A 144,179-nucleotide genomic window follows, 5' to 3' on the forward strand; every position below is an offset into this window, starting at 1 on the left:
AAGCTTCTCTGAAGAGGTTAGGTAAATACTTCTCGTGTCAACATTTTTAATGTCAACAAGCAATGGAAGAACACGCAAAGTTACGAGAATACCTCGTTCCGAACTGTACGCCACTCTAAAAAAAGTCATAATTATCTTCACCACCAAGTCCTGGTCACCTGAGCCAAAACCTGTTATCACTTAAAAGCCGGTGATCTAAATCTCAACTTCCTCATGTAAAAAAGTAGACCCTGGGTCATTTTCCTACTTGCGGTGATACGGGCTGGAGATGGTAAGGAATTTGGTGGAGTTGAAACTTGCATTTGCACAAGAATTGTGCCACGCTGCCCAGCAGATCCGTTTTCAGAATCACAATCAAAATGAATAGTCGTGTAGACTTGAGGTTCCGTGACATTGGTTGTGTTGAGGTTCCAACCTCTTAGTGCCTGGGAATCCTTGGACCGTATCCATTTCCTTCTTGCGGAGTTAGATAAGGGGTCTCTAACTCTGGTCCTGATTATTGGTTGGGATTTCAGAGAAGGTCTGTGCAATTATCCAACAACTGTACACAAAACTGTGTTCACTTTTGGGAGCTGGAGGTTGGACAGACGCTTAATGAGATTCTAGTCAAAGGGGCCCAGACCCAAAAAGGTTAAGAATCACCGACAGAGATTTTTCTGCTTTCACACGTATCCCGGATACATTCCAAACTCCCACAATGCTCTGTGGACAGCGTCACAAAAGATGGCTAAGCAGTTTTAAGTAGAAGTTGAACGTGTCATGAATAGCACAAGAGTCAAGAGAAAACGAGTCAAAACTGGTGAAATTACGTAAAGGAAATCCATGGCATTTAACTAGGTTGCATTTATTTAGATAAATGAAAATTTGCTCCCAAACAGAACTAGTAACCTAATATTGTCTCAGATTCAAGGAAATTGCTAAACTTGAAGCTTACACCGAAAGCCAGAATTTCCAGCCCTTGCCTATCTGTAGCTCCGAACATGGAGGGAAAATATCGGAACAAAGCATCTGTGGACAGAGAGGCAACTCACGTGTACCGTCAGCAAAACGACCCGGAGGCGAACATGTTATATTCCTCAATTACAAGAAGTGGCGAGAGTTTACAAGTCTTGCATTGTGTTCTATTGTACATGGCTCCATAGAAATGCTGAAAACAGCAAAATTGAGGCACTTGCTCCAACTTCGGCAGTATACATTGGATTATTACATACTTCATAAATTAACAGCAGCTTTAGAACTATAACACAGAATTGTCTTTCAGCTACTGTTAATAGCATTGCTCTTGCTAATAAAACAGTGTTGCTTAACGGACATAGGAATAGAGTTTGCACAGCAGGACTCCAGGGCAGATCCGGATATTGGTACCGAAAAGCACAGTCGTGAAGCAACTACCACCAGAAAACCAGCCGTGATGGCCAGAATGACCTGGCCACACATGGTATGAGAAGGCCAAATATGGATGGGGTGAAGTGGCAGGATGGAATTGAAACCAAAAAAAACCCAAAACACAAAACTACCCAAATCTTCAATCTGTTCAAAATAGCACAGTTTCTTCCTACCATAGAGAGGAAGTCAGTCAACATTTGAAACTACCATAAACTCCTTAACAAATTGCTGTCATCTCCAACACCTTTTAGTCAATCTTCAAAAACTGACACCAGCACGTGGATCTTTTTTTAAGTTCAAAGTTGGCTAAAGAAAGATATTTAGATCAAAGAGGTTTTTTAATTTGGAGTTTAAAAAATTTTAATCATTAAGCACAGGTGGCTAGTTTATATATATGAATAACTCCTAAAATGATATTACATGTTTTCCAACCACAAGGCCATACACTGTGATCAAGAGATGTTTGTTTTGTTTTGAGGAAGATTAGCCCTGAGCTCACATCTGCTACCAATCCTCCTTTTTGCTGAGGAAGACTGGCCCGGAGCTAACATCTGTGCCCATCTTCCTCCACTTTTTATGTGGGACGCCTGCCACAGCACGGCTTGCCAAGCAGTGCCATGTCCGCACCTAGGATCTGAACTGGCAAACACCGGCCCACCGAAGCGGAACGTGCGCACTTAACCACTGTGCCACCAGGCCAGCCTCACGAGATGTCTTTCTAATATGGCCAATTTTTTTTTATTGTAGTTGCGTTTGTTGGTGTAAGAGAAATTATTTTCCAGTTTTAACAGCAAATCTTCTTTCTGTTAAAAGACTATTCTAGTCTTTCTAGAATGTTATGCTTTAAAATCGTTAATGGGCCATCAAAATTTGAGTAAAATTAAAGCAGCATATATGCCAGGCTAGTTCCACATGCAAAAAAGTGGAACTTCAGGTGACTGCTCTTTGTGTGGCAATTGTCTGACAGAATCCTTTCTATATTAGCATGAATCATAAATCATTTGGACATTTAAAAAATTTGCCAAGATCATCTGTAAGGCAAGGCATTTTTACTATGAAGCCTTCTTAAAATTTCTTTCTAGAGACATTTGTCATTAACAAATATTAACACAGAAAATTGACCTTTTCAGAAAAGATGCCACCAGATGGTAGCATTGCATCAGTGCTGTCACTCTGAGAAGCTCTGGTTAATTTCAGCAGCTGCCTCTGCCATGACTTCCTCTGAACATCAGCTCAATGTGGTGTGAAGTGGTGACATCATCTAGCGACTACATTGGAAAGTTCTAGCTTATCTGCTTTTAGATTGCAGTAAACATACATCCCCAGGCTTCCTCATATCTAATAAAACCAGCAAATCTAAATGAAGCAAATATTTTATTTAAATCAGTTGTCAAATCACAATTTATCCAAATGAACAGACTGCAACATTGTTCTTAGAAGAGTGGGCACAAATATGGCACAGACAATCCAGCATCTAGCAAAATACCATCTGTGAAGAGCCTGACTTCTTTTATGCTGTGCGTGAACGGGGTCCAGCATGTGAGAGTAGAATCAAAAACTTAAAACAGTCAATTCTTTTGATAACATGAGAAACATTTCACCGCTCGGCCTCAGGACTAAGCACACTCACCTGTCCCAACAACCATGACAGTAGGAGAAAAGACTTAAAGTTAATCCATTACTGGAAAAAGCTTCCTTCCAACCTCCACTGGGCTAGAAAGGAAAATTTCACAGTAACAATGGAACATTCTGTGTGTTTCAAAAAAAAAAAAAAGCTTTTTATTTTTAGCACACTGTGCATAATAGAAAGTGACCAATTTCAGAGTAATACTAAACATGGACCTAGTCCTTAGTGAATTTTTAAAATAAGAATTGTAGCTTCTGGTCAGGAATGTTGTTTCTAGGAAGCTCTGTTTTCACAGGGTATAACTGAGGCTTAAGGCTTCCCCATGGCGGCACGCCCCATCATATAGTGTGTGATACAAAGGAAATGTATACTACACTGCACACTGCCTGAAACATTCAGAAAAAATATACAATAGATACAGAAGGAGGAGTACTTAAAACATACATATAAATACATAAAGAATGATGCTCCAGTTTGCGAAGTAGGACCAGGTGTTGCCACGTCCAGTTCCAGGTTAAGAATTTAGGATGTTAAATCAGAAACATTATATTGTATCAAGGGACATTAACAGGGTGGTCTTGAAAAGAGGAAATGCTAAATGGCTCTCGCTCCTGATGCAGCCTCAGGATTGTCGGGGGTTCGAGACACGAGATCAGCTGACGTGCCTGCTCTTCGGGTCTCCGAGTTCTGAAATCTCACGGTCTTCAGTCTTCTCAGCAGCATTCCTTTTTCTTCTACTACTTGTCTTCACATTCTGGTCTTGCAAATACACCATGTACCTATAAAAAGAAGCAAGAATCAAAAGTAAATAAAATCTCCCTTCCCTCCCTCATTTAGTTAACAGAATAGTTGAGAAAGTGAGCTGCAGTAACTGGAAACCGTTAAGAGCATAATTTAATTCCGTAAGAAAGCAAGCTGGTGGGGGTCCGGAAAACATCATGCTGCGTGGCCACAGAGCTGAGGGCTGTGGTTGCCCCACACCCACAGTTAGGCTGGTCCCAGGCACTGGAAAATTTTTTAAATGCTTGTTACTACTGCTGGAAAAAATCCATTTTTTCTAGAGAGCTATAAACTAAATTTCAAGCAGTATGACTGAAACTTCCTTTGGACTTTTAGTTATAAAAAATTCAATAAACTTGGTATGGTGCTCCGCGAGCACGACATACTGCTTATGTCTTTGAGCCAAACACACACACAAACGCACACTTGTGCACACACATTTCCCTTTATTTTCTTTGAAAGCAGTCACATTGGCGGTAAAATGAAGTTGTTATTTTCATGACACCAAGAAGACTGAATGGCATTTCAATGAGGAAAAAAAGGGAAACTAACCTAGACTCCTAGTCTAGTTGATGGCTATTTCCCCCAGTTGAAGGTTTTGCATAAATTCATAATTATTGGAACTCCTGCTTCCCTTGTAACAAATTGGCCATCAAATGGCATAAAAGAGGGAAAAATACTTTTAGAAGACCTGGAAGCTTACTTACATGATGTTTTAGGATTCTGTAAGTTCTGATTTTGCTGGTTCTCTCTCTTGTTTCTGTGTTTCCTCCTGTGTTTGTGTTTTGCTCTCTTTTTCTGAATCGCTGTGCACTTTTCCTTCCTGAAGTTCTCCTTCCCGGCCAGCTTCCTTCTCTTTTAGTTTTGGTCCATTTGCATCCGAGGACTCTCTGGTTAAGCCTCCTGAGGCCTCAGCATCTTCCAGGGCCGCGTTCTGGTCCTCAGGGTAATCAACAGCGCCACCCTTTCCATCTTCCTGGGATTCAAGCAGTGACTTCTCTGTTCTTTCTCCTAACCCGACACCATCATCTTCTTCCGGCACAGACTTTGTTCCAGTTGCTTCTCTGTCTCCCTCTGATGGGTCAGTTACCTCTTCAAGCTGCTGGTCATTTACCCTGGAGCTTTCTACTTCAAAGGTCGTGGTCTCTTCCGAAGCGTCCTTCCCATCTGTGGAAACATCTGAATGTGTGTGCTCCACAGTGGTGAGCACAGACTCCTCTTCGGCTGCCATGGTAGGTGTTTCCTCCTGCACAGAGGCCTGAAGTTCCCTCTCTCCTTCCTCAATTTTCTGCCCAGCTTCCTGGCTGTCAGCTATTACGGGTTGAGCCTGTGTCTGGAAGTCAGAGGCGGCTGCTTCTGCACTGGCTAACTGGTCAACGACCGTCTGAATTACATTTTGCACCAGTTTACCGCTCTCAGTCTCAAGTTTCGAAATCTCATTTTCAGCCTTTAAATCTGCCTCTCTTGTTTCCACCTTTCTGACTTCCAGACAGACAACCTGCTCACCATCTTCATCGAGCTTCTGTTTCTGCGACGTGGTTTTATCTTCTTCCAGGTCAGCATGGATGCCTCTCTCGGGGGTGGCAGATATTACTTCCGGTGTAGATTCTGCCTGAGTCTCAGTTCCTGTGGGTGCTGCCTCGTCCCCCGGCTGAGCACTCAAGTCTTCATCTTTCTCAGAGGATTTTTCTTCTGGTACTAAATGTGCGTCTGCAGATTCCAAAGTTTCAGCCTGTGCTAAAATCTTGACGGTTTCTCCTAAGACCTTCTCCTCCACTGCTGCCACTGTTAGAGCTAACGGTGCCTCAGAGCTCTGAACTTGAATTTCTGTGCATGCCACCTCCTCTTGAACTAGCAAAGACGAACTTTCTTCAAAACTGACAACTTCCTTTTCCCCATCTATGACGGTCACCTGAACTGTCTGAACTAGTTGCTCACTGAGCATTTCAGACATGGGAACAGCTGGTTTTTGCTCAAGTTTCTCTTCACTCATTTGGGTTGGCTTTGCTTCCATTTTCTCCTTTTCTTCTTGAACGACCATCTCACTCTCTACTGGGGTTGGAAGAGACTCAGCTTGACTCTGGATTTCAATATCATCCTTCTTTTGCAACTCAGCTTCTTCAGGAACTTCGTCTTTAAGGGTAACGTCAGTTATCTTTTTCTGACTGGTTGTTATTTCCGTGTCTGTAGACACCTCAAGTCCTTCGACAAATGGGACGTCTTTGGTTTCCTCATCAGCACCTCGGGCAGCCTCTTGAATCACCTCAGTCTTTGAAAGAACGGGTACAGTTTCTGCTGATAGCTCTTCATCCGTGTGTTCTAGAACGTCTTCCATTTTTGAATGTTCTTTATTTTCTTCCTGGGGCTGAAAAGTAGAAGGTACTGGAGATATCTCTTTCGGTTCAGGAACTGCCTCATCTTCTCCGACCTGTGATTGTGTACCAGATGCCACCTCCTTATCTTCATGGATTTCCATGACCTTGTCTTGCTGTGTTACACTTAGAGCTTCAAAATCTGCCACTGGGGTGCTTCCATTGGTCTCACTGTCTGTAAGGGTTTCAGCTGAGTCTGGAGCAACAGCCTGTTCTGGTATAATCTCTGATTTTACCCCAACCAAGGTTTCAGCTTGACACGTGGTTACGAGCTCACTGGACTCGACACTCCCCGTGACTTGAGGAACTTTTTCCAAGCTTTCTTGGATGGGCTGTGCAATCTCCTTATCTTGCATCAAAGTCTCAGTTTTAGTTTCTTGTAGGTGTTCTTTCAACACTACGTCCATCTCTTTCTTCACTTCTACTGCCTGAGAATCTTGTGCTTCTTCCACCTTCTCTGGTGTTTTTGACTCTTCCCTCTGCGTCGTCTCCATGGTGTCTTCTGGCCTTCGGGCGTCAGGCAGCTGAGATTCTTCTCTCACTTTTTCTGCGACGGCTTGCAGGACCTCCTGAGTTCGCCTCTCTTGGTCTTCTGCGTCTGGCATGCCGCCTTCCACCTCCTGAACTGGTGTCGCTTCCTCTGTGGTGTCTGGAGACTCAGTTAACTGGGAAACAGCCGAGACCATGTCCGTGGTCTCTTCGGCACCAGAAGCTTCTGTTGTTTCTTCAGCACAAAATGCCTCGGTAGCTGTCACAGCTTCAGAAGTGAACTCCACCTCACTGGCATCTTGGCCCTCAGGCAGAGTTTTGGGAACAATGGGTGCTTCCTCGGCAATGACTTCTCTTTCAAATACCTCCCCAGTTTGCGCTTCAGCATCATCTTCGGCTTGTTCAAGAGGTTCTGTCACAGAGGCAGATATCCAAGAAGGCGACCTTTCCTCAATACTGGTGACGGCCCTTGTCCCGTCGACGACAGCCACGGTCACCGCTTGAACCAGACTCTTACTGAGCTCCTCAGACACATGAACAGCCGCCTTTGGCTCAGGTGCCTCCTCTTTTTGGGCTTGCTGAGCTTCGATTTTTTCCCTTTCGACTGCATCGTACTCAGACAGAGGTACCACAGCCGGGACATCAGAATCATCTTCGTTGACCTCGGCTGGCCCCATATCTTCAGTCGTGGCTTGTTCTTGCTTCCCATCTGCCCTTTTCTTCCTTCGTCCAGGAATAAACTTCTTAATGGAAACCCAAGACTCTTCTTTTCCGGGTTCAACATCCGAGGCGGAATGTTCTAGACCAGACCCAGTTCCAGAGTCTTCACTTCTCTCTTCCAGTTTCGCCTTCGGTTTTTTCCTGGCGGTGACTAATCTCTTAAATGACTCCCAGGTGGAAACGCCCTCCCCTTCGGAGGGGCTCCCAGGCTGCTCAGGCGAGGAGCTTCCTGGCCCTTGATCGTGCTCCTGGGAACCAGCAGGCACAGTGTCTGCTCCTGTTTCTTCTGGCTTTTGGCTGTCTCCTCCCACTGTTTTTGGTCCTCCTTCCTCGTCGGAAGAGGATGCTTTTCTTGCTCTTTTCTTGGAAGATCCCACACAAATTAGAGCTTCCCAGGACACCGACGTGTCCACCTTGCGCTTTGGTTCTTCAGGCTTCTGCTCCTCTCCGTTGCCTTTGCCTTCCTCCTGCATCTCCGAGGCGGCGCTCTCAGTGGACGACAAGGTGGCACTCTTCATCTTCTCCAGTTCCTCCTCTTTATCACTTTCAGAAAGCCTCCGCACACGTTTCTTGGGCGTCACCATCTTTTTGAAGGATGCCCAGGGAGTAACACCCTCTCTCTTTTTTTCTCCGTCCGAAGTCGTTCCTTCTTCGACGTCGGCATCCTGGTGGACATCGGCGACGCCCTTCTCCAGACACGTGATCTCCTCGGGCTCTTCAGGGGACGAGGCAGAGCTCTCGCCCTTCTGCTCGTCTGTACTATCTGGAGAGTCTGCTGAACCTGGGTGTTCCCCTGACTCTTCATCTTCTCTTTTCCCTTTCTGTTTCTTTCCAGAAAGCTTTTTTAAGCCAGTGCTGGTAAACAGTTTCTTTAGAGGACTTCCTTGCACCTTTATTCTCTCTTGTGACGACAGCATTTCCGCCTCGCTTACAACGCCTTCGGGCTGTGTAGACACTGGTTTTTCATGAAGACTTAGTTCGCTGGGCTTGGTCTGTTCCCCTCCGGGGGCACACGTGTCCTCGGCCTTCAGATCCTCAGCAGGTTCAGCTGCCTCAAGTTCCACATCTGCTTCCACCAATTTCTCAGGCAGCAAAGACTCTCCTCTTTCCTCGGCCTCAGCTGTCTGCTCCTCTGTTTTCTTCTCTGTAGTGCTCACATGGACTTCTGCAACAATCTCTACTTTCTCATCAAAGATTTCTGTGGCTAAAGGGGCAGTTTTCTCTTCAGGAGGTCCCTGCACTTGATCGCCAGATGGCACCGCCGCTTTTTCATAGTCAGTTAACAATCCGGCGTCTTTAGGGCCCTCTGTGGGCTCCTGCAGGTGGGGTTGTTCAGAAGTAGCCAGTTTCTCCGAAGCATCTTCTGTCTTCCCATTCTCTTCTGTGTCTACTTTTTCTGCCTCTTGTTCCTTCTTCTTCTCTGACGCTTCCAGCTCCTCCTCCTTAGGCTTCCTGAAACTCGTCTTTTTTCGCCAGCCAGCCCACCCTTGAGTGAAGAATTTCTTGAAGGGGGATGCTGTTTCACTGGCCACCGGGCTGGTCGGGGACTCTGGAGATTTGGTGGGTTCTGTTTCTCGTTTCTCTTCTCCTTCCTCTTTGCCCTCCCCAGCTGCTGGACCAGACTCAGCCGGAAGAGGAATTTCCGGGCTGCTCTGCTCGTGTTTGAGAGTCTCTTCAGGCTTCTCCGTGGACTGTCTCAGTTCGCTTTCCTTCGGTGTTGCTTCTCCGGTCTCCCGGCTGGGCTCCGGGTGGTCACCAGCCCCATCCGATCCTCCGGCAGCTTCGCCTTCATCTTTTTTGACGGTGAGTAGCTGGACACTGTCAGACTTCTCGGCCTTATCCTTTTTCACAGTGAACTTGAAGCCGACAAACTTGAACACCTTCTTAAATCCAACATCATTAGCCTGGGACTCAGCAGCTTGTGTCAGCTCCCCCAGAGTACTCTCTGAAGAAGGAATCTGTTCCATCATTTCAGGCATTTCCTCCTGCCCATCCTTTGTGATGTCCTGGACAACCGCCGCGTTAGCAGCCATCTCTTTATCTGAGTCCCTTTCACTCACATCTTCAGATTCTCTCTGTCCAACTATTGACAGAAAAAAAGAGAGGGGAGGGGGACAAGGGAGAAAATGATTACAATTCAAGAAAAGTAAACATTTTTAAAACATGACCAAGGAATACTTTTTTTTTTTTTTTTTGAGGAAGATTAGCCCTGAGCTAACATCTGCTGCCAATCCTCCTCTTTTTGCTGAGGAAGACGGGCCCTGAGCTAACATCCATGCCTGTCTTCCTCTACTTTATAAGTGGGATGCCTGCCACAGCATGGCTTGCCAAGCAGTGCATAGGTCCACACCCAGGATCCAAACTGGTGATCTGGGCTGCTGAAGCAGAACGTGTGAACTTAACCACTGCACCACCGGGCCAGCCCCTGAATACTCTCTTTAATGTCAGGCAATTCCAGGATAGGGTAAGGGTCTTATCAGTATTTGTAAATCTCAATAGATTAGGCAGCATCTCCTTCTTTCAAATGACATTTAAAAATTCAGGTTCATTGGGCCGGCCCCATGGATGAGTGGTTAAGTTCGCACACTCCACTTTGGCAGCCCAGGGTTCATGGCTTGGGTCCTGGGCACAGACCTACACACCAGTCATCAAGCCATGATGAGGTGGGGTCGCACAGAGCAGAACTAGAAGGACTTACACTAGAATATGCAAACTACATACTGGGGCTTTGGGGAAGAAAAACTAAAAGAGGAAGATTGGCAACAGATGTTAGCTCAGGGCCACACAGAGGCAAACTGGCACGGATGTCAAATTCAGGGCTAATCTTCCTCAACAAAAAAAGAGGAAGATTGGCAGTGGATGTTAGCTCACGGCTAATCTTCCTCGCCAAAAAAAAAGAGACAGAGAGAGACAAATCAATGTGATTTAATAAAAGGAGGAGCACCATGCTAAATTAAGAAATTTAAGTAATATTAACCACCAGAGATGGCAGGCATGGTTCTGGATTGGATATTCGTTTGGGCAAACCAGCTAAAGGACACTTTTGGGTCCTCTTGGGAAAATGTAAATATAATTTGGGATTAGATGAGATAAATTTTTACTGAAATGAACGAGTAGAAATTTTGACTGAAGAAAAAGCAGGTTACCAAACAGTATATATAGTATGACCTCATTTTGCTTTAAAGAATCTGTCTCTTTCACATGCACACATCGCCATCACATACGATCTCCAGGGGGTGGGAATGTGACATATTTTAGTTTTGATTGTCTGAATTTTCTAATTTCCTACATAGGATATGTATTACTTTCTGCGGTAAACTAAAAGGTCAATTAAAATTGACACAAAGAAAGGTCTTAATAAACATATTCTAACAACATACTTAATGTTGCAGCACAAAATGAAGCTTAACAACTATAACTAGTCTCTATACCAATAGGGAACCATTAGAACACAGCAATTAATATTTGAAATACAATATTTGGAAATATAGAACCACACGCTTCCCAAAATCCATAAATTCCTTCAGTCTATAAAATCCTATTTCCCCACAGATAATTTTATTTACTTATATATTGTAAATATGTAAAACATATTTACAAATCTATGTTTACAAATTTCCATCGTACTATTTATTGGGTTTTCTCTGGAAACTGAAGCGTAGAAATTAACTAAAGAACTGTTGAAGGTGCTACACCAAGTTAAGACTAGAGCCCTGTTTCAGTGTGCCTTGGATGGTGCTGTAAGTTAACCGAATGTCCTTTTTTTCCCACTTGCTTTTTCTTTTCAAACATCACCAGATGTATGGATATTCATACATGAAAACGGTAGATTATCTGGGCCTGTTATTCCGCAGAGATTAAGGAAGTGTACTGAGGACAAGTGCTAATTCTCCCCAGAGCGGCTGTGGGGGGCGGGCCTTTGCCCTGGTGACAGGGCCACAGTCGTTTCTGTCAAGAGTTTTGGGAATGAGCCAATCCTCACTTATTAGAACTGATATCACCATCTAAGGGAGCCTTAAAAAAATAAAAATTTGAAAATACTGAGAACTGAACATTTCAGATACCAAAGGAAGTTGGAAGGAAAACCAAAAATCTCATTATATGGACCTGAAGTACCCTTCCTAAGAGATTTTCTTTTTTAAAAAAAATCACTATGGGGGCCAGCCCCATGACTGAGTGGTTAAGTTCGTGAGCTCCACTTTGGCAGCCTCGGGTTCACCAGTTCAGATCCTGGGCACAGACCTAGCACCACGCATCAAGCCATGCTGAGTCAGTGTCCCACATAGCACAACCAGAAGGACCCACAGCTAGAATATACAACTATGTACTGGAAGGCTTTGGGAAGAAGAAGAAAAACAAAAAGATGAAGATGAAGATGTCAGCTTAGGTGCCAATCTTAAAAAAGAAAAATCGCTATGGAATACACACGTTAGTGACCAACTTTAGATTTCATAAACAAGAAAGAAACAAAGATCATCCACATTAAACACGGAGGCAAATATTCTAAGAGAGAGAAAGAGCCAGACATCTATGTCCCACCCCCAACAGTGTTGTTTTTAGGTCAGAGTCTTCCAGGGAACATTATCTTTCCATTATTTTTTTTTAAACCATGTATAATCTTCAGAAATGAGAAGACAATGCTGTCAGTTTCCATTTTTTCCCATTATAGACCTCCTTGTAGTTAAATCTCAAGATTTCTTTAAGTGCATTTCAATGAACTACTTCTTACAAATTTCCCCAATTATTAAAGCATACCCACCACAGAACTTTCTACAAACACTTCTAATGCAACACAAGAGACGTGACAGTCTTTTTTAAAAGGTGGATGATATCATTGGAAATACACTAGAGAAAAAAGTCAAACCCCAATAATAAACTGTGTTCCAGTACAGTATTATTAGTAATGAACACAAACATAAGTTTCCTGCCACACGTACGAGTTAAAAACACTCATTAACTAACTTCTAGAATTCATTGGAAAAGGCAGACGTTTTGCTAACATACTGGGAGAAAACAGGTATTAAACACACCATATTCCCCCCAATTTTCCCTCCATGTTCCTAAATCTGTGTTTCCATTTGTAACACTTTTTTTAAAATTCTGGGATTGATTGGAATGTTTACAGTCAAATCTAAGGAAACAAGGACGAACAGCTGCCAACTGGCAAAACAAAACAGCTATTGATAGCCCTGGAACAGCTTAGCAATATTCAGATCTTCTCTTTAGATAGAATGTTCTACGAGCTGAACACATAAAAAAAGAAAAGTATAGAAAACATCACAGGAAAGTTTTAAATCCTAACTGGTCAACTGGTCTGTAGTCCCTTTTGACCTAAGTAATCCTGGGAGCTACTGTGGTCAGAGGAACCTTGCAGCCGGAGCCCCTGCTGGCCCAGATGACGCCTTTGTGCCTTGTGCACAGCGTGGGCAACCCAGCTCAGCCCTGATTGCAGCTGCCACTTGCGTTCTGCACAAGGCCAGGCCCCCGTAGAGACCTTACAGGGCCCAAGGCCGTTTAAATTAGGTTTCAACAGAAAAATCGAACTCTGATCGCACACTTGCACATCAGAGGTATGTATCCTGCCCCAAAACACGTGCGATCACGAGGCCAACCACTCGGAGGCTTGCAACCCGCAATGAAACCCACATCTTATTTTTCCTGTTACTCGCTACACATTCCCCAGGTTGCAGCCCCAGCAGCGAGGCCTGTCCATCCTGCCTCGCATCCCACATTTCGCTCGTTTCCAGACTCTCTAATGAAAGCAATTTCTGGCCTTTGTGATTTTTTGAGACCTCATCAAATTATCATTTGAAAATGATAATTTTCTACCTCTTCTCCTGCCCAAAGCCCTTCCCAGCTGACTCCAGCCCGCACAGTCTCTATTCCAACCCCGACACCCCTTCCAAATCAGTGTCTTCCAGGCTGCGCGCTCTTCCGGCAAGAAGCACCGAGCGGCCCGGGGCATCGCCTGCACTGCGGTCCTGTCCTCAAATCTCCGGGTTGGATGAAGGCTCCAAGGACGGAGGGTTTGGGCAAACCCTGCCGAGGGCAGGACAAGATCCGGGGCAGCAGGGTCTTGTGTTCGAGCCGGGAGGGTCTCTCCACAGCCCCGGGCATCGCCTGGTCCCCTCCCAACACCTGCCTGCGTGCGTCCAAGGATGGAAGCCCACAGGCCTGTCTTTGGCCGGTGCTAACGGACACCAGGCGTCCCGCCCGCCACGTCCCCGGGGCGAACCGCCGCGGGGGGACGCGCCACTCACAGCAAAGGTGACTCCACCAGGGCATGGCGCGCGCCCTACAGAGGCCCGGGAGACCCAGCCTTCCTCTCCCGGCTGCCCCATCGCTGGATGGACACTGGCGGCGGAGGGCAGGCCGGGCCGCTGACGAGGGCGTCCCCTGCGGGCCAGCGCGCGCGTCACAGAGGGCGCAGCCGCCTCGCGCCTGCCGTCCCCAACGCTTCAGGCCTCCCAACCTGCAAGGAAAAGCCCCCGGAGACCCCGTGCTTCCCCCCATTGGGGACTCTCATCAAATCCCAGCACACTCGAGGCCGAAAACCAGTCCTAAATGGTTAAATGACTGCCAACATGCCGCTCAACCTCACTGCTGTTGCCTTCCACTGCCGCTCTGTCATCCGCACTGCAATCCATCAAGTGGCACATTCCAAAAGCAGCACAGCACGGCAATGGCCGAGGGCACGCAGGGACCGGGGCATGGGGGTGCCTGGTTGCCACGGCTTTAATGTCTGGGGACCTCGCACATGTTCACATGACAAAGCATCATCTGGTGTCATAGAGAGCCCTAGAATTTGAAGCTAGAGGTCACCTGGTCCCTCCAAACCGGTTTACCGGGAAGGAAACTGACTTCAAAAAGGGTTATATGTGGGAAATGCAAAATAGAGCAGTCACTTCGGAAGACAGTCTGGCAGTTTCTTACAAAACCAAACACACTCAACATTGGATCCAGCCATCATGCTCCTTGGTATTTACCCAAGTGAGTTGAAAACAGGTCCATACAAAAAGCTGCGCATGGATGTTCACAGCAGCTTTATTCTTAATTGCAAAAACTCAGAAGCAAGCAAGATGTTCTTCATTAGGTGAATGGATAAATAAACTATGGTACGTCCAAACAATGGAATATTAGCGCTAAAAAGAAATGAGCTATCAAGTCATGAAGAGATATGGGGGAACCTTAAATGCATATTATTAAGTGAAAGAAGCTGATCCTAAAAGGCTACATACTGAAGGATTCCAACTATATGACATTCTGGAAAAGGCTAACGATGGAGACAGTGAAAAGATCAGTGTTGCCAGGGGTAGGGCGGGGGAGAGAGGGACCCACAGGCAGAGCAGAGGAAGTCAAGGGCCGTGAAACTACTCTGTATGATACTATAATGGTAAACGGATGTCATTATACACTTGGTCAAACCCATGCAATGACACCACCAAGAGTGAACCCTAATGTAAACTATGAGGTTGGGGTGATAATGATGTGTCACTGTAGGCTCATCAAATGTAACAAACGGACCGCTCTGGTGGGGATGTTGATAGAGACACTATGCATGTGTAGGGGCAGGGGGCATATAGGAATTCTCCATATTTTCCACTCATTTTTGCTGTGAACCTAAAACTGCTCTGAAAGATAAACTCTATTTGTTTAAACTGGTCATATGACTTGGCCAGTGTCATATAGTAGGTGTGTGGCATCTCTGGTGGGCCAAAGGCTGGCACCAGGGCACGTCGAGTCAATGCATTAAATAGGAGCAAAACACAAAGTTTGTCTTTTTAAAAGAACAATTAATTCTATATACTTTCAAAGCATTAAAATTCTTGTTTTCCGTAAATCGTTAAAACTTTTTAAAATTTGTAACTGTCACGTATGACAAGAAAAGGTATTTAGGCATGTCAACTCCCACATTTAGATGGAAAAATTGCTATATGTCTGGTGTGAACAGCAATTTAAATTCTATTTCAGCGTAAAAAGTGTTTTTTTCATGGTTACAGTCATGCTTTAAAAACAAGAAAGAATGGATATGCCCTACCCACCCACTCACGGACAGTGATTCAAATGATGACCTGACCATCCTTTTGCAGCCATCAAGGTAAAGACTGGATAAAGCCAAGAATCAGTGGGTTCTTAATTGGGGGAGTGGGCAGGATATTTACATGCTTGATAGTCAAAAGAGTGAGGAAACCCCACTTATGCAGTGGAGAAGTCCGGCAACAGCTTAACATCGACCCATGAGGGACAGCTGGACACTGTGTGCAATACCCTGAGAAGGACACAGTAGCATCTGTGGCTAAGAATGCACAACCCAAATTGAATTAGGAGAAAACAAACAAAAAATAAAGAATTCGGTGGAAATGGAGAGAGGAGAACTATATGCTTCGAACATGTCAGCGTCTACAAAGGCTACAGAAATGTTCCAGATTGAAAGAAAGTAAAGAATATGGCATGTAGGGGCCAGCCCTGGTGGCACAGTGGTTGAGTCTGGCGTGCTCTGCTTCGGCGTCCCAGGTTCAGTACGAAGGCACAGACATACACCACTCATCTATCAGTGGCCATGCTGCGATGGCAGCTCACATACAAAACAGAGGAAGACTGGCAACAGATGTTAGTTCAGGGTGAATCTTCCTCAGCAAAAAAATAAAATAAAATAAAATAAAATAAAGCCTCTTACCACCCCCCAAAAGCATATGGCATGTAATACCCAATCCAAAGATGGATCCTATAATGCAAGGGGAAAATGCTAAAGGAAATTATTAGATTAACTGATAAAACTGGAATAAGGATGGTGGATTAGTATAATAATAATGTAAACATATGGCATTGATAAGGGTACTAAGGTTATAAAGGGAATGCCTCTATTCTTAGGAAATACACAAGTATTTAGGAGTAAAGGAACATGCTGTATGTAACTTACCCTCAAATGGTTCAGAAACTTTTCTATCTCATGCCTACATAAGACACGACACAAACCTCCAAGCTGGTTTTTGTTTTCGTTTTGTTTTCCAACAGAAGAGATCAAATGAGGTAAAACGCTAACAGTGGGTAAATCTAGGTAAAGGGTGTATATATAAGGATGTTCTCTATACTATTTTTATTTTTGCAACTTTCTGTAAGCTTGAAGTTATTGTTTTAAAAAAATCACTCAGATGAATAAACAAGTGCGGATAACTAACAAAAATAGAGAAAACAGCAAAAATAGAAGAGAGTGAAGAGTCACCCTACCTGATTTTAGAGGAGGACACTGGATCTTTGCCTCACATCATATACCATAATAGAAATTTTATGCATGTATTAAATCATTGAAAAACTGCCTTCCTTCTCCCTCCAAAAAGAGAGAGAATTCAGATAGAGGGGAACAAGAATGAAGAGCATAAATTCTGGAGACAATCTGTTGTTCAAATTTCCGCGGCACCACTTAAGCACTGGGCCCTTGGGCAAATTTCCTGAAGCTTCTTAGTGACGTCACCTGTAACAGGTCACCTCCAGAACTTCCTGCAAAGGCTGGTTAGGCGGAGGAAGTCCCAGTTGGCCATCTTTAATGATAATAAAACAAAAACTCTAATGGTTCCTTTGTTTGCTTCTTGTTTTCTTCAGAACAGAACTACTTATTTTTTTTTTTTTTTTTTAAAGATTTTATTTTTTCCTTTTTCTCCCCAAAGCCCCCTGGTACATAGTTGTGTATTCTTCGTTGTGGGTTCTTCTAGTTGTGGCATGTGGGACGCTGCCTCAGCGTGGTCTGATGAGCAGTGCCATGTCCGCGCCCAGGATTCGAACCAACGAAACACTGGGCCGCCTGCAGCGGAGCGCACGAACTTAACCACTCGGCCACGGGGCCAGCCCCCAGAACTACTTATTTTTAATTACTTTTTACCGATTCCAAAAGTAATCAATATTAATTGTAGTAGACTTAAAAATATGGAAAATTGGGAATAACATCCATAAAGATAATGTCCAGAGATAATCACTATTAATATCTCTGAGTGTTTTCTTCTGGATTCAATAGTCTTCAAAACTACAACATAATGGCTGCATAATTAATTTTCACGTCTCCCTCATGTTAGACAATTTATGTTGGTCCAAGTCTTCACTATCGCACTACGTCACAAACATTCACGTGCACAAAATCACTGTCCAAACCCCAGAATGTGTCTCTGAACAGCAGAGGGCAGCATTGAGCAGCTTTCAGATCTTCCACGCTGGACCTCTTGAGACTTTCCCGGACCTTCAGGACCAGAAGATGCTGCAGAAATCCACCAATACATCAAGTGTAGGTGCCCTTTCAGATTCTGTAAAGTCAAACATCATATTGCACCTATTCTTACCTCTTTGACTTCCAACATAAACACTTCATAGGGAAAAAACAGGGCACAGACATCTTGAGTTAGCTCCCTGTCCTCTCTCTTTATTTGTGAAGATCTAGACCCTTTCCTCATTTTGGGCCAAGAGCAAGTCCAATGTGGCCACAGCCGTTCTTTCTGTGAACTCCCTTCCTCACTTTTCCTTCTCTCCCAAACCAAACCGTATACAGTTCATCAAAATCACCCCACATTTCCCAGGGTCTGGCTGAAGGAGGAGATCCCCAGGCAAGATCATCGTCATTCCCACTCGTGTTCTAGTTTGTGGTTAGTTTTTTAAAGGTATTTCTATGTGCTGTCTGCATATGGTTCTGAATGAGTGAAAGATCACAGGTTGGTGAGCAAAAGGGAGGCTGCTAAATGCATACAAGAACAGCCTAAAGGATGTGGTAGCACGGACGAGAGGACCAAGCCAGCAGGTTTGGCTGTTGGGAATGAAGGGAGTACGTGAGTGACAGGAGGCTGACATTAATATCTTCCAGGTATCTTAAAGATAGCCCAATGTTCACCTGTTCAGACTCAGCATAACAGAATCCATTCACAACCATACTCACAAACATTCATTAATAAATTTGCTCTTAAGCAAGAATCTCAAACGCCCATAAAGTCAAAATACGACGCTCACTTATTCACTGATGCCACCATTCAGCTAGAAACTCCACATTCTCCCCAGGCATCAAAAATGGCCCAAAGGTTTGGAAAGAGAGTCAATCCATGAGTCAACCAGAAATGCTGTAGGAGGCAGGATTGGCTGACACTTCCAGCTTCATACTGTCCTGCTAGTCCCTGGTCCTCTCTCCCCACCCTACAGACACTGAAAAGGGCAGAAAAGACTACAGACCTTGCAAAGGTCCACACATTCTTTGGCACCACCCAGCACAGTCTTGCCTGGTATACAGCTTGTGTCGACATGTTTTTCCACATCCACCATTAGTGGAAGCAGCATCATCCAAGTCTTGTTTCTTACATGAACCCTACCACAGAAACCATGTCTTTCTGGTCTCTTCTTCTGGGAGGAGATTCTAATCATATGCCTGTCTGAGTGTCCGTATCTTGAAAACATTACTTGGAAAAGAAAAGAATGACTTCAAAAGTGACCTAATTTTCTGAACATGCCCTCGCAGGAGGTTCCTTAGGATGAAGGTATGGCACAGAGATGCAGGAAGGGTACAGGCTGGACACGCACAAAGTCGCTAGTGCAGCTTCTCAGCAAGGCTTTGGTATGCTTTTTGTTTGTCTTCTGCTTTTCTAAGGGAGATGAAAGATATCCTCAAATAAACAGTGAAAGGGAGAAGAAAAACGACAACCAGCAGTGCACACTTTCTGGAGTGAACATCTGTCACTATATTTTCATCATTAGAAGTATGAACTACTGTCAATTACATTACAGGAAAACTTAGAACACAGCGTTAATAATGATCTCTTATGCATTTTTTAATATTTTGAACAGGTTTGTCATCGCAAGTCCCTTCCAGGCTTAAAAAAAACAACTCTGGACTGAGGAATATTCATGAAGTCGAATGAACGTGGTATTACATGAAAAGTTGTATCTTTAATGGTGTCTCAAGACATCAATGCTTGAAATCATTTCACGTACACAAACCCCACTTTGGCAGAACTGTTAAAGCTTTTCCCATTTAGGTGTTATCTTCTACTAAACTAAACTATGGTTATCTGTAGACAAATGTCCAGTGAATCTCAATGTATAAAATCAATCACAATGAATACAGGAAAATATACATTCTCCTTGTGAAAATATCATAATTCTCCTGCCTCCCCAGTCTCAAAGGGTCCATGATCCCAAAAAAGCAAAAGCTGCTTTCAGCATGGACACCCTGCCCTCAAGTTCTACAAAATGCAATAATCAGTTGTTCCAAAAGCTGCAAGATTGCCTTTCTTTTCCAAAAACTCAGAGATTAAGAGATGAAAGTATAACTTGTTTTCTTTTATTTTACAGGTATAAAAGAAAAAACAACACTTTGAAGGAAAATTTCCTATTCTGTATTACAAAATTTTAACTTTTTTTAATCCAAACTTAGCTATCATATTTCGATGAAACAACTATCATTTTTGTTAGAGAAAAAGTGCAATACCGCAAAAAGCTACAAGGCTGATTGTTTAAGTTTGGCGTAACCGAGTGTTCCCCACTCCCCACGCACATCGGGGCCGCTTGCTTCCACATCTGGAACTGGTTAGCTTTCCCCCACGATTTGCAGGGTTGTCCTGGAATTTTTCCAGGAATTCTCTGCATTCTAAATTCATCCCTTATATCCTACACACCCAGCGTTCCTTGTTCCAACCTTCATTAACCACAAAACCTCCAAGGGGAGATGTTTCACTGAGATTAAAACTCAGAGAAGCGAAACCCCATACAGGAGCTCACAGGAGATGGTCATCATCGGCCCTGGTCTTGACAGTGGTGTTCAGTGATCCCTTAGACATCTGGGCAGGCTTGTAAAAACGTGGGTACCACTAGCCAATATCAGCATCCTTCACACCACGAGAAAGATTCTCACCAAGGCGCTCTGCAGGGGTGCTTCTTGTAGCTGCGGAGGGAGCACCAAGAGAAACTTCGTTTTCATGATGAAAAGGGGGGTCTGCAACCACTTTTTGCAGGATTATCGTGGGGAACAATAATGACCACACAGAATGAGCACTCAGTAAGCAGGAGTCATTACTCAATACTCAGACAGTCTATTTGCATAGAAAAGTGAGTTATAAATAAACTAGAATGTTAGGGAAATCAAGAAAGATATTTTCCCAATTCAAAAAGCTTTTTTTTTTTTTTGCTGGCATGCCATGGATATATGGGTGGTGGAGGGGACGTGTCCATCATCATCGGGTCAAATTGCTTATTTCCTAGTCTGTAAACTAAGTTATTGCTACCATGATGTGAGGGAAAGGCTTCAGGGAAGGCAATACTATGGAATGTGAAAAATCAATCATTTCATAATTCATGTTCTGCTGCATCCCTGTCAGCGGTTTGTGTGTATGGGGTCCAGGGCGGGTGGGGGGGGAGTGGGGGGGGTGGGGAACGGTCAGTCTTAAGTGTCAGCTTTCCCCTCCTTTCGGAAATGAAAACTCGTTCCTAAGAAGCTCTACAAAAATATCATTAGTCTTGTTTCTTTCCCATTAATTACAAACTTTAAGCACACTCCTCAAAGAAGGTAACACTACAACAAGGACAAGAATAACTTTCTTCCACATTTTAAATCAGTAATCCCAAAAGTTAAAGAAATCCTTGATTTTTAATTAATCTTTAACGCCAATTTTAAAACCTTCACTGCTTTTCAAGATTCTAACCAACGATTTCAAGACTACTGACTATAAATCTTCTTTATCTGGTAACTTGTCAGAGGGGAAAAAAAAGCAGTTGAAAACTCTTTGATTTTTTACTTCTTCCACTAAGAAACGTTTGCTCTTAAATTTTTGGAGTTAAGATTTGCTGTGCGTTTTCTTATCACCAGGAAAAAGTACCAAAATTTTGCTACATCCCTCCATACCCACACTGTAATGAAAGTAAACCTCAGACAGCAACAGATCCAATTACATGAAATTGCCTTAAAAATTAGACAGTCTTTCCTACTGTTTCTGTTCATTAATCATTCCATTGGGATTATCTGAACCAATTTTTTAAAGCCCCAAGTACCCCAAGTTTAACTCTTACTTACTGTTAAAATGGACCACATTAGGGGCCAGCCGGGCGCAGCGGTTAAGTGCACATGTTCTGCTTCGGGGGCCCCGGGTTCCCTGGTTCGGATCCCGGGTGTGGACAAGGCACCGCTTGGCAAGCCGTGCTGTGCTAGGTGTCCCACATATAAAGTAGAGGAAGATGGGCACAGATGTTAGCTCAGGGCCAGTCTTCCTCAGTGAAAAGAGGAGGATTGAGCAGCTAGTTCAGGGCTAATCCTCCTCAAAAAAAAAAAAAAAAAAAAGGACCACCTTCCTTTCCCACAGGAAACTCACCCAGGAAAGAGCTGGGGTGGTAGAAGCCCCACCCCCTGTGACACCCCACAAACCACACTCCCAGGCAAACTTTCTCTGCATTGGGTGTTTCTATGTTTCATTCACAGAAAAATAGATAATCTGGAAAAATGGAGAATTTGGGTTTTTTATTTTATTTTGTAGAGTCTATTTAATAATAATTTCTAGGGATCATATGAACTTTCATACTGAGTAAATTGTAGAAAGGCTGGTGAAATTAACTTGGGAAAGGAATTTTAAGGAAATCTCAAAATAAACAAGCTAATCTATAGGAAGTGTGAGATATTTTTAGTTTTGCTAAACTTTCACATCATTTAAAATTCCAAAGAAGGACAAGGCTTTGCTGAAGCACTTATAGTGAGAAAAATTTTCAGTCCTAGAAATTCTATACTGTGCTTTTAAGAAAACGTAGATTTGGTGCATAATGATCTCAAATATTTAGAGAAGAACAGGTTTTATAAATCTAAACCAGCAAACGGAGGTTAATTTTTCTTGATGGGGGAAAGGCAGAGAGAGGAAGAGGAAACAGGCAGATTCTTAAAGAGTCAGGCCACGGCACGAAGTGCACAAAACAATCAAAGTTTTGTTTTGTTAACAGAACGGCAAGGGAATTCTGCAAGTTTGATATATGTAACTTATTTGCTAGAAGGAAGTATTAAACATTATACTTCATACAGCCACACTTGTAGAAAGCAAGCTTATGAGGAAACACACATTTTTGTTTATTCATTGCCTAAATGCTATTGCCTGCCAGCCACCAATTTTGCGGTAACTATGGCCTTCTTAAAACCATCATTTAGACCTGAGTTGAAAGTTGAGTCTCGTAAATCGCCAAGTGGCCCTTTACTGAAAGTTCCTAACAGGCAGGTCACAATGCCAAATATTGCAATTTCTCAAAAACAGGAACGTACTTTCTTTAGGACTACAGCAAATAGGCTGGCTTTCACAATCTATTTTCAAATTCATCCCAATTTAACATGGATCTCTTGGAAAAGTCATTCGAGGTTCCCCCAGGCACAGTGGAGAAGATTCCTTCACGGGTCGAAGGAAAACGTTAGGTTTCTCTGGTTCTTGCTAAGCCAGAGAGAAGGCTCTTCTGATGAGCACAGTGAGAGGAGCAAATGCCAACCGCGCGTCCAGCCCCTGGCCTGGAGGCCCCCATCCAAACGCAGGTCGGAGGGAGGGAAGCACTTCCTCCACCTGCCGCCGCCCAGGGAGAACCCAGCAGACTGCCTTCCGCCTTACCTGTGATAGCAATGATCCCCAGCATATTTACTAGCACGCCTGCAGATGAGCGGAACGGCCCTGCCCTCCTTCGGCAGGTGGCTGAAGCGGCACGGGGTCTCCCCAACCCCGCGCAATCTTGCTGTGATCAGAAAGAACGCCGCGCCAAGCCCCCTTCAAGGATTCCGGAGAACTGGAGGTGCCTTCGGAGCTGCAGCAAAAGGCGGACTGAGGATGCATTTCCCTGGCTAATTATAGGAGGACCCAGCCCCCCGGGGCCGGGCGGGGGTCCGGCCCCGCCCCCGCCGCGCTCCAGGACTTGGCAGAGCGCTCCGCAGTCATGTGTTTCATTTTAAAGGAGGGGAGCCCTCCTTGTAGCTGAGCTCTTCGTGGTCACTAGGGCTCGGCAGAGAGACCCAGGGAGGGTTTAAAAGTTGCTGGGATGAATAAGACCGGAGTCAGCAGCATTTTTATCTAAACCATTACTTCATTCCTGGCACCGATCTACTCCTGTATCTCAGCTTTTCATATTACTTAAAGGAAATAGCCGCACAGATATTAAATTCTACTGCCTTTTTTGCATACTGTCTTTTGTATCCTTATTTTGGTCTAAAGGCTGATGAGGCGCAAAACACAGTTTCCTTTTTAGCACCTATAGTATTTTATATTTTCACCATGTTTCACACACACGTTGCACTGATGTGAGGGGCTAGCAGCTAGCTCTCCGTTCCAGGACTCTTTGAGAAGGGCTGTCACGAGGGAACATTGTGTCTTTAACACTTGATCAAGGCAACTTGTAAAAGGTTCGAATATTTGAGCATTAAATCTCTTATTTTTGTTTTATGGCAGAAATTAGCTAAACTTTTAGACGAAACTATGCCATGTTCCAATACACAGACACGATCACACCTCTCATATCCAAGCACACGGCATGAAAACCCGTCAGAACCTAGTTTTTAAAATTCTGAAAATTTCAGGCAGCCCTAAATTCTTAAGTTCTTTTCACGGAAACTTCAGATTTGCTCTCTATGTTGATACACAGTGTGATAAACAAGTTGGTGTATTCCTACAATTTTGGCACACTCTTTGGTATGTCAATTTCCTGTTTCTTCCTTTTCCTATTTATCACTTCACTCTTTGCCTGTCTGACCCCATTAGCGCCAGCCCTTCCCCTACGCAAACAAAAGAACGGTTTTATTATTGCTCTTTCCTCCAGACGATGAGGATCTTACTCATTAATTCTTAGGGCCAGGGAGGAGGTGGGGGCCTGGGATGGCCCAGAGTGGGCACAGGAAAGAGAACGGTGGAGGAGAAGGGAGTTATCAAGAAAAAGCTGATAAGCGTGTAAATTTCAGGTGTACATCATTATATTTCAGCTTCTGTAGAGATCGCATCGTGTTCACCACCAACAGTCTAGTTTTTATCCGTCACCATATATATGTGCCCCTTTATCCATTTCTCACTCCCCCCGTCTTTTGTCATAAGCCACTATGACTTCAATAAAATAAGAAAAAAGGAAAGGAAAAAGCTGGGAACCGCGAGCGGGCGGGCTGGGGGCATGGCACGTAGTTGCTCCTTCCGGCCACTGGGGGGCGCGGCGCACCACATTCGGGCCCAGACAGAGCAGAGCTAAGGCGGTGTTGCCGGCAATCAGACCGTGTTATAAAAATCAGCTTCAGCCTCTGCACAGACCGGGCTTCCCCCTTATATTCCGGCAAACACCCAACCTGATCCAAAGTATACGTGGGAACAGGGACTGATGCGCCTTATCCTGATGCCTGGGACTGATTCCCAGAGCGAGCCAGTTAGCAGCTTCCTAACCTTTTATCTTCCTAGAGGAGTCTTGATTTTGGTTCACAAAGTGCTTCAATTATAATGAGATTCTGGAGTGTGTGAAATGCTGCTGGTGCTAATGGTGTCTCTGCAGTCAGTCCACACAGCTAAAGGGTCAGAGCAGCTCCACATTCCTCTCCTCCCCAACCCACGTCCCCAGGCCCGGCCCTGGGGCATCCTGGCTGTGCAGAGCCCCCTCTGGCTGCTGCGCTGGTGGTCTGCATTAAATGAGCAGTCTACAGTCTTTCCAAGCCTGATGATCAGCCCAGACACTATGCCCTCAGGTGAAGCCCAAGCCCCTTCTCTAGAGGTGTCCCCACACCTGGGGCTACCTTGGGGATCTGAGGTCTCAGTTCTGCATCATGTCTCAGCACCAGAAGCTGGGGACAGCACATGGCCATCCGCTGGTGCCACCTCTGAAATACACGTCCTCATCTTCTCTGAAATACACGTCCTCATCTTCTGGGTGCATCTGTTCATTCTGACCTTGCTTAGCTGTGGCACCACTCCTTTCCTTCCTATAAGTCGAAATTCTAAAAATAGGACAAGCAACAGCTGTTGCCCTGAGCTGGACAGGAAGAAACTTCACTAGTTATGAATTTAAGGCCCCAAACAACATTTTAAAAGGTATATATATTGCTGTTTGGTTTTGTCACAAACTTTTTATTTCCTTTTATGGTGTCGGTAAAGATGCTAACACAGCTTTGATATTCTCAAAGAAGTAGTTAAAGCCACGAGGCAGAGAGCAGATCATGTGGCAAGTTGCTGACCCTCAGCAGCCAGTTCTGCTTTGATCTCACCTCTAGGAGTGATCAAGGACAGGCGTGTAGCACAGCGGCCCCGTCAGCCTCTGCGTGTCTGGATTTACAAAGAAAAGTCATCAATCAGGAGAAAAGCAGGAGGAAAGATCAGTGTACAACGCAGGCATCTTTCTTTTGTTGTCACTTCTATTCCAACTTCGCTTGTTTTTGTTAAATCCGAATGTTTAGATGAAGGCCTCATCACCCAAAGCATAAATTATGGGGAAATGTTTACCATATCATAAATGAGTGCATGGCAAAAAAAAAAGTATTTTCCCAAATCTTCATAGTTCATTCACATTTACTGAGTTCTGGCTCCATGTTAATTGCACTAAGCACTCAGAGAGACAAGTGGATATGGTCCTTGGCCTCAGGGAGCTCAGTCTTGGGTTGCAGACCACCTGAGGGAGAAGTGGGCACACTCCACTGCAGCTTGCTTCAGTAAGGATGGGGGGCAGGTGGGGGACAACCCTACCTGGGCACAGAGGAAGGCAGAGGGACCAGCATGGGCAAAGGCATGAAGAACATGACATTTAGGGAATCATGAGTGAGTTTCTTACAGCCACAAGCTCAGAGTCTACAGGGGAGGGGAAGGGAGGCACACCAGGGATAACTAGAAATGAGATTAGAAATATTACGTGAGACCAGATTATAAAGGGTTTTGAAGGACATCTAACAAATAACCCAATTAAAAAAAGGGCCAAGGATCTGAGTAGACGTTTCATTAAAGCAGATACACAATGGCCAATGAGCACATGAAAAGATGCTCAACATCATAAGCCATTAGGAAAATGCAAATCAAAACCACAATGAGTTGCCAATTCACATTCACTAGGATGACTATAATCAAAAAGATGGACAATAGCAAGGAATGGAGACAGTGGAACCCTCATACGTTGCTGGTGGGAATGGAAAATGGTGCGCCTGCTTTGGGAAACAGTCTGGAAGCTCCTCGAAATCTTAAACATAGCTTTACAAGATGACTCAGCAACTCTACTCCTCGACATAGACCCAAGAGAAATGAAGACGACGTCCACACAAAAACTTGTACAGGAATATTGACAGCAGCATTATTCACAGTGGCCAAAAGGCAGAAGTGTATCTATACACTGGGATATTATTCAATAATAAAATGAAGCATTTATACATATATATAATATGGATAAATATTGAAAAATTTTGCTAAGGGAAGCAGCTAGTCACGAAAGAGCACATATTGACATACTGCTTAATCCTGTTTATATGAGATGCCCAGAATAGGCAAATCTATAAGACATAAAATAGATTACTGGTTACCTCCACCTGGGGAGTTGGGGGAAGAGAGGGAGTGACTGCTAACAGGTATGGGGGGGCGTTCTTTATGGGGGACGAAAATGTTCTAAAATTGATCGTGGTGATGGTGTATAACTCTGTGAATATACTAAAACCCAGTGAAATGCATACTTTCAATGGGCCAATTGCATGGTATGTGAATTACATCTCATTAAAGCTTTCGTTAAAGCTAATCTGATATTAGTTCTGAAGGCTGCATGGAACCACTGGAGGCTTTGGAGCAGAGTTAGTGGCACGTAACTCGAACTTGATTTAGAAAAAGATAGCTGGGCCATAATGACCAGGAGGAAGGTACTCCCGAAATAAAAGGGATAGAAACTGTGGTGATCAAGGTGAGGACGGAGTCAAAAGTGCCATCACCCACTAACTGAGAGATGCCTGTAGGGCCAGGGAAAGGCAGCTGAACGCACGCAAATCGATGAGATCACCTAAATGGAGTGATGCGTGTGAAATAACAAATACGACGCACACCTGAAATTTATGTTATCAGCTGACGTTAGCTCAAAAAAAGAGAGAGAAAAAGGGCTAGGACCCTGAGGAAGAGGAAGCTGAAAAAGGACTCTGACAACGGACAGAGATTAGAGGCGAGCAGGGAGGAGGTGGCATCGGAAGGCAAAGGCACAGAGGACTGCAAGATGGAAATGGTGGTCAACAGCCTGGTGACACAGGCAGAGAGCTGAAGAGGCCTCACGGTCTGAGGAGGCGGGACCAGGACACAAATAGCTGCCATAAAGACAGATCCTTTACTCTCTTTCCTGAAAGGGAGGGGACAAGAGCCAATACACCAGAATTAGCACCCACACTAGGTTCATTCATTTCCTCCAAGCTTGAGTGTTTGACCCAAATATGGGAACTGGCGAAACTAGAGAAATGGATTCACCCACCAAATCCAGCCCTCCCGTCACCTCTCCTTTCATTCTCTTTTCAACCTGGCATTATTATATACTTGGAGGGAAATAAACCAGAACCCAGTGAGGTCTCTTTTCCTCTGGCCACTGTTACTTCTTTAAAATGCTTCAAAGATAACCTAAGGTTGAGTCAAGAGCTGTGGCAGACTGGGTAACCGACAGAGGAGATGAATATAGACACTGAATCTACAGGACACTGGCAAGTTATACACAAGATGAGCAGATTCTCCTGGACTCGTGTGTTTTCACACAGGTCTCCGCCTCCTCTGATATGAACACAAGGACCGGCTGATTGAATGTTACGGTCCAGCTGAATTGGACATGTTTATATAGTCATGGTCAGTGCCATTCAAAATCCAACGCAAATAATCCGAAGGCTAGTTCCTCAAAGGGACTGTTCAAAAATAACAGCTAATGGAAAAGCTCAGGGGGATTTAAAAATCACTTAACAGGACAATTTACAAAGCAAAGGGAAATTAAAAAACCCAATCCAAATAATAAAAGTGATGTAAAAAGTATTATTTCTCCTCTTATTAAGTTCATGTATTTTTATATTCTTTGATTTGGCAATTCTACCGAATGAGAGGTATAGATTTATGTATGAAAATGTTTACTGCTTGAGATGTATAATATTTAGAAAGGAAAAAAATCCTGACATGTAAGATTCTACTTAGAGGAGGCACCTAGAGTTGTCAAATTCAGAGACAGAAAGTAGACGGGTGGCTGCAGTGGCTGGGGGAGGGGAAGGGAATTGCTATTTAATGAGTTTCAGTTTTGCAAGATGAAAGCGTTCTGGAGATGGATGGGGGTGACGATTGCACAATGTGACTGTACTTAATGGCACTGATCTGTGCGCTTAAAAATGGTTAAGATGGTAAGTTTTATGTTATGTGTATTTTGCCATAATTTTAAAAATTTTACTTTTTTAGGGGCTGGCCCCGTGGCCGAGTGGTTAAGTTCGCGCGCTCCGCTGCAGGCGGCCCAGTGTTTCGTTGGTTCGAATCCTGGGCGCGGACATGGCACTGCTCATCAGACCACACTGAGGCAGCGTCCCACATGCCACAACTAGAAGAACCCACAACGAAGAATATACAACTATGTACCGGGGGGCTTTGGGGAGAAAAAGGAAAAAAAAAAAATCTTTAAAAAAAAAATTTTTTTACTTTTTTAAGTCATCCCTCCCACATTGTATAGCCATGCGCTCTTCAGTCACCTGTCCCAGGATGTGATGGGAGGTTTATATTCTAAACAGGGTTAAACTGAGTCTCCAGGCGCGGGGAGTCGGGGGGGGGGGGGCAGGCACACCCAAGGACACCATCATGAAACGCCCCTTGAGTTTATGCATCCTACTCCCACGCTCCCCCCCACACTAGGCTCCAGAATGTCAGCAGTCAGGCATATGCATTCCAAGAAGAAAGAGTCTTCTTGGGGGAATTGGAGTAGCCAGAGAAGAGTTGTTGAAAACAATCAGATCAGCCTCCAGAATGTCTACCACTGCCCCAGTACACACGGCTTCCAGTCAACTTTTGAGTATGACAAATTAGCCCCAAATCAGACATGGAACGAAAACCCCAACTATGAAAGACAAAAAACGAAAAAAAAAAAAGCAATTTGGAAAAGACAGAGGCTATGCAGAGAAATAAACTTTTAAAGAAATCCTCAGAGAGATCAAAGATATTGCAGCCAAGAACAAACAGGATACTTCAAAACGGAGTCTTTAGACCAATAAGATCAGTTCTTAGAAATTAAAAATATAGTAATATGAAAGCTAGCCTTGAAAATGTTTTCCCAGAATCTAGAGCCAAATACTAAGAGATAGAAAACAAAGGAAAAAAGAAGAGTTTTAATTAGGACCATTCTAGAAGTTCTAAAATCTGAATAATAGTAATTCCAAAAAGAACAAAGAAAAAGAGGAAAACGGAAGAAATAATTTCCCAGAAATGAAGTGCGTGAGATTCTAGGCTGAACGAGGTCATGAGAACCCAGCCTGTTGAAGAAATGGATCCGCGTGGAGATGCACCATCATCAGATCTTCAGAAGACTGAGGACAAAAAGGACTCTGAGCTATACAAGCGATTAAGAATCAGATTCCAACAGAAATGCGTCTATCATGATGACACTGATGGAATCCGAATGTGTGTGAACGCTGAATGGAAATTAACCCAACTGGAGGACCGTTCAGGGCCAAGATTGACAAGCCTGAGGAAAACGTCGTACTTTTGTAAAAAGGTCATCACTGAGCTTACAAGGTTGAGGCCACAGACCTTGAGGTTAACCAGAGAGACTCTGCAGAGGATGCTGAGCCCCAAACCTGGCTCTGCCGAGGCCATTCCGCTGGAGAATGGATCTTCCACTTTATTTACAACTAACGATTATTTGGAAATTGGGAATTCTCTTAGTCTTATCTCTAGCTACTGTATCATGTAAGGCTGTATGTTTATGATCGTACTGAGTGAAGTACCAAGAGGGTGACATGATCCAGGGTAAGAAATACAAATCAACGTACATTACGTTTTTCTTTCTATCTCGCTTTAGAGCATTCAGCAACATCTTTCATTAAGGGACTCCTTTATATCCTTCTGTATCAATTTACTTATCTCCTCTAATCAGTTCTTTAGTACATAATACTTGGTTTAAAGCAAACTAAGTTATGTTTCAAAGAGTTTGAGAAATAAACTATTTTTTAAACGCGGGACTATCGAAATGGAAACCCAGTTGTGCTTGGCAAGCTTCCATCAAACACATTCATATCTGAAATATATATAGAAGCCCTGGCATTTTTCTTTTAATGTGAGACAGCTTGTTTTCCCTGGAGATGTTTTGCCTAGAGAAGAAGATGAAAGGAAAGACATGATAAATGTTTTCAAATACCTAGAGGGCTACAGTGTGGAAAAAGGAGGTGAGTCTGTCCTAGGTGATTCCAGAAGGCAGCGCTGGGAACAGAGGCGAGCAGTGGTATGGAGGCATACTTTTGCTCCAGTGGAATAACAGGCTTCCTTTTATGGAGAAACTCCCCAGACCTCCCAGAGCTTAAGCAGAAGAGCCTCCTGCATGGGGGCGGGACCCTGGTTTAGCCAGCCTCGAAGTTCCCTTCCACTGGGGCTTCTTGGTCTCAAACCTGACTTTCCATCTGGTCAATCATGAAGGTGGCAGGTGTGGTGGGCGGAACTGTGTGCTCCCCAAATCCAAATATTGAAGCCCCAAGCCCTGCACATCAGAATGTAACTGTATTTGCAGTGAGAGGTTTTGAAGAGGTGATGAAGCTAAAATGAGACCTTTAGGGTGGCCCGAATCCCATCTGACTGATGCCCTTATAAAAGGAGATGGGGACCCAAAGAGACACCAGGGATGTGTGCGTGGGGACACGGCAAGAAGGAAATCATCTGCGAGCCAAGGAGAGGCGTCGGAGAAACTAAACCTGATGACACCTTGATCTTGGACTTGCCAGCCTCCAGAACTGGTAAATTTCTGTTGTTTAAACCACCCTGTCTGTGATATTTTATTATGGCAGACCGAGCAGACTGATAGAGCAGGACAATGGCCTGGTGCTTGGTGGCAGTCGAAACATTGCATGTCCTGTTAAGACACATTAAAGCAACAGTCCGTTCAATTGATTAACTCTAGCATATGTCGCTTCTCACCAAAATAACTAATGAGTGTGCCATTAACACTGAGGGGTCTGGCGGACTACTTGATATCCAACTGTCCAGACACATCACTACAAAAGCAGTGTGTGAAAATTTGAAGTATGGCACTCAGGAACAGACTCAACTGAGAGGCTAAAAAGTGGCAGAATTGAAGCCCAGAGAATGTATCTTCCGGAAGTTATCAGAGCATCCTTTATCTCACATAGGGACATGTGCTCTAGAACACCCCATTGCCAGAACCATTTGGGGGATGCTATATTGGGTGAAACTGGATGTCTTTGAGAAAACACCTAAAGGATTTTCATAAATAAATAAAATGGCTGAAATAATTTAATGTTTCTGTTAGCAGCTTAGTCACAATTAGAGAACCGTTAGTGGTGGACCAGCCCAGTCCTGCAAGGGAAAGGGGATGGATCTTGGCATGTTACTCGGACAAGCCTATAGGCCATGTGATCTATGCTCCTCCTCCAGTGGGCCAGAACAGCAACCCTAGTCACAAACGGACTGCAGCACCCTCAGAACTACAGCCATTTATAGATAAGTCTTTGCAGTAATTTAAGATTGACTGACGGTCTTCAGTGCAAGTAGATAAGGCATTATTCAACATCTATGCGCCATCTTGTACCACAACCAATCCCTATGACAGAATTCAATCTTCTCCATCTAGGGAGAGAGAGGGTACCTTGTGGCACATTTATGAGGCAATTTCTCTTTCTTTCATACTTAAATGACTCTATATCGAGACATTCTTGAATAAATTTTCCCCTCTTGAACTTTTTGTTCATTAAACTAAAACTTCAAATCTAGAAGATGGCTTTTCAGATCAGACTAAAAGAAAAAGCATAAAAATGTTTTTATAAAAAGGCATAAGGAAATTGCCAAGTAGATGCCCGCCTGCCCAAGGTCACTTGGAGGTCCTCAATGGCCAATCCATCATTGGGTTTTTAATGCCTCTATTACTAGCAATACTGATATCACTCAGTCATAGAATTTCAGAGATGGAAGAGAAGGCTCATTTTACCGATGAAAACACGCTCGGTGAGATAAAGGAATGTATCCAAGGTCACACAGAAAAATAGCAATTAAAGCAGCCTTACACGTGTTTTAGTTCCCTGGAATGAACTGATTATAAAAGGGAGGGAAAAGGGATAGAAGTCTTGCTCCCCTCCCCCCCATTTTTCAAGTTCAAAGGAAAAAGAAAGGTTCGTTGCACAGTCAGACTTGAATACAGTTCAGAGGAAAAAGGTCTTCTCTATACAGCTTGGCTGTTAATTACTAAAAAATAAATCTGTGTTTCTTTAAAGACGAAAGCAGCGGAGTGTGTGGACCGGCCATTTGTCAATGATAAGTAATTTCAGAGAGGCACGCTAAAAATACTGCTGCGGAGCAGAGGAGGGAATTAAAAGCAATTCCCAGAAACTGGATACTATAGTCCTTTCGCCTAAGTTCAAGGCCTATTTTGTGAGTGTTCTCCCTAGTTTTCAAAACATTGCAAAACAGGATACAGCTTGAGAAAACGTCATGCAATAATATTGCATTCGAAATGCCAAACCGTTGCGGGGGTTGGGGACCCCTCTCTTTGTTGAGCACTCATGTTTAATAGCATTGCTAGGAGTCCTCACTTAATCACGAGCCGGCCAGGATCTGATTTCACATTTGCAGGCAACACTCAGATAACCAAGAGTGAGCACCCGTGAGAATCCAGCACAGTGGACTGAGAAGTACCTAGCTTTGTTGGTGCTGGTGCAACCAAGGAAAGGGAGCTGTGGATGAATCTGTAAAGCTGCGGTATTTAACTGTGCAGGAAATGAACTGATGTAACGTGAAAAGCCAACAGACCATCCTCTCCCGTATGAGTAAAAATGTAGTGTTGCTAACAAACTTAAAACTGGGACTTCATTTATTCGACTATTTGTTGAGTACTTCTTCTGTGTCAGACGCTGTTCTAGGCTTGGGGAATTCAGCACTGAACCAGTTAGACCCCGTCCGTCGTCCCAAGAAATCTCTGCCTTCACGGTTCTTCTATTTTGGCAGAGGTGGGGGTAAGAGAGGGGCATATTGAACGCCATATGTTGACAGCTGATGTGGAGAAAAATTAACCAGGAATAGAGGGTAGTAATTGGGGTGTCAGGCATGTCTTCACGAGAATACTAACAAGATACCTGTTACATCACAAATTGAAACAGAAAGGGGACTGAATCATGAAAATGTTTCTTCCCAATGGAGAAGGCAGCCTCTCACAGAAAAACAAGTATTTTGCAGGGGTCATCTTTTAAGAGAGACCTGGAACAGCTCAAGAAACTCGCCATCCAGATGAAGTTATTAAATGATCAAAAAGCAACGAAGAACTACTGGTAAGTCCAGAATGGATTTTCTCTAAGTTCCCAAGGCCCGCGAGGAATGGGGCTGTGATCGCGTGGCGGTAACCTCCAGGCCCATCCACATCCCAAAGGGTACACCAGGAGTGGCGGATTCAAACAGCAAATTTAATAAAAGCAAAGACAGTGACAGTAAGCACCATTAGAAAAATGAAATTCTCCAGTGTCGCAAATTAAGCTTCTAGATAAGTGATGCAGTTTTGTTACTGTATCTGGGGGGAAATATCCAGATGTAGAAAAAGTGGAATCCTGTGAGGTGTAAGAAACACTCTCTAAAAGACTTCTGCTTTAAGCAATAAGATTTTGGGGCTTTTTTGGGTTTTACTCTTCTTATGGGGATGAGGGGTTGTTTTCTGGGACTGCCTCCCCGATCAGAGGATACGAGCAGATATAACAGCAGTGGTCCACAAGCACGTAACCCTAAGTAGCTTCCTCCTCATTCTGACCACATGACGAAGCCTGTTTATCTGCTTAGCTGGCTAATACTTTTAATGCAGTTGGCCTCAAAGTGCCAAGGCCAAGCGCAGAGAACCAACTGATGCTCCATTGCTGCCGGTGTTATGTGTGAGTATGCAGAGAGGATAAAGCATAGGCGAACAAAAATTTAAAAACCAACAAGAGGACCGCCATTGTTTGTTTCCTCACACAAACAAGTGTGACCTGTAGAGGATGCAGAAAACATGGCATATTCATACGCTTTACGATGTTTGCTGGGACTACCCTGCAGAAAGGCAAATCTCCAAAAGAAAACAGAAATCACTGCCTTGTAAATGATAAATTCAAGTGTATTAAGATCTGAGACATCCCTCGATTATCTGCATAAGGCAATGAGTTTTAGGAGGCACTTTATTTAACAAACAAATATGTTATTATCAAAATAAAGACGTTTTTGTTTTATAATATTGAATTTTTCCATCTGTTGGGAATGGTCTGCCTAACCAATACTAAGATTGAATTTAAAAAAAAAATCTAAGAGTTCTAATTTGCAAAAGTTTTAAATCTGAAATTGGACCTGGACCAAAATGTTTCTAAAATCATTCTTGTTCAGGCATTAACTCATGGAAACCCAAATAAGGCAAAGACTACAGAACAAATGACAATTTGGTTTGGGAGGGGTCTTTTAATTTTTTTTAAATCTTTTCAGCAGAACCAGACTTTGCACAAAATTAATGGCACTTGTGCAGCCCTTGTGAATGCTGCGTGGCATGGCATGACAGAATTTTCTAGAAGGAAAAGGGCTGCACTTCTATAAGCAGTTTTGATAAATGAGAAATCATCTAAAAAGAATTCAGAAGAAAGGGACTAAATGTCCAAAGCTAATTTTTTGTGAATTCTTTTTCTTTTTTTCATTTTAATAGCTATTTGTTTTCATGCCTGATTGTGTACCTGCTAAAAGCTGACTCCCAAAACTACATAATCTTCAAGTCCCCCCCAAAAAACATATATGTATGCTGCACAGCTTAGAAAATATTTAGTAGGCAGTTCCCTTTATCCATCATTTAAAGAAAGTTTTACAAGGAAACAGGATTCCATTTTCCTTATAGTGAAAGGATTGGTTCTGAATTACCAGTATTTCTGGTTTCAGAAAGCGAGCAAGCAAGTCAGGATGGGAAAATATTTTCACTTTTGACTTTGTCTACATATTGTCTATCATTTTAAATTAAAAACCCTCTGGCAGGACCACCTCCTGTTCATAGTTTTCGTCCATCCATTGATCAACGTGGCAGGACCAAATTCCACTGCTGGTTAATCCTCCCAGGGACCAAGATGGGTCAGATCGTCTTACTGAGGGGACAGTAGTAGAAACCAAGGTCCCAAGAATCCTACAATGGTTCCATACCAAAGTATGCCATAACCATAAAACCTAACCATCGATTTTAGGCTATCACTGATGTCAAAAGAAAAGCATGAAAAAATATTGTTTAATAACTTAGAATACAGACGCTGTATTTACATTGCCAGGCAGACAAAAATGGGGCAAGAAAAAACAGAACAAGTATTCCAGGCTGCCTCAGAGACCATGATAAGCCAAATGAATAAAAGTTCTGCCTAAAACAGTCTAAGTTCATCCCAAAGCCAGGGCCTCTGGAAATGCCTCTGGTGGTGGCCTCTGCGGCCCTGGCCCCAGGGGGTCCTTTCCTAGGCAAGAGGGCCTTTGTGGACCTTTTGCAGGACGAGCTATATTAATTACTGGTCTTCCTGCAGCAGACATTTGGTATTTGCTCAGCCCCCCAAGGCCATGTTCAGAAGCCTGAGTCGGCTCAGGGAGACAATGGAATAATCAGAGGGTGGGGACAGAATCACTTTCTATAAAAATCTGTGTTTTCCCACATGGTTGAAATGTGAAAGAAATCACATCTGGACGAAAGCAAGATAGCCAGCCAACCTCCAGTAAACACGCCACAGGTTAAAAAGGATTTCCACGAGGCCTGCCCAGTGGTGGAGCGGTTACGTTGAAGCGCTCCACTTCGGGGACCCAGGGTTCACAGGTTTGGATCCCAGGCACGAACCTACACACCACTTGTCAAGCCATGCTGTGGCGCCATCCCACATACAGAATAGAGGAAGACTGGTACAGATGGTGGCTAAGCAACAATCTTCCTCACCAAAAGAAATAAGTAAAAAAAAAAAAAAAAAAAATCAATCAATAAAAAGGATTTCCATGTTATCTGGTATTATATGGAAATTTGGGCATCTGCTAATGCCTGTCCTCACCTGTTCTCTCAGTCCTCTTATCAATCCTACACATCAGATAAGATGCTGGCCTCACCCTGGCACACCCTTGTGGCATATTTCAGTGACCCCACCTTGCCTACTACTTACTTTCTGAGCTCCATCCACTCTGCTTTCAGATCCCTATTACTCAGCCTGTTTTCCTTCCTGGGTTTTCATTGAACTCTCTGCTCAGACGACGCTGTTCCAATAGACAAGCCTGAGCATGCGCCCTGCACAGTAGCAGCGCAGCGGTGAAGAGCTCGTGCTTGGGAATCTGCTGGTCTGGGTTCGAATCTTGAGAATAACAGGGTAGCCAGCTGTAGCCAGTACAGGCCATGTGAACTAAAGGCACAATGCCGGGACCCATAATAATTAAAGATGGAGAAGTGTGGGCTGTTACTCTCCTCACTATGGCTGGTGTCCCTTGTCTCACGTCTCAACAAATCTAAATGCCATCTCCCCTCAGTCCTCAGATCTTACTCTGCCTCTCAGAGTTCAAAGGATTGCTACACCTGAACACTGAGCAGCTCTCATCTCTTGCAAAATTCATTAGATGACCACCACGTTGCCTTGTCTTAACCTTATTTCTATCTTCTGTATCCTTCCATAGACTAGCTTCTCGCCTCGTAAGTGATGGACCATTTCTTAGCTCTCTTTATCTTCTCTGCCCCCAGAGGCTTAACCACGGAAGGCTCAAAACTGCTGTGGTTTGATTGGATTCAAAAGTCACCACGGGAAGAACAAAGCGTGGGACTTGAGATTTTAGTTGGGGCCATTCCAATTATTTTGGTAGAAATTATTTGGAACTCTCACACTAGGTCATGAAAATCCTCTTCTGTGAAAACGTGTGTATTTCTGACTTTACATCGTGCCTGCGGTGCTATATAAAGATCAGTGTTCCCACCAACTTCAAAAGCAGCTCTCCGCTCGAAGCAGCTCCACGGGGGCCAGTGGACAAGAAGAGAAACAGGTTCCACATGTTGGAGGAATCTCATCTAACCGAGGCCACGGCCAGCCTCCTTTCGCAGGACTTTCCCCCTCATTTGTCTTATTCACGTTACCGAAGAGTCAGTTTGCCGTATGCCAGATCATCTTATATATCTTTCACAGTGCTTGTTAAATTATCCCTTTATGATCAAATGGAACGATGAGACAAGAACTCAAGAACAGAGGAAGGTTATTCTCCAACATGGGGCCCTTCACATGGAGCTTGATTCTGCCTCCACGGTGTGATTCCCCCGCCCCACGTGGGTTGAAATCAAAGCAGTGATAGTGTGCTGAAAGATTCGCTTGCCAATGCCCACGCCTCTAGGATCTCCAGGCTCAAGAGCTACAAAACATGCAGCATATCGTAGTTTCGGCAGAGAGAGGTGTGCATTTTGAAATGTGCACTACCAGAAAAATCCAGGCACCGTAGCAGGCTGCTCTCTAGAGTGAGAGAAAATGACTCTCAGAGCAAGCACAATTCCAGTGTTTCCAAAAAGAAGTCACATTCGACACCAGACAAGTAGTTGGGGCAAGACAATCATAATGAATAATAGTAATAAAGTTCCGAGTAAGGCTGTCTAAGAAAGAGAAAGCACGACTTTACTTTCTGTACCCAAGTATAGGTATAACTTCCTATACCTGAGTATAAGGGTTACTCCAATGATCAGATAAATACTTCCTTTTGTAACCAATGGATTGCTTTTGTTGTTAACATCATCCACCCCCAGCAGGGTGACAATACATATCCTGCCCAGGCCTGTGTTTACTGTTCTCCGTGGATTTGTTTCAAGTGCTACCCGCCCTCCGGCCCCTGATTCTGCACTGGAGCCTGGAACAGTGGCTTACCATCATCGGTGACAATGACTTCCTCCTCCTGGCCATTCAGGGCTCCCTCCTGGAGGCTGAGCTCTTCTTGCTCGGCTAAGCCGTTGACAGGGGACAGCTGACCATTCTTCTGGAGGAGCTGTGGGGAAGACAAAACCATGTCAACTTAATTTCAATCTTCACCGCCAAGTGAGAAGCAATACCATTTAAAGGAGAAATCCCAAGAAATGGAGGTTCGAGGACAATGAAGATTTGTCTTTTATTGTCCGAAGGCTCCCACCACCTTACCACATGTACCGGGAGCAATTACCAGGCAGACAGGGCTTTCCTTCTGGATAAATGTGCGCACCATTCGTTCATTTCAACACCATGCACGCTATCCACACCCACCATTCCAGGCCTACTTGAGATCTAACAATGAGTCAGTCAGGTGTGGTCCCCATCACATTGAGCTCACAAACTACTATGGAAGGCAAACTTTTAAAAAATATTTTTGAGGGGCCAGCTCCGTGGCCGAGTGGTTGAGTTTGCGCGCTCCGCTGCCGTGGCCCAGGGTTTGGATCCTGGGTGCGGACATGGCACCGTACGTCAGGCCACGTTGAGGCGGTGCCCCACATCCCAGAACTAGAAGGACGTGCAACTACGATATGCAACTGTTGTACACAGGGGGCGGTTTGGGGAGATAACGCAGAAAAAAAAAAAAAAAAGATTGGTAACAGTTGTTAGCCCAGGTGCCGATCTTTAAAATAAATAAATAAATAAATAAATAAAAATATTTTTGACTTAAAAGTTAAAAGAAACATTTCCTTGTGATTAGACGCAGGCCATGCCTATTTGACTCAAACATACAGAAATGACCATGTGTCCTTCTCAGGGTAGAGGGCAGACATTTAAACAAATAATTAAAATTGCAGCTATGGAAACAGTCCTGGGAGGAATGCACAGAGCAAACGACAATTAGCAGAGGGCCCTGACCCAGGCGGGGATGTCCAGAGGGCTTCTCCGAGGAAGTCAAGGTCGAACTGAGACCTAAGCTCCCAGGCAACGGGCATGTGAGAAAGGGGTGCAGGGGTGCAGAGAAGGGAGGCACATTAGAAGGCACCGTGGTTCCAAGGCCAGTGCATCCAGTGTGAACAAAGACGAGACACGTAACACACGTTTTCATGAGTCATTGTTTTTTTCCTTAAAAATATTACTAAAATGGTCATTTGCAATATTCCCCATAGAATGGCCTGTGCAATTGATGTCGTCAGTTCCAAAAACAGTAGACATATAGAGATGTCCCTATGTCATTTTTTTTTTAATCCTGAGACTATAGGTAAAAAATTTTAAGCCACATAAAAATAGCACAATGACCATTATGAGTCTAAAGATTTCAACAATGCTTTATAGGTCATAACATTGCTCATTTGTCTTAAAACCAACTTGGGCAGGTGCTACGGTTTCCATTTTATAGATGAGGACACTGAGACCCACAGTGATCACAGAGGGTAGGGTTGCTAGGCCACAGGTCCCACAGCTCAGCAATGGAGGCACCAGGGCTCAAAGGCCAGGACTCATCAACTACTTCCAGGGTTTTTCCACAACACGACGAACTGCTGAAGGACCTGTTACTACACACAATAATAAAATGCCTTCAAGAATATTCCACAGTGCCTCCCTACTCCCAGGTCTCAAAGCTCAACCCTCCATTTGGCATCATTCCATCCTGCTCATAGGCCAACGGAGCACGCTGGCCAAACCACTGACTTCCATCAGGGCCTTGAAAGGATGGCGGGTTCAAGACCATCAATCCCGAAGGCTGGAACAGTGCTAAATTGATTTCACCTGGCCGCTCCCTGCTCCCAGCAAAGCCGTCCTTCCACCGCACGAGCTGCCTCCTGAAATAATACCACAGTACTTGAATACTTACACTACAGATGGAATAGCTGGCTTCAAAATGCCCATGCTGAGTCCATTTATTAGAATACTCGGATCAGGTTTCCATTTACAGTCTTCTCTTACCAAAACATGAAAGATAGGAATTTTAAATGAAACCTAAAGACAAAAGCAGGGGGAGAGAGGGAAGGTCCTCACAGTGACCATCAGCAAAAATGCTGGCATTTAAGGGAATTTTAACTAAATATCACTAGTTACGTACGTAAGCTAGACTTAGAATTGATTGGTAACATGAAAAAGAGCCAGAGGAGGAAAGCAGGAAACATTATTGTGGGCTACACGGTAACCCAATGAATCTTACACCTAAAAAATGTGGACATACACACCACGATATGGCAAACTAGATGGGCAACACGACACGGCCGTTCTAATACCTGTTTCAATGCAGTAAACTTTTGGTCAAGTGTGTCCTTGCTTAGGAACAAGAACTCTGAAGGTCTATAGAGGTTAGAGTTCCACAGAGTTTCTACAATTCTTGAAAGAGTACTCCTAATTCTTTGTGAATTGTGAAATCCAAGAAATCGCTAACCGTAGCCAAACTGAGTATCTTTAAATGTGAAGGGTCCATAGGACACAGGCACAGACTTTTGTCTACTCTTGTAGAAACGTTACCCGTTTATAAAGAAGTACATTAGATGATAGAAAATGGGTCTGGAGAACTGCCGTCACCTGCCAAGCCTCCGTCTATCTTAAGTGTGACAGGTAAATTACGGATTAGTCATTCCCAGTGACCACAGGGCAACTGTCTCTACTTCAGAGAGGCACTTGATAAATTATTAACTTTGGTGACAATTTGGGACAGTGACATTATGGAAACTGAGTTTTGAGTCTATTTTATTATATTCACAGCTCAAGTCCAGCAAGGGTACCCAAGCTTTGACACCACGGGAGATGTCTCGAGTGAGTATTCAGAACCCATGACACACCAACACTCCACACAAAAACAGGACTTCCTTCCTCGCCATATTCAGACATTTCCACATTCTGTGTGTCACTCAGAGATGCTTTTTACAAAATCTCATGGGTTTTTGTAGATGGATAATTCACTTTTTTCCATGCCAAAAAAAAGTTTGTTTTCCTTTTCTCCCATCCTGAACCATCAAAATAATTCAAACTATTAAGGGTTCAGGTGCTTCTGAGAGTTATCAATACGTTAAAGTCACCTGAAAGCATAAGAAACCTAACCCACAGTTCTTTAACGTTTGTTTAAGGGCTTCCTGTCTTTTCCACGTGTGACATATGCACATAAGCATTCTTTTTTTAAAAAAAAAGAAAAAGAGAATACATGCTGTTTTATAACCTGGTTGCTTCATACACTGTGGATGCTTTCTTATCAATAAACACATTATCTGGCTCATCCTCGTTCTTTTTTTCTCTGTAACTCAAATGCCCCCCAAAAGACAACGATTTATCCGTTATGCCCAGATAGACCTTGAAAGACCCAAGGACACAACCTAGTGACAAAGGGGCTAGGAAGTGTTGGAGCCAGATGAGATGCAAGGGCCATGTAATTCAGAGAGAAAGTAGTATCAGGACTGAAGCTTTCAAACAAGAAGAAAAAGGAAATTTCTATTCCACTTTTTCCCTCCAAAGTTTCCTCGCATAGCTTTATCCATACATCTTGTACTTGCTTTTATGAAAACAGTTATGTCTTTTGAGATGAGAACTAGACACGCTCCTTGCACTTAAACATAGTAAGCACCAGAAAACCTCTTTTCCCACTAGATTTGTGCTTCAAAAAGCGTAAATGCCTCCTTTGAGCAAATCAAAACCCTGAGTGTTTTCAAGCTTATATCCTTTGAGTGGGTCAGCCAGAGTTTATTCCCGTAAAGTATTACCACATTACAACTAAACAAGCTTTAAAAAAAAAATCTCAAATGCTTCCAGCAACAGTGTTTTCCTCTCATTCCTGTAAGAATAACTGAGAATATCCAAAATGGTGGCCAAGGCATTGTGGAAAAACTACCAGCCGTCTCCGTTCCCCTTTCTTCTCCACAGGACTGCCCACAACTTGCTCTGAACCCCTCTGTAGGGTACGCAGCAGGAATGTCAAGATCTTTAATGAATGTGTTAAACAATGAACAAAACAGATGAGCTCTTGACATTGTCGGGATGTTGGGGTAGAGGAGACGAGCCTGCTACAGTGACTACTCTCGCCACACAAACGATGCTCCTGGCTCTGCATCCTCACTGGATGACCAGCACAGGTGGCCCCTTGGCCCAGAGTCCTGGCCCCAGCTGGTAGATGAGGCCCCGGCCAGGGCATTTCACCCCAACTATTGCAGCAAACCCAAAGAGCAGAACTGTTAAGTGGCTGTAACCAGGAAGGAACCAGAAGTGGATCAATCTGACACGGATACATGCACAAATGATCAGAATAAAAAGATAATCTGGAAGGAATTGTAAATCCATGACAAAACTTGTCAAGAAAACTCTTCAATGTGTTTTTTCCTTCATTCTAATAGAAAGTGTTTTGAAAGGAAACCTTTAAAAATGTCAACCAGAAGAAAATAGAAATCAGAATATAATTAGTAAACAATATCTCTGGAGAAAAGTTTTAAAACAGCTATAAATATTTTAAACGTACATACCCACTGGCTCCACCATCCCATTCTGATAGACATGGCTTTGCCTACTTATGCAGGTATAGGTACAATGATGTGCAATGCACAATAATTTATAAAAGCAAAACCCTCAAGTATCTATCAGTAGAGGGGGAGAATTAAATAAATTATGAGACATCCAAATAATAGATGGCATCAAAATGAATGAGGTATTCCAGACACACGGATGTGGGTGGATGTCTCCGATTTGAGTGGAAAAAGGCAAGTTTGCTGAGAATATTTGCTCAAAATAAAACAAAAATAACTCACTAATAGGGGTGGGGAGGGCTGGCTCCAATGTTTGCGTAAGCATTTAAAAATAAGCCTGGAGGGCCAGCCCCGTAGCTGAGTGGTTAAGTTCACGTGCTCTGCTTCGGTGGCCCAGTGTTTCACTGGTTCGGATCCTGGGGACGACAGACATGGCACCGCTCATCAGGCCATGCTGAGGCGGCGTCCCACATGCCACAACCAGAGGCACTCACAACTACAACACACAACTATGTACTGGGGGGCTTTGGGGAGAAGAATTAAAAAAAAAAAAAGAAGATTGGCAACAGTTATTAGCTCAGGTGCCAGTCTTTTAAAAAAAAAAAAAAGTCTGGAATAATATATACCAAATCTTGAACACGACAACCTCTGTGGATTTCTGTTTTTTTGTTTTATCCTTTGCAGAGGGGTTGGGGGAAGACAGTGGTTTTCTTTTTATTCACTTTATCATTATAAAGGTGAAACTACATTGAACCCTAAAGTCCATCAATTCTTAGGCACTTAGCATGCTACTAACCCGGCTTTCCAGGGTTCATAAACCTTTCGGACCATCTGAACCAAGGGACCAGGCTGCCCGGATGCAGCTTTAACTCCTCTGTTCACATTATCTCCAAACGAGATTAGCATATTAATGTCCTCAGCCAAACCATTACTCAAAAACAATGACCAAGACACAGACAAGAATATCACGGTTCAGAGGCTCCTGATGCAGTGATGTATGTGTGATGTACCTACGGCACAAACATGTTTTACACACATTTGCTCATTTAATCCTCCACCTTAAGGAAGTTATTGATCAAGCCTGCTTGACAGCTGAGGAAGCAGAAGCACCAAAGGACAGAGCGGGTGTGGGGAAGCCAGGACCCAACCCAGGGCTAAGCTGCGTGCACAGCCTCCGTGTGAAGGACGTTCTGTCTCAGGACTGAGTCTGCTAGTCCCTAAGTCAGGAAACAACGGCCAACCCACTTCACAAAAACGGTACAGGACCTAAGAATGTAAGTCTGAGTCATCGTCCTGACGATACTGACCAGCCTAGGTTGTTTCATGCTGAAAGTCTCCCCTCTAATTTAGGTGTCATTTACAGCACACTAACAGAATTACAGGTGTCAAAGGTTTGCTTTTGTTTTGAAAAGTAACCATTTTTATTTCGAACTGATCCAAAGAGAAAGCTTTGTAAAATCCAAGTCTAAACACAGTTGGAAACCTTTAGGACAGAGTTTGAGGCACAGGAGAGAAGATGCTTGAATCACTTCAACAAAATTGATCCAACTCCCACAGTGAAGGTCACTGTGAAAAACAAAAACCACAAAACCACACAGAGCTCCGAGGGGGGCCGGCCCAGTGGCGCAGCGGTTAAGTGCGCACGTCCCGCTTCCGCGGCCTGGGGGTTTGCTGGTTCGGATCCCGGGTGCGTACATGGCACCGCTCACCAAGCCATGCTGAGGCAGGCGTCCCACATATAAAGTAGAGGAAGACGGGCACGGATGTGAGCTCAGGGCCAGTCTTCCTCAGCAAAAAGAGGAGGACTGGCGCAGATGTTAGCTCAGGGCTAACCTTTCTCAAAGAAAAAAAGCTCCGAAGAAGGAAAGCAAAAGATAAACAAAAAATTAAAATAGGAAACAATTCTAAATACCCCAAATTTGAAGCATGCTTATGGCATACCTTCTAGGTATTAAAAGTGAGACCTACAAGGCATATCTAATAGTGTGGAGATTTTATGTTCTAGTATTAAATTTAAAAAGCAAACTAAACAGTTATAGATACAACATGATTACAAATATATATAAGAACACACTGCAAAATAGCGACAATATTGCCAAATTGTTAACATCACAATATACCAAGTTATCATTGGGGAGGGAACGAGGCATATTTGATATTCTTTGTTTTTCTACTTTTCTGTGTTCTGTTCTTTATCTAATTAACATTATTCTTTTTACACTTGTGTGGTGGACGAGCTTTTCCTTCAAAAGTTGTTTTGTCTTGGTTTATTTATTTTTAGTATGGGCAGGAGACAGTCAAGAAAATGCTACTTGCCAGGGGTTGGCCAGTGGCCAAGTGGTTAAGTTCACGTGCTCCACTTCGGCAGCCTGGGTTTGTGGGTTCAGATCCCAGGTGTGGACCTACACACCGCTCATCAAGCTATGCTGTGGTGGCATCCCACATACAAAATAGAGGAAGACTGGCACAGATGTTAGCTCAGGGACAATCTTCCTCACCAAAAAAAACCCGAAAATGTTGCTTTCCAGTAAAGCATTTTAATTCTAACTTCTGCCAGCCACATGAATTTTCATGGGAAAATAGAATTGGTTTAAGATAGAACCTTAACAGTGAAATCATATGTCAAGAGCTTTTTCATGCAAACTAACCCACGTGCACTCCTCAACCTTGAGGACACAGTGGGCTCAGAAGCAGAGCACACGGCCAGGTACTCTGGGACAACATTATATACGTCAAATCTGGTATTTATAATTGTCCCATCATTGTCACAGGCTGAAACTTGGGAACTCCAGGCTAGCAAACAGTCAAGAAAACTTCAACACAATCAACGGAATTTCAAAATGTATGTTTTAAATAGCAAAATGTTTCATTCCTTGGTAATGATCTAATTTCTAACTAGCTCAAGATACACAGTAAGGAGTGCTAAGGCAAGCCTTATATAGTAAGGACGATACGGTAATATTCCACAAATTTAACAAAGATTTAAGGCGATCCACAAAAGAAAACCATGAGGCAATCTCTTAACTTGCAAGGCTTTTCAAAGAGAGAGAATATGACCGGCTTATCAAGTTTCAGGGGTATTGTCAAAACGTTGAGCCAAAAGCTCTCTCAAACCACACGAAATTGAGAAGAGCATCCACCCAAGGTCAAGGGCGACTCTAGTGACCTCTGAAAATGTGTTTATCTTTGAGAAACTGACCTTCGAGATCTCTTTCTGATCCCAATTCCCCCCTAAAACATATGAAGGACCCCCCTGTAAGTGTGGTCACAGTCCCACCTCTTAAAACACTGGTGCCCTGAAGCCTCATTACCTTTAAATAAAACCTCTGCTTGTTTTTAATTTCATGCTCCTTCTTTCTACCCTTACATTCAGCAAAACAAAACCAACAAACTAAAATAGCCCTTACTGACGGGTGACATTACTTTAAACATGACCAAGTTAATTCAAAGGACCCAGAAAAGGGGGTGGGTAACTCACCACCATCATCCAGAGCCAATGAGGCTCCCTTGCCTCCAGCCCCACATGATGAAAAAGCACGGTCCAGCTCTCTGGACCCTATACATACTATCATTTTATCTAGCAAGTCTTTTACTTCTGAGATCTGACTTAGAGCCCACAGTGCTGTTCAACCAGACCACATCCTTCAACAAACTGCCAAAAGTAAAAAATACTCACCAAAAAGCACCTTTTTTTTTTTTTTTTTTTGCTGAGGAAGATTTGCCCTGAGCTAACATCCACTGCCAATCTTCCCCTCTTTTTGTATGTGAGCCACCACCACTGCATGGCCACTGACAGATGAATGATGTAGGTCCACATCCAGGAACTGAACCCAGGCTGCTGCCAAAGTGGAGAGTGCCAAACCTAACCAATAGGCCACTGGGGCAGGCCCAAAAAGCAACATTTAACCAAGCTCAAACTTGACTGGCTTTGAACGGTTTTGTTGTGCTCCATTAATTTAATTAAATCCTACTGGAAAAAATTCTAATGTTCAGAATACAAGGATTGATCTTATTTTGCTTTTGAAATCCCAATGCTCACTATTTAAGGGATGTTTCTAGAATACTATCTGTACAGCACATGAGCTTGTGGGTCCTTAAACGCCCCTGGTGAAGGCTGGATACACGAGACAGAGCGTCTCTGGTCACTGTCTACAAATCCGCCGTCTCCTGTTTCTCATCATTTTCAGTAAAATTCATGAAAATTACTTAACATAGTAGCAGGAGGAATAACTCTGGACGTGAGAAAGAATGAAAGCTAAGAGAGAGCCACGCAAATCACTAGTTGGCTCTCAACATGTAAAATTAATTTTTAATTCAATCGAATGTTAATATTCAAGCTGTTGAATGTCTTAGAAAATATCTCGTTTACTTAAATCCCAAAGGACTTGACCACTACAGCGAACTCATTTTATTAAGAATGTTGTCTACAAATTGGGCCTCTAAATCTCAAAGATCAGCTTTTTTCAAACTGGTATCCAAGAACGTCAGTATACCGGGTGTATCAATGCCATTATAGAGACGCTACTGTGCATTCCGAACCCCTACAGAGGAAATCATTGCAGCACCACAGAACCCTTCTCGAGCCATCTATTCGCATCCCCCATCACCAAAGACACCACAGTAAGTGTAGTATGTCTTAACACACAACATTTCAGTCAAATATTCCCCTCCTTTAAAAAGTTATAGTTGTTTTAAAAAGTACTAAAACTCCCGGGTTCTCTGGGAAAGAATGTAAAAGAAAACAAAACTCTAAATCTGGTGAGGTGAGAGATCAACCACGCTGATTTCAGGCAAAGGGAATTTACAAGAACTCTGCTTGAGAGAAGGAAATAAAATGCAGTGCCGCCAAAGACAGCATGGAGATGGTCCACCATGCAGAAGTCCGTGACATGGCACGCCTACCTTGCAAGGTTTGGAGCGCCCACCATATTTAGGTCTTAGCACAGAGAGATGGCTCCATAAATACAACTGAATAAATCTGACTCTAGGCCAAGCCTCTGGCACCACCAGCATACTCGTCTGTGTGTGAAAACGATGCACAGGAATTGCAGGGCACGAGGCATCGTGGTGGTCTCCACCCTAAAATGTGCCACCTCTCCTGGGGCGGTGGTCCCAACGTTCCTGGTTAAGAACCACTCCTGAGCCTCACAGAATCAGAAAACAATTCTAAGAGCTGAACCTGAACTGTATTCTTTTTTTGCCCAATTTGCCTTAAACCTAGAAAATGCATTCCAACTTACATTGTCTTGGATCAATGATACAATCCATCTAATGCAGATCTTATTCAAATGAACCATGGTGGAACTGGGGTGCCCACTCGGGGGGAAAAACTAAGCAACCCAACAATTTGAATGGTCCTTGTGTCAGGGACAGGGAGCAAGCCCCAGTCTCAGGTCACTTAGTGTCTTCTTAAACTTCAAGGCAACGCCGAAGTTCCATGTTTAACAGACAACAAAGCACGTAATGTCCTTGGTTAGTGATTTGACTTTGGGCCCCAGTGGGATGGCTCCTCTTACAGATCTTGTCAAGTCAGACACTCAGGATCCAGACCCCGAAAGCCTGTATTCTAGCATTATGACATAGATGATGAATATCCAAGACAAGCTATTTTTCCCCTTCGGAGCTGTACCTACAAGATGGACAAGACAAATCAATTTGCCATCTTGACTTCACAGGCCTCCACAGATCCCAACGCAAAATACGCGAGATATTACTGTGAAGAGAACGTGAAAATGAGTAGCTTAAAAGCACCAGATGGATGCTCCAAAACATTTCGGACAATTCTCATGCCTAGTTTCTTTTGAGTCCCTGCGCCTGCAAGTTCACGCTAGTTTCATTCATGGTAGATATAGAAGTCAAGATTCTGATTCCCACGTCATCCCTATACCCGGCATGGCATCGCATTCAAGAAATTACTCTCTTGTTAGGCAGCTGCTTTTGTCAGAGGCACCTGTATTTGGTAGCAAAATAATTACATTACATCTTTGCTTAGGAATTTGATAATATAAAATGTTTTGAAATCCACTGCAGGCCAGACAAAGGCTACACAGTTTCTTAGTCTGACAGATAAACAACTTGACAAAGGAGGAAACCAACACCATCTCAAGAAAAGTTTAGATTTTAAGGTTCAAAAAATTTTAGATGCTAATTACTTCTTCTAATCAAACACACACCCCTAAGACACAATATCAGAAACTTAATCACGGAGGGAGTCAGTAACGAAAAATATACAGTGCAAGACTCTGCGCAATAAAACTCCAATATCCAAAACAAGATACAGATCTGGGATTGAATGAGAGTCCAGGGGTAGAGGCCCGAAATCACCTGCTTACAGGAGAGAAGCAAGGGGTGGGAAGGGGACACAGCAGAGTCTCTAAGTGAAGGCAACTGCTTTATACTTTTTTTTTTTTGGTGAGGAAGGTTGGCCCTGAGCTAATATCTGTTGCCAATCTTCTTCCTTTTGCTTGAGGAAGATTGTCCCTGAGCTAACATCTGTGCCAGTCTTCCCCTACTTTGTATGTGAGAAGCTGCCATAGCATGGCTTAATGACCGGTGTGTGGGTCCATGCATGGGTTCCGAACACACGAAGCCCAGGCTGCTGAAGTGGAGGGCACAAACTTAGCTACTGGGCTGGCCCAAGAGAGTCTCTCATAAGAAGTTTTACTTCCTACTTTATTTGTTTTAAGCAGCCCAAAGAAGCATGCATCACCACCTCTTGCCAGTTCTAAACCATCTTGATGACTGCAATACAGGGAGATGCCAACAGAAGTTTACTCCAAACTGCCCAACAAAGGCAACATACTAATATTTAATTAGGAGGACAACTGAGATCACTCTCAAAGTTCAATAACATAATTATCAGTCTGCAAGTTTAATGGCTGTCCTGCCTTTGAACCACATTGCTTAACTGATTGCTGATTTTTTAAAAATCCAGTTAGACAGAATTTATCGATCACTCTGTTTCTACTTCAGTTCGAAGTCTGTGCTCCACTTGATTGAACCAGAAAATGAACAAGCGGATTTGCTTGTCATTCAACAGAATGAACTGGATTTGCAAAGATGGCCCATCTAAGCTAATGTGATTTAACCAAGAATCAACAATTGCCATCCTGTAATGTTCTGCTCCAAATATTTCTAGCACAATCACTGAGAAAGGAAGACACAGAGCAGAAAAGCAGCAAACTGCTCACCCACAAAGAGCCAACTCGTGGTTGCTGAAGAGCATCATTGCCTCCGAGGCTGAATTCTAAACTGCCTCTCCGTTGATTGTCAGCCTCACAGCTGCTTCTTTGTGAAGACAGCTGAGACTCTCTCCCGCCCGGAATGTTCAGGACTGAGGGCGCTCAGCAAGGAAGGAACCGGAGGGGGCCAGCCAATGGGCAGCAGGCACTACGTGAAGGATCCCGAGGGACTCTGAGAAACGCCTCTTTCTATGTGAAAATCTCAAGAAAGCTTCCTATGCACTGCGGCCCGGATTACTCAATAAAGTTCTTGAACATTTAGCTCTGAGAGTGGGCTCATAGATGCCGTTTTGCAGAATCCATTTAGGGTCTGGGGATGAATCAAAACGATGAACTAAAGTGGGTTTCTCTGACGTGTGCGCTTGGCCCTTCCACCCCGGAATTCAAATGGCATGCTGCATGGCAAAACAAAGGTGACGTGAAGCCAGTCACTTGAGCACAGCCCGTGTTTAGCAGGAAGTCTGGTGGGAGTGACACAAGGACTCTGTCTAGGCCCACTGTCTCACAAACGGCAGGTGGCGGCAGGACCCTTCCCCTGACCAGTAAAAATGCTACAAAGCGTCTCTGGATGCAGCACAGCACAGCACAGGGCAGTAGATGCAGAGAGAGCCCGTTACAACGAGACACATGGGAGGGAACCCCAGCCGAGCCGCTCAGCAGCCGCGAGACATCTGATCTGAGCACGTTTCTCGTCCCGAGCCCACATTTCTTCACCTAGAAAATGGGGATAATACTTTGCCGAGCTGTTCTTGTGGCCACATCCCATGGAGTCAGGACCTCTGGAAATGGGACCCAGGAGTTAGCGGTTTCTCGAGCTCCCCACGTGAGTCCAATGGTCAGCCATGTCCCAGAGGAGAGGCATGATACTGCCCAGAGGAACCTGACAACTGGTAAATGGGGGCACGGGATTTGGTCCTTTGCAGACACTGGAAACCAACTCTCAAAAGGAAAATCAACTGGAATGCAGGTAAGGTTATAAGAGGTAGGTTTACACGCACAGGGAAGGAGCTTTTATGCAAGTAAATTGATGGGCAGGACCTGGTGGGAGTAACTTCTAAGGAAGGGGAGGGGCAGTTACGTGCTGGGGCGGGAGGAGAGGCAAAAACGAGGATCTGGTGAAGGTTGGGAGTCACCACTGAGGAGAAGAGGAGAGGAAGGTGCATCTGATAAGAAGATGGTGGGGAGTCCTGACTGAACTCTGAGGCCTGGGGCCAGGGATCACCTGGGCTTGAGGTGTTCCTCGGGGAGCACTCAACAGTGTGGATGTAGAAATGAAGGGATTTGAGAATTGGAAAAGGGATGCAGTGGAAGAAATGAGATGGGGGCTGGCCCAGTGGCACAGTGGTTAAGCTCGTGCTCCGCTTCAGTAGTCTGGGGTTGGCGGGTTCTGACCCCGGATCCCAGGTGCAGACCTACACACTGCTCATCAAGCCATGCTGTGGTGGCATCCCACATACAACACAGAGGAAGACTGGCATGGATGTTAGCTCAGCAACAATCTTCCTCACCAAAAAAAAAGAAATGAGATGGCAGTGAGTGCTGCTTCTCCCTTATGCGCAGCCAGTCCAGCCCGAGACTCGGCTCATGGCGGCGTCCAGCTGACACAGCTATGGCCTGTTGGATGGACCTCCCACCCAGCCCTCCTTGGGGGTGTTTAGCAAAGATGGCATTCTGACCTCTGCCCCGTGTTCCTGTCACCTAAATAGCCCATCAGGCTGCCTGAACTCAGTGGAGAAGGAACACCCTAATACTAGTTCCTATAAACAGTAATGGGCGCTAAATAATTTTTCCAGAATGAAATAGCAACTATTCTAAGAACAGGTTTGTGGTGGTCAATCCATTGCTTCAGCCTCAGCAGTAAGCTTCTAAAACGTCTTGATCAGATGCCTTTCCCAAGTCACGCCTTCTGGACCAGTGACAAGACACTAACTAAAACAAGGCAAAGCGAACTGACGCGAGCCCTAAACATGCTAGGGATCGTGTTACCTAAAGAGCAGAGAATCACAATCCAGGTTACACACAGAAGCGTCTGCCATGCAGCATCTCTCAGCCTCTGCGTCGAAAGATCTAGAGTCAGGCCAACTGCTAAAACCGCTGGAGGGAGAGTGACACCTGGGCGGCCCCACCGCCCTCTCCTTACAAGATCAGCGCAGCCACGGCATCTGTACTCAACAGTCCTGTGCTTCCGTCCTCTTCCAGGCCAGCCAGATTAGATTAAGTCATTCTAAGGGAGACAACACCTGGATAGAAAAACGGCGGCTCTGCTTTCCTTTTACTTTCTTACTTTCTTGGTTTTAAAAAATTACTCAATAAATTTGCAAGTTATTTAATAAGTTATACTGCACATATACCACACATATCTTCTAATTAGGATCTAACCCTACTCAAGGGAATGGGGGGCTGGCCCAGTGGCGCAGCGGTTAAGTTCGCACATTCCCCTTCCATGGCCCGGGGTTCACTGGTTCGGATCCCGGGTGTGGACCTACGCACTGCTCATCAAGCCATGCTGTGGCAGGCGTCCCGCACATAAAGTAGAGGAAGATGGGCACGGACGTGAGCTCAGGGCCAGTCTTCCTCAGCAGAAAGAGGATTGGTGGCAGATGTTAGCTCAGGGCTAATCTTCCTCCAAAAAAAAAACAAAAGGAAAGGGGAGGGTGTTTCTAAAGAAGAAGAAGTTGGACAAAGCCTTTTCAATGGCAAAGCCCTACGAAAACCACAGCAACTTCAAGGTTTTAGGGCAGACATTTTTGTTTGGTTTTTGCTACCAAATCTAGACCCTCATACTTTGGCTTCCAACACATAAAGGGGGGTCAGGATATTCACTAAAATAGAAGCAGATGCTCTAAGAAGCCCAATTAAAAATACATTCAGTCTAGCCAGGCCTCACGGTGAGTTTGCAGAGAACTGCAAAGCCGGTAACCATCCCTCTCAGCCTTCACAGTGGAGAATCTTCGCTTCAAGCTTAGTCTGCACGCAAAGAAAAGAAAAAATACGTATGTCCCATTTGTCAGTTTTTCAAAATCCTCCAGAAAAATACAAGCGTAAGAGAGGAAAGCACTTCCAGTAGGAATTTAATTATTACTTGAATGTAAATGATCTCATACCAGTGAAGTTTCAATTTAAAAAAAGAATCCATTAACCTACCTTATAAATCACGTTATACCTGTCCAAATAGCTTTTAGCGTTGCCAGCTCCTTTAGAGACCGTGTAGGAATGCCATCAATACCGTAATTTTTAGCTTCCTCAGGAATACAGGGCAACGCAGAGGAGGGCTCGTTCTCCACCTCAACACGCTCCAAGGAGGCCTGTCCATTTAGGAGGCAGAAAGCATCGATCCGGGAGAAACCCACTCCGTCCTCCAAATGCAGAAGGTTTTACTTCTGAATAAGGGTGGGAGCAGTGAGGGGCAACTCAGACATATCCCAAACACCCCGAAATATGAATGCTACCTTCCAGGAGGTCTCTGTCATCCTGAGTTAGAGCTTCCAACTTCAGAACAGCACCTACTGTTTGAAAAGTCAGCCTGAATCGTGTGCCCCAACTCTTTAACCTAATGAACTGTATCTGCCTCCAGCTCAGCTGGCCCTGCCACCCCAGCGACTGTGGGATCTTGAGCAAGTCAACAGTGGCAGCTCTGGTTCCTGTTCGTCTTGTTCTATAAAATGTAAGCCCTGAGATCTGAGCTCTGAGCTCTGACCTTCTTTGAATGAGATCACATTCAGGACTCTCAGTCAAGAGGAACATGTCACTGTGCTCTGACAGCTGCAGAGACAAAGACCCGAAAATGGCTTGTTTAGTCCACAACGGTTTCAATAAATAATAATGGACATCTAAATGGAGGTGCTCTATTCCTGAGCCACTTGGCAAAGTAAATGATTTCCAGAAGTGGAGCCTTTAACTGCGAGCGAGATAGTCTCCCATTCTCCCATCTGAGTGACTACCAAGAGGAAGCTTCTTTTGTTTCTGTTTTTTAAGAATGCAAGCCAACGCCCGGTCTAGCTAGAGGTGGTGGTCCCTCAAGAAGCAGTGTGGGCTTCTGGAAAATGCCTCCCCCATGCTGCCCTTGACCTCGAACCTTGAGAGCAACCAGGGAGAAACTACGTGGATATCAGAACTCAGAGCTGGGCAGGCAAGTGCCAGCCTCGCTTGCTGACTTCACTGGAAATACGAACAGAATCCTTTCAACTTGAGGCTATTCCTAGAGCAAGCCTGTTTCTCCAGGTAAAAAGGCTGTGCCCTAAGAAGTGTCCTATCAATGAGCCACTCTCAAAATGGCTATTGCCTTCATCTCTTTTTATTTTAATTTATTTTTTCTTGTGAGGAAGGTTGGCCCTAAGCTAACATCTGTTGCCAATCTTCCTCCTTGCTTACGGAAGATTGTCACTGAGCTAACATCTGTGCCAATCTTTCTCTATTTTATGTGGGATGCCACCACAGCACAGCTTGAGGAATGATGCCAGGTCCGTGCCCAGGATCCAAACCTATGGAGCTCATGAACTCAACCACTCCACCACCAGGCGGCCCCCATCTCTTTTTAAATTACAACCTCCAAAAGATGATTATTTTATAGATGGGAATGGCGACAAAGCCTTTGCCTTTTTTTTTTTTGAGGAAGATTAGCCCCGAGCTAAGCTAACATCCGCTGCCAATCCTCCTCTTTTTTTGCTGAGGAAGACTGGCCCTGAGCTAACATCTGTGCCCATCTTCCCCTACTTTATATGTGGGACGCCTGCCACGGCATGGCTTGACAAGTATTGCGTAGGTCCGCACCTGGGATCTGAACCAGCGAACCCTGGGCTGCCAAAGCTGAGCGTGCAAACTTAACCACTGCGCCACCTGGCGGGTCCCAGCCTTTGCTCTTTTTGGACCAAATGCTGACTTACAAGAAACGATTTGCTTTAAACTCACAGCATAGAAAAATTATCTTAGAAACCGGGAAATAGACTTGGGATTCATGACATAGACTGTACAAAGGATTTCCCCTCCCCCCACAACCCACCCAAATGGTAAACTGTAATACATTTAATATCTTTTGTTTTCCTTACATAATCTACTCCCCCCATTTTTTGCATGAAACTGATTTTTTTCTAAACAATAGTAGATTATGACTAGAGAAGTTACTGCAAAAAGCCTTTAATTGTTTTAAGACTCATTTTTTCTCAATTTTGTGTATTATTCTTCCAAAAAACATGTTCTTTCTATCTTTCCCTAAACTCTCCATTGAGGACGGTAAGCTCTCTGGCAATCAGTAGTTTTGAAAGTCACACAGAAAATGAACTGCGGTCTCTCTGATGTGTACGGTCACCTCTGGCAGGAAAAAACAGTTCAATGGCAAACTCAACAACGTGAATCCTTACCGGAACAGAAAGATATCATTTGTATCCATTCATATAATAAAGAGGAAAATGGTTTTGAGATTGAAAAATTTTTACATGAATTAGGGTAGCAAATGCTCTATAAAACTGTTTCCAGTCACTGCCTCTGGGGGGAAGGGGACAACATTTTCCTTTAATATGTAAGTTTTTATGATGGAATTGGTCTCACACAATCCCAATATACTCCCCACTCTCTTGCTTCGTAAATTATCTTCTTCGCACTAACTATTCTTAAAATAAAGTCACAGAATCTTGCAACCTAGACCCATACACACTCATACTGCATCTTGCATTTCACTCTCTTTATTGACCTCGGTTCTAGCTTCACTCTCCAAAGCCACTCTATTGGTCTGCTCCAGCTGCTGTAACAAAATGCCAGACCGGGTGGTTTAAACAACAGAAGTTTGTCTCACGGCTCTGGAGGCTGGGAAGTCAAGATCAAGGTGTCAGTCGATTTGATTTTGGTGAGTGCCTGCTTCTTAGCGTAAGATGGCGACCTCCCTACTGCGCGCTCATACGGCGAACGGAAAGATGAGAGAGTGGGGCCCTCTCTGGCGTGTCTTCTTAGAAGGACGCACTCTGACCTCGTTTAAACTTAACTACCTCCTATTTATGGGCCCTATCTGCAAATACAGTCACTGGGGGTTAGGTCTCCAACATGTGAATTTTGGGGGACACAATTCACCCATAACAGGCGGTGATCACTGCAAGGGGCCACAAAGGAGGCTTCTGGGCGCTGGAAATGCCCTACAAAGTGACCCAGGAGGTCCTGACACACACGTATGCATTTTGTAGGAATCCGCCAAGCTATACAACTTAAGATCTGTGTGCTTTACCGGATGCAAGGTGACCATAAGCAAACAAACTTAAAAACCCCAAACCATCCATCTGGCTGCAAAGTTGTTTTCTAAACTCAGACAATGGAATGAAGGAGGCCAAGGGCGGAGGCAGAGAGGCGGCTCCTCACCCAGTTCCGAGCCCGAACCAGGGAGGAGATGCTGCTGGGGACGGGAAGGGACAGGAAGGAGCGACCTCAGAGACGTTTTGGAGATGAAGCCAACACAACCTGCCAATGGAAAAAAGGACTCCCAGGTTTGAGGCCTGCTTATGTCAGTAACAGTTTCTGAGTTTAGAAAAAACACATCCCGTTCATTGCTTTTAATCCTGAGCTTTCTGTTTTAATATTGAATTCTCTCTCTCCCCCTCTCTCTCCTTTCTCTCTCTCTCTTGCATTCTCTGAGCAGAATGCCGGGTCCCGACAAGAGGCCCTGGTCGCATGGTTCCTTAGTCTCTAGGGACCTGTTTCCTCATTGGTAGAAAGAGGATTTACAGGTTTATTCGTACAAAGTGCTTAGGACAGCGCCTGACGCTTAGTAAGCACTCAATTCATGTTAGCTGTTAGGAAAGAACACATCCTTGCTTCAGGTACCCTTCACCTCCGTTGTGCCAGCCAACACTTGAGCTACGTCTTTTCTTGATACTACGTCTTTCTAGCAAAGGAATGATGTCCTAGGGGCAAGAGCCTAGAACCTGGGGATCACCTTGGGCTTTTCTGCTCCTCGTTCATCCCCATGTTGATGTTCCCTCGGATCCTGTCGTTTCTTAGGTTTTCAGTGCTGTCTCTATCCATTCCTTGACTTCTGCCTTAGCTCAGGCTTCAACATTTCACGTTTGATTAATGCAATTAAGAGCTCATGCCTCTGCCTGTTTTGTTCTCTAACTGTCCGTCTGTCACGCTAGTCTCCTTTATTCCTAAAGTGGGACTCCCCACCGTCTACTACACGAGGCCCAGGCTCCTTATAAAAGAGCCTCCCTTTTCCATCATCTCCCCCTACCCTCCTTCCCACAGGTCAATCCTGGGCTGATCAGGAAGAAATCCCCCACGTTCTTCATCAGTCGCCTCCGCATTTTTACACAAGTGCAGGCTGGGCTGCAGCGAAGCCAGGATGAAAGCTCTAAATTCCATGAAGCTGGGGGCAGCATCTCTCTTACACATCCAGCACCTCACACATAATATACTTTAAGTGAAGAATCACTGAACTCAAGTTGGACTAGCCTGGCCTCTAGAGTAACGACATAAACTAGGGGCAGACAGCAGGGAATGGATCAAGTCAACAGACAAGAGGCATCAGAGGAAAAGCAATTGCTTCCAGGAATCTCTAAGAGCAACAGCACCATTAGACCCAGGCCAAAGAGCCCCCACTTCAGAGAGTGCCATCCTGGCCTCCTCTGACCCTTCCCCACAGGAACCAAGGGGACAAACCCATCCGCAATTAACATCCCACCTGCCCCGGGACCCAAGACTGCGGAGTTCTCAGGGACCCCTAGACCAGAGGGCCAGCCAAAGGGTGTTTGCTATGGTGGAGGATGGGGTGGGGACAGAGCCTGGACAGTGGGCTGGACAATGATGTCCATGTGCTGGAGACCCCTGAAGGCGCAGGGCAGCCAGGAGCGGGAAGTGGACGGGCTGGGGGCTGGTGGCCCCAGCATCACCACGTTCGGGCGTGGAAGGTCTAGGGTCCAAGAATTCTAAACTCAGATCTGGCCTCCTAGGTCATTATGCGGATTTAATCATCAGGATGAGAGGGTACAACATTTCATTTAACAGTTGATTAGCTTGATTAATAGTTTTTAACTATTCCAATATGTGGTGTGTGGGTCTTCGTTTGTATTCCCGCCCCGGGCCCTGCAAATGTTAGGAGTGAGTCTACACAAGAGCCAAATCCGGGCTTGGATCAGTCCAAGGACTGAAGGGAGAGACTCAGCATGCTCCACAGAGGAAGCCCAGGGGTGCAGAGTCCAGTCTCGGGGCCGGACCTCTAGGATTCCAACCCAGGCTCCACTTACCGGAGCTCCGTGACCTCAGGCAAGCTTCTTCACCAGTCAGGCTGTGCCTCAGTTTCCTCGTCTGTAAAGTGGGATTAATAGGATCTATACCTCATAAGGCAGTTGAGAGGATTACACAAGTTAATATTTGTAAAGTGCCTGAAACAACCCCTCAAACACAGTAAGCACCTGCAACAAAGAAAGGAGAAAGACAAGAGTCACAGGAAATTGGGTCCCAACTCCACACAGAACACTTTACCCACCAAACGCCAAATCTTAAAGTTCTGTGGTACCGTCAGGATACGACGGGTTAAGTCAGGACTCCAGCTTTGCCTGGAAACCCAATCCCTGTGGGTAGGAAACTTCGAAGGAAAGACATTTCCAGCAACAACTCGCCAAAAGAAATTTGGAAAAAACTGTTAGCTGAGTGACTGCCTGCAGATGTGAAAATATAAGCCTTGAGCTTTGAAGCATATAATAAGACCCCAATAGGTAAAGTGGGCAATAAATACTGTTTATAACATGAAGTTAAATTACTGATTCAACACACGGAAATATATTTATCTGCTCCAAGAAACTAAAGGAACACAAAACTCAGAGGAGGCTTAAGATGCCATCCTCCACCTGTCAAGGTCAACGCTGCCAGTATCAGTAATACGGCAGTGAAATCCACACACGTCCCAGTGGCATCAAAATTGTCTCCAGAGGCATCAAAGTTAGCCAAACTTATGCAAGCATACCCTTTAGTAAGCTTCTCCCCAATTTGTAGAGGGAAGCTCAGAAGTTAAGCCACTGATCTTAGGTAAGTGGCCGACTGAGGATTCAAATCCACGTCTTGACTACAAACCACCCACTCTTTCTACTTTGTCATGAAGCCTGGAAGTTGACCCTACAGAAATACCAGGAGGAGAGCACAGAAACAAAGCCACTCCCTACAGAATGTAAACAGGTGCACGGGCAAAGAACAAGAATGGCTTAGTTAACTATCTTTTAAATGACATGGAAACATAAGGGAAGACTATTCTTTTTTTTTTTCCTTCTCCTTCCTGAAGCCCTCCAGCACACAGTTGTATATTCTAATTGTGGGTCCTTCTGGTTGTGCTAAGTGGGACACCGCCTCAGCATGGCCTGATGAGTGGTGCCATGTCAGTGCCCAGGATCTGAACCAATGAAACCCTGGGCTGCTGAAGCAGAGCGCGCGAACTTAACCACTCGGCCACCAGGCCGGCCCCAGCGAAGACTATTCTATAAATGAGAGCTAAATGGGAGTGTTTCAGGCCAGCCCCAGTGGCCTAGTGGTTAAGTTCAGACCACTCTGCTTTGATGGCCCAGGTTCGGTTCCCGGTCACAGACCTACACCACTTGTCTCACGTCAGTGGCTCACATACAAAAAAAAAGAAGAAGATTGGCAGCGGATGTTAGTAAATCTTCCTCAGCAAAAAAAGAGAGTGTTTCAAGCTAAGTGCAACTCAATAAAAATTCACATGCTTATGAATTCATAAATTATGAGTTAAGTATATTGAATTAAATATAAATTAAAAATTCATGTCAAAATGAGGGGGTTGTTCAGAGTGTTTTGTAAAGTATCTAATATTATAATATTTTAAAAAAGGAAAGAGACATAGAGTAAAATTATGAAACATGAGAGTTTTGGGGACAGCCTGGTGGCTCACCCGTTAAGTTTGCACATTCTACTTTGGTGGCCTGGGGTTCGCTGGTTCAGATCCCGGGTGCAGACATGGCACCGCTTGTCAAGGCATGCTGTGGCAAGTGTCCCACATATTAAGTAGCCGAAGATGGGCACGGATGTTAGCTCAGGGCCAGTCTTCCTCAGCCAAAAAAAAAAAAAAAAGATTGGCAGTAGATGTTAGCCAGAGCTAATCTCCCTCAAAAAAAAAAAGTAGCGCTTTAAGGGTTCCATGTCAAGATCATCTAGAACAGTCCTCCATTATGCTGCTGAGAACAAAGCCCTGAAAGAATGTCCTGTGTCCAAGGGCACAGTCCTTGTTAGGAATAGAAATCACACTAAAGAATTCTCAGCTTCCAGGCCACTGTTCCCATCTCCTTCTCTCTCTATCTCTATTTTTTCTTAAAAAAAAAGAAAAAAGATAACATTGTAATAAGATAATACCAGTGAATACAATCTTATAGAACACTAGAACCATAACCAGGTGTCTTCTGAAGAGTTAACGTGACGTTCTAAGTGTGGACACCAAATGCTACAGGTAGTAATGACTCTCAATGTTTGTTGTTCTCAATTGGAAATCCACTATAACTTTGTTTAAAAATTTGTTCAAGGAATTGTAGACAATAAGAATGAGGTAAGTTCTGATGAAGAACGCTTCTAAACTCATTGTCCTAGCTAAGTCATGAACTACACACTATCTTTTAATAACTACCGCACCAAAACATCATGGCAGACAGAAAGTGACCTCCAACACAACTGTGTTTAAGGAATGGACCTTTCCAAAACCCACAGTCCAACCGGATTTACAAGGCTTCTCTCCCAACAATCAACTACTTGGATTCTCCTTCATTGGGCATTTATCCACATTCATATATTATAGACCCAAAGATTATCTTCAACATAGAAATTAATTCACGGGGCTGGCTCCGTGGCCGAGGGGTTAAGTTCATGGGCTCCACTGTGTCGGCCCAGGGTTTCACCGGTTCGGATCCTGGCCGCGGACATGGCACCGCTTGTCAGGCCACGTTGAGGCGGCGTCCCACATCCCACAACTAGAAGGACCTGCAACTAAGATACACAACTATGCACAGGGCGGGTTTGGGGAGATAAAGCAGGAAAAAAAAAAAAGAAGAAGATTGGCAACAGTTGTTAGCTCAGGTGGCAATCTTTAAAAAAAAAAAGAAATTAATTTACGAACTTTTCAAATACTATCTAAAGTAATAAAGTTTCATCACTGTAGATTTTAACTAAAATGTGAAAGATGGGCAAATTCTACTATCCCCCTGCCACAGCGTAAGAGAAAAGAAACGTTTCCTCTCTGCCAGAAACACACACACAGGCGCACACACGCGCATGCGCATACACGCGCAGAAACCTATTAGCTATTCCCTAAGGATCTGGAAAGGGAAGGCTTAACATGTCTCATATATTTCAGTGATTAATGCTTTATTTAATCTTAGGAAAAACACCAGTGCTCGGGGAACCCAGACAGTTGAAGAGTAAACTCTTACAAAATCCACACATCACTCCTAAAATCTCTTCCTACGTATATTCTTATTAGCATTTAAAAATGCCTTTTATATTTGTTCACAAAGAACCAAGGTGAAAAGCTAGAAAAGAAGGATTTATAGGTTGTTAAAATAGAGTACACCAAAAAAATGGTTAAATAAGAAGAAATAGACTACTCGCATGTTTAAGTCTTATTGTTAAGGAAACTGGTTACTTTTAAGACCTAAGAGTTAACCCAATCAATAAATATCTATCGAGCGTCTATTATTTACTAAGCATCAAATTTTGAGTTAAAAGAATTTAAAAGGTATTGTTTCCAAGTATTTCAGTTCTACAGAGTTCTCCGGTTGTAAACATCTAGATGTTTAGAAACAATACGCCAGGTGTCCTCTTTCCATCCATTTTGCATTTTAAACTCTTTAAAGAGGAGTAGATCCAGAAAGTGAGTTTTATCTGTATGGATGTGGCTATTATGTGTTTCCCACACCCAAAAAGATAAAAATCCAGGCTTTCTTTTAAATTAGGAGCACACATATTGCTTAGTGAAGCATTCTAGTCTATGTAACATTTATAACTGACAAACATTTCTTGCAGCCCCATCAATTAATAATAACCATGCTCAGACAGCTCCACATCTTCTCCTGCTTTGATGAAATCTAGAGCCCCAGTGCCCAGCCCCACCTGTAAACAGCTGCAGAAGTAATTACCCCTAGGAAAGGACAGACTCATTTTCTTCTGTATCTTCAAGGTTTCATAAGCCGCTGTATTTGTTTTCAGGTTTGTTTTCCTGTTAACTAAATGACCATGAGCAAGATTTGTTTAAGTTGCCTAAATTGCGTATGTGCCTATGGAAACACACATACAAGGAATTCCACCTCGAAACTGCCAAGAAAAAGTCAATCCTTCCATATCAATCCATCAAGGACAGTCTTTGTATTCTTATTAAATAGATAAATCAATAAAAAGGGACAAACTGCAGAAAGTGATGCGTAATACACCTGAAATTACACAATGTTGTAAACCAGTATGACCTCAATAAAATAAAAAGTAAATAAAAAATAAAAAGGCACAAACATATCAATGGGTTATCTAAATCTTCCATGAAAACATACGACTGTGATAAAGCACAATCGGCGACTTTCTTGGGGGAAAAGGTGAAATAAATGATAAATAAAGTTCCCCCAATCTCCCGGTGTATTGTGCTCCTGGAGCCACTCCCAGCCCTGCTGGCTTCCCTTTGTGCGAGGCTCCGGGAGGCTGTGTCCACAGGGAGATGCGCTGCAGTGCCTGCAGAGCACATTCAGAGCTGGGAGCAAACCGCATCCCTTCCATGCCTGATAGGATGAGAAGCTAACTGGGTTTCATCAGCCATCCTTGCTCTTTTCCACTAAAGCAAAACAGCAAAAACAGAAACATGCACTCAAATGTTTTCGCACCTATGAAAATGTCTTAATCGCTTTCAAGGGTGAAACAGACACCTGGAGGGGAAAACCTACATTCTCAACTCCTTCCTGGCTCTTTACAAACAAATCTTCTGCAACAATGACTCCAACTACCAGAACACAGGCCCCAAAAAATTAACGTTTACAGTTTTAGCTTTGCTACATTTCAATTTTGTTCAAGATTTAAAAAGATGTCCAAGAACATGGAAGGATAAAAAAAACACAAGATTTACCGTTCTACACTGAAAATTGTACTGCAAGGTCTCTTTAGGCTCAACACTACCATAGTTTGTGTTTACACACAAAATTTCAGTCACTGGTGTCATCAATTAATTATTATGTTCAATCTAATTTTTATTGTTTACTAGCTATTTCCTTCCTGCAAAGATGAATGCTAAACAATTAAAACCAGTCTGTCTAGAGAATTGGAACAAGTCAGTGAGGCATTCTATTGGTTTAATCTGCATAAAGTCATTTAACAAAATAAGAATAAAAACAGTCGTGCAGTACCACACTGGAGTGGAAAATACAGATGCATAACTTGATGGTTATAACATGACATGCAGGTGGTCCTGCTGAGACAGATGGCAGGAATACAATCCCATAAAACCCTACGCCTTCCAGGGATGGTGGCATAGTCTAAGATTTCTTGTTTTTAACATTCACACTACTAAATTAATACAGGGTGTATTAAGCATTCTGATAAACAGGACGATGATTCATTCACATGTCTTCCACAGCAGCATATGAACTTTAGAAATGTGAGGTCTCCTGTAATCGGGTTTCTCAGGGAACATCTTAGTCAAGGTCTTTGGTATTTTGGAGGGTAGATTCGTTTTTCAAAAATTCATTCTCCAACAGGTTTTTTCCCTTTTCTGGATGTGCAATGTACACGCCTTCATAAAGGGTTTACTCTGACAGCTCAATACCCTGAATGCGAGGATCACAGGAAACCTCCAACTTTCAACTACCCAGCGATAGGTTCTCTCACACGCAAAGCCTCCGGCCGCAAGCTAAGAGCCGGCAAAAGGAGATGGAGGCATCGTTGCTGCGAAGGTAAGATGGTGGTTAGCATAACGCGATCAGCATCGTCGCTGGACCGCATGTGGGCCAAACCGGTTTGTTAGAAGTTGCTTGGAATTCTTATCTCCATTTTCATACCATTGTTTCTGTGAGTCTGAGTTTGTTTTTTTTAATGCTTTCGAACTTAGCAACTATCTACGAAATTGTGAAACGGCACCAAGTCACAAGCATTCCTTTTTTCTAGGAATATACAAATGAGATGGTGGTTGTGTTAAACTGAAACATCTATTTTTTTTTTCCTGCGACTTTTTAATCTTTCTACAGTTTCTAATTTCCGTCTTTGTAACACTTAAAGACCTCTACCTGGTCAGGGGCAGCACTTTTTTTGTCTTGCTTTATCATATAATTCACAACTTCCTTCAGGAACAAAAAAAAGGGCATTTCTTTCTTTCTTTTTTTTGTTTTTTGAGGAAGATTAGCCCTGAGCTAACATCTGCTGCCAATCGTCCTCTTTTTGCTGAGGAAGACTGGCCCTAAGCTAACATCTGTACCCATCTTCCTCTACTTTATATGTAGGACGCCTACCACAGCATGGCTTGTCAAGCGGTGCCATGTCCACAACCGGGATCCGAACCAGTGAAGCCCGGGCTGCTGAAGCAGAGTGTGCACACTTAACCGCTGTGCCATCGGGCAGGCCCTGAGCATTTCTGACAAAACGTTTCTGATACACTTTAATGAAATTAAGATCTAATTATTCCAGTGAACTTCTTCCCTGTCACTCTACCCTTCCTCCTCCAACATCACCACTCATACCACGTGATCCTCAGGAACTGAGGGTAACCATCTTGGTCCCATCCTTTTAACCAGTCTAACAATAATTATTTAACCATTCTCTTGTTCTGTTCAATGTCCCAAAGATCTTCTATACAACGAAAGCCAGGCGTAGAAATGTACAAAGACTGATGCATGAGAATGTCACCATTTTGCAACCCCCAGTGTGATTCGGGCGAGGATCATCGTGGATGCAACACATTGGCAACAGAATAGTTGGCATCGAACGATCATATACCTCACAGAGGAAAGTACAGCTCTAACGAAGGGATGTGGTGGGTGCCCTTAATCAAATCAGCAAACTCAGCATCCCCTATAACGGGGCAACCAGGACTTTCTAGGACTCCTGGTGTGATGTGACAGTAAGTACTCAGTATCAGGTAGGCATAGTCTTGCTAAAAATGTTCAGCCTGATCTAATCATAGAAAAACAAATCTGACAAATCCACTATGCAAGAAACTGGCCTGGGCTCTCCATAAAAATAAATCCTGTGAAAAACAAAAAGGCAGGAGAAGTATTCTAGTTTGAGACTAAAAGAAACCTAACTGAATGCAATTCGGGGACCTTGATTAGATATTTTTTTAATGCAAGTGTAAAAGACACTTAAGGAATGAAAAGGGAAGTTTGAATACGGACTATATATTAGATATCATTAAATTAATGTTAAATTTCTCAAGTGTGATAATGGCGCTGTGGTTAAGCGGAATAGGAATTTATTCTTAGGAGACAGTACTAAACTCCGCAGAAGTGAAGTATTTTGACGTCTCAGAGTTCAGTTAAGAACAAAAGGTTACAAGAAAGAAGGAACGCACATCTGGGGAAGCGTCTGTGACTGGTGCATCTTATAGAAGAAACCGCTTCTGTGTATTTGGTGAGAAACATATTTAACAGAACTTGTCGCCACCATCATTCGCGCCCGCCATGGGAACATTTTATTATTCGAGCAACTCCCCCATCTAGAAACAGTACTTCTTATCTACTAAGTCAGGGCTGTAAGAACCATTTTTTCAGAAGCCAGAAAATCATGTGCTTTAATTGCACACGACATGACGCAGAATGTTCACTTGGACTCATCATGGTGTCTGTCATACACACGTTCATTTCAGAAGACGTCTTTAGTTTTTAGCTTTACTTGGGCGTATAAGAAGAATACCAGAAATTTAGTTCACTAGAGACAAGCTGGATCAATACCATTAGCCATCAGAGAAATGCAAATCAAAACCACGATGAAATACCTCTTCACCCCTACTAGGATGATGATATAGTCATGTGCCGCATAAGGACATTTTGGTCAACGATGGACCACATCTATGATGATAGTCTCATAGCATTAGTACCACATAGCCTAGGTGTGTAGTAGGACCCTGCAGCGTTGTATAAATACACTCTATGATGTTCACACAACGACGAAATTGCCTAACGATGCTTTCTCAAAACATCCCATTGTCAAGCGATGCATGGCTTTAATCAAAAAGGCAGATTAACAAGTACTGGGGAGGATGTGGCAAAACCAAAACTCTTACACTGATGATGGGAAAGTAAAATGGTACAGCTGCTTTGGAAAACCACCTGCTAGTTCCTCAAAAGGTTAAACAGAGTTAACACGTAACCCAGCAATCCTGCTGGTTGGTAAATACCCAAGAGAAATGAAAACCTATGTCCACATAAAAACTTGTACACTAATGTTCATAGCAGCATTATTCATAATAGCCAAAAAGTGGAAACAACCCAAACATCCACCAGCTGATGCAAGAATAAATAAAACGTGGGGTATATCCATATAATACATTATTATTTGGCAATAAAAGAAATGAAGTACTGATATGTGCTACGACATGGACGAACCTCGTAAACATCGCATTAAGTGAAAAAAGTCAGACACAAAAGGCTGCATGTCATGCAATTCCATTTATATGAAATGTCCAGAATAGGCAGATCTTTAGAGACAGAAAGTAGATTAGTGGTTAGCAGGGACTAGGGGGAGGGGGAAAATGGGAGGTGACTCTTAATGGATATAGGGTTGCTTTGGGGGGATTCAAAATGTATAATAGATTATCATGATGATTAAACAACTCTGTGAATGTACTAAAATCCACTGAATTGTACACTTTAAATGGTATGTTAATTATATCTTAATAAAGCTGTTATTTAAAAGACCTAGAACAATTAATACTCTTCCAGCTATTGAGACTAGGAAATAGCTCAAGGGAAAGTCACCCATCAATAACTTCCTGGTGGAAATACATCTGGCTCCAGTGTTCATTTCCGATTAATTACAAACAAGATCTACAGTGCTTCTTGAGCAACAATAAAATGTCGTGACAAATCAGATTTAAATGGTATTGACTCCTGAAGTAAACAAAATACACCCTTTGATTATGAAAACCCTCCCCAGATGCCTTGGCAAATTCTTGATAGAAATAATCTCCTTTTCTACTAAATTTGGAGGGGAAGACTGAATAGCATGACAGGTCTAAAAAGTTATCGAGAGAAATTCTTCACTAAATTAAAAAAATTTAGGAAGGATTTAGGACATGAAACTTAAAAAATCTTAAAACTCAGATGACATTTTGGGATTATCGTCCACTCTAGAATGGGCAGGGCACGGTTACTGATAAGCCACAACTCCTTTTAGAAAGACAGCTAAATCTAAGGAGAGCCATTCATATGTCTGCAGAAATCTTTTATGAAAAAGATTTCACCTAAGATTCAACATCTTTCATCTTGACCATGAGATTGAGTCATTAGACATTAAATGTTTCCCATACCTGGTACTAGGGAGCTTCCTTCCAACATTCTTAACACAGAATTCATATTACACTAAACTTTGATATGCCTCAAATTTTAATTCTTTCCATAATACTAAAACAAAGTTTTAGGGGCCAGCCCCATGGCACAGCAGTTAAGTGCACACGTTCCACTTCGGTGGCCCAGGGTTCGCTGGTTCAGATCCCGGGTGCAGACATGGCACTGCTTGGCAAGCTATGCTGTGGCAGGCATCCCACATATAAAGTAGAGGAAGATGGGCATGGATGTTAGCTCAGGGCCAGTCTTCCTCAGCAAAGAGAGGAGGATTGGCAGATGTTAGCTCAGGGCTAATCTTCCTCAAGAAAAAAAAAAGTTTTGCAAGTTGATCAAATACACTGAAAATTATAAACCCAAGTCTGTGTCAATATTGACAGATTCAACCTAAACTTAGATATAGATAGCTGCCAAAATTGTATTTTTGTTTTAAATACATATATTTCAGAACATGTTCCATTGTTTTAACAATGGTGACTTGCTTGGTCCCATGAGGGTTCCTGGGTGAAAGCTTAGTAGGAAATCAAAGGATAAAATGGGGTCTTTCAGGGCTGGCATCTGTCAGGCAGGAAGGTGATGCCCAACAAGTGTGTGTGGGAATCAGAACTGGGGCAGGCTACAAAATCACTTGGCTCTCTCCATCAGCAACGCCTAAAGAGAAAGGTTCGGAGGGCCCGAAGCACGGATGTCTCCCTGTTGGACACGGAAAAAACTGGGAGCCTGGAGACCCTGCTTTGAACCATCTCAGCTACCACTAAAAAGAAACTGCACCCTACGCTTTCCATAGAGCCTTTCTTTTCCACTGTAATTTCCCATCATTATCCCTGTTACTTTAAGCCTATGAAAAACCTCATTAATAGCGATAGCTTGCCAACCTGTGAGAACAGCTACAGTGTCTTTTTACGGTTGCATTCTAGAAATTAAATAAAACTTGACAACAGATCAAAAATGGTATACAGGGGCTGGCCCAGTGGTGTAGTGGTTAAGTTCATGCACTCTGCTTTGGCGGCGTGGAGTTCCCGGAACTACACACCACTCATCAAGCCACACTGTGGTGGCGTCCCATATACCAAATAGAGGAAGACTGGCATAGATGTTAGCTCAGCGACAATCTTCCTCAAGTAAAAAAAGGGAGATTGGCAACAGATATTAGCTCAGGGCCAATCTTCCTCATACACACACACACACACACACACACACACACACACACACAAAATGGTATGTGATGACTACAGACACAAAATCTGGTCCTTTGTTCTATAAATCTATAACTCACCTTGCAAAATTTGTGATAGGAAATGGGGTTGGCACTATGAAGACCACCCTATTCCAAATAACTCTACTCCAAACCCCACATTCTCTGTCCTCCAGGATTTGGCATTTTGTGGACTCTGTTATGACAATTAAAATACCCAGCTTTTTGGGGCCAGCCTGGTGGTGCAGCAGTTAAGTGCACACGTTCCGATTGAGTGGCCCAGGGTTCACCGGTTTGGATCCCACGTGTGGACATGGCACCACTTGGCAAGCCATGCTATGGCAGGCATCCCATGTATATAAAGTAGAGGAAGATGGGCACGGATGTTAGCTCAGGGCCAGTCTTCCTCAAAAAAAAAAAAAAATACCCAGCTTTTTACTTCCCTCCTGCTTTTAACCCAGATCCTCTTTTAGCCTCAATTCTGTCCCATATTGATCTATCTGCTGCTTCTTCCATAATCCTAAAAATGGAAAATGTTACAAGAAAGTTTTGAAAAGTTGAAATGATCTAAGACACTGTCATTCTAACACCTCTTCATTTTCATGTACTCCTTTTAAATTTAGCCACATACATACAATTTTTATAGAATGGCTGTTGTGGAGTACAGTTCTGCATATTTCCCCCATTTTGAAATCATAAACATATCCCCAAGTTGTTACAAATTCTTCTCATGCGTCCTTTAAATGACAAGGACCAGGTGTATGTACCACACGTAATTCACTTAAGTGAGCTTTTTTTTAACGATTGGCACCTGAGCTAACATCTGTTGCCAATCTTCTGGTTTTGTTTTTTCTTCTCCCCAAAGCCCCCCAGCACATAGTTGTCTATTCTAGTTCTCCGTCTTTCTGGTTGTGGCACGCGGGACGCCACCTCAGCGTGGCTTGACGAGCAGTGCTAGGTCCACGCCCAGGATCCAAACCGGTGAAGCCCTGGGCCCCCGAAGCAGAGCCCAAGAACTTAACCACTCGGCCATGGGGCTGGCCCCTTAGCTAATCTTTCACTATCTTAAGACAATGATAAACACTTGTAATAAACATTTTATGGAATATAGTTTTCCTTCCCTTGTATTATTTATCTGTTGAATTTCCAGAACTAGGAGCAACAGAACAAAGAATGAGAACATGCATATGGTTCAATGCATTGCCAAATTGCTTTATATTTGATTTTTGTTAAGCACAGGAATTTATGCATTTCAACGGGATGTTTATCTTCCGTCTCCTTAGATGCAGTCTTCTCTCCTTCTCCTCCAGAGATCCAGGGCCTCCCTCTGTCGTCTACTGCGTGCCTCCAGTCTGTCTGCTCTGGTGCACTGAGAGCTAAACCCCTCTTTATCCCAAAACACTGTCACCATCCCTAAGTTTGGAAAAAAAGACCAATCCATCATTCACTTTCTATTCTAACTTTTCAATCATTTGTCACTTTCAATGTCTGCCTTCACTTCTTATGCAAGTTCATAAAATATTAACTCAGTCAAGGCCAAGAAGTGTTTTATACCAGGCAAATTTTCCTAGGATTATCAGTCAATTACGTTTATTCAACCATACATTTGACCAGCCTAGATTTAAGGAGAGTTGCTGAATTGCTCAATTTTGTCAAATCTCTGGTGAAATCCCGAATCATCATTAGTATATTCTAAAAAATCTTATAGTACGGGAAACTGAATAACAAAAAAGACTAGGAAAAGAAGAAAAAACAAAAAGGAAAATTAAATAAATTTGATTATTGGGTTTATTTTTAGTGACCAAGCTGACTCTTAGTGATCACCAATTTTTCCTCACCTATCTGCTGAGCAATCCATTCTAGGCCAGGAAAGATGTTATAATCACCATTAACTGTGGTTCCTTCTGATGCAAAAGACTGTTGGAGGATGGATAAGGAGAAAGAACAGCTTTTACATATGTATGTATGTTAGATTTTTTAATAAGCCTTATTATTCTTGAACCCGTTAAAACTTTTTTGTTGCTGAGGAAGATCAGCCCTGAGCCAACGTCTGTTGCCAATCTTTTTCCACTTTATATGTGGGTCACTGCCACAGCGTGGCTGACAAGTGGTGTAGGTCCACGCCTGGGATCTGAACCCCAAACCTTGGCTGCCAAAGTGGAGTGCACCAAACTTTACCACTAAGCCACGGGGCCAGGCTCTATTCTTGAATTTTAAAAACCTGAATTTAAACGAAGTGTTCCTTTCTTCCAGAAGGTTAATATATTCAGGTTCATTTTCTTCTGCTATATTTTTTCAAGTTCATTTTCTTCTGCTATATTTTAAATCTACTGGATTGAAGTTGGTTGAGCGAACTGATTTAATGGGTCATGAAATCCCTGCAGTGACTATTTAAAGTTCAAATAGCAACAGGAGCCCTTTTCTATACTTCTGATTTTCAAAACTTTTTAGAAAGAGCCAGCTGGATTCCTATGAAGGAAAAGTTTTAAGCAGCCATAAGAACCTAAGTCAGATCAGTTAACAAATATCACCTGCCCTCAGTTATTCAATGGTGACATTTTTCAGCTAAGAATATTTTGGGAGTTGTCCCCATGGCCTAGTGGTTTAAGTTCAGCGCACTCCACTTCAGCGGCCTAGATTCCATTCCTGGGCGCGGACCTACACCACTCATTTCTGGCCATGCTGTGGTGGCAACCTACATGCAGAGTGGAGGAGGACTGGCACAGATGTTAGCTCAGGGTGAATCTTTCTCAGCAAAAAAAAAAAAAAAATTTTTGATTACTAAAAACCAGTGAACCATACACTTTAAATAGGTGAACTGTATGTTACGTTAATTTTATCTCAATAAAACTGTTGCAACAAAGAAAAGAATGCTTTAATTTACATGTATAAATTTAACTTTGTCCTTAAAACATAAGCTTTTAGACAAATTCTATTTCCCCAGATTTAAGCTTCAGTCTATATCACCCTCTGCAAATGAGATTTTTGAAGCTAAAGTCATTATTTAACCAGAAATATTACATATATGTTTATATTATCTAAAAATGTATCTTTAACATGCATTTGGGTATCATGCTACTTTGATGCAGAATTTACTAGCAAAGGAACCATTTATGACTTTTCATTAAATATTGATCTTATTCTTTTCTGATGTTAACAAGGAAAACTAATCAATTACTTTAAATATATAACATTTTAGAGCTAATAGGCTTTTGTCTGTTGTCCTCAAGGCGTGTCAGCAATTCATTCAAGGCCCCTTTCAGGGCCACACCCTGCTCCAGCTGACATCTTGGCACACACAGACTGCCGGGCCATCCTCCAAGCTCCTGGTCTCCATTCCCTGCCTTTCTTTCCTTCAATCCCTTCCGTACACCACTCGCTTTTCTCACAGAACAGTCCTTCTCCCGATCCCAAACTGGAGTCTGCACTGACAGGGGAAGAAAACAAAAGGCAGAGATTTGAAGTGGGTGGGCTCAGCTTCAAGAAGCAAGAGACAGGGACCGGCCCCATGGCTGAGTGGTTAAGTTCGTGCGCTCCACTTTGGCGGCCCAGGATTTCACTGGTTCGGATCCTGGGCACAGACATGGCACCGCTCATCAGGCCATGCTGAGGCGGTGTCCCACATGCCACAACTAGAAGGATCTACAACTAGAATACACAACTATGAACTGGGGGGCTTTGGGGAGAAGAAAAAAAAGGAAGCTTTGGGGCCGGCCCGGTGGCACAGTGGTTAAGTGCGCACGTTCTGCCTCTCGGCGGCCTGGGGTTCCCCAGTTTGGATCCCGGAGACGGACATGGCACTGCTTGGCACGCCATGCTGTAGTAGGCGTCCCACATATAAAGCAGAGGAAGATGGGCATGGATGTGAGCTCAGGGCCAGTCTTCCTCAGCAAAAAGAGGAGGATTGGCAGCAGTTAGCTCAGGGCTAATCTTCCTCAAAAAAAGGAAGCTTGGCAATAGATGTTAGCTCAGGTGCCAATCTTTAAAAAAAAAAAAAAAAAACCACAATGAAATAAACATGTCCCAGGGAAAGAGATGGACAGTTTTCGGACTCAACATCCGTAGATGTAATGGTAGCCAGGGCAGTGGACCAAGACGTCTTCAGAGAGCTCGTGGAGTAAAATGAAGAAACAGCAACAGGAGGAATTGACTGTTTGTTGAATGGATGCCTCAATGACCAGTTTTGCAGGAATATAACTAAGAGAGTTGTGAGTTAGAGAAAGCCCAAAGCTACTAGCTCAGGAAGTAGGTAGTAATTCTAGTTCAAGAAGTAGTAATTCGCCGGCCATTAAGTATTAATTCGCCTGCCAGATTCTCAGAGAATCACTCCGTGAGTCAAAAAGAAAATTTAAGTTTAAGAGAAGAAAGGACTCTGAAAAAGTCACATGAACACATTTTTTCACATATAAGTCTAAAAGGCTGACAATTTCAGCTAATAAACCATCTTTTATATACAAGCAAAGAAAATGGGCTTAAACTCTGAAGTATACTTAAACTCTGCCCAAGGTGGTGGAAAATTGACTTCAGTTATGTAAACGCTTCTTGGAGGCCACGCTACCCTACAGTACATGGAAAAGCATTTAAAAGCAAACAAAGGCCATGAAAAGAGCTTCACTTTGTCACCACACTCACTCACTGAATGGAAGAATATATAGAAGATGAAAAGAAAACACCCAACAAACCATTGGTTTTTGTCTTCTCTCCTAACCCTCAAGAGACACTTGGGGAATGAAGGATAAGGAGGCAAAAGAGGGAAGTCGAGTGGGATATATACACCGGCAGGCAGAGGGCCTCTCAGACCACAGGCTTCCTTCCACTTTCTGTCTCTATCTATAAAGCCATCATGTGCAGAGAAAAATGGCCAGAAGCAGGAAGACCAATTTGAAGATGGATGCTGCATATATTGCACTGGATAATTAAAACTGGAGAATGAGGAGAAGATCTGAGGAAGCAGAAGTAGGACCAACAGAACTTCACGATGGGCTGGATGTTGGTGAGTGAAAAGAAGAGCAAGAGAAAGATGGTGATACCATTCTGCAAGATGGGGAAGATACCAGAAGAGAGTTCTCTTTACTGGGGGAGGAGGTCAGCAAAGGGGACAGAAGAAACGCTGTTCTTGAGGTAAACTTGTCCAACACATAGATACGTGGGACTGAAACTTGGTGGCTATAACCGATTGTTAAAACCCTGAGAGAGGGCCAGCCCCAGCAGCCTGGCGGTTAAGTTTGGCATGCTCTACTTTGGCTGCCAGGGTTCAGTTCCTGGGCTTGGACCTACACCACTCATCTGTCAGTGGCCATGCTGTGGTGGTGGCTCACATACCAAAAGAGGGAGATTGGCAGCAGATGTTAGCTCAGGGCCAATTTTCCTCAGCAAATAAATAAATAAAATACAACCCCAGGAAGAGGACAAAATCCTCCAAGGACAGTGCCTCCATCTGGGCTGGCCAATCAGCTGGGGGATGATCCAAAGGGAGGAAATGTGTTTAAATGGAATGGGGGGACCAGCCCCAAGGCCCAAGTGGTTCAAGTTCCACACACTCTACTTCGGTGGCCCCAGGTTCACGGGTTCAGATCCTGGGAGCGGATGTACTCCACTCACCAGCCAGGCTGTGGCCACATCTCACACACAAAATAAGAGGAAGACTGGCACAGATGTTAGCTCAGGGCTAATCTTCGTCAAGCAAAATTTAAAAAGAGGAAGACCGTCAATGGATGTTAGCTCAGGGTGAATCTTCCTCATGAGAAACAAAATAAAATGCAATGGAATGGGGTTCAACAGGGTAAAGCAGGATGGATGAACTAGGTCATCAGGAGGACAGAGCAGGGAGGGAGAAGACGGTCACCGTATGGGCCTGGCAGTCAGTGACGCCCAAATTAAAGAGAAAAATGAGCGATATTGATTGTTATTTAGGTCTCCGACGGCCTCCACACCCAGAGAACTCTGATCATGGCCTGGCATCAGCTGTCTCCAGGCCATGATGGGGTGGAAGAGTGGGGACACGATCTGAATAACTACCTGGCCAATAAAGACGAATTGTTTGCCGTTTACTTGATATCTTGCCATTCCTTGCTACCTTAGCAGATATTGTAATACATCCTAAAATCCTAGAAAGACAGAGAGCATCAGGATCTTAGGAGCTGTCTAGTATTCCAGATCTTGACAGTATAAGAGACATCTTCTCGGCATCATAGCCAAGCCCCATGTCACATTGCAGTGGTACCCACCAGACCCAAACAAACAGGGGAAACCTCAAATATTGAACTCAAGAGCTAGTGAATCAAAAGCTCCACTTCCTAGTTAAATTTTTGCTTTGTTGACTCTTTTCTTTTTTTTTTTTGAGGAAGACTAGCCCTGAGCAAACATCTGCGACCAATCGTCCTCTGTTTTGCTGAGAAAGACTGGCCCTGAGCTAACATCCGTGCCCATCTTCCTCCACTTTACATGTGGGACGCCTACCACAGCACAGCTTGCCAAGCGGTGCCATGTCTGTACCCAGGATCTGAACTGGCGAACCCTGGGCCGCCGAAGTGGAGCGTGCAAACTTTAACCGCTGCACCACCAGGCCGGCCCCGACTCCTTTTTTAAAATGACCCCAGACCTCAGAGAAGCTATCAGCTCTTGGTCAGATAGGAAAAGGCAAGTCCAAGTGCCCAAAAAACGGCCTGGTGCCGAACAGGTCCACAAATGCAACAAACTTTAGTGAACGGACAGTCACTGGGAGAAGGGATTCTGTTTTTTGTATTTCTCCATGCACCTGATCATTAAGGTTTATGCATTTATTAGTTTCCTCTCTCCAGATTCCAGCCTTGTAACCAACACAGAAGTGCTCAGTAAAACAAGTGTGTTAGGAGCCCTCAGACGTGGGCAGAGCACACAAACTGGCACACCCCATCTCTCATTCACATCAAGTTACAGCTTTGTGTGAGAATAAACACACGAAGTGACACTGAGCAAAGGGCCAGTAAGTGGGTATATTAAACTTATTTATATATATAAGCTAATTTTTAAAATAAACAGTTTTAGTAAGTATTTATTATGGAGGAGTCAGTATTTTATGCCTAAATTGACTTGTTCCTGCTTATATGGCCTAAAGCAATCTTACAAGAATAGCCCTACATTAATTTTTAGGTTTCACAAACCAGTAACTTTCTTAAAAATTTAGCTTAGTTACAATCCCAGAATACAGTTATTTGCTTTGATTTGCTTTGATCAGACTCAAGGAAAAAATATATCAGTGTCTTTCTCAACTTATCCGAGGCCGAAAGAACCCAGCTGGTCAGCTCATACCAAAGGAATCATAAGCTTTGGGGATTTTTCCTTCTTCATGACCATAAAAAGCAACAAACGGGTGACATTTCCTTTACTCCTCTTTGCCAGAGGAAGAATTTGCAACTCCATTCAAGAAGGCTCTGTTTTGACCTCCCGTGATCTTTGTTCAAGTTCACAAACGGTTACAATACCTCCAGTATTCACGGCAGGAGCTGGAAAGGGTTTGAAGAACACAATAATTTACAGCATTTAACTCCACAGTAGTCCAATTGTCTCTGGCACCAGAAAATACAGTTAAGAGAAAGTTTAAAGGAATAATGTGGCTTGCACTGGGATGTTTAGCTCTAAGCACAATTAATTAAGTGCCACAGAAATTGAGTCTATAGGATTATTAGATTCAATGCAGACTGAAAATAAAAATCAAATCTGATGCGATTATCTGGATTATCTGAACAGTGAAATTAATCCAAAGTGTACTCAATCCCAAAATTTTAATTTTCTACTCCTTTCTCAACTTTCTACTTCTTTCTCTCTCAACTCCCAAAAATGTATCAGCAAATCTTGGGGCCCGCCCTGTGGCACAGCGGTAAGCTCAGCACACTATGCTTTGGCGGCCTAGGTTCGCGGGTTCAGATCCCAGGCGTGGACCTACACTACTGTCAGCCATGCTGTGGCAGTGACCCACATAGCAAGTGGAAGAAGACTGGCACAGAAGTTAGCTCAGGGCTAATCTTCCTTAAGAAAAGAAAAACTGTAACCCAAATTTCCTAGACTATTTTCCACTCAGTTGTTTTCCCAACATGAGGTTCTGTCTTGCCTCATCATTTTATTATTTTTATATTTTTATTATTTTATTATTTTCTTGCCTCCTTCTCTGAAGCATCTCCATTCTTCAACACTTGACCATAAATTCCATTTTCTCTGTCCTAGCTCAGGCCGCTATGACAAATTACCACAGACCGTGTGGCTTAGACAACAAACACTTATTTCTCGCAGTTTTGGAGGCTGGACGTCCAAGATCACGGTGCGGGACGATCTGGCTCCCGGTCTGGAGAGTCTCTTCCTGCTTTGCAGAGGGCTGTCTCTCCTTGCACCCTCACTCGGCCGAAAGCGAGAAAGGAAGCGGGCTGTCTCATGTCTCTTCTTCTAAGGGCACTGATCCCATAGTGAGGGCTCCCTCTCCACGACCTAATCACCTCCCAAAGGCTCTATCTCCTAACACCATCACATTAGGGTTTAGAGTTCCAACATATGAATGTGGGGGGGACACAACCATTCAGTCTGCAGCATCCTCCACACCCCTCTCCTGGTACCCCAGTGTGTATATGCTCTCTCCTGTCTTTGGGACTTGTCATGTTTGTGCCTCTTGCCCAGCACTCAGCTACAATTCAAGGCAAATATGGTTTCCCGGATCTTGCGAAGTCCACTACAGACGGTGGGCACTGCGGTCAGACATAGTTATGGGGACTCAGCTGGCCCACTGTGGCGCTTCACGCTGGCAGCAAAGAAAGACCCCCAGCTGATTTAACAAGAACTCCCCGATTTTCCTTTTCTTCCTAAATATACTTACACATCGTCTATTTTCATTTGCCATTTAGTCTTTATATAATTTTTTTCCAAGATCATGCAATTAAGAAAAAACACATCAATCACCTCCATGATTTTTTAGTCACGAATCTATAGGCCTAGCTTTTTATTTTTGGTGTTGGGAGTGCAGGCACACGTGGCCAAGCTGCTACTTTTAGCCCAGGCTTCCTAGAAAGGGAGAAGTTAATTTAGCCATCTAATTTGCCTAAGACTAAAGCACCTTGGGTAAGAAATAAGCAGGAATCCAAGGACCCTCGAGACTGCTTGAGAAACTTTCCCTGACAAATGTAGTCTCTAAACCATGACCTACTTCCCTGAATACTCCAGCATTCTTCGAATTCCTCCCTGTCATGGAAGACTGTTTATCGGGCACAGTTCCAGGCGGGACTTGAACTCTCCCGTCACTGGTGCAATTCCAGATAACAGTGTAGGTCCCTCTTTGGTCACCACAGAATCTCCACATAGGACAAAAACATTTGGGGCATTCAAAAGACCTTAGTGTGTCTTTCATTAGTATCAAACGAATAACCAATCTTCATTTTAATCAAAGCAGAACAAATTTTCCATACTGTAAACAAAAGACAGATCTAAAACTTCCATCAAATTGAGTTTTAAGTAAACTTAAACTCTTGAAGGTGGGCCAGCCCGGCAGTATAGTGGTTAAGTTTATGCACTCTGCTTCAGCAGCCCAGGGTTCAGATCCTGGGCACAGACTGACATACCATCAGCCATGCTGTGACGGCATCCCACACACAAAACAGAGGAAGACGGGCACAGATGTTAGCTCAGGGACAATCTTCCTCGGGCAAAAAGAGGAAGATTGGCAACAGATGTCAGCTCAGGGCCAATCTTCCTCACAAAAGAAAACCACAAAAACCTCTTGAAGGTTTTACAAAGAAAAACTCAGATATGAAATGAAATCAACTGGGGTTTTGCCCCCATTACCGTCACCTATTTTTTGTTTAAATTTTATATACTAGCTTTTGTCCCAATTAAAGAAAAGATCTCAATCAGGACTGATTTAGTAAATTTTAGCCGTGACGTGTTCCACTGCTTTTCAATAACTTACTTCATATAAAATGAAGCAGAACAAGCATAAAAATTTCCATTCAAATATTTGGATTAACACAAAGGAGTCAAGAACTCATGTCTAAATACTGGTTTTCTGAAATAATTGAGAAAAATTCATCATAGAGAGACTGGCTAATTCTAAGCATTTGCCTCTGGATTCTAATCCTATCCCCACCCCTAACCCCGCCCCCAGCCCCAGTTGGTACTGCAGTGTATAGCAATCATAAATTCAAAGCAGATCGACCACATCTAAGGTTGAACTTTGCATGGCATTCAATGTGACTGGTGTGGAATAAGCCTTTTTACATATAGAGCCAAGTGGAGGATAATTTCAAACAAAAGTTTCTTAAGAGGCATGCGACAAGAGTTTGGTAATTTAGTGAAAAATTACCCCCCAGAACTGAAAATGTATAAAAAGGTTAAGACCTCCAAAATACATGAACAATCTTGTTTTCTGCATCACAACAATATGTATTTACAAGGAAAACTATCAAGGATGCATTGAAGCATGACGAATAAGGATGGTCAATACAGAAAATTGATCATCGCGCCAGACAAAACCCAGAGCCTGGAACGGCTCAATTCAGTAAGAAATCATACGCTCAGACAGGAAGAAAAATAGCAAACCATAAATCGTCCTCTGAACAACAAACCAAAGGGCAGACGCAGGAGATGGAAAAAATGACAAAGAAGAAATATCTTCTTTAAAAGTAAGGATAAACATTCCTCAGGCTACCTAGTGTCTTTGCCTACAAATGGAGGGAATACAAGTCAACCACCAGGCTCTTTGATTTGTAGGTGGCCCCAGATGCTCAGGGGTGGAACAGTCTCGGTGGCAAGATGAAGCGGTGATCCAACAGCTGTTCACGTCAGCGGCATCTATTTCATCCAGTCTTCTCTTCTAATAATACTCACTTTTAGTTCCACCTTTCCCATAGCGGCCACCACCAGTTCCTTCCACGTTATCATCTCTCATCCTGGGCCATCAGCTGTTCCTCCCAGGGCCACCCCTCGGCAAGCCTGGATTGCCCAAATGCCCCTGGTCTCCGCTCTGAAACAGACCACTCTTAGAGAAGTGGTACTGATCACGTGGATGCCCTCTGTCATTCCCTACAGAGTCTGCCGCAAACCCCTTCTTTACTTTCGATGTCCCAAGTTGTTCCCATCATGTGATGTTCTCCCTTCTAAAGACACTTTCCATTTAAATCCTTGTTTGGCATGGTGGGTCACACAGCAATAGGCAACTGAAACAGACGTCATGGGAAGATGTTTTTGTCTGACTACTGAAGAAAGTGAGTTATTTAGAATTCCAAGTCTTGAAATCTCAGTCATATATATACATATTTTTAAAGATTTTATTTTTCCTTTTTCTCCCCCAAAGACCCGCAGTACACAGTTGTATATTTTTAGTTGTGGGTCCTAACAGTTGTGGCATGTGGGACACTGCCTCAGCATGGCCCAATGAGTGGTGCCATGTCCGCACTCAGGATTCGAACTGGTGAAACCCTGGGCAGCTGAAGCGGAGCCCACGAACTTCACCACTCAGACGGGGCCAGCTCAAAATCTCGGTCATTTTTGACTGCCCCTATGCCCATACCCTGCGCCCAGTCCCAGTGCCCCCTGCTAACATCTGATACATCATCACAGAGTGGAAACGTCTGCCAACACAGCCTCCCCAAGTCACCCCTTCCAGTCTCACTTCGCCCCACTCTCCTATAGATGTCATCTCTGCCGTGTAGGAGACGGTCTCCCAGGAGTCCATCATCCACTCGTGGGGCGTTTCTGCATCTTTGTTCTTCATCAGAAGCCTTCACTGGCTCTCTGTTGCCTGTACTGCTCCTAAAATGACTGGCCATGACTCTATTCACCAGCCTCTTTCCATATTCCCTTCCGAACCTTCAGCTCCCCAATATGCCCTGGACTTTCTGGTCTCCCAGCCAACAGCCTTTTATCTGCCTGCAACACTTTCTTTCTACAGGACTTATCTGGACAATTCAGTGAGCAGATATATACCAACTAATGACAATTCTTTTTTTTTTTTTTGAGGAAGATTAGCCCGGAGCTAATATCTGCTGCCAATCCTCCTCTTTTTTTGCTGAGGAAGATTGGCCCTGAGCTCACATCCATGCCCATCTTCCTCTACTTTATGTGTGGGACGCCTACCACAGCATGGCTTGCCACACGATGCCATGTCGGCAGCCGGGATTCGAACCGGCAAACCCCAGACCACTGAAAGCAGAACATGCGCACTTAACCACTGTGCCACTGGCCCGGCCCTTGCAATTCTTCTACTGTCCATCCAACTTATTTGAATGATTGTTACTGAATACTTCCTCTAGGGGAACCCCAGCCCCACACCTAGATGATGAGGTGCTCAAGAATAACACTGTGTGTTCTTATTTCTTAATCTCCCAAAGCATCTACACCAGTGTCTTCCACACGGTAAGTGGTTAGGAAATACCTGACTATCTTTAATGCATAATGTTATTACACACCGGGAAAACAAGCTAAGTTTAGAAGATAACATCTGCTCCCCATTTTTTAACATTTCGGTAAACTCACCACAACCACGAGACCAGGGCAACACCTGAGATGTAGGATAGAGAAGTATTTTAAACCATGGGCTTGCTCTCATAATGGACGCTCCCTTAATGCTTTTAATTTACTATACAAAACACAGCAGGAATTTTTTTAAAGTAAAGAGAAATCAATCTAGGGCTGGCTGGTGGTGCAGCAGTTAAGTGCGCACATTCTGCTTCAGCAGCCTGGGGTTCGCCGGTTCGAATCCCAGGTGCGGACATGGCACCACTTGGCATGCCATGCTGTGGTTGGCGTCCCACATATAAAGCAGAGGAAGATGCGCATGCATGTTAGCTCAGGGCCAGTCTTCCTCAGGAGAAAAAAAAAAAAAGAGGAGGAAGATTGACAGATGTTAGCTCAGGGCTAGTCTTCCTCCAAAGAAAAAAAGAGAAAGAGATGTTCATGGAGTCAAGATGGAACAGTAAAGATGTGGTGGGGAAAGCCAGACCCCTATTCTGATTTTCAACGACTTGGCTGGGTTTTAAGCTTTCTTCACAGATTTCTGGACGAGCCAATTGCCATAAATTGAGCCCTCAGCCACTGTCTTACCTTCCTAAAACAAGGGAAGTTTTAAATTGATAAATGAGGAAAGAGGTTTAAGAGGCAATCCGTTGGAAACAGAAAACATAACATAAATAACGCCTCCTTCCTCAGAAAGGATAAGGGCACTGGATTCAACACCTATTGACCCCGAATAGCACGTTCTATTTCGAAAGGCCTCTACTGGCAGCACACTTGTTTTCGATACAGTAGAACAAAGGAATGAAATTATGTAGGAGAAATATTTCCCTTTATTTTCCCCTCAAGACGTGTGGAGGGGAATACTTACTGTTCCAGCATCATCTGAAACCCTATCTCCCACCCACACAAGCTCCAACCCCAGTCAGCCTGGGCTCTCCTCGGCCCTCCATCGGCTCCTACACCCCACAGCCCTTCCTCAAGCCGATGGTGGCTACACCGGCAAATCAGAATACCTGACGAGCACGAGACTGCGGACTCTCAGACCCTTCCATGCCCAGGATGCTGAGTCAGTGCATCTAGGATGGGACCCGGGGGGCCTTTAAAAAGCTCCCACAGTGATTGAATTGTACAGCCACGTTCCAGAGCCCGGGGGAAATTTAATCTCTCAATACTCCGCAATTTGCAATGTCTGCATATAATAAGCAGACCAGCCAATGAGTCGTCGTAATCTCCCTTTCTTAAATTTTGGCTTATCTCATTTTCAAATCAAACATAACATTGACATTTTACTCAAACTGGGATTAAGGTGAGGCAGAACGAAACTCCTGGGTCCTCCCCTCACCCCACCTTTTTTAAACATCAGAGAAACGGTGGGGAGGACGACCACCTTTGACCTTGAAGGAACTCTTGTATGAAGAGAAGCCTACCGGCATCTGGAAGACCCTGTCGTTGCCCGTGCTTTGAGTTTTTCTGGGAAAACACACTGATTCCAGTTAACAGAGCCAGACTGTCGTTTGCTGTGAGAATGAGAAGGAGCCCAGGAGAGGGCCTGCAGCCGACTGCTCCCCCAGGAAAGGATTCCTGCTGCCCCCAATCCCTGAGTCCAACATTTCAGGGATCAGAGGAATGAAGAAATTTCTGGCAACCAGATGATTCTAGATTGTCCCCAGAGGAGAAATTTTAAAATTGATAGCTCAAGAAGTAGGTCATTGTCCAAGCAAATAAAATGAAAGACAGTTTACTAATTTGGGAAGGAAAAGGAGTAAACAAGAGCAGTCCTTCAGCCACCATTTTACTCTTAAACTTGCCTTTTCCCTATTTTAAGTAATTCCTGGGTAAAAAAAGAAAAAAAGTCTTCACAAATTAATTAATAGTAAAATAAACCAGAGCGTTTAATGCTCTGAGAGTCAGTGCAGTTCACGATCAGGCGGAGCACAGAAGAAAAGCATATGGCCACTATACATGACAAGGCGCTCAACTTCGCAATTAAAAATGTGTCAAGGAATTTGAGGTGCCAACTGAGGTGCAGATTGGCAAATATCAGAAAATCTGATAGCCAGTGAGGCAAAGGCATCGGGAAGCCAGTGCTGACCTCCACAGAGCAGGGAGGCAAAGTGGCAGAATCTCTCTGGAAGGTCATTTTGGCAAGAACTATCAAAATTCTAAATGCATATAAATCCTGTGATCCAACAATTCCACTTGCAGAAATCTATCCTAGAGATGCACTTGCACACATACAAAGAGATCTGTGCTAGAGTATTCCCTGCATCAATTTATTACAGCAAAACTCTAGGACTTTTAAAACATCAATGCACAGGACTGGTAACATCATTATGGTACTTCAACCCGTAAAGGAGAAGTTTACATAGCCACTAATTATAAGCCATTCTTACTAATAATAATGGGGGTAGATCTTCATGTCCTGATATGAAAAGACATCCAACATCTAAAGTAACAGAATGTAAGGGATATGATCTTATTTGTTCAAAGGAAAACCTGGGGCTATTCTCATCTATGTCCTTGCACATACAAAAAGTTTGTGAAAGAACATTCGAGAAACCAACACTGATTTCAAACTATTAACAGTGAATACTTGGAGGGTGAGAGGAATGAAAGACTTTCACTTTCACCATACTCCACAAATGAAGGTTCTCAAAGTTGACCGTCTTAGAAAAACAAACACGAAATGCATCCTGTTATGCAATCACTTTAAATAAAAATCCTTTAATAAGAGTAAACAAGTGCTTTTGATCATCTTACAAGGCCTGTATGATTCGAGAATGATGATGTCAGATCTACAGTCAGTTTTAAATAAGTAAACTCAAGTACTCACAAGAAACACAAAGACTGAAATTATTACAGGTTATTAATATCTTCACCCCAATCTTTTTTTTTAATTAACATTTTTTTCCATTTATCTGTTTATTTTCAGATGGCCATCATAATATATTTCGAGGGGCTGTCTCCGTGGCCGAGTGGTTAAGTTCGTGCACTCCACTGCGCCACCCAGGGTTCGGATCCTGGGCTCAGACATGGCGCCACTCGTCAGGCCACCTTGAGGTGGCATCCCACATCCCACAACTAGAAGGACCTGCAACTAAGATATACAACTGTGTACAGTGGGGTTTGGGGAGATAAAGCAGAGAAAAAAAAAAGACTGACAACAACTGTTAGCCCAGGTGCCAATCTTCCAAAAAAAAAAAAATCTCAAATTCTGTGTAGATTGCATCATGTGACAACATGGATGGACCTCGAGGGTATTACGCTCAGTGAAATAAGTCAGAGGGAGAAAGTCAAATACCATATGATCTCACTCATAAGTAGAAGATAAAAACAACGACAAACACATAGCAATGAAGAGTGGATTGGTGGTCACCCCAATCCTTTTCTTAGATGTACTAACGAGTAGAGAACAAAAGGATGGTCATAGGTACAAAACCTTACCCTTATATTCTCTAATAAGGTGCTGATTTGCCGGAAAATGATCCCAAATCGAAATAGACAAGTCAAATAATTATAATTATAGATTTGACAGAATTTTTTAAAAGAATTTATTGAAAATAAGCTTACACATTTATAAAATATAGTGCTACTTCCAAGCCCAGCTTTTTTCCTATTTTCCCACTGTATTATTTTAAAATGAAACCCTCTAAACTGTAATTTTTTGAGGTTACAAGAGAACTAAGAATTGGGTTCAAGGATATTTAGTTTTGTTTTCTTCATAAGCTAAAAGTCCTGATAGATTTTTCTCAGCACGCAGACTGCTGTAAATTCTAATTTCTCCCTTTATGAATGACTACGGCATGCAGAATGACAGGGGCCAAGGATGAGCGCCATTTAGCGTGATTTTCCTTTCACTGGTATTCTATCACACTGAGTATGTGCTAAAACTGATGAAGAAAAAGAAAAAAAATTCCTAGGACCTTGTAAAACAAAACATTTTATTTCCATTTTATTAATTATCCTATAAGATACCAAACGAGAATAATCTTTATAACATCACTTTACAGCCATCAAGGCAGAGATCTGTCGATGCAAAATGAATTCAAAGAGGATGACATTTGGGGCCTGTTCTTCACAGAGGGAAGTATTTCAACTGGAAATTTCCACTCATCTCATACATCTAAGAGCCTAAAAGGCTATTAATGGATTAAAAGGGAGGCCCTGCCATCCTCACAGGCTATCATTATCCTAAATGACCATCCTCACACCCACTTCTCCAATTTCTGGACTGTATTCTCATCAGAAAACAGCGTCTCTTCTAATCTGGGGGAAATGCATAGGAATACAGGTAGCCACGCACAAAAACACCATTCTATTAACAAACACAGAATTCTCTACTAATCTTCTTAAACTTTGGTCCTTTTAGTGTAAAACTGGTGACATAATCACATTACAGGCATCTTCATTCTCCATTCCCGTTGTGGAAACAGAGGGCAAGTGGGAGAAAGCATCCTACTTTAGGGTGGGAGAGGAATTATGAAATGCAGCTGGCCAACTCAGTTGTCTGTTTTCATGCACGAAAGGTAAAAACATCCTTAACTCTACTAACAAGACAATGCATTCTTCTAGTTGAGTACATCTTGATGTTTGGCTGATTCTCAGCTCTTGTAACCAAATGGAACCAGAGCTGAAGGACTGTCAAGAGTCCCCATCTCCCCAGCTACCAGGTGCATTGTCTCTCAAATCATCGACTGAGCAGGAAAGACAGAAAGGCTAATTCAGAGCGTTACGATTGTCCAGATGGTCTAGAGCTTGGCTCCAGAAATCAAGATTTGCCAAAAACACATTAGTAAATGTGTCATTGGTCACCCCACCCTTGACTGCTACCTGAATGAAAATACTCTTTTGGAGATAAATTTCTGAAACACAGTTGATGGATAATGAGGCTTCATTCACCATCTGTGTTCAGGCAAGCTAATCTTCCTACCCCTGCAGTAAGCAAAATGGCCAAGTCTCAAAAAGTACACCTGGAAAATTCCTGATCGAGCCATTCCCCGCCCCAGAAGCAACACATAGAGACTTACTGGAAGATAAGACTCCTTCCATTTTATTGAACTACATCACAGATAAAACCGGGACTTTTGCCTCAGTGCATCTAAATGTTAAGCTTGAGTACTCAAATCTGTATAACTTTCCATTTGACCTGATAGGGCTGATAATTCAATTAGTGTAATGTCTTTTGAGGTGCAAGCACTTACTCATTGAGTAACTGGTAACTAAAATTAGCAGAAAAAAGGAAAAGTAAACTGAGTTGCTAAGAGGCAGCACGCATATGATGTAAATATCATTTAGATGGAAAAAAATCTGCTAATAGCCTTGAATTAATAATCAGCATTCTGGGGGTGGGGGAGATGTATTAGTCTAAACCTCCCCAAATGTTCCACAGACGCAATCAAGAAAGCTTAAGATGTAATTCATAACTAATTCAATGTATAAAGTGGTCTCACTTGAGCCATTCGTATTTGTCTGAGACTAAAGGCAATTCAGAATTGCAATGCCAACAAGCCATTCTATTTCTAAAGAAATAGAAACCAAAGTCCCCAAATCTGAGGGTTTTTCTGCCAAAATATTCCCTTGGTCTTTGGTGAAAAGCGGATGTGGTCATAATGAAAATATTCACTTTGGTTAATAACCCAACTGAATGACTTGACTTAGTCACTATCTGATACATGAGACAGACCGTGATGATGAGAAGATCAAAGGATAAACTGTAGAAAAAGCAAATGAGCCAAGGTGTTCCCCAACTTGACATCCTCCTATCACAATCCAGGAGTCAGCAGCACCCTCCATGCCAGGTAGCATGTCACATGGAGAGGCCTCACATGGGGGAACATCTGTTATGAGCAAAACCAGATATGGTCCTTGGCCTTGTGCTGCGCTTAGAACAGCCAAGATAACACTTATTAGTCAACTCACTAAACCCACAAATGTGGGAACTGCTGAGAAGGGCCCGTGGTACCATGGGAGCCTAGAACGGCAGATGTGATTATTCAGGGGTTAGGAACCGGGGCTTAACAGGGAGAGGAGGGGAGGCAAGAGCTGTGTGCTGAGTCATTCTTCATTAAGGAGTCCTTTGGAGAAGACTTCGGTCTTCAAAACCTGAGTAATAAATTTTGCTAGTGGAAATGAAAAACTACACATTTTCCAAGGATACACGTAAGTGTATTGATTTATCTCCAAATTGATAACTGGGCAGTATGCCAAAAAGTTCAGTGATATTCTGGATGTCATTTAAGTAATTTTTTAAAGGAGGTCGTCTGGCTATTTCAAGATGGTGGTGACCAGGAAAGAGGGAGAAAGATAAGGTTATGGAAGAAGGATGAAGAGAAGACAATGGAAGGAATATTTTTTAAATGAACAAACTCAAGTTTCTTGGGAAGGGAATAAGTACCATATTTCAGTGTGAACTGTTAAGAAAACTTGAAGGACTAGTAAAAGCCAAGGGAAAAAATGTCCCCCGATTGCAAGCTTTAGCAATTACACCTTAAAATTTCTTCCATTACTGGGCTCTAAATGCTGGTTATGCAGCCATTTTGACGGTAGTGGGCATCAATCAGTGATGTACAGTTAAATATTAAAATGTGACTTAGACCTCAAAAGGATGGTACATTCCTCAGGCCCAAGGTTTGGGCATCTCTTAGAAAATCTGGGTATTCCAAGCACGGTTAGTACTTGTTAGTATCTACAGCTCTAGGGACCATGGGTATTACAACTAGTTGTAAGTCAAAGACTGGAGGTGATCTAGTTACTAAGAGCAGTCTCTCGGCCCAAACTAGACTAGGACAGCTAACGAGGTCAAGGCAATGAGACTAGTTCTGTGAAATTTACCTGGACTTCAGCCTTTTTTTTTTTTCACACTGTAAACACCTACGCCTCCTGAGACAACTCTTAAAGGTCCTCAACTATTCTGTATCCTCAAATTCGACACATGGGTTTTTTCTTAAATATTAAGCGTGGTTGTCCACATCCTCCTATAAGGATATCACAAAACGGGTTAGGGGAAGCCTTGCTAATGAACACACGCGTTGGAAAATAGATCTAAAATACAGCGATGGGAACAAGTCCCAGTCTTGGCGCCTGTAGTGGCCAAGAACAAATATTTCAGCCTTGAAGACTAAGACCATAAAATGCAAAATTTCTAAGAGGTTCAGACTGCCTCCATACACCGGCGTACTGCAGGGAACGCTCGCTTACGCCTCTGACCGCATCCTCGGAGAACTTCTAACTACTGCTCCAGTATTTGTTTATCCAACTGAGTCCACAGGCAATGCACGGAGCCAAAAGGAGGACGCTGCCTTTTTGCTAAACCTGTCATTCCCTTTGGAAGTGCAGCGTCTGCCCAGGTTTTCTTTGGCTCCGAGCGAGCTACACCCCAGGTTTTCTCTGCATCAAGAAAGCAGTGTCTGCTGGAGCCGCTGCCGCAGGAGGACAGGGTACCAAACCCGGGTTGCTCCAGCCACAGCTAGTACCAAAGGCGGTACGCGGCGGGAACCCATGGGTGGCCCGTTCGCCAGGCTGCAACACGGGTCATGGCCCAACAGCTGACTTTCCGCATCCGGGAGAGAGGGGGGGCCGGGGGCTCGACACGCTCCGCCCGTGGTCAATTCTCCACGGACTCCCCCAGGCAGCCCATCCGTCTCGGGCTGGGTGGTTCCCACCGGAAGAGTGTGGAAAAAAGGCTCCGTGAGCGGCGGGCAGGACGCGGATTTTATTACTGCGGATGGCGCAGTCGCCTCCCCTGGAGACCCACGACAAAGATGCGAGCCCCCGCCGCGCGCGCTGTGCCTGCTCTAGTCCCGCCCCGGCGCAAAAGACCCCGAAAAGCCCAGAAAGAGGAGTTGGTGCTCCCGAGTTGGCAGATGGGCTGGATGGGTGGGAAGTTGTCGCAGGCAGGAATCGGAGAGACCACCACCCTCCCCACCCCCGCCTCCCCGGGGCAGGTGGCCCGGCGCGCCCGTACCTTGCTGGCGGGGTCCGGGGCGGCGAGGGTCGGGTCCCCCGAGGCGCCGGGCGCCGCCTCCGCCGCGGGGCCGCCGCTGCTGGGCTCGGGCTCGGCCGGCGTCGCGCTCCCCGCCTCCGGCTGCTCCGGGCTCCGCTGCTCGGTGGAGCTCCCGGCGCCCATGGCTTCTCCGCGGTTCTCCCGCGCCCGGCAACCCGGTTACGCCTTCCCCAGCCGCAGGGACGCGGGCAAGAGCAGAAGCCGCGAGGTCCCAAGAGCGCCCTCCTCTCGCGTCCTCCTCCGAACGCGCCCAGGCTGCGAATGAAGGAGACGCGCTCGCGGCAAACTCCTTAAAAGAAAAAAAAAAAAAAGCCACCTCTCTGCCGCCTCCTCCTCCTCCCCCTTGTTTTTCCCTTGCTTCATCACATGAGCACAGCCCCAGACACGCCTTGCAGCAGCATCTCCCCCCAGGCTGCTGGGACCCGAGGCGCAGTCAAAGCCTCGAGCCAGGGTCCCGGCCAGCAGCCCACCCCAACCCCAAGGCACCACCCGACAATAAACGGCCACTAGGGCTGGGGGGCGACCCGGGGCCGCCGAAGGTGAGGGTAGGGCCGAAAGCCCCCCGGGAGATTGGCTTAGCTGGGGTTTATTAAATGAGTGCTAACCCAAGGCAGGGCTTCTGCCGCAGCTGACTTGCAACTTGCCCAGAAGCGAACCCAAATCACCATTTGCTTTCCTTTACATTGTGTTTGCCTCCGAAGAACCTTCGTTCCTGCCTCCTCCTCGTTTGCAGGAGACAGCGCTCCTTGGCTGGTCCGGAGTCTGACCATATTAGGACACCTCACGTGGCAGGAGCAGGGAACCGAGAGGTTAATGCAGTCAGGCCACAGATGAGGTGGGCCAGGCGGCCCCGCGCTCTCCTATCATCCGAACCAGTGATGTCAGGCGATGCCATCAGCGACAGTGGCCGCCCTCCTTCCCTGGGGAATTCAGGGAAATGAGACTGTTACTGGAAGTGTGCCTGTCCTTTGAGGGCCTGATGCTGGCGGTCCAGGCCACGTCTCCCTACGCCATGCTGAAACCTGACGACGTAGATCTGTTCATTTGCCATCAGTATTTCTCTATGATAATGGCTTTAAATAACGTCAGCCAAGTGGCTTGCATTCTTTCCCTTCATCCTCTTGAGTATAATACACGGTATAGGACTATAGCAGGCAGGCAATAAATATTTGAACCAAATTAAATTTGTTGCTGGATTATTTTGCACACAAGCCTAAAGGTGATGCGGCTGGAAGAAAAAATACCCCAGTTCTAACTGGCAACTAAGTGCCTTACCTTTTGCAAACAGTTGGAATCGTCATTAAAAATGAAGAAACTTTCGGAAGAGCGGAGCTAGATACCAGATAAATATCCCATACTCAGATTTGGTGCAATTAGTATAATTTAGTACAATTGATGTGAGCAGTAGTTGAGCACTAGGATATTTGGGGCCTAATTAATTCCATGTAGTATAACAGCACCTGAGAACCATAGGTTAGTTTCCGGCAGAAAATTTTTCTGAATTTACCATTTTTATTTGAAGAAGTCAGAAAGGGCAGTCTTTCTGGACTTTATCCCATAAGAAGCAGTATACTTGCAAAATGGTTGGTTTTCAGGGTTTTAAGCATCGCACCCATTTGGACTTAAATTTGGACTACCTGGGAAACAGAGTATTTATCTGTACCAGGCACTGTTCAAATCACTTTGCATATAGAATCACACTTAAGCAGTACAAGGACCCGATGACGTCATAGATCTTACTATTCTCATTTTACCAGTGGATGGGAGAAAGTAGGCCAAAAAATTAAATCAGGCGCTCAAGGCTTCACAGCTGGTAGATGGAAGAGCAAGAAGGCCCCCCACACTGAACGGCAGCCCAAGCTTCCAATGTGTTCTCTGTTCTTGGGATCGTTAGTGAAAAAGGGCGTGTAGACCTGGTGGAGGACGCTAAGAGCCAGAAATGCTGGGAAAGCCCATTTGAGAATGATGAACGTCAGCACACAGGAAAATGTATCAGTAAGTAGTACAAATGCTATCAAAATTTCCCATTCTGTGAGATTATATTTATTCAGTCCGTGGGAAATTCTTAACAAAGCTTTTCACATCTACTGGCCTTTAAATTTTCAGAAAAGATCGCAAGGTCAAACATTTCAACAGTGCACAACCCACATGCTTTGGAAGACATTGCTCGTGTCTGCTTAGATTAGCAGCTACTTGCTTTCTGGTTCTTTTTCAGGCTATGAAAATGTTCATAGTCTTTTTTTTTTTTTTTTTTTTGAGGAAGACTAGCCCTGAGCTAACATCTGTTGCCAATCCCCCTCTTTTTTGCTGAGGAATACGCCCTCAGCTAACATCCATGCCCATCTTCCTCTACTTTATATGTGGGACACCTACCACAGCATGGCTTGCCAAGCGGTGCTATGTCCGCACCGGGAATCCAAACCGGGCAACCCTGGGCTGCCAAAGCGGAACGTGTGCACTTAACCACTGTGCCACCTGGCCGGCCCTTGTTGAGTTATTTTTGTTAAGAAGAGTAGCTATGTTATTTATTATCCCTAGCAGTGACATGGCCCAACCTTCTGGATATGCTACTTAGTGCTCAGAACATTACAAGCCTCATTCATTCTTTCATTCATTCACTCAACACATATTTATTGAGTGCCTGTTGTGTGCCAAGCACAGAGTTCCTCTGTCTCCCACTCAAGGCTCTAAATCAAGTCGCCAAGGGTTTTGGAGACCCCTTCAGAATTGCTTGCGTTCGTGGCGGTGATGAAGAGGAAAGCAGCTGTCCTCTGTTTTCCACTTCTCAGTCCAAGGCTGTCAGTTACCCTGAATTCTGTCCAGCAGCCTTTTCGCCTCCAAACAGCAGGACGCAGGTGTCCCCTCACATCCTCTCCCATGGGGCAGTCGGTGGCAGAGTTGTTTCCCCGAGAGAGTTAATGCTCATATAAAGACAGTTTGAGAATTCTCAACAACAAATACCCGTTGTCCACACTGCCAGCTGAACTTGTCTGTTTACTTGTATGTTATGTTTACTTCTGCAGAAAGACAGGTCACACGAGATTTTCCAATACAATTGAAAGTCATAGCTGGGCATCTGGTACACCAAAACATTTCCAAATATGTTTTAAATGAATTCACAAATGTGAAACATTTTACAAGTGAGTTACTACAACCCCTGAAAGCACAGTAATAATTAGAATGATTAAAACAGAATTTAAAACCAACACTTGACTCGACCCCACAGATTCATTCTCTAGCTACAAACCCTTCAGGCAATTCCACTTGGAACTGGCAACTCCTCAGCCGTGAAGACTTCCCGCTTCTTTGCTTTCCCTAAATAAAAAGCCGACTTTTTTCTGAACCAATTACTTACATCCAGATATCTAAGAATCTAACTCCGACTCTTCTCTCTTTCTAATTAGAAACTAGAAAACTAAAAGAATGATTCATTTTATTCCATTCATGAGAAACTAAAAATCCAACATTCATATAGAAACTATAGAAAAAGTTCAATCTACAGACGAAGTTCAAAGGTCAACCACCTGCAGATACACGTCACAAAAATAGGCGAATGTTATTTTTCTAACTTTTCAGGAATGTCTTGCTTTGGGGTAAAGTATAATGCCAGCTATTTGTATATCAGTTTCATTTACTAAGATTTAAGATTGGGCTCCTGACTCAAATCTAAGATTACTCTAAAATAACAAAGGTGGGCAGGTAATCCTTTCATTTATATTATTTATATATATGTGTGTGCATATATATATATATATAATTTTTTTCCGGTCACTGTGGAAGACTTTATGGAAGGAATTATTGTGGGCTGGTCCCATGGCCAAGTGGTTAAGTTTGTGCACTCCACTTCAGTGGCCCAGGGTTCACCAGTTTGGATCCTGGGTGTGGAACTACACACCACTCATCAAGCCATGCTGGGGCAGCATCCCACATAAAAGAACTATAACGACTTACGACTAGGATATACAACTATGTACTGGGGCTTTGGGGAGAAAAAAGGAAATCTACTAGAAGCACTGATTTACAGAGAATTAATTTGACATACCTGCCACCACTTTGTTAAAGATGTGGCTAAATATAAACAAATAAATGAATGTAATTGCAATGCAGTCACCAATAAGCCAGTATAGCTTTGGCTCCTCATTTTTCTAGAGTCGGGCTGCTCTCCACCCCCTTATGACTGGAACCAAAATATAGTGAATAATTTGTCCAATATGGAGAGAGAATTTCTTAGGACACGTTTTTGGAGGGTATCTGAAGGTGTCCAGGGCTTCATGACCAGAATCCTCATGACTTCAAAATCCTTCACAAATTCTACAAAGGATGCTGTAAGTATCCAGCATTTTAAAAAAATATATTTTATCACACTAATTCCACAAACTTTTATTGAGTTAAGTGCCAGGCAAAATGCTTGGGACCTTTCAAAGTTTGTTTTCATAAGTCAACATTGCTTACTCAGAAAAGACATTATAAAGACATACATTGTAAACTATCGAGAGATTTTTATGTTCCTCTATTAACTTCAATCCCTTTGTGAATTTTTAGTCTCAGATCTGCTATGTGTTGTCTTTGACATCAGAAAATAGTTCAGTTATGGGGCTGGCCTGGTGGTGTAGAGGTTAAGTTTGCACGCTTTGCTTGGGTGGCCCGGGGTTCGAGATTTGGATCCTGGATGTGGACCTACACACTGCTCATCAAGCCATGCCGTGGCAGCAGCCCACATACAAAAGAGAGGAAGGCTGGCAACAGATGTTAGCTCAGGGGCAATCTTCCTCTCCAAAAAAAAAAAAGCTTCAATTATTTTTTGCATGTGATTAAGAACCCAATGAAAAGACCAATACCTGACCTAAAGAAGAATTACTGGGCCGTCCTGGTGGCACAGCCGTTAAGTTCTGCTTCAGCGGCCTGGGGTTCACGGGTTCAGATCCTGGGTGCTGACATGGCACCACTTGTCAAGCCATCCTGTGGCAGGCATCCCACATATACAGTAGAGGAAGATGAGCATGGATGTTAGCTCAGGGCCAATCTTCCTCAAAAAATAAAAAAACCACAATTACTAAAATAGTATATAAGAGAGGTTGACTATTTCTTTCCATTTTATAGTGTTCCCATCCAAATCTCAGCCCATGTCCTGATGAGATTCTGTATTCCTAGGGATCGATCTCAATTCTATCAGCTGCTTTTTTTTTTCTTTTTTAATGACTTCTTATCACTCCTACAAATGGATTATCTATAGGAGGGGTAGCTGTGACAAATCAGAAGAAAAGATAGATAGACAATCAGTAGTGAAACTAGATACACTCCTCCTTCCTTCCCGCCCCCTGCATGTTACTTCATTACAACTTCACCAGGAGTATAATCAATTACATGAAAAAGATTCCAAAATCTGCAGCTGCTTATGCTGCTAAATCAATGAAAACTCTGAAAAGTGAAACAATCATTTGAATATGTTGTTTTGAATATTATCGTGCTCTTGAGAATTCTATGGAAGAGGTTATGAGTAAAATATTTGAATTTTACTTTCTATGAAAGAATTTGAAACACTGATTACTTCACAATGTGAAATTATGGAGTGTTTTCCTGAGTAAAAACAATGGATTATTGAAAATAATATCCAGTAAGTGATTGCAATATCCACTGTTTCAAGTAAAGCTTTACAGAAGAAATTCCACGATTGGAAGTTGCCAACAGTCCCCTTAGAATATTTTTTGACAGCTTTATTGAGGTATAATTGGCATAGAAGGAGCTGCATACTTTTAAAGTGTACAATTTGGGGCTGGCCCAGCGGCGCAGTGGTTAAGTTCGAGTGCTCTGCTTTAGTGGCCTGGGGTTCACCGGTTCGGATCCTGGGCACAGACCTACACACCGCTTATCAAGCCACGCTGTGGCAGGCATCATCCCACATATAAAGTAGAGGAAGATGGGCACGTATGTTAGCTCAGGGCCAGTCTTCTTCAGCAAAAAGATGAGGATTGGTGGTGGATGTTAGTTCAGGGCTACTCTTCCTCAAAAAAAAAAAGGGGGCTGGCCCCATGGCTGAGTAGTTAATTTCGTGCACTTGCTTCGGCGGCCCAGGGTTTCGCTGGTTTGGATCCTGGGCGCGGACATGGCACTGCTTGTCAGCCCATGCTGAGGCGGCGTCCCACACAGCGCAACCAGAGACACTCACAACTAGAATATACAGCTATGTACTGGGGGGCTTTGGGGAGAAGAAAAAGGAAAAGAAAAAAAGGTTGGCAACAGTTGTTAGCTCAGGTGCCAATCTTCAAAAAAAAAATAAAAAGATAACGGGCATAACTATTTACCCAAAAATCTTGACATGTGCCCTTGTAATCCCTTTATCCAGCCCTGCCCAGTCCACCCAGCTGCCTCAGGCAGTCACTAATCTGCTTTCTGTCACTGTAGGCTAATTTGCATTTTCTGGAACTTTATAGAAATTCATAAAAGTGGAATCACTTACTATATACTTCTCTTCATCTGACTTCTTTTACTCAGCACAATTATATTGAGATGCATCCATGATTGTATTGAGTTGCTGCATTTAACAATAGTAATAGGTGATTTTTATTTAAAAAAAAATAATTGGGGGGCTGGCCCAGTGGTACAGCAGTTAAGTGTGCACGTTCCACTTCAGCAGCCCAGGGTTTGCCAGTTCGGATCCCGGGTGCAGACATGGCACCACGTGGCAAGCCATGCTGTGGTAGGCGTCCCACATATAAAGTAGAGGAAGATGGGCATGGATGTTAGTTTAGGGCCAGGCTTCCTCAGCAAAAAGAGGAGGATTGGGGGCTGGCTCCGTGGCTGAGTCGTTAAGTTCGCGCGCTCCGCTGCAGGCAGCCCAGTGTTTCGTAGGTTCGAATCCTGGGTGCGGACATGGCACTGCTCATCAAACCACACTGAGGCAGCATCCCACATGCCACAACCAGAAGGACCCACAATGAAGGATATACAACTATGTACTGGGGGGCTTTGGGGAGAAAAAGGAAAAAAATAAAATCTTTGAAAAAAGAAAAAGGAGGAGGATTGGCAGCAGTTAGCTCAGGGCTAATCTTCCTCAAAACAAAACACACACACACAAATAAAAATAATTTTTTTAATTTTTTGCTTATGTGACTTTTGTAAATATTCTATAGTGAACATGTATTGGGTTTTTTCTCTATAATGAAAAGATTTAAGCATATATGCATAATAAATGCATACATAGCACAGAGATATCCTCCTACCGAAATCCAGAAAATGAGAAGTCAGTTGGTGCATGAGTCTGAATCAGAGAGAAATGCAGCTCCATTCGGGGTGTTTAGTAAATCTGTATTCACTTTATGTGTTTTTCCTGGATCATATCCTCATTATAGTCTGAGTAGTCGAAGGATTTAGAAAAAAAATGATAATTTTATTATCTTTACATAATAGCTATTAGTTTGGCTGGGAATGATGCATTTTTGGCCATAATTCCAAATGTGTATATATGTTAGCAAAGGTATCAGGAGTAATTTGTCAATTTAGGGGGAAAATATTTTGGCAAGTATAGTCATGTGTCTTAAATGTTGTTTTACAGCAATGTAAAATGACTTTTTAAAAACTATGTCTTAACTGCTTATACCTACAACCCAGATCAAAGTATGTGAAACTGTAAAAATTATGACAATTGCAAACCAATATTAATTCCACGCTTTCTGCTATTGATACTAATTTTTGCATTTATTTATCGTATATCTAAAATAACTTAAAACTATATTTAAAATATTACTTCAACTTCTAAAGGATAAAAGCTGAAAACATATACGCATATATACATTTTTTTGCATATATGTGTGTATGCCTAGAAAAAAGACCAGAATGTTACAATAATTCTTTCTTTCTGTTTTTTTTTTTAGAAGACTGGCCCTGAGCTAAGATTTGTTGCCAATCTTCCTCTTTCTTTTCCTTCTTCTCCCCAAAGCCCCAGCACATAGTTGTATATCCTAGATGTCGATCCCTCTGGTTGTACTATGTGGGACACCACCTCAGAATGGCTTGATGAGCAGTGCTAGGCCTGCGCCCAGGACCTGAACGTGTGAAATCCTTAACCACTCAGCCATGGGGCCAGCCCCACAATAGTTCTTTCTTAATGATAGAATTTAAAATGATTTTTTTCCCTTCATTATGCTTGCCTGTATTTCCCCAAACCTTCTACACTGAACATGGGTTACTCTTGCCAACAAAATGAAAAGAATGTTAGAAATTTTTTAATTATCCAAGGAAGACGACAACCCGAAAGATATAAGTTCATACAGTATATTATGACAACCCAGGACACTGTGTTCACAGTACTGAGTGATAAATTATAGCAACGTTAAGTTCCATAGAGAAATAAACAGAAGAGGAGAGAGACCTCAACCATTGAGCAGTAGTTCTCAAACTTGGCTGCATCCTGGAATAACTGGGGAGTTTCAACAATTCTAATAATGCCTGTGGCCCAGCCCCAGAGATTCTGATCTAATTGGTCCAGGGTGCAGTTGGGTACTGGGATTGTAAAAAGCTCCCTAGGTGATGCTAATGCACAGCCCAGGATGAGAACCACTGCGCTGGGACCGAGAGATTGAACTGACTTCCTTGATGCTGCCTGGCTTCCTGAGGGGAATGAAAAGTCAACTGAGTAAGGATATAGGAACAAGGAAATTTCCTTTTAGCATAGTTTCTTAATGATATTAGAGGAGGGGCAAGTCTATGCTCTGGAATCATCATAATTACATATATTCAATCTGGTCCTTCCAAGGAGATTTATCAACCTACTTGGAAAGGGCCCAGCGTAGGGCCTTATGGCGTAATGAATTTTACAGTGGGAATATCTTATAGTAAGACTGTATTTTTTTAAATCATGCCAAAGAAGATGGTTATTGCAGTATATAGTTACAGATAAGTATAAAGTTACCCATATGCGATTATACACTACTTATCATATTCTTAGGCAGAAAACCTTCAAATTTATGAAATAATGAATACTTGCCCCTAAATATAGAATTTAATCACTATAGAAAATATTGGGTCAGCCAAAACCCACATACCTTCAGTCATGAAAATAATCAGTGTGAACTGATAAACATCTTAAGCAGGAATAAATTGAAAGCAGATAAGTTGATCTAACATTTCTTTTGCATTGCTCTGAATTGACTTGCTAAATGCTTTTAAAATAAACGTAAAATAATTTTATAACACTTTCAATAAGCCCATACAAATAGGCACAATTGATTTTTCACAAAGGTACAAAAGCAATTCAATGGAGGGATGACAGCCTTACTCAACAAATGTGCTGGAACTGTTGGACGTCCACAGGCAAAAAAAGTAACATTGACCTAAATCTCACATCTTATAAAAAAATTAACTCAAAATGGATCATGGACTTAAATGTAAAACATAAAGCTATACAACTTTTAGAGAAGAACATAGGAGACAATCTTAGGGTTCTAGACCTGGGCAGAGTTCTTAGACTTGACACAAACAGCACCATCCATAAGGGGAAAACCTGATAAATTAGACTTTCTCCAAATTAAAAACTTTTGCTGTACCTAAGACCCAGTTCAGAGAATGAAAAGACAAACTACAGACTAGGAGAAAATATTTGCAAACCATCTATCCTATAAAGGACTCGCATCTGATATATAAGGAATTCTCGAAACTCAACAGTAAAAAAACAAGGAATCCGAATAGAAAATGGGCAGAAGTCCCGAAGAGACATTTCACTCAACAATAAAAGGAAACAAACTGCTGAGACAGGCAATAACCTGGACGAATTTCCAGAGAATTATGCTGAAAGAACATCACCAATCTCCAAAAGTTAGGTACTGTATGATTCCATTTATGTAACATTTTTGAGATGGCAACATTATAGAGTAGAGAAGGGATTAGTGGTAGGCAAGAGTTAAGGACTTTGGGGGAGGAGGGGGTGGGTATGGCTATAAAACAGCAACAAGAGGAATCCTTGTGGGATGAGAACGTTCTGTACCTTGACTGTATCACTGCATGGATGTCAGTATCCTGGTTGTGATATGTGCTATAGTTTTACAAGATGTTGCCATAGGGAAAACTGGCTAAAAGGCATGTGGGATCTTTCTGTATTATTTCTTACAACAGCATGTGAATCTACAATTAACTAAAAAAAAGTTTAATTAAAAAAATATATATTCTCAGATGGACTGAAATGAAGATCCAAGATACCTATTTTTATTCAGTTTACAGTTTCAACTTTCCATCATCCTTGAAACACCCTTTAAAATGAAAACTAAGCCAAATTAGTTGTCAACACAGTGTTAATAGGTTGGTATTTTGTTTTGCTTCTAAGCTCGTTAACTCTGAAACAATCAGACTTGATAAAATACAGGAACAATAGATTTCCTGGCCCTGCCCGGCTGGGTGAAGACACTCTTTTAACTCCGTGGTGTCATCTCGCCAATGAAGTAGGGGACCCTCCAGTAATCATCCTGGCCAAAATCATTTCCCAGTTCCCCTGCTTTTGAAGGGCTTCAGAGTAACCAGCTCAAACAAGAAATGAAGCAAGAGGAGCCGTCAGGGCGAGATCAGCTAAGAGGAATATCTCCCACTCAAGGACAGTTTCTACAAAGCTCCCTCCTTTCTCTGCTTATCTCGTCACCAATGTTTAGCATGGCTTTAGTTTGCAAAAACCATATTGGAATCCAGCAGTGTCACATTCAGATATTAGATAAAGAAAGATCAAAAAAATCAGATAAAGAAAGAATGAGAGGGGGGACTTTGGTGTTTAAAAATGTTCATTTCCTAGGGTAAATTTAAATTGAACAAAATTGAGCATGGTTTATATTTTCTGGAGTTAAAAAACACATATCTGGGGCTGGCCCCGTGGCCGAGTGGTTAAGTTCACGTGCTCCGCTGCAGGCGGCCCAGTGTTTCGTTGGTTCGAATCCTGGGCGCGGACATGGCACTGCTCGTCAGACCACGCTGCGGCAGCGTCCCACATGCCACAAGTAGAAGGACCCACAAGGAAGAATATACAACTATGTACCAGGGGGCTTTGGGGAGAAAAAGGAAAAAAATAAAATCTTAAAAAAAAAAATCCTTCTTTGGCCTATATTTAATAATAACTATTATATATTTGCTTGTCTATAGATCTTTGCAATATTCAAGGCAATGCAGCAAGGCATTCTTGAAGAGCAACACATTAATAACCTTTTATGGGGCCCCCAGGCTTCCTCAGCAAAAAGAGGAGGACTGGCAGTAGTTACGTGAGGGCTAATCTTCCTCAAAAAAAAAAAATAATAATAACCTTTTATAATTGTATTTTTAAAAAGCTCTGAAAATGACAAAGCTCTCAGCCAGCGAGCACATAGCAGCCACCAATATTAGAAGCTGATTTTTGACCAGAGTAAGACTCAGGCCCTGGCGGTCACCCCAAAAATGTCCACATGAGAGGAGTTATTTCCCACATTTCACTGTATTCAGGTAAAATGGTTTCTAGACACTTTGGAGATATGCAGAGAAAAGTTCTATCTTAGCGTCTCTTCAGAATAATGGTGTGCCTAAGTTTGCGGGGAGAGGAAGGGGTAAGAGGACTTTTAGAGATTTGAATGGTTTACATAGCTCATTTGCCAACCAGAGACGAAGACAGTGAACTTCCTCCATTCCTGAAAAGAAATGGCTCAAGATGCTAATTCCCCATTTGTCTCTGGCCCCAACGTTTCTTTGGTATCCATGAGATGGGCTTGGTATGAACACAGTAGCAACCGAGTTGAAGGATGCTTTTATTTCTTATATTTATTTATTTGTTTATTTATTGTTTTGGTGAGGAATGTTGTCCCTGAGCTAACATCTGTGCCAATCTTCCTCTATTTTGTATGTGGGACCCCACCACAGCATGGCTTGACAAGTAGTGTGTAGGTCTGCACCTGGGACTTGAACCCAGGAACCCCGGGTGGCCAAATTGGAGCGCACAAGCTTGACCACTACACCATTGGGCTGGCCCCATGATTGCTTTTCTTGTGGAATAGTTTCCCCCTTGCTGATGAGATTTTTCTCAGCACAAGTTGTTTTGCAACTGCAAACTTCCTTTAAATGCATTATCATGCAGAAACTCAAAACCACTTAGATCATTTAATGGGAGTCTCTTCTCTCCCACCCAAGCCACACTTGGGATTCAGGAATGTGTTTGGAGCTGGTAAAAAGGTTTGGCCTTGGCCTTCATTTGAGTTTTTCTGTCCGAAAGCTGCAAAGTTTCACTTTGCTTCCCGTCACTGCATCTTTTTTTATTTATGTTGTTCTGGTTCATACATTCATTGTGGAAAGTGCTGTCCTGATCTGAAGTCCTTTATCTGCCCCCATCCTACCCCACCCACTCACTTCCGACTCCCTCTCTCTTGTATTCTCTTCCGGCATCCACATCCCTGTACCAGCCAGGGGAATCCCGGGGATGAGGGAGGGAGTTTGCTGTGGGGGAAGCTCACCTGGGGCTTCCTTGCTGTTCCTGGAGCCTCTAGCAGCCTGAGCCAAGGGTCCTGGAACCCCTAGACTGTTGGAGAAACAGCACAATTATGGGTGTCTTGGGGGCATAGGGGCGGGAGAGGTGATAGAGAGGAGAGGCTGGCCTGGGGCAGGGCCAAGGACAGCGAAATTACTCTCTTGATAAGCCGGATACATTTTTAACTGGCACATTTGTATGTTTTCTTTTTTTATTTTGGACTATGAAGTAGGAAAATTTAAAATGTAATTTATTTCACCAGCCATTATGTGGTCAAAAAATTATGTCTAGACCACTTGTGGATGAGAATGTTATCTGGGGAGCAATCGCTGACAAGCAAGAGATGAAATCAGTGAATATTACAGGCTTAGCCACTGGGGGAATTTATTTTCTAGAGGAAGCATTGGTGAAAACAATAGGAATTACAACCCGTTCAATCTGTCCATAAGACCGAGAAAATGAGGAGAACTGCTTATCCTGAAAATAATCATTTAGCTATGATAATTAAAGCAGCTTTATTTCAGATTATTTCTTCCGGTTGCACTCTAGGCCTATCATAATTTCCCACTAACACAAGGATTCTGAGACTAAGATTCTCTCAGAATTTTCCATGAGCGGGCCCAAAGGTGCGTCTTGGAAGGCTGCCCCCAGCCAGCAGGTTCTGAGATGCAGGAAGAAAACAGGAAAACACCTATTTATGAGGATTTAATCTCATCCTATCCAAATGACTAAGTTGAGTATATTACACAATATTACCTAATACATTAGTGCTATAGGAATACAAGTGCAGCATTTTAAAAAATATATATATATGTAAGTATATTGGATCTGAATGTTCAATTTTTTAAAAAATCAGTGGAGTATGCAATCAAAAAGGCTGGAGACCACTTTGCTCAGGGCAAAGAAAATCAGTCTTCTTCAATCAAGTCCATAGAAAATGACCTGTGCTCTATAACCAGAAGCTCGTAAGTGGTATTAGTGACTGACTATTAATTTCTTCATACATCACGCAATGCCTCAAGGATGGGAGCACGTTTGGTAAAGGTTTGTTTCCCTATGGCCTAGCATAGTCTTTGATCGTGTAAGAGAATTGCTAATGGAGGGAAACTGGATTGTGAAAGGGAGTTGAGAGGAAGAGAGAAGGGCTCGTCTTAAGGTAGTTTACCTGGATTTGAGCCGTGGCCGGCCACTTGGCTGTGTGACTTTGGACAAACCTCTCTGTGCTTTGTTTTGCTCACTGTACAGTAAGAATAATATTAATACCCTCCTCATAAGGTTTTGAGGAGTGAATGTGAGGATGTACTTAAAGGACTGAGAACAAGTGCCCAGTGCCCAGGAAATATTTCAACAACCGTGAGAGTGAGCTGGGAAGTGGAGTCCTCGCTCCCTGCGAGCCTTGAGGTGACGACAACCCTGACTGACAGCTTGAATGCAACCTCGCGAGAGACCCTGAGCCAGAATCACGCAGCTAAGCCATTTCCCAGTTCCTGCTCCTCAGAAACCATGTGAAATAATAAATGGTCGTTGTTTCAAGGTGTTTGAAAATGCTCCGTGTCTGTGTTTAAAGGACAAATAAACTACATTTGAATTTGCAAGCCCAAGGCTTTTCAGATGTCTATAAAAGAAGAAGGTGGTCGATTCTTACGAGTTTTAGGAAATGCCTATTCCTCGGGGTCACTAGACCTCTGTCAGCTGAGGCCTCCGTGTTTCTCGTGTCGTAGTTTGGCGACAGCGGTGCTCTGCAAGGCTGCGGCACTGTTTAGTTTCTAGACAGGATCTGGATCGAATTCTTCGAGCTCAGGAAATGGCAGGCAGAGCCACAGAACAATTTCACAACACAGACATTGCTGTAAAGAGGACCAGGGTAGTGACCACAGAGGCAGCATCAGCTGTGATAATTTCATGTGCAGATAAAAACCCAGGAGGGGCTCCATTCAAAGCAATTGAAATACGACTGGAGGTATAATGGCCTTTTTATCATACTTGGGGCTGTCTGAGAGGCTTCAGAATTTTATAAGATGACCCTAAAACAATACCTATTTTCAGATCTAATCGTGGAGTGCAAATATATCTAAAGTTGAATACTGAATTTTCATGTGGAAGAGTCTTAGGGATCTGGAAGTTTCAGGCGGGTGCAGAAGGCATTTGGACAAGCAACCAGGAAATGTAAACAGCTCATGTGGAAGGAGTGATGTCTCGAGGGAGGCCAGGCAGAAGTCAACAGTTTCTGCCACGCAAATAGAACTGCAAAGCACTCTAAAGTGTAGTAACTAAAATCAATATTTGTAAAAGACACAATAGCTTGGCTTAAAGACGGTAAAAATAGATATTAGATCTCCCTGGAAATTTGCAACACGCTAAGAATTTGAGGAGCCAAATTTTTAGAACCTGAGACCCTGTCTTTTCATTCAAAGGAGTGCTTTAGGGGCCGGCCCAGTGGTGTAGCAGTTAAGTGGGCGTGTTCTGATTCTCCGTGGCCCGGGGTTCGCTGGTTTGGATCCTGGGTGTGGATGTGGCACCACTTGGCAGGGCATGCTGTGGCTTCCTCTACTATAAAGTAGAGGAAGATGGGCATGGATGCTAGCTCAGGGCCAGTCTTCCTCAGCAAAAAGCGGAGGATTGGCAGTAGTTAGCTCAGGGCTAATCTTCCTTTAAAAAAAAAAAAAGGGGTGCTTTAAAACACCTCCAGGGGTTGGCCCTGTGGCCCAGTGGTTGGGTTCACATGTGCTCTGCTTTGGTGGGCCAGGGTTTTTCACTGGTTCCGATCCTGGGCGTGGACCCAGCACCACTCATCAAGCCATGCTGAGGTGGCGTCCCACACAGTATAACCAGAAGAACCTACAACTAGAATATACAAGTATGTACTGGGGAGCTTTGGGGAGAAGAAGAAAAATTTAAAAATAAACAAGAAATTAAATAGAACGTCTCTAGCTTTTTTTTTTTTTGCTATCTTTTATTTTTTTATTTTTTTGAGGAAGATTAGCCCTGAGCTAACATCTACTGCCAATCCTCCTCTTTTTGCTGAGGAAGACTGGCCCTGAGCTAACATCCGTGCCCATCTTCTTCTACTTTATATGTGAGACACCTGCCACTGCGTGGCTTGCTGAGCAGCGCCATGTCCGCACTTGGGATCTGAACCGGCAAACCCAGGGCCACTGAAGCGCAACGTGCAGTTAACTGCTGCGCCACAGGCCAGTCCCCATCTCTAGCTTTTGAATGTGAGATTTCAATCATCTTCAGCTCTAATTTAATAAAGACGATGACTTGAGGATATGACTTTTTTTGGCACTGTGCTCTTTAAGAATGGGAGGCCCCCTTTTTCGTTCCCATAGCAAAATTAAATGGTAGATCTTTCACATTAAACTGTCCATTTGTAAATGCTGGGCCTTGCATTTTTGTCTCAAGTTTCATTATTGTGTCCTCCACAGTAGAGAAGCACAATGAAGAGGCCATTGTCCCCGTTGTCCTCTGTTCACTGCATTTGGGCCACCCTGGTCATCCATCCGCCACAGGAGGCTTGTGCCTCTGTGTGTGTGTCCGGGTGGCATCTCCCCAGGTGGGGACTGTTAATACACTGGAAAATAATCACTTTGGGTTTTCCAAAATTTTTTGGCCCAAAACAGAGCATCTCCTGCTCTTCCTTGCCACCGAGCTCTCATTAATTCTCCAACTCATCAGTTCCGGCAACTTCTTCATCTTTACTCCAGCATCCTAGCAGATGGCAATGACAGAGGCTACAGTCTGAACACTGGGCAATTGCCACTCCGCGGGGCCACTTCCCCTGCCCCAGGCATATCTTAATTCCCTTCCTCTGTTGACTTTTTCTTTTATACAAACATTGAAATCTATTTTAGATTTTAAAATAAACAACCACTAAACTTTGCTCAATGTCCTTAGAGACTGCCCTCCTTTCACAATCAAGTTTCTTAGAAGAACAGTCTACAGAGCATTGGTCTTCACCTTACCCTCCGTCCTTGCTCAACTCTCTGCCATCTGGCATGTGTCCCCACCCCTCCAGCGGGCTGCTTTTGTCCTGGTCACCACCAGCAGAGAACACGCCTTAGCCTCCATCTTTGTTCTCATCCAGCAATTCGACACCGTGGACCACTCGCCTTTGAAAATCTTTCTGTGGCTTCCCAGCTTGAACTTTTTCTCAGGCCCCTGCCCTTTGGTCTCCTGCAAGCGTGTTTTGGCTCTCCTTCAATGTGGCAGCCCCTCAAGGCCTGTCCCAGGCCCTCCCCTGGCCTCTTCTCATCTCATCTCTTACTCTATCTCCTTCCTGAGTGAGCTCGGCCCGATCACAGCTCCAGTAGCCACTAACTTGCACAGGATGCCCACATGTGCCCCTTAGCTCTGTCTCTTTCTGTGATCCAGAGCAGACTACTCAACTGCCCTTTTTGTACATCAACAAGTACTTCAAAACGAACTCGACTCCCTTTCCTAAAAACGTCTCCTTCTCTTGGATTTTCTATCTTACTAGTTCATCCAGCCGGGAAGCTGCGAGTCACGCAGAATTCCACCATCTCCCCCCTCAGCCAGTAGCCAAACTTGATTAATTTTGTCTCCTGAGGGTTTTTGTACTTGTTCCCCTCCTTTCATTTTTACTGCTGCAGAGCCTTATGATTTAAGGCTTATTATTTTCCCTGGCTATTCTGTCCTGATTTACCTCTGCAGCACAGACACACGCAGGTTGACGTGTGTATGTTTGTGCACGTTAACTTTAATCTACGTGCTGGGAGGGGTTCGTTGACTTTTAAAAGACCCCGATCATCATATTATTCAGGCTTAAAAAGGAATAAAATTCAGATACATGCTACATCATGGAGGAAGCTCGAAAACATTATCCTAAGTGAAATAAGCCAGACACAAAAGGACAAATACTGTAAGGAATCCACTTATATAAAGTACCTAGAGTCATCAAATTCATAGAGACAGAAATTAGAATGGTGGCTGCCAGGGGCCGGCATTCTGGAAATGGATAGTAGTGGTGGCTGCACAATGTCTGAATGGTTTAAAATGGTTTAAAAATGGTTAAAATGGTTCATTATATTTGTAGATTTTACCATAATTTTAAAAAGTGAAAAAAAGACCCTAATCAGAAGTCCACTCCCAGAAGGCACTTTAAATATCTCACTTAATCTGCACTAGAGCATTTGTTGATTAAAATAAGGGATGTTAAAGATAATTTTGGGAAATGAGGTGATCAAGACAAGCGGCTGCTATAAAGACTCACACAGGCATTTCCTCCTCCTGTATGAGCGAGTGCAAGAATCAGTGAGCCTTTGGGGCCGGCCTGGTGGTGAAGTACTTGTGTTCGCGTGCTCCATTCCAGTGGCCCGGGGTTCATAGGTTCCAATTCCGGGCGTGAACCTAGCACCGCTCATCAAGCCATGCTGTGGCAGCATCCCACATACAATGGACCAAGATTGCCAGGGATGTTGGCTCAGTGACAGTCTTCCTCAGGCGAAGGGAAAAGGATTAGCAACAGATGTTAGCTCAGGGACAATCTTCCTCACCAAAAAAAAAAAAAAACAAACAGAATCAGTGAGCCCTGAAGGCTAACACCTTCAGAGTGGCTCCTTAAGTCTAGGGATTCTAGAAATCTATTGGTGTGGCTCCCTAGCTCCCCTCCACTAATGGAGGATTCCTCCTTTAAGGAGGGCCTGATGCCCTCCCGCCCTCAGAACATTGCTGCATTTGCCATGGATTGGCTCCCTCCTGCGAGGTGTCTTGGCCCCAAAAGGGCAGAGAACTAGGATTGCATCGTGCTCATGCAACAGGTTGTGTGACTGCTTTCCTATCTGCTCGCTCCTAGCTATTTGCTAGGAGCAAGGCTGCTTTTATTGTAATCTAGAGCTGGAAGTGAGCTCGTATGGGAGACGATAGCTCTGGCTGCCCGATTTCTCCAGTCATCGTCCTAAAATGCAAATCGGGCCATGTCAGTGTCTCACTCCACGTTCTTCAGTGGACCCCTCCCCTCCCCCTGACCCCCTGGTTGCAGAGTGAAATCGCAGTGCCTAGCCGGGCACACAGGCCTTTCCAGACCTGCCCCTGCCTTCTTTTCCCTTCTCTTCCCCCCTTTCGCTCTCAGACACCATCATGCAAACTCCGACCCCAGCACACCAGCCCTTGACCCTGCCCCTGTCCCTCCCACCTTCATACTGCTACACGTACCTTTGATTCTGCCCAAAAGGCTCCTCCTTCTGCTGTGCTCTGGCTCATGTTTCAGGGAACACAGCCGGATCAGGGACACCAAGTCCTGGCCCAGGATGACAGCATCTGTGCCTGGCATTTACATTTTCATGATACTTTCAGCAGCAATGAAATCACCCAATTTGCATAGAGAGAAGGATGAGGTAGACACAACAGAGAGAAACAGAGATGACTGCAGCCTTGAAGAGAGAGAGAGAGAGAGAGAGAGACCCAGGGAGCAGTTTCTTTCTTCTCCGACAGGACCAGCTCCCTTTCCTCCTGAGAAGCAAGGAAGCAGCCTGTCCTTGATCTGGGAGTTCATTTTAAAGCTCTTCTGTAGTCAGTTGAGTCTTTTTTTTTTTTTTTTTTTGAGGAAGATTAGCCCTGAGCTAACATCTGCCACCAAACCTCCTCTTTTTTGCTGAGGAAGACTGGCTCTGAGCTAACATCCATGCCCATCTTCCTCTATTTTATATGTGGGATGCCTACCACAGCATGGCTTGATGAACAGTGCGTAAGTCCGCACTCGGGATCCGAACCAGTGAACCCCAGGCCACAAACATTCATACAAGACTTGTGTTTGTAGCTGATTTCCAATGAGAAACCAAGGGACTTTTTGCTCTAAACCTGCACCTGAGGACAAGAGGAGCCTTATCTGATGAACATCTCCCAGCCGTGCTGAGTGGAGGCATCCGCACTTGGTCCTCCAGAGACAAGACCTGTGGCCTGCAAGCTGATTTGCTGATGACACAGAGAGTGCCGAGCAGAAAGGAGGGTGGAGTGGGCCCCAGGTGGGGGAAAAACTCATCGACGACAAGGACAGGATACAGGGAACGAGCAAAAAATAAACCTGAACTCAGTCTCAGTTACAGTTAAGTGTCAGCCACCAGAAAGCAACAGAAAACAGAAGGCCAGCACCTCCTCTGCCAGTGCCTGCGGCTCTCATGAGCAAGCCCGCTGTGCAGCCATTCTTACCCGCGGTTTCTCCCAGCCCAATCTGGAGTAGAATTTAGAAGAATCTTCTACCTATAATAAAGAGCCATCCTTTCCCCTTCACTTCTTTATTTTTCATCTTTGCGCTGCAGTCTCTGTTAGTGCATGTTCTGGACATAATAAATGTGTCTAATTCATGCAGCAAAAGCCTGTGGGGAGGTGGCCAAGCATCGGGATTATACTAGCAGAGGGTAAACGGAGGTCACAACTGGCTTTCTTTGTTTTAGAAAGTCTAACTCCTTCTTTTCCTATCAATTATACTAGCTCACAATGAGTTTGCTCTATTTTTTTTTTTTTTTTTGGAGGAAGATTAGCCCTGAGCAAACATCTGCCGCCAATCCTCCTCATTTTGCTGAGGAAGACTGGCCCCGAGCTAACATCCGTGCCCATCTTCCTCTACTTTACGTGTGGGACGCCTGCCACAGCATGGCTTGTCAAGCGGTGCCATGTCTGCACCCAGGATCCAAACTGGTGAACCCCGGGCCACCCGAAGTGGAACGTGCGAATTTAACCGCTGCGCCACCGGGCCGGCCCCTGCTCTTTTTTTAAAAGCCTGTTCAATTCAAACTGGGTAAAGCTTTATTTCTTTCAAATGTGTTCCATACGTGGGACACACGTCTATCAACATGCACAAGGCCTCCCTGTATGGTTTCAGTGCCTATGGATGCTGCCCTTCAATGAGTGTAATTTCTAAACGAAAATGTTCTCAAACCAGCAGGAATGTTCATCCCAAGGTGAATTAACTCTGGCCCCATCAACCTTATTTGTGCCTTCATTTGTGGAAGAGATTCTTTCTTGCTCAGCAACGTTGGCTGGGTTGTGTTGTTATAAAAGCCGCAATGTGAATCTGAGAGATTTTCCGAGACCCTCCTCATCGGGTTGGGTGTGTCTCCCTAAGGCTAGTTGGAGGGCAGAGAGAGGAGTCCCTGTGTGAGGGCAGAGCACCTGAGTCTCGGGGTTTGGCGTGGGTGATGGGTGTACAATGAGCGTAGATTTTGTGGGAGACAGATAAGGAGGAAACACACTGGGGCCAAGAACACAGCCTTTGCTGTCAGACACACTCAGCTCTACCACTCTGTGACTCTGGAGGAATTGCTTAAAGTGTTCATTTTCTGTTTTCTCATGTGTGAAGTAGGCGTATAAAACTCAATTTACACACGATCGTTAGAAGGATTTCATAAGATGAAGGATGCAAGGGATTAAACCCGGGAGACAGAAACACTAGCTATGGTTATTGTTCCAACACTAGCTCCAGCACTTGCTGACTCTGGAAGGTTGGGCAAAGCCTCGTGAAACCTGGCTCCTCATTTGTAAAATGGGGCTGTTAACCTCTGCTTCGCGGGGTTACCTTGACCATGAACGGACGGGATGGTGCATGCGCAGGGAGCCTGACACGTACACACTGTCAATCAATCTCAGCGCCTCCTTTCCCCTTCTAACCCCTTCCTGGGCTCAGAATTCGATGGAAGTCTGCCTACTAATTACTTAGATTTATCTTAGATAGGTAGCCATTGTATTTGGAGCCAGAGAAGGACTAGCATGGAATAATTTAAAACACCATTTTCGCCTTCCCTTATAATGGGTTTTGGTCACATCCATGAAGTTAGAACCTCATTTACTTAGCCATTCCTCAAACTGTGACAGTCTGCTGGACCTGTTGAGATAAGCAACAGCGTCTGCCCCCTGGGAGTTTGCAATCTGTGGGGAGACTGCAACATGAGCAGGGGATTACAATACAGAGAGCTGGAGGCGGGGCTGAGATCCAAGGGGTTTCTGAGGAAGAGCCTTTCACAGAGGCCAGGGACAGTGGGTCAGGGGAGGTGGACCTGGGCAGGTTACAGACTGAAAGCAGAGTGGTGGCGGGGTGAAGGGTGAGGCATGGATGAGCCACGTGGGCATCAGGGAGAATAGGATGCGAAAGGCGTCCTCACAGGGCAGAGCATGTCCAGAGGCCCCAGGGAACGAGGGAGAGCTCCGTGCGTCCGGGCAGCTTTGCGCAGTTCGGCAGGACTGGAGCACACAGTGTGTGTTCTGGGGGTGTTTGGGGCGAGGACTAAATATAGTTTATAGGGGCGGCCCCCAGAGGCAAGCTAGGGTCGGATCATAACAGATCTTATCAGGCACCAGGATATTTTCAGTTGGCCTTTAGGGAGTCATTGAAGAGGTTTTTTTTTTTTTTTTTTTTTTTTGCATCTGTAAGATTTATTAATGTGTATATTCTATTCATCAAATTTAGAAACAATTAGGATTTTCATTTTGTTTGTTTAATTCTATTTTTAAAAATTATCATATCTAAAATTGACCTTTTTGGGGGCATATAGTGCCATGAATTCCAACACATGTAGAGTTTTGTGTAACTATCACCACAATCACTATACAGAGCAGTTCTGTCACACCCCCCACAAGTCCCTAATGCTACCCGTTTGTGGTCACACCTATCCCCTACACCAACTACCAGCAACTACTGATCTGTTCTCCTTCACTACGGTTTTGTCCTTTTTTTTTCTTTTTTGGTGAAGAAGATTGGCCCTGAGCTAACATCTGTTGCCCATCTTCCTCTTTTTGCTTGAGGAAGATTGTCCCTGAGCTAACATCTGTGCTAATCTTCCTCTATTTCGTAGGCAGGATGCTGCCACAGCATGGCTTGATAAGCAGTATGTATGTCCATGCCAGGAATCCAGACCTGCAAACCCCAGGCTGCTGAAGCGGAGCGCACAAACTTAACCACTATGCCACTGAGCCAGGTCCAATTTTGTCTTTTTGAGAAAGTCATATAAATGGAATCATATAGTACATAGACTTTTGAGACTGGCTTCCTTTCTTCAGCCCAATGCCTTTGAGATTCCTCCAAGGTGTTGTATGTATCCATACTTTTTCCTGTTTATTACTGGGCAGTATTCCGTTGTATGGACATACCACAGTCTGTTTATCCATCCCCCATGGAAGGATGTTTTATTGAAGAGTTTTTCAGATGTCAGAAGAAGAGATGGGAAGAAAGCTGGTTGGAGGAGAGGGGGCGAGTTGGACATCTATTTCAGGAAACTGAGACAGTGACTGTGAGGCCAGGACAAAAGGGGACAGATAGAGAGAGTTCCAGGAGGAAGAATGGACAGGACGTGGACTCATTGGACAAGAGCTGGAGGGAGAAAGAAGAGTGTAGGATGAAGCCCACGTTTCTGGTTTGGAAGGAAGGGGGATTACAATATAGGGAATTCAGAAAGAGGAGCATGATGCAAAGCGTGTCAGAGGCCCAGATTTGCCCTTGCTGTGAAAGCCCCTCACGGAAGGATGGAAACATGTAAAGCATCCGGCACACAGCAGTGACTCAGTAAAGGTCAGATAATTGGGAACCTGGTGTGTCCCAGGCACGGGGCTAGTGCTTCAGGCACAAAGATGAAAAAGACGCAGTCACTGGCCCTGAAGACTCAGCTCTGGAAGCAGCTGTTCTAAGATAACTGTGAGAAGCGCTGAACTGGAGGGGTGTGCTGGGTGTTTCCAAGTACCTAGGAAGGGCCCTTAGCTGAGCCTGGGCTATCAGAGATGGCTTCCTGGAGGAGGAAGTGGCTTGATGCAAAATCTTTCCTTTGAGGAAAACACTGTCCTCCAGATGGGACCACTCACAATACAAATATTAACTGGGAGGGACAACAGTTTAACTCTTTGGCATCAGTAGCGTGCTGGTCTGTATTACATAACCAGTTCATCTAAGCTAAGAACGAGAGGCCAGCCCAGTGGCGTAGTGGCTAGGTTCATGCACACCACTTTGGCAGCCCCGGGTACGCGGGTTCAGATCCTGGGTGCAGACCTACACACTGCTCACCAAGCCATGCTGTGGCAGCATCTCACATAGAATAGAGGAAGACTGGCACAGATGTTAGCTCAGCAAAAATCTTCCTCAAGCCTAAAGAGGAAGATTGGCGGCAGGTATTAGCTCAGGGCCAATCTTCCTCACCAAAAAATGAAATAAAAAAAATAAAGCTAAGAATGGGAATGGAAAAGTTTAATTGGAGGATGTGATGAAAACCTGCCACCTGGGAGTAGAAGATGCTGTTATCTAATTTGGGAAAACTGACTCAGCAACGAGAATCACCAAGGAGGCTTTTGAAAATTCAGATAATTAGCCTTACCACTGACCAAAATAAAAATTCTCTGGGTGTGAGATATTAAAAAAAAAACAACAACAACTCCCAAGACGATTCTACTGTGAAGTTAGCCGGACCCCAGACAGTGTGGACAGTTTGACAGCAGAGCCTGGGGACACTGAGCGCTACCTGCCCGGATTTTTGCCACAGACATAGTCCAGCTCCTCTTCCTCACTCATGCTGGCCAACGGTCATGAGGGAAATGGAGCCTGTGAATGATTCAGTCCAGCTCATCCGTAGTCTTGAAAAACCAACTCCAAGAACGGGCCCCACTGACTAGGAGTGAGTTGTCCTTATTTTATGGCCAAGTAACCCTACTGCATCCAGTAAAAAAACATAGACAAATTTAATGCATGAGTTTTTGTTTTTGGGTGGGGGGGAAGATTAGCCCTGAGCTACTTGCTGCCAATCCTCCTCTTTTTTGCTGAGGAAGACTGGTCTCTTCCTCTACTTTATATGTGGGACGCCTACCACAGCTTGGCTTGCCAAGTGGTGCCATGTCCGCACCTGGGATCCGAACCAGCAAACCCCAGGCTGCCAAAGTGGAACATGGGCACTTAACCGCTGCACTACCGGGCCAGCCCCTAAATGCAGGAGTTTTGTAAAACAGCAGTAAAAGCTCTAATTTTTTGAGTTCTCACTATGTTCCAATTTTGCGTATGCATAAAAATTTCTCATCTTTTTAACAGCTCAGGGAGGTAATTGTGAAATAGGCCCGTTGTTACTCCTTCAAGGTTGTGCATCTCCCAGGGGCTGAGCCGTCAGCTTCCAAATTTCATTCTTTCTATTATATCAAATAAACGACCTTGAAAGCCCTGTAATGAGGACAAGCGTGACCCCTCAGTAAACTGCCAAGCGAACCAGTAAGAAAAAGGAATAGGACAATGAAGTGCGTAATAAATCGAGTAGAAGAGATAACGGAAAATAAATGAAGGAAGAGCGAATGAATAGAATTTAGGGCAAACATCTGTTAGCAAAAGAGATTGAAACGTCTGAGGGAAACTTTTGTGAAAAATAATGAAATAAGCGCAGCATTTCCTGATCCGTGTTTTATGTGTGTGCAAGGCTGGTGTTTATAGTTATTTCTGAACATTCCCCACCCTGCCCCATCTCTTGAGTTTTTTGACCTCAAGAAAATAGGTCTAAAGAGATTGTGTCTGTCATCTCCAGTCGTCCTGGTTGTCCATCAGATCCAGGCTTTGTGTCTCTTGCAGCCTCTCTGCCTCTCAGAGCAGCTTCAGCCCCGTCTCGAATTGTCTTAGAAGCTGAGGGAAGCCTGACAGCTGAATCCGAGTCCCAGAGACACAGACCTTGACCTTAATAGCACAGTGACCTACAAAAGACATCAATTAATACACATAGGAAGGGAGAAGAAAGAGAAGGGCAAAAGAGGACAAGGGACCATCACAGGAGGAATAAAGGGACTGAGAGTCAAGCAGGCCAGTCAAAGTAATCTCGATTAATGATAACGGAGCCAGGAGACGGCTCTAAAACTGCTGTGAAGGGTCACGGTAACGTAAGTGAGTTCATAGCCACTTCTTTTCGTTTCCAACCAGGGCCAAAACAAAGGAGTTAAATATAGTCTGGAATTTAGGTTGGATGTAAGGAGAACTTTCAGGGAATAAGGTGGGTTTAATAAAGGAAAAAATTATAGATGAGGCTATAAGGATAACGTGGAGGCATAGTTATTGTTTTCAAGCACCAACCATATGCTCAGCATATAGTTATAATGCTCATGATCATTGTCAAGCACCAGCTTTGTGCATGGCAGTATACCGGGCACTTCAAACACATTTGTTTCTTAGTTTAATCTTTTTAAGACTCCCAAGGTGAATATCATTGCCCACGTCTTACAGAAAAGTAAACTGAGGCTCAGTACTGTTGAGGAACTTTCCGGGGACACCTGTAGTGAGTGGCATCACTGTGACCAAGTTATCTGTGACCCTGAAATCGATGTTCTTGCCACCATGTCAGCAGGACCCATGATTTTGAATTGCTTCAGACGTGGGGATGACCAAGTCAACTCAGGTGGGTCCCAACCCTGCCTTATCTTAGGGGCAGGGTGGAGGAAACGAGAAAGGAGGAGAGAGGAGCTAGAGTGAGCTCACAGCGGGCAAGTCTCCTGATACTGCCTCCAGCACAAAGCCAGGGGAAACCATCACCTACTTCCTTCGGAGTAAATCTGTTTAGATTTAATGGCCGATGTTAGCACTGCAATGTATGCTTTACGGCACTGTCCAGAGCTGCATCCATACTCTGAGAGAGAGAAGGGCGAGGGTCAGAGAAAGAGGCAGGGGCCTTGCCCCACGCCATGAAGACCACATTGAGTAGAGGGAACAAAGCTCGGCCCAGGTTCCAGATGCAATAACAAAGGATACCAGCGAGACGGCAGAGAAAGGACCTCTGAAAATTCTCTCCTCCCTAAGAGTGATGAGAAAATTGGCCTATGTTCTAGGGTACCATTTCAATTTCCTAGGATAATCCTAAAGGATATCTTTTAAAAAATTGTAAGGCAGGTTGAAATGAAAGGAACTAGACAGTAACTCGAATCCACATGGAGAAATAAAGGACATTGGTAAAAGGAACTACATAGGTAAATATAAAATACAGCATAACTTTATTTTTTGTTTGTGATGCTTTTTTTCTTCTGTCTGATTTAAAGAAGAACACCATGCAGCGACGCTTATAAATCTGTGTTGCTGGGCACACAATTTATAAAAATGTAACCTGTGTAACAATAACAGCACAAAGGAGAGAGAGGGAACAGATCTATACAGGAGCAATGTTTTCGTGTATGATTGAAATTAAGTTGGTGTGAATCTAAACGAGGTTGTTATAAATTAGGATGTTAATTTTAATCTCCAGGGAAACCACTAAGAAAATTGCTAAACAACACTGGTATAAGAAACAGCCAGGGAATAGAAATGGTAGACTACAAAATATCTAACAAACAAAATATTTATATTTAACAAACATAATATTTATATTTTATAATTAAGAAAATATCTACCAATACAAAATATTTAACACACAAGAAGATAGTATGGAGGAATAGAGGAACAAAAAGACATAAGACATAGAAAATAAATGGCAAAATTACAGAATAAATCCTACTTTATCAGTAATTACATTAAATATAAATGGATTAAATACTCAAATTAAAAGGTACATATTGGCAGAATGGATTAAAAAATAAACTCATGATTCAACTATTTGCTGTCTGCAGGAGACACAGTTCAGGTTCAAAAGACATAAGTAGCTTGAAAGTAAAACTCTGAAAAAAGATAAACTATGCAAACAGTGACCAAAAAAGAGCTGAAGTGGATATACTAATATCAGAGAAAAATAGGCTTTAAAACAAGAAATGTTGGGGCTGGCCCCTTGGCATAGTGGTTAAGTTTGGCATGCATTCTGCTTTGGTGACCTGGGTTCGTGGGATCAGGTCCTGGGTGTGGACTCACACCACTTGTCAACCAGGCTGTGTCAGCGACCCATGTGTAAAGGGGAGGAAGATTGGCATAGATGTTAGCTTAGCGCTAATCTTCCTCAGGGGGAAAAAAAGACAAAAAATGTTAATAGAGAGAAAGGAAGATGTCTATCAAGAAGATATAACAATTATAAACTGTTGTGGATTGAATTATGTCCCTGCCAAAAGTTATATTTTGAAGCTCTAACTCCCAGTATCTCAGAATATGACTATATTAAGAGATAGGGTCTTTAAAGAGGTAATTAAGTTAAAACAAGGCCTGTAGAGTAGGTCCTAATCCTATGGACCGGTGTCCTTATAAGAAAACGAGATTAGAATACATATACACAAGGGATGCACAGGAGGACAACCACATGAAGAGGCAGCAAGAGGTGGCCACCGGCAGGCCAAGAACAAAGGTCTCAGAAGAAACCAAGCCTGAGGGCACCTTGATCTTGGACTTCCAGCATCCAGAATTGTGAGAAAATAAATTTCTGTTGTTTGAGCCACCCCATCTGTGGTGTTGTGTTCTGGCCACTCTAGCTAACTACTACACAAACATGGATGCAGTAAACAACAGAGTCTCAAATCCGTGAAGCAGAAACTGACTGAAATGAAGGGAGAAAGAGACAACTCAACAATAATAGTCAGAGATTCGATACCCTGCTTTCAATAATAGAGCAACTACACAAGAGATCAACAAGGGACTAGAATAAACAATACTATAAACTGTTTAGAACTAATAGTCAGGGCTGGCCCAATGGGGCAGCAGTTAAGTTTACATGTTCCACTTTGGCAGCTCGGGGTTCGCCAGTTTGGATCTCAGGTGTGGACCTATGCACTGCTTGTCAAGTCATATTGTGGCGGCATCCCACTGATAAAAGAGAGGAAGATTGGCATAGATGTTAGCTCAGGGCCAATCTTCCTCACACACACAAAAAATGATAAAAAAAAATACATAACATAAAACTTACCATCTTAACCATTTTAAAGCATATGGTTCAGCAGTGTTAAGTATATTCACAGTGTAGTGAAACAGATCTCCAGAAAGTTTTCATCTTGCAAATCTGGAACTTCATAGACATTACACAACAACTCTCTTTTCCCCTCCCCCCAGCCCCAGGCAACCACCATCCTACTTCCCGTTTCTGTGGATTTGACTACGTTAGATACCTCACATAAGTGGAATTCTACAGTATTTGCCTTTTTGTGACTGGCTTATTTCATTTGGCACAATGTCCTCAAGCTTCATCCATATTGTGATAGGATTTCCTACATTTTTTTTTTTTTTGAGGAAGATTAGCCCTGAGCTAACATTGGCTGCCAATCCTCCTCTTTTTGCTGAGGAACACTGGCCCTCAGCTAACATCCATGCCCATCTTCCTCTACTTTATATGTGGGATGCCTGCCACAGCATGGCGTGCCAAGCGGTGCCATGTCCGCACCCAGGATCCAAACGGGTGAACCCCAGGTCGCCGAGAAGCAGAATGTGCGCACTTAACCACTATGCCACCAGGTCGGCCCCTGGATTTCCTACATTTTTAAGGCTGAACAATACTCCATTGTATGGATATGCACATTTGTTTATCCGTTCATACGTCAAGGGACACTTGGGCTGCTTCTGCCTCTTGGCTGTTGTGAACAGTGCTGCAATGAACATGGGTGTGCAAATATCTCTGTGAGACCTGCCTTCAATCCTTCTGGATACATACCCACAAGTGGGGTTGCTGAATCCTATGGCACTGCTATTTTTAACTTTTTGAGAAACATTCATACTGTTTCTCATAGGGGCTACACATTTTATAATCCCACCAGCAGTGCCCAAGGGTTCTGATTTCTCCACATCCTCAACAACACTTATTTTCTTTGTTTTGACAGCAGCCATCCTAATGGGTGTGAGGTGATGTCTCATTGTGATTTTGACTTGCATTTCTCTGATAATTACTAATGTTGAGCATCTTTTCACATACTCGTTGGTCATTTATATATCATCTTTGGAAAAATTCCCATTCAAGTCCTTTGGCCATTTTAATTAATTAATTTTTTTTTTTTTTTTTGGAAGATTAGCCCTGAGCTAACTACTGCCAATCCTCTTCTTTTTGCTGAGGAAGACTGGCCCTGAGCTAACATCCGTGCCCATCTTCCTTTACTTTATATGTGGGATGCCTGCCACAGCATGGCGTGCCAAGCGGTGCCATGTCCGCACCCAGGATCTGAACCGGTGAACCCCAGGCCACTGAAGTGGAACGTGGGAACTTAACCACTGCACCACCAGGCTGGCCCCCCTTTGGCCATTTTTCAATCAAGTTATTTGATTTGTTGTTGTTGTTGAGTTGTAGAAATCCTTTATCTATTCTGGTTAACACCCTTTATCAGATATATGATTTGCAAATCTTTTCTCCCATTCCATAGGTTGCCTTTTCACTCAGTTGATTGTGTCCTTTGATGTGCAAAAGTTGGATGTACTCCCATTTTTCCAACCTTTCATTTAAAGTCTGATTTTCTTTTGTTTATTCCAATATTATTTTTAAAGCTGCTTTCCTGCCCCATGTACCCCCATATGCCATATAACTTTACTCAGTGACTCTCAAATTTGGATATGCATCAGAATCTCCTGGAGAGCTTGTTACACCATAGACTGCAGAGTCCCGCTAAGGAGGTGTGTTTTTTTTTTTTTTTGGTGAGGAGGATTGGGCCTGAGCTAACATGTGTGCCAACCTTCCTCTACGTTGTATGTGGAACACCACCATAGCATGGCTTGATGAGCAGTGTCTAAGTCTGCACCCAGGATCTGAACCTGTGAACCACCACACCACTGGGCAGGCCCCTCACCATGGAGTTTTTGACTGAGTAGATCTGGGGTGGGGCTTGATGATTGACGTCTCTAACACTTGTTAGAAGGTTCTCAGGCGGTGCTGATGCTCATGGTCTGGGGACCACACCTTGAGAACTGCTGCTCTAGACAAACTCAGTCCCTCCTCGTTTTTCAGAGATAACTGTCATGCCCGCCTGCCTCTGCTCCTGCCGTTTTCTCCGCCGAGCATACCCTTTCTCCACACACCTCCTCTGTGAACTTTCACTGAACCCTCAAGCTGGAATGAATCTCTCTCCTTCCGAGCTTCTGTGTCGCTCTCTATTTACTTTGTCCCTTACTACCTTTCACTTTCCATTATCCTTACTAATGTACCAGTGATATCTTCTAGTGGGATAATAAGCTTTTTGATGCCGGTGCGCATGTTTAGTTTATCTTTCTACGGTCCCACAGAGCCTAGCACTTCACCTGTACTAAGCACGCAAGGGATATCTGTTAAATGAATGAAAAAAATTTTAAAATGCCCAGCGAATAAAAAGATAGCAGCATTCAGGAAAGAAAAAATAAATAAAAGATATAGGAAAAGGCAGGGGATAAACGTAGTGGAATCAAGTGGAGTGGGCGGGGGGAAAATTCTTTCCAAAAGGGAATTTGGTTTTGCCAACTAAATGGAAGGCAAAAATAGACCGTCTTCCCAGCTGTTCTGTTTGTCTGTTTTCTGGCAGCTGTGCTAAAATTCTTTTTTTTTTAAGGCTAAAATTGCTAATCACCATGCCTGTAGGGCCCTTGTGATTTAAAAAGAAAAAAAGAAAGAAAGAGATTAATTACTTTAATTCCCAGACACTTAGGGAATTGAAGTGTGGAGGGGTGCAATGTTCTGGTGTATTGACTGGAAATCTACGACGGCTGTGCTTTTCATCTCGCAAAAGACCAGGACACCTTTCCCCACGGGGAATCAGACAGGTGCCACTACAGTAAAAAACAAGTGTTGAGGAAACCGTAATGAACTCTAGAATTAGTTCTCTGTGAATGAAATTTTAAAGCGATGTTTATAACGATGATCCCAATATATAATTCTTTGTCACATTTACGGTCCCACTTCTCCAGCACGTTGGACTGGGCATGATTCCTAACTTTTGCTTATTAGTTTGTTTATTAGGATGGCCTTCATTTAAAACGAGCAGAGTGCGATGGGGTGTTTTCTCTGCCGTACTTGCCCTGTGGCCTGGCAGAGAGCTTGGCCTGTGCGTTTCTGAAAAAAACCCTTGAGCCTGGGGATGCAGGCTCCTTGCAAACACCAGACGCCAAGGAAAGAAACAAACCCTGGGGAGCCCAAGGGTTCCCGCTGGAACCTGTGACCTGAGCATTCTAGAAGTTTCTGTGATTTCTGTCCTCATAGCAGTGGTGTACTTGGGGTCAGAGCTGCTACCCTGGGATTATTCTATTTGGCTGTTTGCTATTCCCACTTCTGTTTCCTTGCTGCTTTAACAGTTCAGGAAGCTCCTATTGTATCATAAGTCATTTCTGTCCCCTGGTGCACCATGAGCGCCTGCTAACCACTGGACAGGTATTGCTCCTTAAAATTTAGAGAATCTTGAGAGCTGGACTGAAAAACTTATTAGGCTCTCACTAAATCTTCATCTTTTAAAATCATTTCTCCATGGCATGGTTGTACCTACAAGAACTGGAAATCAGATTCTGAGCTTCAGATTCTGTGAAATTAAACACGTCCAGAAATCAATCATTTTTTCTCATCTCTTCTGTGAATATCTCGGCAGTCAAATTATCTCCTGGTACCAGGGGATATTCAAGAGTAAGAATTTGGAAGCTATTTCTAAAACTCTTTACACAAGACCTTGAAATAGATTCTTTGCATTTGTATGCAAATTTATCTTTAAAAAAATTTATCTACATATGTTGAGGGAAAAGATGAAGATGTCTAGCTGTGTCTGTGTGTCAAAGCAGAGGTCTGTTTTTTTCTGGTTGGTGCTTGGGGAGATTAAACATGGGTATAACAGTGAATCAAATTCAACCCAAATGCTCAAAATCTTGGAGGAAATTGGACACATCAAATATGATGTATAACACCAAACAAATGAACTATTTTGATGCTCAACCAAGAGAGAACCACAGGTGACACTAAGCTGGACATCAATCACCCCGTTTTCGTGAGGACTCCCAATGCATGGTGAACACGTTGAACCATAAATTGGACAGATAAGCTGCAGGTCATTCGAATTAAGACAGAGTAGAAATAAAATTGAGAAAGATGATTTTCACCACCCAAAACTTTTTCTTTTTTTTAAAGTGATCATATTTTAACATTTTGGAAAAGAAAAGCCATAACTACACATATAGTAGATATGTGGTTTTTTAAATTTTTTATTTATTTATTTATTTGTGGAAGATTAGCCCTGGGCTAACTGCTGCCAATCCTCCTCGTTTTGCTGGGGAAGCCTGGCCCTGAGCTAACATCCGTGCCCATCTTCCTCTACTTTGTATGTGGGACGCCTACCACTGCATGGCTTGCCAAGCTGTGCCATGTCCGCACCCGGGGTCCAAACCAGCGAACCCTGGACCGCTGACGTGGAATGTGTGCACTTAACCGCTGCACCATTGGGGTCACATCAGTTTATAACATTGTATAAATTTCAGGTGTACATCATTGTATTTCGACTTCTGTATACGTCACATCATGTTCACCAGCAAGAGTCTAGTTTCCATCCGTCACCACACATATGCCCCCTTTACCCCTTTCACCCTCCCCCCGTTCCCCTCTGGTAACCACCCATCTGTTCTCTGTATCTGGGTGTTTGTTTGTTCATCTTCCGCATATGAGTGAACTCATAAAGAGTTTGTCTTTCTCCATCTGACTTATTTCGCTTGGCATAACACCCTCAAGGTCCATCCATGTTGCAAAGGGCAAGATTTCATCTTTTTGTTTTTGTTGTTGAGGTCGTTTGGCTTATAACGTTGTGTAATTTCAGGTGTACATTATTATATATCAGTTTCTGCATAGACTGCATTGTGCTCACCACCAATAGTCTAGTTTTCATCCGTCACTGTACATATCTGTCCCTTAACCTCTTTCCCCCACCCTCCCACCCCCTTTTCCTCTGGTAACCACCAATCTGTTCTCTTTGTCCATGTGTTTGTTTATCTTCCATATATGAGTGAAATCATATGGAGTTTGTCTTTCTCTATCTGGCTTATTTCATTTAGCATAATACCCTTAGGGTCCATCCATGTTGTTGCAAATGGGATGATTTTATATTTTTTATGGCTAAGTACTATTCCATTGTATATGTATATACCACATCTTTATCCATTCATCTGTTGCTGGGCCCTTAGGTTGCTTGTAAGTCTTGGCTATTATGAATAATGCTGCAATGAACATACAGGTGCATATTAGATATGCTGGGTTTTATTTTGAGGAAGATTAGCCCTGAGCTAACATCTGCCACCAATCCCCCTCTTTTTGCTGAGGAAGACTGGTCCGGAGCTAACATCCATGCCCATCTTCCTGTACTTTATGTATGGGATGCCTGTCACAGCATGGCTTGCCAAGCCGTGTGTAGGTCTGCACTCGGAATCCAAACCAGTGAACCCCAGGCCGCCAAAGCGGAATGTGTGAACTTAACTGCTGCGCCACCTGGGGGGCCCCAGATATGTATTTTTCTGATGTGTCCAGTACCAACCCTCGTTCTTGGGAACTGCTCCTTCCATCGCTTCAAGCCTACGATTCATGCGGGAGGGGGAATGCTCTTATGTGACCTGGCCCCTTGCCTATGGCTGATTGAACAAAAAGTAATGCCAATGGTTCCCTTCTCTGGGTTATTTGAACCTGATTCCAGGCTGATCGTCAGTATCCATTACCAGCACATGCGGACTGAACAGCAGCCTTGCTGCTCAGCGTGCAACGAGTCCCTCTCTGGGGGCAGAAGCTGTTAAGTGTGACTGGGGGAGGCCGTGTTTTCTGCATGGAGACAAAGCCAACTGCAGTCAGTAGGAATGAGGCCAACAGCAGGAACTAGAGAAGGAAAGAGACTCTCAAAGATGTTGAAACTCCTGGGCGCAGTTGTTCCAAGGGGCCAGCTGGATTCCTGCTCTTCCGTGGCTCCATTGCTCAACCCCGCCTTGGGATCTGGGAGCAAACAAATTCCAGTTTTGGCCTTAGTTAGTTCAAGTTTAGTTTTCTTTCCCCCTGTAGTAAAGAGTCCTAACTGATTCCACATTAAACAACTATATTCTTACTTACATATTGCCTTTTAATCTTGTCAACAAGTATGGATAATTTTTTATGTAGTAACTAGCAGAGTTTTGTATAATTTTGGTTTCGCTTTCTCTTATTTAATAGTATATTCTTAATTTTTAATATAATATTTAAATTTTTCTTGTATTTGATACATTAAATATCTTAAATTATATATTAATAATAATCATTAAAAGTATCATATTTAATATGATATATAACAAGACATGCTGCTACATGGTCTTCAGAGTATTCATTTTAATGCTTGTATAATATTCCATCTCATTGCTATGAGAGTTAAGAGTGGGCTGGCCCAGTGGTGCAGCAGTTAAGTGCGCATGTTCCACTTCGGTGGCCTGGGGTTCACCGGTTCAGATCCCGGGTGCAGACATGGCACCACTTGGCAGGCCATGCTGTAGTAAGTGTCCCCACATATAAAGTAGAAGAAGATGGGCACGGATGTTAGCTCAGGGCCAGTCTTCCTCAGCAAAAAGAGGAAGATTGACAGGAGATGTTAGCTCAGGGCTAATCTTCCTCAAAAAAAGAAAAAAAGAGTTGCCTTTATTGAGTGCTACTTCTGGTTCTGGTGTTACATGTATATCGTACATATTCCTCATAACAGCCATAGAGGGATGACTGTCTCCCTTGTAGTGATGCGAGAACTGGCTTGGAGAGGCAGTTTTACTTGCTGAAAATCACACAGAAAGTAATGACTAAGTCTTGGTCTGTCCCACTGGAAACCATCGCTTCTTTAGCACTTGTGTGGCTCCTTACTACCATGGTGTAGTAGTCACTTGGGTGCCATAACAAAATGTCCCAGAATCTGGAAGTCCCAGATCAAGGTGCTGTCAGGGTGGGCCTCCTCTGAGGCCTCTCTCGTTGGCCAGCAGGGGACTATCCTCTTGCTGCCTCTTCACATGGCCGTGCCTCTGGTCACACACACTCCCGGTGTCTCTTCCTCTTCTTATAAGGACTCCAATCAGATTGGACTAGGGCCCATCCATATGACCTCGTGTTGACTTAATCACCTCTTTAAAGGGCCTGTCTCCAAATACTGTCATTGTCTGAGGTACTGGGGTTAGAGCTTCACCTTTAACACAAGTTTTAAGGGGACACAATTTAGCCCGTAATGTGTGATTTACTGTAGCAGTTCCACCCTTGGCTGGCGTTTACATTACTTCCTGGATTTGGGATACTTTGGCTCAGGTTAGGTGTTTAGCGTTTAACTCTTTGCTTCTGCTGACTTCAAAATTCCTGTTTTTGGGGGGCTGCCCCGTGGTCGAGTGGTTAAGTTCGCACGCTCTGCTTTGGTGGCCCAGGGTTTCGCCAGTTTGGATCCTGGCACGGACATGGTACCGCTCATCAAGCCATGCTGTGACGGTGTCCCACATACCACAACTAGAAGGACCTGCAACCAGAATATACAAGTATGTAGTGGAGGGCTTTGGGGAGAAGAAAAAGAAGAGAGAAAGAAGATTGGCAACAGATGTTAGCTCAGGTGCCAATCTTTAAAAAAAAAAAATTCCTGTTTTCATTTGCAAAGAGCATTTAATCGAAGATATGCACATTGTGTCAGATGGCTGGACTCTATTTTATTGTTATCCTGTTGGGTCCAGTTAGTCTCCCTTTATTAATTTACTAAACAAATATTTATTGAACAGCCAGCACGTATTAAATATTAATATCTAATGTAAATGTGAAGAAATATGAGACCCTTGGGAATATCAAGGTGGATCAGCCATGTCTGAAGCTTTTAGTCTAGTAGAGAAGAAAAGACAGAAAACACCAATAATTATAATAAAAAGAATAAAGTTTTAAAGCAAAGCATACTTTAAGAGCTGTACAGGCGCCAGCCCAGTGGCACAGTGGTTAAGTTCGCATGCTCCACTTCGGCAGCCTGGGGTTTGCCAGTTCGGATCCCAGGTCCGGACATGGCATGACTTGGCAAGCCATGCCGTGGTAGGCATCCCACATATAAAGTAGAGGAAGATAGGCACGGATGTTAGCTCAGGGCCAGTCTTCCTCGGCAAAAAAGAGAAGGATTGGCAGCAGTTAGCTCAGGGCCAATCATCATCAAAAAAAAAAAAAAAGAGCTGTTCAGATAAATACTGTAGAAATTCAGAGGAGGGAAGCTAACTTGCAGCTAGGAAGACTGGAGAAGACTTTCAGGAGGAGACAGCACGTGAGCCAGGATTTGAGCCATGGGCAGCCTTTGAGTCCATGAAGGACAAGGGCATTTCAGGAGCAGAGATCAGCATCAGTTCTGCGCTTGTCAGACAGACCTGGAAGGCCAGCATCCTCCGAAGGAAGCGCTAAATGAGAGCCCAGACATCCCCAAACAGGAGGACGGGAAAATAGGTCAGTACTGTGGTTAATCAACCTGAAACGTGTTATTACGCCAGAAGATGGAGCTTATTTTCCTTGCAGATAATGTTACCCTACTCACTCACTTCCCATTCCTCGCATCCACTGCAATCTGACTTCTAAAGTCAACAAAAACCTGCTAATTACCACATCCAGGGGTCCCTGTGCAGTCTGCCTTCCTCTTCCCTTTCTGCGGCATCGCACTTTTCTCCTCTTGAAGTTTTTCTCCGCTGGCTCTCTGGCACCCTGTTCTCCTGGCCGTCCTCTGCGCTCCTCCCAGGCCCGCTCCCAAGTCATTTCCTAGCTCCTTACCCGCCATGTGAACACTGGCCTTTCCAAGTCGTCACTTCCATCTTTTAGCTACTGCCTGTTTGCTAGTGCCTTCCAAATCTGTGTTTTCAGGCAGATTGCTCTTCTAGTATTTTTAGTCTCCACCCGGATGTGTCCCGGGTCTCTCAAACTCAGGATTCAGATTCATGTTCCTTTTTTTTTTCTTCTTCTCCCCGAAGTTCCCCAGTACATAGTTGTATATTCTAGTTGTAGGTCCTTCTGATTGTTATGTGGGATGCGACTGCATGGCCTGATGAGCGGTACTAGGTCTGCACCCAGGATCTGAACCAGAAAAGCCCTGGGCTGCTGAAGTGCAGCGCGCAAACTTAACCACTCGATCAGGGGGCTGGCCTCTCGTTATCTTTTTTTTTTTTTTGAGGAAGATTCTGGCCTCCAGAATTGTAAGACAACAAATTTCCGCTTTTCTAAGCCATCCAGTTTGTGGTACTTGTTACAGCAGCCACAGGAAGCTAATACATCATTTGAAAAATACAAACCTTTATAGATATGTGATTAATTTTCTTGTTTAGGCTTTGTCTAACCTGAAGTTAGGCACTGAAGTATCTTTGGATAAACGAATTCATTAAGAAGAGTATTCTTCTCATTAGGTAGTCCATTTTTAAAATGGAAGGAAAGTTAATATCCACCATAGCTTCAAATCAATGCTTATTGATTTGAAATAAATTACTGAAAAGTAACCTGTGATTATGCAAAATTATAGGCATTTAAGGATATTTATTGCAGCATTATTTACAATAGCAAAAGACTGGCAACAACCTAAATGTCCATCAATAGGGGAATTAGTCAACTGTTTGATGATTGTATATCTGCTCAGCTATGAAAAATTATGACTTTGCTTCAGGTGTGAGAAAAGCAAGTACAGACCCATATGTATAGTTTGCTATCATTCATGCAAAAAAAAGAAAAAATTATATATATATGTATACACACACACACACAATGTGATAGAAAAGTCTCTGAAAGGAAATACAGGAAAATGGTAACAGTGCAATACTTGCTTCTGGGGAGAAGAAACTGATGCTCTTCAAATAAATAAATAAATACAATTGAAAAGTAGAGTGTGTGAAAGTGTAAACATTTAAATTCATTCAGTGTACCATGATGTTTGGTGGCATTTCACTGGATTTTTCTATTCTCCCGCCTAAGAGGAATATTCCGTGATGAAAAATCAGAGGATAGGCAAAAAGTAAATGAGAGAGAACAGATAACTATTATAAAATGGTCTTTAGTTTAAATTTTTAAAAAGTTTAATAATCCAAATAGATAGACCACTTTTTTTTTTTTTTGGAAGACTGGCCCTGAGCTAACGTCTGTTGCCAATCTTCTTCTTATTCTTTTTTTTTTCTCCCCAAAGCCCGAGTGCATAGTTGTATATCCTAGTTGTAAGTCCTTCTAGTTCTTCTATGTGGGATGCTGCCACAGCATGGCTTGGTGAGTGGTGTGTAGGTCCACACCCAGGATCCGAACCAGTGAACCCTGGGCCACTGAAGGAGGGTGTGCGAACTTAACCACTAGGCCACAGGGCCGGCCTCCAGACCACTTCTTCTTATGTGGACTTTTTACTTGAAGTATAACATGCAGGCAGGAAAATACACCAGTCATCTGAGTAAACACATCCTTGTAAACACCGCTCAGATCAAGATACAGAATGTTTCCAGCACCCCCAAAACCCCTTTGTGCCTCTTCTCAGTCTTTCCTCCCACAAAGACAACCACCGTTCTGCCCTCCATCAGTGGAGCATGGTTCCGCCTGTTTGAACTTTACTGATATGGAACCACACAGTCTGTCCCCATCATGCTGTGAGACTCACACGGGGCTGCCACCACCCTCTGTTCTCCGTGCTCTCCTGCCCCATTGTATGCCCAGGCCAGTTCATCCGCCAATCCTGTTAGTGGCCACATGGGATATTGCCCACTCTGGGGCTCTTACAAATGACACTGCTATGAACATCACTGTACACATTGCTGTTGGGTATTGTATTAGTTTCCTATCACTGCTTTGACAAATTACTATGAAGTTCTCAGCTTAAAACAACACACATTAAGTATCTCACAGCTCTGTAGGTCAGAATCTGGCCTGGTTCTCACCAGGCTCAAATCAAGAGGTCAGCCGGATGGCTTCCTTTCTGGAGGATCTAGGGTAAGACCTGTTTCCTGGTTCATTTGGGTTGTTGGCTGAGTTCAGTTTCTTGCTGCTTTAGGATGGAGGTTCCCATTTTCTTGCTGGCTTCCAGCTGAGGGCATTCCCAGCTTCTAGAGGATTCTGCATTCCTTGGCTCATGACTCTTCTTCTCTATCTTCAAAGCAGGCAAGAGCAACTTCGACTCCATCTCCCACGACTTATCTCTGACTACTCCTGCATAGTACCATCTCTCGCTGACCACAGTGGGAATGGTTCCTGGCTTTTAAGAATTGATGTTATTAGATTGAGTCCACCCATTTAATTCAGGGTAATTCTCCCCATTTCAAGGTCTGTACGCTCAGTCAGTCTGCAATGTACCATTCGCCAGGTAAGGTAACATGGCCACAGGTTCCCAAGATTAGCACATGAACATCTTTGGGGGAGGGGCACAGTCTTTATTCTGTCTACCGCAGGTATATACCTGGGAGTGTTGGCTCCTAAGGTGCATAATTCAACTATAGTAGATACAGTCAATAGTTTGTCAAAATGCTCCAATTTGTATTCCCATCAACAGTGTGTGAGAGTCCAGTTGCTCCATGTCCTTGCCAATTCTCAGTATTGGTAGCTTTTATTGATGTTAGCCAAACTGTTGGGCACATAGTGGTAAATAAATGTGGCTTTAATTTATATTTCCTTAGTGATTAATCATTGGTACTTTTCCATGTGTCAATTGGCCATTGGTATGATATGTTTTGTGGAATGCCTGTTCAAATCTTTTGCCCATTAAAAAACATTGAATTGAAAGCAGACTACTTTTTGAATTGTGAAAATGTTCATCAAGGTGCGATTTTCCATCTGAACATGTTAAAATACCTAGAAGATAAAATGGATCATTCTAATGCATTTATAGTGCCAGCAAAGGGAGGAAACGAGCTAGCTTACACAGATCTTTTCTTATCTTTTTTCTTCTAAGTACAGCTTAACAAATAGTGAATTCAATAACAATAAGTCACATCTGTGTAGTGCTTTAGGATTAACACAGAGCTTTGAGATCCATTTTCTCGTTCTGCTTTTGTTAGAAGGAACAAATGAAATGTTGCTTGCTAGTCCTGTTTTCATACCATATTTTATTTTCACCAAATGCAAAAAGCAAGGCAAGTGCATATATTAAAAATAATTGTAGTTGGGCTAATCAGCGGCATGATGTGTGAATTTGATAATTTTTCTCCTTTGCTCACAATTATCTCTGATTTGGTGATAAATATGATGTATGCTTGCAGAATGTCTAAAAACCCTCCATCGTGTGATGCTGAAGGGCACTGCCTTCCGGGAGCTGCTGTTTAAATCAGGAAGAGGGCATAAATCCACAGAAGCCTGGTGAGGGAAAATGCGTCTGTTGCAGAGAGGGAAGCAAACCTCTATTGTCCAGAGCCGCAGAAAGATACAAATCAAGTAGACATTTTTTCAAGCAGCAGATCACAAATAACCTTTCTACACTATAGATGCTTTCTTTCATTCCTTCCAGACTACACGCTAATTAAATTAGCCTTCTGGATTCCAATGCTTTAATAAAGAATTGTGCTTCTTACCTGATACCACACTTTTCCAGGACTAAATGTGTGTGTCTAGGAGACTACTAGCTATCTGTATGTATGAAGTGAGAGAAACTGTTGAAGAAAAGCAATGAACACATGTTAAAATTCTCTGGCTAAATGGTACCCTGATTTTTTTTTTTCTTCTTGTCCCCAAAGACCCCCAGTACATCATAGTTGCATATTCCAGCCGCCAGTGCCTCTGGTTGTGGCACGTGGGACGCCGCCCCAACGTGACCCGATGAGCAGTGCCATGTCTGCACCCAGGGTCCGAACCGGCAAAACCCTGGGCTGCCTCAGTGGAGTGCACAAACTCAACCACTAGGCCATGGGGCCAGCACCGCCCTGAACGGACCCCAGGATTTTTTTGGTTCTTGAAATTTTAAATGCTACCATGCTATAAAAATATATGACCTCTTTTCCCATCAAGTTTACAACCTTAAAAGACAAGACAGGCAAACGAATAATAGAAATGAAAAATATAAATTTAATGACTTTTTAGACAGCCATCTGAAAATCAGAATCATAGCTCATAAGAAGTGAAGTTGTCTCCTTCTAATTGTGGTAAAACCCACCAAGGACAGAAGGTTTTATCTGCAAACGTGGTAGCTACAGCAACTATGTGTGGGGGTTCTATTCCCTCTTGTTCTTCTGTTTTTGCTGAGGAAGTTCAGCCCTCAGCTAACACCTGTGCCCATCTTCCTCTGCTTGTATGTGGGTCGCCACCACAGCATGGCTGATGAGTGGTAGGTCCATGCCCGGGATCGGAATCCGGAAATCTGGGCTGCCGAAGTGAAGCATGCTGAACTTAACGACTATGCTCAAGGGCCTGCCCCTATTCCAGCTTCTTAAACCACTACCTATCTAACACCGATTATTGTCTTGTGCCACCTCTTTATCTTTTGCATTTCTATTGCTGTTGTATCACTCATTGAACATCATGGTACCTCAACATGCACTCTCCTTTTCCTGTTAACTCCGCTGCTCGGGGTCCATTCAGATGTCCGCACCTCCCCCATGCAGCTCACCTGCTCCCTAGAAGCTGAATGACCTCCTGAGTCTATGACGGACACGTGGGTCAGGCCCAAACTCATCAACATAATCCCACTCTTGGCCAGGGATGGGCACGTGCCCCAGTGTTGCAAAGAGGTTGACTGGGGCTTGGGAAGGAAGCTGCCCCAGTCTCTTGAAGAGACCTGGTTTCTCTCCCTGGGCTGGAATAAGGAAGCCTACGGGCCTGGGAGCGGATGGATGAAGCTGATACGGCAGAGTACAGGTGAGAGATTGGCAGACCCTGGGTCCTCGAGGACATCAGGGAGACTGAAATAAACCAACTCTGGGGGCTGCCTGGACTCTCAACTCACAACACCTCTCCTTCATGGCATAAGGTGGTTTGAACTGGGTTTTCTGTCACTTACAACTGAGCGTATCTTGACTGGTATATTGTTTTAAAAATATAGTGTATTCGTAGAAAATTTGAGGTATAGTAAGATCAAAATATCAGGAGACGATTGCCATTGACAATTGCCATAGCTTGTTACTCACAATTCCCAAGAGGAGAGGGAATGTCACACCAGGGGGTCCACGTGGAGAAGCCCCAGGGGCCATCAGGAGGATTGGGGGATGGAGCAACTGTGGGCAGGAACCCGCTGTTATTGGGGTTTCTGTGGGAAGGAACAGGTGAGGCACAGTAACCACGGTTAGGATTGGCTAGTTGGGCTAACTTCAGCGGGCTCTGGGGCCTAGGGGCTGTCTTACTTGTCTAGTACCTGGCTCTGGAGTGAGTAGGGCAGATGGATAATGACCTGGAATGTGAAGGCCCAATGACAGAGGTGACTGGAGGGTAGAATCTGAATTGGTTGGTTTGGACTTAAAAAGCACACTCGTAGATGAGTTGTTTACTGTCTCTAGGAACTGGCTCACCCTGGAGGGCCAGTCAGCAAGGCCCCAGATGTCAAAATATCAGAATACAGAATATATACGACATGGTAATATATATATATATATATATATATATATACACTAAAAGCTTAGTCAAGGCACCTAAGAGATTATGTTCTTACTACTAAAATTGCAAAAGGAACAGGGAAATAGCTAAAGCTGATTTTTCATCATGCCATCCTACATTTCCTGACCAAAAAATGTATTGATTATGTGTAATCTTCATGGAATGAAGAATTCTGGATTGTCAAGCTCTCCATAGAGCTATTAATTACTTGTGCATGGTTGCCTTTATTTTATTAAAGTCCCTGATATCCTTTGCTTTCTCCTTTATTCATTCCAGTGTTTTCTGAGCTCCTAGTACGTGCTAGGTACTGTCCTGGGTCCTGAAGACACAGCAAGGACCATGAAAAGGTCCCTCTGTCTTACAGCTTATATCTGATGGTGGTGTGGGTAGACTATAAACAAGCAATTGAAGAATTATATAAAACAATTTCATATAGTGATAAGTGCTAAGGAAAAAAGTGAATAGGGTGGGAAGATGATAGGTGACATAGGGTGAGGCCTGGGAAAGAGTGTCCCTATTCGGTTGGACGGTCAAGGAACATAATCCATTGCCTGCTGCTTCTCCCACCTGCTCTCCTCTCTAGATTCATTCTGGAGGTATCTTATCTCACGCTTAGGCCTTCAAGAGCTTCTGAATCAAAGCACAGGTGGCTTTTGCCCCTCCACTTCCATCCCACTGCCTTAGATGTTGAGGGGTTTTCTGCCCTATGCCTGTTGTCAGAACAAAGGCAACCCACCAACACCGTAGAGGCTCTCTCTTCCTCTTTCTGTTCTCTTTTTCATAAATTCAATCAAGCCATTGCATCCTGTGTGTCTTCTCTGGACAGGACACTGTATGAGTTGCTGTGTCTTCCATCCCATCCTGGCCCTTGGCATTGCCCAATAAAGCTTGGAGTGTCACAGTCCTTCCCCACAGGTAACCAACCAGTGGAGTATTTGTGCAAGTGCACCTTTGATTTGTAAGTCTCTTGGTTGGATTCTTTTGTTTGCTTGCTTGGTTTTGGCTCTACACTGGTTTAAAGCCTGTCTCAGTCTGTTCTAGCTGCTATAATGGAACACCATAGACTGAGTGGCTTGTAAACAACAGAAATTTATTTCTCACAGTTCTGGAGGCTGGAAGGCCAAGATCAAGGCACCAGCATATTTGGTGTCTGGTGAGAGCCCACTTCCTGGCTCACGAATGGCCATCTTCTTGCTGTGTCCTCACATGGCAGAAGGGACGAGAGTGTTCTCTGGAGCCTCTTTCATAAGGGCGATCATCCCACTCATGAGGACAAAATGAATCACCTCTCAAAGGCCCCATCTCTAAATACCATCACATTGAGGATTAGGTTTCAACATGTGAATGTTGAGGCGACACAAGCATTCAGCCTTTTGCAGAGTCATTCCAGAAACCTGGGGATTCTAGAAGCCTAGTTTCTAGAGAGGACAAGTTTATCTTTCAAGATAGTAGGTTTGATTGATTTAGGGGCATCTGGAAGATTTGTAAGAACTGGCCGCCCACACCATTCAGCTGCACTCATCGCATTTTCTATAAAAATATGAGAAATCCACAATCTATGGGTTTCATTAGTGTCCTTGTTGACAACAGTGAAAGTCCTGGACTGAATTGTATCCTCCCACCCTCAAATTCATATCCTGAAGCCCTAACCCCCAGTGCCTCAGAATGTGGCTGTATTTGTAGATATGGCCCTTAAAGAAAGGACTAAGTTAAAATGAGGTCGTACGGATGGGCCCTAGTCCAATTTGACTGGTGTCCTTACAAGAAGAGGAAGAGACACCAGGGGTGTGTGTGACCAGAGGGCCGGCCATGTGAAGAGGCAGCAAGACGACGGCTGCCCGCAAGCCAAGGAGGGAGGCCTCAGAGGAAGCCAACCCTGCCAGCACCTTGCCTTGGACTTCCAGCCTCCAGAACCGTGAGATAAAGAAATTCCTGCTGGTGAAGCTACCTATTTTGTTATGGCACCCCTAACAAACTAATACAGCGAGCAAGAAGGGGGGCCCTGCCAGCACATTTCTTCCCTACACGAATTTTCTCTTCCCCTCAGCCCCTCCTGTTGCATTCATTCCAGACTTTGTACCTTTGCTTTTCTTCTTCTCTGCCCTAAAATTTGAACAATATTCTTCCCAGTATCCATTTCCCTTCTCCTGTCAATAGCACCTCACTTTGCCTTTAAACAACCGTCCTTCTTAAACTCTCAGTCCACGCGGTTTGGGTGGAATGATGCTACATCAACTCTTTGCCCCACCCACTGCAGAGGTGGGAACATGCCCAGGTCTGCAGAGGCAGAGACACGGGAGTCAGGCAGGCTGAGGGCTTCCCTGAAGCCCTAAAGAAGGAGATAGCCTCCACCTGGACTGCTAAGCTGCCAGATGCCACCACATGCCTTATGATAACACAGTGAGCTCAGGAAAGCAGCGCTGAGACCACATCCTAATGACATCATCTGGTCTTGATCCAGCCTTCCCTGAGCTTGCCTCTTGCCTTTTTAATTACATGATCCAACCTCCAACCCCCTCCCGCCCACTTCTTTTTAAAGTGAGGTTAGAGTGAATTTCTGTAACTTGTCGCTGAAAGAGTCACGACTTACAAACTAAATTGGATTCATTCCTTCAGGCCTGGCTCATGCCTCCTCTCCTTCTTCAAACCTGTAATCATTTACTCCAGTACGCTGATTTTTTTCTCCTTTGAATTCTCAAAGGACTTAAAGTTTGTGCTACACAATCTTAGATATTTCTCTACGCATGTTATTCTTTAAGCACAGGGACTTTGGGGTTGATTAGTTTTGTGTATATCGCTTTTTTCTCCCCGTCCCCTCCCCCTCTAAGCCGTACTGTGTTACACAGGCCAACTAAAACCCCCAAGTGCTTTCTTCTATTCTCTCATTGGTTTATCTCATGGGGTTCTCCCAGCCACCCTGGGAAAGGTTAAGTCACTTGCTGAAGGTCACAGAGTAGGAATTGAGGTGTGTGTGTAATAGAACGGTGCCCTTTTAGTAGTTAGGATTAAATTCACCTGCAATGACAAAAACCCCAAATAACAATGGCTTAAATTAGATAGACGTTTACTTTTCTTTCATAGGAGGGTAGCGGTCTAGTGGAGAGGCTGTGCTATATGGAGTCAGGTCTCTGGGCTTCTTCCATCTTGTATCTCTGCCATGAGTGACTTCCACTCCTAAAGCTGCCTCATGATCCCAGATGGCTGCCCAAGCACCAAAGTGCCGATAGGCAGGAAAGAGGAAGGGATGAAGAACGGCATTGCTCTTTTCCTTTAAGAATCTCCATCAGGTGTTGCATTTGTCATTTCTCCTTTCATCCCATTGGACAGAATTTAGCCACACTAAGCCACAAGACAGCCTGGGAAATGTAGTCTATATTCCAGAGGGCTGTAGTCCCAGCTAGCAGTGGGTGTGAGTTGTCTTATGAGGAAGGGGAAATGGACACTGGGAGGATAACTAGAGTCTCTGTCACTGTCCTCTGAGTCTTTTCTGCTCCCTGGTTGCTCAGCCCACCCCCACCCTTAGGTGGTTGTTTATTGTTTCATATTTGCGTTCTTTCTCCCCAGATAGTCTGTGAGCTTCTGGTGGGCAAAAGTTGCATTCAGTTCTTTGCATTTCCAGCTCCTTGGAACTTGCTTTTTACCTTATATCATGATGATCATAAATCTATATATGGTAAGGAGAGGAGGATTTGTAACAGGAAACCAAAAGCTAGGTGTAAGGCAGCTTAATTATTCCCCAAAGACACCACCCAGCATGAAGCCACGCCCACAGTCTTGTTCAGTCTATGAAATCAGACAGTTCAGTTCCAGAATCTTGGCTTCTCTTCCTATGAGCTGGATGGACATGAAAAAGGAATAAAGCTCTCTGAGCCTTATTTTGCTTATCTATTAGAATAGGGATCATGATACCATCCTTTCAGGCTTGTGAGAATTCCAGAGATGATTTGTGTAAAACACCCAGCACATTATGTAGATTCACTCATTCATTCTTTTCTTTAATTTGCACTGATAATAGATGAAGGGTTGGTTATAGCTGGTGTTGACGAAAATAATCCATAACCAATCTATAAATGAAAATTTGGGAGAGTTTATTCTGAGCTAAAATGTGAGGACCATGGCCTGGGGCCTTTCTTCCCGAAGGAAGAAAGGGCACCGAAGTAGTGGGGTGCACAGAGTGCTTATATACCCTCAAAGAGGATGTTTCACATATGATTGAAATGTCCATTTTACGATAGTCACGAGACTGCTCTGTGGGCGCAGCGATTGATGGACACAGCAGGTAGGTCTGCTGTCTTGGTGGACACAGCAGGGTGGCGGGTCTCTTGTCTCCAGCTGGGTGGTCACAGGTGAGCTGGGTGGTCACAGGTGAGCACAGCAATCAGTTCCTAGTCTAAAGAAAGATGCTTCTCCTTAAGGAAATGCCAATGTGGGGAGAAGTTGCACCTTTATCTTAAGGCCATTTGTTTTTGCCATAGTAAATGTTTAAAGCAGATATGCAATGCGTGCTCAATGGACATGTCAGGCCCTTTTGGAAAAAACAAAGTCAGGCCGAATTAGGTTTACACCAAATGGCTTCCTCATATACTCCAATGTACACTATTGCTTGCCATTTCTATTTGTCACTGGACACTCTCCAGCTTTGTGTGTGTCTAAGTCAGCAGATTGGGATCACTCTAGGCCATGAGGAACGTGTCCACATTTAAGACTTAATCCTTGTCCTTCAGGAGGAAAACAAAGGACGATCCTGAATACAATTAACGTCAGAAGTATCTCGATTTGCACACATGACTGAATAGGTAGCACCTATTGGGAGATTTCCTCTGCAGTCACTTGCAAATAGAAACTGTCACTTAATTATTCAGAGACCTTCCAGGCACAATCCCTTCGCCTTTGCAGCCCCCTCTTCTGGAACATCAACAAAGCATTCCTTGCGCGACTTTGAGCAAGTTATTTAGAAGGATACTGCAGCTCCACTATAGGGTCCTTTTGGTCCTCAACCGTCAGAATTATAATAGAATTTACCCTTTATCAGAAAACTGCTTCTTCTAAACATGTTTCTTAATGAGCCAATAGACTAAGTTTTTGCTTAATTCATGTTAAGTCAGGTTTCTGATGTTTGCAGCTGGAAGAGTCTAATGCACAGGGATTATAAATGACCTTTTTTTTCCTTGTCAAAACATCTCTTCTGTATTTTAGCACAGGGCTGTATCCAGCAAACATGAGCTTGTTCTCACAAGCTTGGCTGAGTTCAGAAGGGAGCCAGAAATTTCTCTCATTTAGAAGAAGAAAGGAACTACTGAAAAGGAGAATTTTCCAATTTAGGCTCAGCCAGGGGCAAAATCGTTTACTGAGATAAATGCTACACTTTCTACGTATAATACTCTGTTTCGTTCCCTCCAGTAATGTGCTTCTCTTCTTTCCTTTAAACATCTTCTTAAGACTCACCTAATTTAGCACCAGGCACCTTCAAGGCTCCTTCCTATGCCATCTCTGTTAAATCCACCTGTGAATACTGCCCCTATTTCATGTGCAAAAACGTCAACACTTGTGACCAGAGAGCGACTGGGCTCCTTGACACCTTTCATCCTCTGTTCTCATTCTGTGACCACTGCTGCACTTTCCTTCTTCCTGCCTGCGTGTCCTCCTCAGCAAAGCAAGGGGGTCCCTTTTAGGAGGGACATTCTAGTGCAGGAGCTAGACACATCTATTTCTTTTGTGTGTGTGTGCGAGGAAGATTGACGCTGAGCTAAGATCTGTTGCCAATCCTCTTTGTGCTTGAGGAAGATGGTCCCTGAGCTAACATCCATGCCAGTCTTCCTTTGTTTTGGATACGGGACGCCATCACAGCATGGCTCAATGAGCAGTGCGCAGGTCTGCGAACCCCAGGCTGCTGAAGCCGAGCGTGCAAACTTGACCACTATGCCACTGGGCTGGCCCCTCTTTTGTTTTTTTAATCTGCTCCAGCACCCTTTGCTTTTATAATTGCCCTCCTCCCATCCCATGTGACTATAGCGTGTGTGTTGATTACAAAGTATAAGAGTATAAGACGTGACTCAAGCTGGTCCATGTTCCCTACTCCTTAAGACAGCTATGAGTTGAGATGCCAGCACGGCCAGGCCAGGCTAGTTCTGAGGGACTGAGATGGATGCAGGAGGGGAGACAATCTCTCTCTTCCCTTCTGGGATTGCAGTCTACAGGAATCACAGCCTGGACACCGCCAGTGGCCATCTCTCCCACTACGTGAAAAGAGCCTGTCTGAGAACGAAATAATAGAGAAGAAAGCGGACTGAGGGAGCAGAGAGAGAGAGAGAGCCCAGTGGCCAAAAGGAAGTGGCTCATCCAAGTCTGGAGTTTTCATAAACAGGAGCCAATAGACAAATTTTATACTTAATTCATATGAATTCATTATGCTCTGATGCTTAATTCATTACAGTTCTGATGCTTACAACTGGAAGAGCTCATACACAGGACGTACACATAATCATTTTTCCCCTCTTCTTGTCAAGCACATTTCTTCTGTATTTTAGCCCAAGGCTCTGTCCATTAAGCACGATCCTGTACAATTTGGGGCACTCATATATTAAGCAAATATTCTTAGGCAGTACCATATATTTCTTCACTTTAATACAGACTGGGACTATATATTTGTTTAAAGGCTTATTTGAAAGGTTTAAAGTTTTTCTTATGCATATATCTTGCTGTGTCAGCTTTGATGTTAGCTCCTGGAGGGGAGCATGGACACTGCCCAGTATAGCGCAGGTACAGAATTCCTTACCCAAAGCCCTGGGGGCCATTTGTGTTTCAAAATTCAGATTTTCTTTTTTTTTGGTGAAGAAGATTAGCCATGAGCTAACATCAGCTGCCAATCCTCCTCTTTTTGCTGAGGAAGACTGGCCCTGAGCTAACATCTGTGTCCAACTTCCTCTACTTTATATGTGGGATGCCTGCAACAGCATGTCTTGATGAGTGGTGTGTAGGTCCGTGCCCGGGATCCAAACCAGCAAACACTGGACCGCCAAAGCGGAGTGTGCGAACTTAACCACCGCACCACCGGGCCAGCCCCCTTCAGAACATTTTGACGCAGAGAATAAAACTCCTCAGTGGGACCTCAGGAAGTTTCCTATAGAAATGCAGTGATATATTTGCAGATGATTTGAATATTAACATTAATTGGGATAAATTAAGACTGAACAGCCTCAAGTCATTTTAGGTCAAGGTTTGCTACCACATAAGTTTTTAAATATCTTTGTGTTTTGGAGATTTTGGGGATTTAGAATTGTGGGTCAGGGTTTGCGTCCCTGTGCCCTGCCCCTCATCACCCTTCTCAGAGGGGGGACTAAATTCTGTTCAGGGTGATACTAAATTCTGTTCAGGGTGATCCCGAGGATCATGCTATATTTTACCTAAAATTCAATGGCCATATAAATATATAGAAGATGTTTGGAATAAATATATTAGACACACACAAGAACATATACACATATGCAAAAACATAATGGAAAATATAAACCAAATTGTCTTCCTTTTTTTTTTTTTTTTTGCTGTGGAAGATTTGTCCTGAACTAACATCTCTTGCCAGTCTTCCTCTATTTCATATGTGAGCTGCTGCCACAGCATGGCCACTGACAGATGAGCGGTGTGGGTCTGTGCCCGGGAACTGAACCCAGGCTGCTGAAGCAGAATGTGACGAACTTAACCCTAGGCCACCAGGGCTGGCCCTCCCCCCCCCCCAAATTGTTCATCTTTAACAATAGTTTCCTGTTGTGAGAGGGATTAAGAGTGATTTTCAAATTTCTGCTTTAAACATGTCTTCTTTTCTTTTTCAAATAAAATGCTTCTCTTGGATTTTCTATGTAGTCAAACATGTCATCTTGACTCGCCATCTTCTTCATTCGTTCCTTCCTCATATTCTTGTCTTTGTTTCCCTGGTCTGACTTCATTTACTGGGATTACAAAGGTGTTGAATAGCAATGTCAGAAGGACCATTCTTGCCTTATTCTTGATTTCAAGAGGAAAAAACAGGGGCTATCCCCGTGGCCGAGTGGTTAAGTTCGCGCGCTCCACTGCAGGTGGCCCCGTGTTTCGTTGGTTCGAATCCTGGGCGCCGACATGCTGCTGCTCATCAAACCACGCTGAGGCAGCGTCCCACATGCCACAACTAGAACGACACACAACAAAGAATATACAACTACGTACCAGGGGGGTCTTAGGGAGAAAAAGGAAAAAAATAAAATCTTAAAAAAAAAAAGGAAAAAACATATTTATAGAATAAAAATTAAATGAACATTATTTTTTAAAGCTTTCATAATTTTGATTTATACCATATAGGGAATCTATTTGGGATAGATAAAGGATCTTTCGAAGTAAATGGATCCAAACAAGGGTATAATATAAGCTATTTCACAGTTAAAATCTTCACCACTGATTTTCTAGAGGATAGACAAATGAAACTGGAAATACGAAGTCAATAATCATCCAAACACTGATTTATTTAACTATACTTTGAAGAATTCAGTTTTATAAAATAACTTCAAGAAAATATAACCTGAAAGTTAAAATGAAAATATTTATCCCAAAGGAATGGGAGAAAAAGTAAGTTGAAAAATATAGTTACAATAAAGTGTTCCAGGAAGACTGCCGGGAAATAAACAAACAAATCAGAAATGGAAAAAGGTCTAGACAGAGTCAAATAAGGGGAAACGAAGGAACAAACCAAACAGGAAAAACTCACAAAACTCCAGGAAAGTTATCTCTTGAGTTAATGACTAAGGAATAAAATGGCTTAAAACTGTGTTAGGAAAGTAAGATACATTGAAGATCAGTTTAAAGTTTATAAGAACAGATTGAAAGGAAAGACAGAGAAAGTAAGAAAGAGAAATGCACTTTACCACCCTCAGAAAAGAATGAATTGTGCATCCGTGTGCGCCACACTTAGTGCACGGCAGCGAGAAAGCTACGAATTGGGGATGTTGTGTCTCTGAGACTGGAGTCCCAGCTCCTGCCTTCCCCTGGCCCAGCACTGGGATCTATCCTGGGCACTTACTAGCTTGTTACAAGCCAGAGGGAGCCAGAAATACTAACAGAAACTTACAATTCTTTTCCTCGGGCCATGAAATTGCCTTTTATTCAGGAGGATTTGTGTAAACAGAACGAAGCTCTGTAGAATCAGGCAGATCATAACGTTTTAAAAGGAAAGCAGAATTCTATTTTAAGTGAAATTTTGTTGACACAGTACTGGGACCAGCTATATCTGGATCACAAGATGCTTTTATACCTTAAGGGAGAGACTATCCTGTTTCCTGTATAGCATTTTACAGGAAATTTTAGCTATTAAAAAGTTGTTGGAATTCTATTGTTTTACGTGTTTTTTTATAAGTAACTTTCCTTGCCCCATCTATTGTCATGATCTCATAAAAACTTCTCTTCTCACATTCAAAGTGTTGAGTTTCAGCATATCAAAAATATTCAAATGACCATGGAATTGTGACTTGATCACACATGACTTTTATTGCCTGGAAAAGTCGGGTTTGAGGTCTTTCCAGAAGGAGCACAATTTTAGGAGCGAAAGCTCTCTTCCAACCCAAAAAGATCCCAAGAATGAGGTGGAAGTTCACTTACAAGCACATGCGCCAAGCGTTTACACCCAACCAACCCACAGCGGTAGGTCAGCCATCCGCTCTCGTGGCAGGGTGACCTGCCTCCCTCCCCTCCTCCCCTGTCCACCAGGACCTGTGTGTGGGTCCCCTTCTGCAAGAACGGGAGCTGCAAGACTGCAGGCTGAGGGCTGGAGGCCCACTTGGAAGCTGAGCCTGGCCGAGAGCAGGAGCAATGGGCCAGATCCAGTTTGGGGGATTGTCTTGGGGGCTGGGAGCGTACAAATCCCCACTGAGGGAACAAGGAAAGAAACCAGCCCCAGCCTGAAGAATATCTGTCTATGGGTTGCTGTGAGCTTTACCCCAAAAATGAATGGGACCACTTCTAGAACTGAAAGCAGGGACTCCAGCAGATGCTGGCACTACACCATGTTCACAGCAGCACTGTTCACAAGAGCCCCAAGGTGGAGACAGCCCAAATGTCCACCAGCAGATGAGTGGATTAACAAATTAGGGTATATCCACACAACGGAACATTATCCAGCCATAAAAAGGAATGGAATCTGATACAGGCTGCATCGTGGATGGACCTTGGGAACACGCTAAATGAAATAAGCCAAACACAAAAGGATGAATATTGTATGATTCCACTCATATGGCGTACTTAGAATAGGCAGATTCATAGTGGCAGAAAGCAGAGGTGACGAGGGCCCAGGAGGGGGGGGCAATGGGAGTGACTGTCTGATGGGCACAGAGTTTCTGTTTCTGATGAAGAAGTTCTGGAGATGGAGAGTGGTGATCGTTGCACGACATCGTGAAGTACTTAATGCCACTGAATTGTACACCTAAGAATAGTTAAAATGGTAAGTTTTATGATACGTGTATTTTACCACAATCAAAACAAAATAAAGGCAATACATACTCAAAATTTTTAAAAAATAGCACAAAGTTGCTATCTTCCCATCATGGCTAGTGCCCAGTAGATGCTAGTTTCTCTTCCTTCTCTCTTGCCTCTTCTGCCTCCCCTCCCAACCCTCCCATGTCCCCCATGCTTAGCTCTCAGTGTAACACTTAACACTCTGGGACACTCTATACACTTAATTTAATTTTATTTCAGAGAAAGCTGTTCTTTTTTTTTTTTTTAGGAAGATCAGCCCTGAGCTAACTTCTGCTGCCAAGCCTCCTCTTTTTGCTGAGGAAGGCTGGCCCTGAGCTAACATCCGTGCCCATCTTCCTCTACTTTGTATGTAGGGAGGCTGCCACAGCATGGCTTGATGAGCAGTGCCATGTCCACACCCAAGATCCGAACCAGCGGACCCTGGGCCACCAAAGCGGAATATGCGAACTTAACCACTGAGCCACCAGGCTGGTCCCATGAAAATTGTTCTTAGACATCCTCCAAAGAGGTTGCAAAGTAGTTGTGTAACTTCATCCCAGTATCTTCCCTTCTGCCTCCGGCATCAGAGACCCTCTCTACTAGGTCATTCCCATAGACCCATGAGTACCCCATTATTAAAAACAACCAACCAAGCAGCAAAAACCCTTGAGCCCATATTCCCCTCCAGCGACTGCTCCAATTCTTTGCCCTTCTTCACCGCAAAAGCTCTTCAGAACCACCCAGGCTGTTTCTACTGAAGCCTGTCCTCAGCACGACCATCTGGCCTCCATCTCCATCCCACAACCGAAATGGCTGGTGTCAAGATGACCAGTGAGCCCCACTGCCTACACCAAGCGTCAGTCCTCATCTTCCTTGGCCTCACTTGGCATGTGGTGGTGGACCACTGACTTGGCATGTGATGGTGGACCACTACCTTTCCTTGGCTCCCTCGGCACCACTCTCCCCTGGCTCACTCCTACTTTGTTGACTATTCTTTCTCGGTCTCCTTTGCTGGCTCCTTTTCCTACGTTCTAAACTTTGAAGTCCTTTTCTTCTCTATATTTTTGTCCTCGGCGATCTCCTTCTGTCTCACGGCTGTAAATGCCATTCATGTGCTAATGACTTCCACATTTATATCTCTAGTTCTGACCTTTCTCTTGAACGCCAGACTCAAAAATTCGATAGCTTACTGGACTTCTCCAAGACTGTTTGAAAGGCATCTCAAACTTAAGAGGTCTAAAATAGAACTTTTTATCCCTCCTAACCTTCCCACTGACAAACACGCTCTTCCTTCGTCTTCCTCATCTGAATAAATGTTACCACCATCCTCTTAGGTGCCCAAATCTAAACCCTACAGATCTGATTCCTGCTTGAAACCTTTCAGTGGCTTCCTATGTAGTCAGAATGAACAACAGACTCTAGACAAAGTCTATCAGGCCTGATGTCATGTGGCCCCTGCCTGCCATGACATCATTTAACATGCTCTCACCTTCTCTCAAGGTCTTCTTTCTTTCGTGCCCATGGTGCATTGAGCTTGGTCCTGCATTTGTGCCAGCTGTTTCCTCTGCCTGGAGGGCCCTTTCCCTAGATGTTTATCCACCCGATTCTTTCTTATTTAAGTCATTGCTCAAATGACCCCTCCTCTGAGAAGACTT

The 144,179-nt window shown here is 43.7% G+C and overlaps 1 protein-coding gene across 5 annotated transcripts; it reads right to left on the reverse strand.

The window, feature by feature from the left end:
- Positions 1-2,743: 2,743 nt before the first annotated feature.
- AKAP12 (A-kinase anchoring protein 12) lies at positions 2,744-90,064 on the reverse strand. 5 transcript variants are annotated; one of them, XM_070603217.1, is made up of 5 exons: positions 89,967-90,064; positions 89,263-89,590; positions 38,390-38,507; positions 4,501-9,457; positions 2,744-3,792 (listed from the first exon to the last, which is right to left on the reverse strand). In XM_070603217.1, the coding sequence occupies exons 2-4, from the start codon at positions 89,422-89,424 to the stop codon at positions 4,509-4,511; spliced, it is 5,229 nt and encodes a 1,742-aa protein (XP_070459318.1). In that variant the 5' UTR covers positions 89,425-89,590; positions 89,967-90,064; the 3' UTR covers positions 2,744-3,792; positions 4,501-4,508. The 5 variants fall into 5 exon arrangements, with proteins under 5 accessions (XP_070459318.1, XP_070459317.1, XP_008515222.2 ...); XM_070603216.1 differs by having other exon boundaries at positions 89,907-90,021; XM_008517000.2 differs by lacking the exons at positions 38,390-38,507; positions 89,263-89,590; positions 89,967-90,064 and adding an exon at positions 22,965-23,392.
- Positions 90,065-144,179: the final 54,115 nt, after the last annotated feature.

The sequence above is a fragment of the Equus przewalskii genome, chromosome 32 (assembly GCF_037783145.1).
Source record: "Equus przewalskii isolate Varuska chromosome 32, EquPr2, whole genome shotgun sequence".
Taxonomy (NCBI): Eukaryota; Metazoa; Chordata; class Mammalia; order Perissodactyla; family Equidae; genus Equus; species Equus przewalskii.

Excerpts from the sequence above, each read along its gene's own strand:
- AKAP12 (XM_070603217.1), bottom strand. The coding sequence starts at position 89,424 with ATGGGCGCCGGGAGCTCCACCGAGCAGCGGAGCCCGGAGCAGCCGGAG. Across the intron at positions 38,508-89,262 it reads CCCCGGACCCCGCCAGCAAG|CTCCTCCAGAAGAATGGTCA; the intron begins GTACGGGCGCGC and ends TCTTCCCCACAG. Across the intron at positions 9,458-38,389 it reads AGTCATTGTCACCGATGATG|TTGGACAGAGAGAATCTGAA; the intron begins GTAAGCCACTGT and ends TTCTGTCAATAG.